The sequence below is a fragment of the Conger conger genome, chromosome 12, assembly GCF_963514075.1.
Source record: "Conger conger chromosome 12, fConCon1.1, whole genome shotgun sequence".
In the NCBI taxonomy this organism is placed as follows: domain Eukaryota; kingdom Metazoa; phylum Chordata; class Actinopteri; order Anguilliformes; family Congridae; genus Conger; species Conger conger.
In genome coordinates, this window is record NC_083771.1 from 6,107,421 (window position 1) to 6,250,053 (window position 142,633).

General features: G+C 46.1%; 6 protein-coding genes and 1 long non-coding RNA gene across 12 annotated transcripts in view; 5 read left to right on the forward strand and 2 right to left on the reverse strand.

Moving 5' to 3' along the window:
• Positions 1-10,406: 10,406 nt before the first annotated feature.
• cercam (cerebral endothelial cell adhesion molecule) lies at positions 10,407-20,594 on the forward strand. The gene is made up of 12 exons (XM_061215581.1): positions 10,407-11,019; positions 11,491-11,601; positions 12,075-12,192; positions 13,088-13,222; positions 14,400-14,604; positions 14,769-14,888; positions 15,134-15,210; positions 15,826-15,932; positions 16,603-16,735; positions 17,058-17,185; positions 17,931-18,134; positions 18,886-20,594. Exons 1-12 carry the CDS (start codon positions 10,820-10,822, stop codon positions 19,115-19,117), a joined length of 1,770 nt encoding a protein of 589 aa, XP_061071565.1. The 5' UTR covers positions 10,407-10,819; the 3' UTR covers positions 19,118-20,594.
• A 3,796-nt stretch (positions 20,595-24,390) lies between these two features.
• Positions 24,391-74,503, forward strand: sardh (sarcosine dehydrogenase). 6 transcript variants are annotated; one of them, XM_061263633.1, is made up of 22 exons: positions 24,391-24,532; positions 25,348-25,449; positions 25,764-26,090; positions 26,486-26,664; positions 27,087-27,266; positions 29,781-29,904; positions 30,775-30,875; positions 32,364-32,468; positions 35,141-35,270; positions 37,950-38,036; positions 41,009-41,099; positions 42,855-42,996; positions 44,451-44,534; positions 44,939-45,052; positions 45,434-45,572; positions 46,009-46,122; positions 55,096-55,243; positions 61,814-61,907; positions 66,440-66,602; positions 68,127-68,295; positions 68,748-68,883; positions 71,937-74,503. In XM_061263633.1, exons 3-22 carry the CDS (start codon positions 25,769-25,771, stop codon positions 72,060-72,062), a joined length of 2,748 nt encoding a protein of 915 aa, XP_061119617.1. In that variant the 5' UTR covers positions 24,391-24,532; positions 25,348-25,449; positions 25,764-25,768; the 3' UTR covers positions 72,063-74,503. The 6 variants fall into 6 exon arrangements, with proteins under 6 accessions (XP_061119617.1, XP_061119620.1, XP_061119615.1 ...); XM_061263632.1 differs by having other exon boundaries at positions 24,417-24,627; XM_061263634.1 differs by lacking the exon at positions 24,391-24,532 and adding an exon at positions 24,828-25,131.
• Positions 74,504-76,145: 1,642 nt separating this feature from the next.
• dbh (dopamine beta-hydroxylase (dopamine beta-monooxygenase)) lies at positions 76,146-93,538 on the reverse strand. The gene is made up of 12 exons (XM_061215620.1): positions 93,148-93,538; positions 88,152-88,298; positions 87,017-87,274; positions 85,587-85,763; positions 82,260-82,362; positions 81,246-81,412; positions 80,373-80,516; positions 78,814-78,852; positions 78,432-78,491; positions 77,219-77,346; positions 76,958-77,117; positions 76,146-76,307 (listed from the first exon to the last, which is right to left on the reverse strand). The coding sequence occupies exons 1-12, from the start codon at positions 93,469-93,471 to the stop codon at positions 76,173-76,175; spliced, it is 1,842 nt and encodes a 613-aa protein (XP_061071604.1). The 5' UTR covers positions 93,472-93,538; the 3' UTR covers positions 76,146-76,172.
• A 5,377-nt stretch (positions 93,539-98,915) lies between these two features.
• On the forward strand, positions 98,916-117,389 carry fam163ba (family with sequence similarity 163 member B, genome duplicate a). The gene is made up of 3 exons (XM_061263534.1): positions 98,916-99,968; positions 110,823-110,938; positions 114,587-117,389. The coding sequence occupies exons 2-3, from the start codon at positions 110,846-110,848 to the stop codon at positions 114,986-114,988; spliced, it is 495 nt and encodes a 164-aa protein (XP_061119518.1). The 5' UTR covers positions 98,916-99,968; positions 110,823-110,845; the 3' UTR covers positions 114,989-117,389.
• A 3,785-nt stretch (positions 117,390-121,174) lies between these two features.
• Positions 121,175-127,316, reverse strand: LOC133142357 (uncharacterized). The gene is made up of 3 exons (XR_009710174.1): positions 127,098-127,316; positions 124,926-125,035; positions 121,175-122,016 (listed from the first exon to the last, which is right to left on the reverse strand). It is a non-coding gene; the product is annotated as an uncharacterized LOC133142357 (long non-coding RNA).
• swi5 (SWI5 homologous recombination repair protein) lies at positions 126,841-132,973 on the forward strand. The gene is made up of 5 exons (XM_061263524.1): positions 126,841-127,116; positions 127,515-127,563; positions 128,184-128,305; positions 130,398-130,492; positions 132,320-132,973. The coding sequence occupies exons 1-5, from the start codon at positions 127,010-127,012 to the stop codon at positions 132,382-132,384; spliced, it is 438 nt and encodes a 145-aa protein (XP_061119508.1). The 5' UTR covers positions 126,841-127,009; the 3' UTR covers positions 132,385-132,973.
• A 2,868-nt stretch (positions 132,974-135,841) lies between these two features.
• Positions 135,842-142,633, forward strand: part of slc27a4 (solute carrier family 27 member 4) — a 13,963-nt gene continuing 7,171 nt past the window's right edge. Inside the window, exons 1-4 of the mRNA XM_061263066.1 lie at positions 135,842-136,466; positions 138,327-138,488; positions 139,256-139,650; positions 142,553-142,633. The exon at positions 142,553-142,633 is cut by the window's right edge and continues 78 nt beyond it. Coding sequence (XP_061119050.1) covers positions 138,328-138,488; positions 139,256-139,650; positions 142,553-142,633 — 637 coding nt within the window. The 5' untranslated portion in view covers positions 135,842-136,466; position 138,327. The remainder of the gene's footprint in view (positions 136,467-138,326; positions 138,489-139,255; positions 139,651-142,552) is intronic.

Genomic DNA, 142,633 nt, shown 5'->3' on the forward strand with positions numbered 1-142,633 from the left:
CGATTTCCCTCACTGACCTATCCCTATCCACATTTGAATGCCACGCTGTCTCAATTACTCACCCTGTTAAACTTTATATTGTTGTCGTCCTCCAGGTGCCCTGGGAAGTTTGCTTGATGAGCTTGACACTCTACTCAGCTCACTCCCTGAGGATGGAACCCCACTTATCCTCCTGGGAGATTTCAACATCCACCTGGAAGCCTCCCAGTCTGCTGCCTTCTTACCACTACTTCACTCCTTTGACCTCTCTCTGCAGCACTCTCCCCCAACTCACAAGGCTGGAAACCTTCTTGACCTGATCTTCCTGAGGAACTGCTCCTCTTCTAACCCCACTGTTACCCCTTTACACAAGTCCGATCACCACTTCATTTCCTTCTCCATCCCCCTAGCTGCTCTGCCTCCCTCCCCTTCTCTCACCCCCACTGTTTCTGTCTGATGTAACCTCCGCTCTCTATCACCCTCCTCCCTTGCCCCCAGAGTCACCGCTTCCCTCCCTCCTCTTGAATCCTTCTCGAAACTACCCACTGATTCCGCATCTTCCATGCTACTTTCCTCTCTCTCCTCAGCCCTTGACTCTCTCTGTCCTCTTGTCTCCCGGCCTGCTCGATCCTCCCCTCCCAGCCCATGGGTTTCTGGCCTTCTACGTTCCTCCAGGCCAAGCCTACGTGCAGCTGAGAGGAAGTGGAGGAAATCAAAAGACCCGTCGGACCTGTCTTCCTACCAGTCTCTCCTCGCGGAATTCTCCTCCGCTATCACCACTGCCAAAAGAAATCCAGAATCCAGAATCCAGAAAAGAATTACTACCAAACAAAAATCCAGAACTCCACTTCTAACCCTCGTCAACTGTTCTCCATTTTCTCCTCTCTCCTCAGCACACCTCCCCCACCATCTCAGTCCTCGCTCAATGCTGATGACTTTGCGGTATTTTTTGACGAGAAGATTGCAGATATCCGCAGCACCTTCACGACCACCACCACTTCTATGCCTGCCTCCATTTCTGTGTCTGCCCCCTGTTTCTCCTCTTTCTGTCCCCTTACAGATGCTGATGTGTCTCACCTCCTGCTCTCCCACCGCCCTACTACTTGTGCCCTGGACCCCATCCCCTCAAACCTCTTTCAGGCAATCACGTCTGACATCCTCCCGTTTGTCACCTCCCTTGTTAACTCCTCTCTGTCCTCTGGCTGCTTTCCCTCATCATTCAAGAGGGCCTACATCACCCCGCTCCTAAAGAAACCCACTCTTGACCCCTCCTGCATTCAAAACTACCGTCTGGTATCTCTCCTTCCTTTTCTATCCAAATCCATTGAACGAGCCGCCTCCAACCAACTCTCTTCCTTCCTCTCTCAGAATAACCTGCTGGACCCCCACCAGTCCGGCTTCAGACCTGGCCACTCGACGGAGACTGCACTCCTCTCTGTCAACGAGTCCCTTCAGGCTGCACGAGCAACCTCTCTCTCCTCTGTCCTGATCCTTCTTGACCTCTCTGCGGCGTTCGACATGGTCAACCACTCCATCCTCTTGGCCTCCCTGGCATCTACAGGGATCTGTGGCACAGCCTTAGAGTGGATCCAATCTTATCTCTCTGGCCAGTCCTCCCAGGTGTCCTGGGCTGGAGGAGTGTCAACCCCTCGCCCCCTTGTTACAGGAGTCCCCCAGGGCTCAGTCCTCAGACCCCTCCTCTTCTCCATCTACACGAGATCCCTTGGCCCCGTTATCTCTGCTCATGGCATCTCCTATCATTGTTATGCCAATGACACCCAACTCTTTCTCTCCTTCCCTCCATCAGACACACAGGTCTCTACCCGTATCTCCGCCTGCCTGAGAGACATCCAGAGCTGGATGGGCAACCACCATCTAAAGCTCAACCCAGATAAGACAGAGGTGATCTTCATCCCTGCTTTAACCTCTCCCTTCTCTGATTTCTCCATCTCACTAGGGGATACCACAGTGACCTCATCCCCTAGTGCAAGAAACCTTGGAGTGGTGATGGACAACAGGCTATCCTTCTCCAAGAACATCGCTACGGTGACCCAGGCGCGCAGGTTCTTCCTGTACAACATCCGGAGAATCCAACCCTTTCTCACCACCTACTCCACTCAGCTCCTTGTTCAAGCAATGGTCCTGTCCCGCCTGGACTATTGCAATTCTCTGCTGGCTGGCCTTCCAGCATCTGCCATCAGACCCCTACAACAGATCCAGAATGCTGCAGCCTGTCTGGTATTCAATGTTCTCAGACATTCACATGTCACCCCCCTGCTCAGCAACCTCCACTGGCTGCCTGTTATGGCTTGCATCAAATTTAAAACTTTAGTGCTCGCATACCAGGCAGTTAAAGGATCAGCCCCTGTGTATATTCAATCCCTTATCAAGACCTATACACCAACAAGACCCCTCCGTTCTGCCACTTCGTGCCGTCTGGCGCCTCCCCCTCGCCACACCTGCACTTCACGCTCACGACTGCTGTCTGTCCTGGTCCCACGGTGGTGGAATGACCTCCTGGTGGATGTCAGAACGGCAGAGTCTCTGACCTCCTTCAAGCGCAGACTGAAGACCCATCTCTTCAGACTACACCTTTCCCTCCCCAACTCACAATCACTGTGATTAGCCTTAGACCGTAATGGCACTTATGTATAGATATCGTTACTTGTATAGGTATTGTTGTTTTTATTGGCTGTTGTTGTATTCTAGCTGCCAACAGTGGTATGCTAGTTTGAATATTGATTGTACTCTTCAAGGGTTCTGAATTTCTGTATGTTTACACTAGGACTCGGAACTGTACTGTCCTCTCAGGTCTACTTTTGCACTTGTTCTTGTGATTGATTTGCACTTTGTTGTACGTCGCTCTGGATAAGAGCGTCTGCTAAATACCACGTAATGTAATAATGTAACATCCAGATTCAGTTCCCCCAGATCTATTAAGATTCAGTTCCAGCATATCTACATCCAGATTCAGTTCCAGCATATCTACATCCAGATTCAGTTCCCCCAGATCTATTCAGATTCAGTTCCAGCATATCTATATCCAGATTCAGTTCCCCCTGATCTATTCAGATTCAGTTCCAGCATATCTACATCCAGATTCAGTTCCAGCATATCTACATTCAGATTCAGTTCCAGCATATCTACATCCAGATTCAGTTCCAGCATATCTACATTCAGATTCATAAATTAATGTTAGTTTTTTCGTTGGTCATTCGATAAATACAAAACACTGATAATTATAGAGATAGAAAAGTGGTCACCTCATGACTCAACGTCGATCAACCACACCGCAGGTCGACAATTGGAAGAAACTAGACCTGGATCAAATGCCTTATATTAACTACTTTAGTTTCTTACACACCAGTAAAATGGTGCAGATTACCAATATTTTTCGTCAGGAAAACAAAAACACAAATTTACACCAATATTTGGGACATTTTTCCTTAATCTATTTCTGCAATTTGTTCTGTCACATTTTTTACTGAAAATTCTCAGGGAACTACAGGAGGGATTTTTTAATTTGACCAGCATTTGGAGTAAAAATGGTTTCAATGTATATTTGACCCAGGTTTACTGACAACACTCATAGTCTAAAACACGTCAAATACATTGGTAAATGTGTTTTTTTCCTAATAGTGTGTAGATGCGCAAAGATAAGTTAGCAGGGCTACATTTGCTGTTGATGTAAAGCACACCAGCTCGGCTCCTGTTTAGGCACACGGAGACGATGAGAGACATTCATGGCAACACTGTGCACTCCCTGTTCAAAGATCAATGTCTGACAGGGAGACAGAGAGAAGCCCCAGGGGGACTGAGTGAAAGCCACAGGATGGTCAATGAGACCGCCCCATTGAATGATGGGTAGGGAGAGGTAACGAAAGGGGCATCCCTAAATAAACACCCCTGTTAAAGGAGTCTCAGCCCCTGCTGCTTTCTGGCCAGGGCTCCTGGTGTGTCTGCCTGGGGGGTGGGGGGGGGGGTGGAACTTATCCCAGCACACTCTGCTCAACTGGGGTGTCACAGAGCTGAGCCCCTGCTTCAGAGCTGCTTGTAGGATTCTGGTGGCCCAAACCGAGAAGTAACCGGGGACAACCGGAGGGGGAGGGTTATCGGTGATTGAGAACCAGGGAACCGCCGCAAGGACAAAAGCATCTTGTTCCGTTTGAGTAAATGTTTTAAAATACACAATTAAAATGCACCCGGGCCCTCTGTCTTGCACATTCCTGGAGCCGGGCGCCTGGTGGCTATGGTTGGTGGTTCAAGCCCAGGTGTAGCCACGATAAGATCCGCACAGCTATTGGGCCCTTAACCCCTCATCATTCCAGGGCCCCTGCTTAATCTAATCAACTGTAAGTCACTTTGGATAAAAGTGTCAGCTAAAATAAAGGCTTGAATGCCAAGCATGGGGTTTTCCTCACACAAATTCCTGGTGCCATAACTGGCCCTAATATAGAATAAGCTGTAAACTTGTGCCTCAAAACTCCCTATGTAAATATATTGAAATCACAGCATTTTGTCAGTTTTTGTGGGGACATTCCAATTCTTTGATATGTATAAACGTAGGTATCCATCCTGGTATTTTTATCTGGTAATAAATATGAATTGTAAACAGTAATACTTAATACAAGTGAGCTAATTAAACTTTCCCTTCCATTATATTAGGTTATATAATATTATGTAATATTATTTCAGATCACCACGATGGTGAGTTGGACTGCAGTTACTTTATGGAAACACACAATATGCACCATGAGAATATTAGGCTTGAAGAGGACTGTGTTTTAGTCCAGATTTAAATATTGAGATGCTCTCTGATTCCAGCACATTCCATGATGTCTGAGCCCTGTGGCTAGAAGCTCCGCCTCCCCTTCCTACTGACGGGCAAGCAGCCAGCTGCCTGAGTCCATAAGCGTCTATAGGATTATGTGAAATAATACGTTTACTCAGGTATGACTGAGCTTGCACACTCAGTGCATTGTGGGTACCGCGAGGAGCGGAACGGTGAAAGCTGCACGGAATTGAGTAAAGAGCAGCAGAAGAAGGGCTAGGACAGATGATATATAATCAAGTTTTTGTTTTTGTCAAAACTCCTCGCAGCAGTATTCTGGATCAATTGGAGAGTGGACAAAATGCAATTTAGACTGCCAGACAGTAAGGCATTGCAATAATTCAGTCTTGAAGGGAGAAAATCACGGATACATTTTTTTCTGCATCTGAAAGATAGGACGTATCCTAGTTTTGCAGTGTCTTCGAAGCTGCACAAAATGGCATTCTGGTCACGGTTTTTACAGAAAGAGCTCAGGGTCCAATAATGCACCAGGTTGTGTAACCTTTGCTTTTTGAGTTAACAAAAACTTATCCACATTCAGGACAAACCTCAGCACTGAGTTTCTGAGTCTAAGGTGCAAAATGTATATTTTGACAGAATTTTTTAACCCAACTTTTCCAGTCACCGGGGTCCTATTGTCATTAAGAGATTATGACTCTTTCTACTTGTTTGCCTTCTGCTACATGCTCTGCCTTGAAATCCAGGATTTCTGAGATCAATGGAAATATACGCACTAGTAAGCACTTTATTAGTTATTTATTAGACTTATTTATTTGGCCTTAATGTTTTCTGCTGCTGTAGCCTATCCATTTAGAGGTTTGACACGTTGTGCGTTCAAAGATGCTCTTCTGCATACCACTGTTGTAATGCATGGTCATTTGTGTTACTGTCACCTTCCTGTCAGCTTTGACCAGTCTGGCACTTCTCCTCTGACCTCTCCCATTAACAAGGTGTCACAGTACTACTGCTCACTGGAAGTTTTTGGTATTTTACACCATTCTCTGGCAACTCTAGAGATCAGGAGATCAGCAGTTTCTGAGATATTCAAACCACCCTGTCTGGCCTCAACAATTACTCAATGGTCAAAATAACTCCAATCACATTTTCCCCCATTGTGATGGTTGATGTGAACATTAACTGAAGCTCCTGACCCGTATCTACATGACTGTATGCATTGCACCACTGCCGCTCAATTGGGTGATTAGATAATCACATTAATATGTAGGTGTACAGGTGTATTTGCCCTGTATAAACTGAAATCTGTCTAAGAGATATGATCTGACCCAAAAGAGTACATCCTCGCTAAGCCAACAAGACTTTATAATTGATTTATATACTATATGATATCCAACAGGACAAGTACAAAGACACAAAATTGGTTTGAGGATATGTTGTCCTGATTCCTGGGATGATAGGGACTAAAATAGGTGAGTAATTACTCTGCCATGATTGTTTCTAAGATTTGCAAGTGAAATGTTTGATTAGAAATGGTTCTGTAATTCAATGGAGTGTTCAGGTCTTGGTTTGCTGTTTTTTTTATTTAGTGAGGGTTCAGTATAGCCATTTAGAAGGAGTCAGGTATGCATCACTTGGAAGCTGAAGTGCTAATTCTAATTTGGGTTGCCAGGGAGCGGAGAGAGCTCTACAGATCTACCCAATGAGACAGTACTGCTCTTCCTCAGGGCTAATTACTATTGTTTTATAACAGCGGGCAGGCCAGGGCATTACTGTCTTTCCAGAACTCACACTGAACTGAAGGAACATAAACTTTCTATGAGAGCATGCAGCTGTGAAGCAGCTTTTTGGTCGCTTTAACTCGAACTTTCTTCGCGGCTCAGGGCCGAAGTGTGTGAAGGATTGGCAGGTGAGCGCGGTCTCTTGGCCCAGCCCATCAGCAGCCAGCAGAGGAGAAACTGAGTTTTTTTAAACGCATTTTGCTGCATTGTGGACAGACGGCCGGCTGGAATGGAAAGCTTTGCGGCAGAGGGTCAGCAGAGGGCCGGAGTTCACATGAAGTCGTGAAAATGAGGCAGCTAGTTGCATGAATGTCGTGTATTGAATGTACAGATTTCATAATGCTGTTTCGTAATTTGTTTCCTGTGTTATATGAAGCTTCTATGTTTTACAGGGCAGATAAGTGACAAAGTGGGACATCATTTTATTCTTTCTTTGAGCAATGAGACGTTCGGGAGACTAAAGATCCCCAACTTCCATCTGTGATAACATACATCTCCCATCATCCAACCACTGTTACCCTCTGCTAATGCTACTCGTAGCCAATGGCTGTCTTCTGTCAGAACTGAGGTATAGATTCTTCTCACATAATTGCAACCTGTAAGTAATTCATGATAACAGCCCTCATACAAGGTGTCATATGAAGACCTGAGAGAAAAAGGCTGTCTATGAAAGCATTCTTTCATTGATTTGCTTCTTAATACAAACGACTGCCTATAAGAGCAATACTGCCACCTCAATGGCTTTGCAATGGGGTCCTCCATCATCACAGTCCATGCTAAATTCACCCATGTGCAGAGAGCAAATACCTTTCGAATGGCTACGATCAATTGGATAATGGGGGAGTTTGCACTGTGTTGCTATTTTTTGCTTTTTCACATCTTCTCGTATGAATGCATTTCCCAGTAACAAAGAAGCATTTTCATAATTTAGAACTCTGACTAGACATTTAGGGCTAGACATGATGTATGACTCATGATTGCAATTTGCCAAACACATTTCAGTGAGGTGTTTTAGTGGAAGCCAACCCTGGCATTGGAAGGACACAAATTGCACTTCTGCTTCAGCTGCCTGGTACATGTTGAGCTGGAGGAAAGCCTAATAATACACAATGTTACACTATAAATCTTTTTTTTAAAACCTGTTAAAAGTGTAATACATTTGATATAATGTGCCTTATTTGGTACAATTCTGATCTAGACTGGCAGACGTGACCATATTGTCTGATTTGGTACCCACGTTCCTGCTGTGGTATCGGCGAGAATCTGGACAGCCTTACTGACATGAACCTGCACCTATTCGAGTCACAGGGACAGGGGGAATCCTCTCACAGGCTACCCAGCCACCCCGATTTGCTTCCCTCCCCCTGGCTTGTAATGAAAACACATTCTTTCACTGTGGCTGGGTGGTTGCCAGGCAACAGGGAGTGAGAATTGCTGGTGGTGGAGGTTAAGATAGTGTGCTGGGAGTCTCAACTGCCTTCCCGCCCAAATCTGTCCATGTCCCCATGTGGAACTTTGCACTCTCCAGTCACCCACCTCACACACACGCACACACATGCACACACATCCAGAAACTCCCCTTTCCAGTTCAGTTGTACAGTGCTGTGGCAGAAACAAACTAGTTAGAAGATCATAAGTTAAAAAAAATCAATGTTGTGATTATTATGTCCAGTGGCATTTCATGTGAAGAAACTATCTGGTTCCCCCGTCAGGTTATTGTGAACACACAGTACAATGATGTTGTGTGTTTTGATGCACTCTTGCTAGTCTTTTTTGAGATAAAGCATAGGGCACTTGGCTACATTATTGGAGGGCTTCTTCTCTGAACACAGACAGCAGACAGGACACAGTGGCATCCATACCTCCACACCCAACTCCCAGAGTCCTCTGCTCCACCTGGTTGAGCTACCTTTTTTCACAGGGTAGCTCAACCAGACACAGCTCCCGTTTCTGGGGTATTCGTCCCCCTAAAACTGATGCTTGTACACACTGCATATGAATTTTGTTTAGGTTTATTTGGGGCATGTCGTGTTCGTGTCCTCTTCAGTTTCACCTTCAGTAACACGTCTCTCTGCTCCAGAGACATCCTGCTCTGCGGAACGGGGCGAGACACACCACTTCAGAACCAAACGGGTAGAGAAACTGCGTATATTTCCAACGGCCGGACCGTTTGAATAATATTTTTTTGGTGGACAATCGGAGGACATTTTGGTGGGCATCTCTGGAGCGGGGGGGGGCGCTGAGTGAGTTGGAATGAATGCGCTTTGGGGCCGTGAGTGACAGTTATTGACTCAATGAGGCGTGAGACGTTTGTGTGGGAATGTGGTTATTGATTATTGCCCGGGCTGCAGGGTCCGAAGAGTTCCCAGTGTCACAGCTGGGCTCCCTGGGTTCACACTTTGTAAAGAAAGGGGAAAGGAGGAGGAGGATTGGTGCTGGGGAAGGGGGGCCATGCCCCCCCCCCCCCCCCCTTGTTCCTTTGTGTCCCTCTCCTCCCGGCACATCTGTAGGCCCCGGCGGACCCCCCACCAGGCCTGAGAGAGGGAAGCTCAATCAGGTTGTCCGGGGGAAATCATTCTTGAATAAATGTTTGGCCTCTCCCGCTCGCCCGCTCCTGCAGCCCCCCCTGCCCCACCCTGCTGCCCCGTGCCCGCGACCTTTGACCCAGCAGTGAAAAGTTATTGGGGCGGCGGGTTAACTCTCTCAGGCGTGCCTGTGCGGCGAGGCTGGGAAAGTGCCCTTCCAGGGCGAGGACTGGGGACCGGGGTCACACTTAAAGGAGCGATGGGGGGGGGGTCTGTCATCTGTGAAGGCCCCGTCAGCAAAGTCCCTTCGCCCCGTTCACACGTGTGCCAGGGGCGCTATTGTCACGCCAAGTATTGCTCGAAACTTGGGGGCCCCCATACTTCTCGTTTTCAGTTGGGACGACCTCACTCTCTTTCTCTCCATTGCTCTCATTATTCCCTTTAAACATCATCCACAATTTTGCTCTGCCTCTTCCCTTTAGAAACTCTTAAATGCTCTTTTCTCAGCTACTCTTAGTTCTGTAGCCGAGTCTGCCCTGCCTTATAATAAAGTAGCCCTACGCCATTTCATGGTGAACGTGTTGATGTAAACTGCATGTAGCCTACATATTTATTAGCGTTTTCATTTTTAAAGACGCAACGCCAGCCATGTTTATTGATTCTCTCTGCATCTAGACTGATCATGTTGTCCCAGGAGCGCTGAGATTTTTCATGCATATTTGGATATTTCTGTTACAATTGGGAGGCCTTGAGCCGAGTTTTTTACATTTATTTGTGATTCAAAAATGTAATGCAAGTGCTAATGTATGTATTTATACGAAAATAAATAAATGTCAACCAACCACCATCGCCTGCCTTTGGGGTCACGGATTACTTGGCTAAAGTATGTGCGGTAGCCTAGTGCCCCAACACAATGAACGGCCCTCTGGTGGACACATGTGGAACCAGGCTGAAACAGGCCCTCCGATAGCCATGTATACTTTTATTTTAAAGGCATTGTGCTGAGTTGTAATTGGAGATTTAAATTCTCCAGACATATTTATCACCTCGTCGCATTAAGGAATTAATTGCACCATATCTGTTTGCGTTTGGATAGGCATACATTCCTGCACTTTGATAATTCAACTAATATGTTGCATTATCATTCAGCTAACAGATAGCTACATAAGGCAGTCTATCTCTACAGAAAGCTCTGATAAATTGTAGGCTGTTGTTTTCTAAGCGGCAAGTGGGCTACACTTTATAGTACACTATGAGTGAAGTTAAGGGTTTGATATGCAGAAAAAATTAAATCTAAACTGCGAGCAGGATGCAGTGTTTTTGGACGAATATTTACATCTTAAATTCTGGCACGTTGATGCAACTACATAGGAATCCGCTACTGATTGCTGTAGCCTAACGCAATATTTATACAATAAAGCTCAGTTGATAACACTTCTGACTTTAGTTCGCTAAACGAACGAAATGGCTACACCAGAAAAATTACAGAACCACCAAACTAATCGAAGGAGAACATCGTTTATCTTCCAGTACCTTCCTGAAATATTGCCTGAAAAAGCTTTATCCGAAAGAGGACGGAGAAAGGAAGTTGAAATTTAAAACCTGCAGCGGTACACGTCCGCTCATGGAAAGGGGAGAGTTTTTAGGAGGGGAAGTTAAGGATAGCCCCTTTTCCTGACTGCTGACGCGGCCAGCGGCTGTAAGCAAAGTAGTGTAGTTCAAGAGTGTGGATGTAGCTGCTTGTAACGATGTTGTTTTGGATTCTCTTTATTGGAGCGATCACCAGGATAGACTGTTACTTTTCTGAAGAGAAAAACCCCGAAGAATCGAAAGTGCAGCCGCCTACAGTCGTGATTGCAATTATCGCAAGAAACGCTGCACATTCGCTTCCATACTATCTTGGAGCTCTGGAGAGGCTTGACTATCCCAAAAATCGAATCTCGATATGGTAGGTGGCCTTCCTACAGCACTGCAAACTATTCAGGGGGTCGCTAATATCCCTTTATGTTATTTGCACGCACACAAAGGTCAATCGTATTTAGATTTAATCTGTCACCCCTCCTCCCCCCCTCCCTTGTCTCCACTCAGAAACGTCCCCATCCCCCAACATGGAAAAAATGTAATGTAGTTATTGCTACAGTCTTAAAAACGGCGAGCTTTTATTTTTTTGCCTCTGAAAAAAGTTTTGATAAGCGATTTAATTAAATAACAGTGACAAATCAGCTCGGAAAATGTGCGTGTTCTCTCTCCCTTATAAGCGTATATTCATTTGTAAACTGGGGAGCACAACTGCACGTAAATTGATTGACTCCCTGGTTGCCGAATGTGCCCGTTAGCGAGGTAACCCAGATCAGGTGATGCTGCGTGTTCTGGGCCAGCTGTTTTAACTGTTTGAACATGTGTGCCCACGGTCCAACAGGGCTGCAACTGATCACAACATCGACAACACCACCGCGGTTCTGCGGGAGTGGCTGACCATCATGCAGAGGTTCTACCACTACGTGGAGTGGAGGCCCATGGACAAACCCACGTGAGCTGGTTTTTGTAGTACTTGGGGTACTCTAGCTAACTGTGGTATGCTAGTTCGTAGTTGATGTACTTTTCAAGGGTTCTTGTACTTGTTCCTGGGTTTGATCTGCACTTCATTGTAAGTTGCTCGAGCGTCTGCTAAATTCCTTTAATGTGATATAATGTAATGTAATGTGAGTGCAGATCCACCGCTTCCACCGCTGCAGTGACCCACAGATATTCACGTGCCTGGGGGCATGTCATTGAACCCCAAACCCAGACTGGCTGGAAGGGTAAAGGGCTTCAGGGAACGCTCCTAATGTAGACGGGAGCCTTTCCTTCTATTGCTTTATGCCTTGTTTCGGTGGAATTATCCAACAGGCCTGTGCTTGCCTTCGCCGTTGCGTGAGGCCTGTGGGGGTTAGTGGATGATGTGGATGTGACGTGGCCCTCCGCAGTAGCCGTGTCTCACCGAACCCTGCCGCTGTTCTGCAGGTCGTACCCCGGGGAACTGGGCCCCAAACACTGGACCAACGGCAGGTACGAGTACGTCATGAAGCTCAAGCAGGCGGCGCTCAACTTCGCCAAGAGACGCTGGGCTGACTACATCTTGGTAAGGGCCACCCCCCATTCTGTTTCTCTCCCCCCCGGGCCACAGCCTTCTCATTCCCCACCCTCTCTCCTGCAAAGGCAGGAAAACTATAAAAGTGAAGGACATGCAAATCCACTGCCTAGATTAACCTTAACTGTAAGCAGCACTTGTTGCGTCTATCATGAAATGTAAAACCTTTAAACATGCATAATCCAGTTCCCACTGTGACCACTAGATGAGTTACGGAATAGTTTCAGGCTTCCCCTGTGTGTCTGTTAGTCTGTCTTTAAACAGAAGAGGGTGAGAGTTGGTGAAATCATTGCCGTTTGTAAAGGTAAAAGGAATAAAATGGTAGAGCTGATACAACAGCTGCTGAAGGTTGTGGAGGAATGCATCCTACGGTGTATTGTAATGGCTGGAGCTTGACGTTATGTGTAAATGATGCCCAGTTGAAATTCTCTGTTGGACCAACCAGTAATTTACACACAAAGTAAATGGCACTTAAGATGGCTCTACAACTGATCCAGAACGCTGCAGCTCGTCTGGTATTCAATGTCCCCAGACACTCTCACATCACCCCCCTGCTCAGCGACCTCCACGCCTGCTATGGCTCGCGTCAAATTTCAAACTTAGGTGTTCACATACCAGGCAGTTAAGGGATGAGCCCCTGCATACAGTAATCACTAATCAGAACCTATACATCAGCCAGACCCCTGGCGCACCTGCATCTCTCGGTCACGACTGCTGTCTGTTCTGCCCCACAGTGGTGGGATGACCTTCCTGTGGATGTCAGAACAGCAGAGCCTTAGACCATTTTCATGCGCAGACTGAGGGATGGGGCATAAGGGAGAAAGGGTGTTCTGGTTGCATGCGTTTTGGGATGAGTGCATGAGGACTCTCACCCCCCTGTCTTCAGTATGCAGACACGGACAACATCCTGACCAACCCAAAAACACTCAGCCTCATGGTGGCAGAAAACAGGTCTGTTATCGCGCCCATGATGGACTCCCAGACGGCATACTCCAACTACTGGTGTGGCATCACCCCTCAGGTAACGCATGCCCACGTACCTCCTGAGTCTGTCCACTGAGCGCAGGTACCACTCTGCTCTCCAGCCCGGGTCTGGTCACTGCCCTCCTGCTGCTCGGGTTCCCTACAGGAAGGGAGCAAATTTCAATTTGTGTCATCTATGTCAGTCATGTTGGGTAGCTGACTATCTGCAATGACAAATACACTCAGTGAGCACTTTATTAGGACTTCTACTGCTCTAGCTATCCACTTAGAGTTATGATGTGTTGCGTGTTCAGAGATGCTCTTCTGCATACCACTGTTGTACTGTGTGGTTATTTGCGTTACTGTCTCCTTCCTGTCAGCTTTGGCCAGTCTGGCCATTCTCCTCTGACCTCTCTCATTAATAAGGCATTTCTGTCTGCAGAACTGCTGCTCTGGATTTCTTTTTCTTTTTTTTTTTTTGCTGCACCATTCTTTTCAAACTAGAGACTAGTGTGTGTGAAAATCCCAGGAGAGCAGCAGTCTGCCACCAACAATCATTCCTCGGTCAAAGTCACTTGGATCACATTTTTTCCCCCATTCTGATGGATGGGGTGAACATTAACTGAAGCTCCTGACCCAGATTTACATGATTGTAAGCATTGCACAGCTGCCACACAATTGGCTGATTAGATAATCCCATGAATAAGTAGGTGTAATAAAGTAAAAATGTTCCTAATAAAGTGCTTGTTGAATGTATGTTTACAGCATGTGATGAATGTAAGACCTACGTCCCCTTCCTGGCCTCGGGCTTCCTTGAAAATAGATGTTCTGTCCACCATGGCTTTTCTCTGGTAAGGTAAAGGTGTTACGTAAAGGTGCAACAGGTAATTTCGGACTGCTAACGGTCAAGAAAGGAATTGCAGCAACAAACCACAGCACTGTTCATCCCACCCCTTCTCTGTCACCACGCTGACGTTGAAATGCAATTGGCATTAGAACCAATTTTAAACCAATGGGCTTGAATTATTGTACAGCTATACAATGCGTGCCGGCCCGTCAACTGCATATTTAAAAACCTGAATTTAAGGACTATAAACACAGGCAGAGGGTGAGTCAACATGTCAGTGAGGCCTTTTCAATGATAGGAACGGATTTATAATGGTCTTGTAACAATGTTTTAACACAAACATCTTACCTCTTGTACCTTCAAAATAAAACCAAACCCGCTTCCACAGGGATACTACCGGCGCACTGCCGAGTACTTCCCCACCAAGCACCGGCATCGCCTCGGCTGCTACCCTGTTCCCATGGTGCACTCCACCATGCTGCTGGACCTGCGCAAGCAGGGCACCAAGAAGCTGGCCTTCCACCCTCCCCACAAAGACTACTCCTGGCCTTTTGACGACATCATCGTCTTTGCCTTCTCCTGCCGCGTCTCAGGTACGGCTCCCCCTGGTGGCCGAATGGTTTCTAGCGCTGCGCGATACCTCACTGCTGTTGCACAATACTGGTGTGAACTGTCCGTGTGTCCGTTCTGCAACTAAACTGCGCTGTGTCTGTTTTACATCTGGGTGATTTTTTTTTGTTGTTTTTTTTGGTGCCAGAGGTGCAGATGTATCTGTGCAACAAAGAGCGCTACGGCTACGCGAATGTTCCTACGAAGCCCCACCAGACCATCGAGGACGACCGGATCAACTTTGTTCATCTGCAGCTGGAGTCCATGAGTGAGTGGGGATTTTTTTAAAGGTGAAAGGCTCTGGGCTGACTGTGAGTATGTCTGCATGTGAATGTGCCTGTGTGTGTTTCTCCGTTTGTTTTTGTGCGCAGGGAAAAGGACAGCCATTGTGGAGTGGAGTCGCGCGTGAGCAGGTGTCACCGGATTTGACCTGTCCTGTGAAAAGACAAAAATGGGGAGAGAAATTGTGACCTTTCAGAAATGCCGAGTGAAAGTTCTTTGTTTGTTTTTCAGTTGATGGGCCACCCATGCACCCCTCACGGTATTCACATTTACTGCCCAAACAAAGAGACCTCATGGGCTTTGATGAGGTGAGAGATTTATCGTTCAAATATTTTAAAAATTAAAGGAAATGTCCAGGGTCTCAAAAAGGCGATAAGACAAAACACAAAATGGAGTACACGTAATTCAAGGGTTTATTTGCTGCCTGCGTTTTAAGCAGTTACATTCACTTGTAAATTCACGGAGAGATTTGCTGTGTTTTAGTATTGGGGTCACCAATGCCCTCTAGTCACGTGACCCCAGACAGTCACAGGGATTTACTTATATATTACATAACTGTTCGTTCAGCATGCTTCAGACTGCACTGACACACTTTTGCAGAGTACTCAAATCAATGAGCTAAAAAGTGGCGAGAGGCGTACCCAAAGTGACACTCAGTAAAATGTTCTCAGTTCTCAGTAAAATGACACATCAATTTTTGCAGGGACCTGGAGACTCATTCCAATCAAATTGCTTTTCTGATTCTTTATCTTTGTCAGAAATCTGTCTGTAGCCCTACCGCTACACACTGTGTTCAGGCGACATCACGGTTCGCCGCTAAAAAGCGGGTAACCAGAAGTTCACGGTTCGTGCTCTCGTTGTGGAGCTATTTTACGAGGTGTGCGAGTCTTGTTTTCTGACCTGTGGCTGTGTCTTTGCCGCAGATATACCTGATCAATCTGCGGCGCCGTCCAGACAGACAGGAGAGGATGCTGCGCTCTCTCAACGAGCTGGAGATCGACGTGAAGGTGGTGGACGCTGTGGACGGAGGGTAAGTCAGTGTCTCTCGCAGTGAGGAAACTGTACGGCATCTAAAAGCAGTGAATCACTGCATATATTGTATACATACGTGATGTATTTAGCAATGTATCAAAGGAGAAGAGGGTAAGCTTTCTAACGATAGCGAAGTTATCTCTCTGCTCCAGATATCAAGGGAGTTGTGTCCTGTTTCGTTTTGAGTGCCACCAAACCATGTTTTTGAGAAAAATGCAAGGCTGGGAGACTACCGACACTGGGCTATAACTCCAGGGCTATACATTTTCATCTTATGTATAAACCCTTTAAAACTACATGTTTACTCTGAGCATTTACTCTTAACATTAAGACATGCAGGCCATGAAAGTAAATGCATTAACATTTAGCCACAAACACAGCTGATGCGGTTGTTTGTGACTGGTGAACAGTGACAAGCTGGCTAGCCTCCAAACAACGCACAACTCCGGTGTTACTTTCACTTTGACATCTTGCGCTGAATTTGGCATTAAGAAATGCAGATTACGAAAGCCAAGATATTTTTCTACAAAATGAAGATGGTCATTCCAAAAACGAAACATTTTACATAAATATTGTGGTATGTGAAATTGGCCATCGCGACGTACGACTGATTATGACAGAACGGGTCACGCGTGTACACACAAATGTTTGTGTGCTCCACCACGCAGAGCTCTTAACAGCAGTGAGATCAAGCTCTTGGGTGTGGACCTCCTGCCCGGATACTTCGACCCTTTCTCCGGCCGCACCCTGACCAAGGGAGAGGTGGGCTGCTTCCTCAGCCACTACTTCATCTGGAAGGAGGTGAGGGGCCAGGGGCCACTCTCTACAGGGGCCACTCTCCGCACCCGCACACATTATCTCAGGAGGACCTGTTTTACGTCTGCAGTGTGGCTGTCTCGCCTCTGCCCATGGTTTTTTATAGTAACTCATTGTGCAGCGAGTTGTATTTGTAAAATGGTTTCCGCATGAGATCACAATATAGCTCCCAGAATTCCCCTTGTGAAATAACATTACAGCTCTTAATATTTCCTTTCTGAGACGACGGCATGGCTCGTAGGACCCCCCTATTAGCGGTAGACCCCGGGTTTCCTGCCGCTGAAACGATCGACCGCTTCACTTGCAGATAGTGGACATGCAGCTGGACACGGCGCTGGTATTCGAGGACGACATACGTTTCCAGGGCAACTTCAAGCGGCGGCTCCTGCGCCTGATGGACGAGGTGGCGAAGGTGGAGCTGGACTGGGACATCATGTGAGTGGGGCGGAGCCAAACCGTGTCAGGCACCTCCCTAGAGCAGGCGGTGTGACAGGCACGTTGCCATGGAGACCATGCCTTCTGGTTGCTCGGCTGCATGTCCTGTTCTTTTTTTTTTTTTTTTTTTTTTTTTTTTTTTGGGTGTGAGGTGAAGGGGACCGTTTGGTGGCAGTTGCGTTTCTTTGTGTTGCAGTGCCCCCTTGTGGCCGACTCCCCCTAATGACTGTCTGATCCAAGCGGCCAAAACCGGCTTCTTTTTTAGAAACTCATTTCCTGGTCACGATGAGAGACCGTGAGAGGGTGCTCACTAGCGCCCACTGCGGTTGGCTCCAGTATAGGTCATTCAGACCTGTAAATCCAATGGTACAGTTGTCAAAATAAGTCAATAATTGTTTCCCACAAGAAAGTGTAGTCCCAATCAGTGTTTTATTTTGTATTTTTTTAATCTAACGCCTCCCCATGTGCCGATTTCCTTTAAGTTATAAGTTAAATTTTCCATTTAGTTATACAAATACAGCAATACTTTGTAGACAAATCAGGAACAGAATACATCTCCCTCTCATGCGCTTAGTGGACAAGTCTCTGGCTCAAAATTGTACAACATATCGACGCTGGTAAACTTTATTTCCCAGGCTTCCAGATTTCACAAGCCCACGGATAATCAGTGGGTGACATTACAGGGACTTGGTCCATGTCTTTCTACAGTCTGTGGTCTGTGCCCCTTCCTCCCGTTCCGCCGTAGATACCTGGGTCGGAAGCAGGTGAAGCCGGGCGACGAGGTGGTGGTGGAGAACGTGCGGAATCTGGTGGTGGCGGACTACTCCTATTGGACGCTTTCCTACATGATCTCTCAGCAAGGGGCGCAGAAACTGCTCAACGCTGAACCTCTCTCCAAGATGCTGCCGGTAGACGAGTTCCTGCCCATCATGTACGACAAACACTCAAAGTGAGTGGGACAGATGCTCTATCTCCAGATCATACACCTCCATAGTTCAGAAACCAGTCCGATAGGTTGGGCTTTATCTACTGTCACCTCCTTAGTACACCATTTTGCCTGACATGTCAGCTTGTGATTGGTTAATCTGGTTGAAAAGTGCTCTGTCGTGGTGCGACCGAGTCGGCCCAGAGGGCCAATGGGAGCTCAGGCCAAAGACAAGTCTGGAAAATGCATCGGAGCAGTGGAGAACAGAGTGTATGGAAAACTGGCCGTCTGCCACACACCCACACAATGCGACCTGCTGCCCTCATCCAGCTACATACCAGAATGCTGGATATTCTGGAAGTTCAGAATTCCATACCTAAATGGTTATTTAATTCTATGATTTTATTTATATGTGCTGACCTTCTGATAACATGCACCCAGAATTTCCAGTTGTTTTTCTTGGAACATGTTTTATCTGTCAAGGGTAACACCCTTCTGAGATAAGATTTGTTAGGTTTGAGTCGCACCCAGGGCCTTGTTATTGGTGCACATTATTGGGGCACATTATTCAGACTGCTCTCATGGTGCTCCTCGTTTATAGTCCTGCGCCTGGATATGAACACAGTGCAGTTCGTAAGTATTTGGACAGTGGCACGATTTCCATGTTTCCATCCATTGATAGACAGCAGCTTCTTAAACTAGGCCCAGATGCTATCCTGATGGCTATCCTGATTTTTGTCGTCCCCCCCCCCCCCCCCCCCCCGCCCTTGCACAGTGAGGAGTATAAGGCCCATTTCCAAAACCGGAATCTGCAGGCGTACTCAACGCACCCTCTGCTGGTGCAGCCGTGCCACTACGCCGGAGACCCGGAGTGGGTGAGCGACACCGAGACCTCCACCATCTGGGACGACGACTCCGTGCGGACGGACTGGCGCGGCTCCTTCAAGACCCTGAAGGGCTCCTCCCCGCCCGCGGGGCTGCATAGCGCCTACCGCGACGAGCTCTAACCCCGCGAGGCGCGGGGAAACGGACAAACGTCTGCATACTTCAGCGTCAGCAGGCACTGCATTCCTTCCACTAACGCCAGTGCTGGGGGGTCTGGAGGGTAGGAGTCCCGCACCTGCTCTCCAGCGCAGCCTAGAAGCTCCTGACCTCCCCCTCTCACTCTCATTGGTGTGAGGTGTGAGCACAGGCCTCAGGTGCTGGAGATCAGTGCACCTGGAATCAAGAGCCCCATCTCCCGGGGGGAAAGCGTGTGTGACGTCTGTGCGTGTCTCTGCGCACAGGGGACTGCTTTTCTGTTGTTTGTGCTGATTGTTTGTGCTGTGTGTGTCTCTCCTGCTTCCTGGCCTCCTTCCCGAGTGTATCGCACACACACTCTCTGTGAGTTTCCTTCTCATGGGTCACCAGCCATCTTTTGTGTCAAACACTTACATTCACACTGGTGAATCCACTCATTTTGCATCGTTAAAGGAAAGGGACTCGCAGTTCAATCGATATTTACAATGATTATAATTGACCGGTGGCATTTGTAAATCTGGCTGAGCAGGGTGAGGTCTGCCTCCAGGACTAGAAAGGCTTACATCTGCTACCTTGAAGGGAAGCCAACTGGTGCCTGCTTTTAAAAGCAATAAAGACTTAATTGTGATCACAATCAAGCTGCATTCTGCATGTTTCTGCACTCTATGGCTTTTTTAATATGAACAGTACCTCTAATCCCCTCTGCTTGCAGTTCAGTTAAAGCATTGTTTGTTTATGCTGTTATGCTTGTTGCTAGGCAGTTGGTATTAGTCGGCTTGGCAGTAGCAGTATCTTTAGTATCTTTATTTATTTCAGTAGCCCTTGCAGCTTAAGTGTCAAATCGTGAGTTTTATTGTACCAAGTGTGACCAGAAATACAATCCCATAAAAATAGGTTCAATGATCATTTTCTTTACTAGCTTTACTAGAACATATCATTTTGTGAATTCATGAAGATTTTATGCATTTTAAAAGCGTTTCCATTTTTGAATGGAAAGAGCAATGGCTATTTTTATTTGCCGGGGTGACTATACACAAATAAACTTGGGCGCAACTTTTCTGCTTGTGTTGGTAACTTGCACAATTACACGGAGTGATTAAAGAGTGGAAAATGTCAAGCTGCCACTGATCCTTAATCATCCGTGCTCTAGACCTGTGGATGATCTCCCTGGACTAGCGTATAGCTATGTAAGCAATCAATTATTATATATTTTCTATAATAATAATGTATTGCATTTTTATAGCTGTATGTAGCCCCTGTAGAATACTGAAATTGTAATATTGTAAAATGTGCATTTCATTATATGATTTTATTGTATACTGTTCATTATGAGCTACATACAAGCTATGAAACATAGTGCTTGCTGTGTGCATCAGTGTTGCATGCTTTGTACTATGTTTGTCATAACTTGCCTCAACATTATTGCAAAACTTGCAAAAGTAAAAGTGCACTAGGTTCAATGTCCACTTTTTCTATCACCTGCCTGGTTCTCTCACCCTTTTCCAATTCACACTGTTTGGTAACCAAGGAATATAGCCATTTAGCATGGCATCTGGGTAATCTTAGTTTACTATAATGCAGAATACATTAGCATTTGTGCTTATTTCTTAGCCATTTATACTGAAAACAACATCATTAATGATGGGTTTTTCTGTTGGGCATTTCAACAGCAACTTTCTCTAGTGACCTAAGTTAAAAACATTTAACCTTCACATCCAGGAATGTTGACTGGTATTGCAAGCTAGATAACTAGATGATATTACTAGCTAGTGAACTAACTAACCTTTACCTTGATATACTTTAGCTTATTTCAATAACTACCTGTGTTCACTGTCCAAAACATTTTCTGTCATATATAAGAAGCAATATACCCTTAGTGCCCACTTTCTTTTTTTAGGTATTTCTATATTCAGAGACGCTCCTCTGCATACTACCATTGTAATGAGTGGTTATTTGAGTTATTGTTGGCTTCCTGTCAACTGGAAACTCAAGAGTTGTGCCTGAAAATACAGTGAGATTCTAAGCAGTTTCTGAGTTGCGCAAACCACCCTATCTGGCAGTAACACTCATTTCCACGCTCGGTCGCTTAAATTACATTTCCTCCCCATTCTGATGTTTGGTCTGAACAACAAATGAACCTCTTGACCATGTCTGCATGCTTTTATGCAGTGAGCTGCTGCCACACGATAGGGTGATTGGCTGCATCAAGGACCTGGTGAACAGGTCTACCTAATAAAGTGCTCACTGAGTGTATGTCAAATTAATCTGTTTTAATGCTTCCTCCAATCCTTTCAGTTGTCAAAATGTAATGATAAATGAATGTATTGTAAAAAAAACCAAAAAAAAAACAACTGCCACCACCTAGTGGTTGCAGGCGTCTGTAAGCAAAAGATAAGAAGAAGAAATAAGGCCACAATAGTATGCCCCAGAACCAAACTGTGTAGAACCAGAAATTGTGAATAGTGTCTTGGGGAAGGAATGTAAAAGGTTTTATCATGGAACATTGAGTTTATTTTCCAATTTGGAGCCGGTCTACCTTTCTCTTACTGGAACTGGCAGATATTTCTGGCATCAGCCAGTTATATCCCGTTTCAGGTTATATTTCACTAGCAGGCTGATAAAAAATTGCTGGCATAAAACTATGAGGCTATGAGACCTGGACTCAACTTTGGACTGGTCATTCCCGGGCGGACAGGGTAGAGTATGTGCTCATCCACCTCATTGACATCAGCACCTCCTGTGTGTTTTATTTACACACTTTCCTTTGTACTCTTCCATCAGCCGTCTTGGGAAACGTGTGAAATAAGCATACAAACCTGGTCATATGAATCCATGTCTTTGGGCCTTTGTCCCTGGTCCTCCCTCTCGTAGTGTTTAGCACTGAAAGTAACAGTGCCTACAGTGTGTGAATGGTATTCACTATCTGCATTTTTCCCGTTCTTATGATACCGTCCCATAGTTATTGGGCAGTTCTTTTCTTTGTTAAATAGCCAATTTCAATAAAGTGTGGATCTTGATCAACATATGTGGCAAATGTGAGTCACAGTTAAAAAGTGAATCTGAAATTAAAGCCTTATTTCAATTCCTTTCTTATTATGATGTAAAAGTACATAAACACCAGCCATTATGTTTTCCCAGCCTTTGTAGTGATATTGAGGAGGAATCCAACTTATAGTTGAGTAGAACGGTGATCACTAGAGGGTGAAATAAACATGAGGGACACGATTGGGACAGGGTGCAAGGATGGACATACTCGGATAAGACCTGGACCTAGAACCCTCAATAGCAGGCAGTGGATCATGTGCTGAGGGTGTTTTGCAGCTAGGGGTCTAGGGGTACTATTTATCAATGACATAATGAATCCAACAAAGTACCAGGACATTTTGGCAGAATATCTGGTTGTCTATGACGAAAGTTGAGACTTGGTTGTTGGTGGATTCTCCAGCAGGACGATGACTCCAAACGTAGGTCAAAATCCACACAGAAATCGTTAAGTGAAAACAACATCCATGTTCTGCAATGGCCATCTCAGTCTCTCGAGTTTAATCCCATCAAAAGCCTCTGCTGAACTGAAGAAGGCACAACCCCACAACCCCAAGGATTTCAATGATCTTGAAAGGTTCTGCATCAGGGAATGGTAAAAAAAAAAAACCCTCCAAATATGTTCTCTATCCTTATCAGAAATGATCACAATGTGTCTTTTACCAGGGGTGCCAGTACTTGTGAAACCTGTTTTTGGGGATTTACATTAAAACATTTTTTTAATCATTAAGCACACCACATTACACATCTTTTTTAGTTTAAAGTATTTATTGTGCATATTTATCAGGGATATATAATAATTCTGGACTATATTACATTACATTACATTATTGGCATTTAGCAGACGCTCTTATCCAGAGCGACATACAATTGATTAGACTAAGCAGGAGACAATCCTCCCCTGGAGCAATGCTGGATTAAGAGCCTTGCTCAAGGGCCCAATGGCTGTGCGGATCTTATTGTGGCTACACCGACCGGGATTAGAACCACCAACCTTGCGTGTCCCAGTCATTTACCTTAACCACTACGCAATAGGCCGCCCGCCACTACGCCACTACGCCACTACGCACGCACGCACGCACGCACGCACGGACGCACGCGATTACATTTCCAATGGCTGAGCTCAACAAAATACAAAACTATGTGCAGCCGAATAATTTTTTTATCTGTTTGTGCTTTTTGAAATCCCAACCGGTACACTGCTGAAGCAGAATGGGTTTCAGGTGTGAAAATGAACCTCACTCAGACTTCCCCATTATGTGCTATGCCTGTTGTTGTGGAACAGTTTTGGCCTGTGTGACATCTGCAGAGCCGGCTTATATTTCACTTGACCTGTCTGGAGCTGTTTGCCATAAAGCAATGTTCATTTAGAAGGGGCAGGCACTCTTATCTCTGCTCTGATTGGATAAAAGGAGTGAATGCACAGAGATGCCACTGTGAACCTGCCATCGGTTAATGATAACCCTAAACCTGTTTTTCATTGTTATTCATAACTGAAAAGTATGTGAATTTAAATAAAAATAATGGCCGGAAATGATACCGAAAGATCACAGGATTACTGTGTAACTGTACAAACTCCATAAAACTGCTGCTGAATTTCCACTTAATTCCTTTTCCCATTTTGTCACAGCGGTGGAGTTATCCCCCGGGGTTCTATCTGTTGTGCTCTGTTTAACTAATGTGGTGTAATTCAAGCATCTCACACAAATGGACACTCTTTTTTTCCCCCCGTTTTTTGTTGTTGTTACTGAACTGTAATTTAATGATTCAATGTGGAAAATATTACATTTTTATAAATATTATCCATTTGAATCACCCAATATAACACTCAAATTAGAAATGTATTTTGAAAACCGGCACCAGCAGGCTATTCATCACACGCTTGTTTTCAGTACTTTGTGGACCCTCCGGCAGTTTAAACTTATCATTGACCTAATAGTAGTTTATTTCGCTTCCAGCATACTACCGTAGATTTATATTTGCTGGATTTATTTGGGGTCGAAACTTGTTAAACAAAACCAATAAAGATAAAGGCTGTATAAAATAAACATCGCCTACACAAGACCAATATTTTGTGGTAGAGCAAGAATGATAAGTATTAGAGAGTGCGTGATATTTGCATGCCTTTGAATACTTATAGACATATGGTTTTTTTTGTTACTTGCCACTGCTCGTTGCAAAAAACTTGATTCGCAGAACAGCTGTTTTCAGAGTGCAATGCAGGTCGAACACGCGACACAGCCATTTTTGAGCGCATGTCTGACTGTGGATTACATTTTCTTCCGCATCTTCAATAGAGTGTTTCCTTTTTGAAACATCGAAGATAACCTGCAACCAGTAAGGATAACTACAGGAAAACGGTAGACTAAGCCTCTTGTAGCCTATTGCAGTGCATGTTTAAAATCCTGCTGACGTTTTACTCTGCAATATTGACGTGTATGGACTGCTTATTTTAGTAAGTTCAGTTTCATCGGCAAAACTTTTGTTACATTTACATGAGGGTAAATAGCGTTGTCAAAAATAAATCTATGTCTTCAGTTTAAATGGCAAAACAATATTCGTGCTGTATTTATGACAAATTCTATTTTCTGTTCAACCCGGACGCGGAACGTTGTGTGGCAAATTTGTTGTCGTAATGATTGGACGAGACTTGCAAGTAGAAGCGTGAGATGGAAATAGAACACTCTTATTTCTCGTTAAGCTATAGTATTTATATTCATTTTACGCAGTGCCGTTTGACGTGTAAGCGTAATAAGTAGTTAGACATTAGACATGGGCACCTCTGCGTGATGTAATACACAGGCAAGATGATGAGGGCTGTGGGAATTCTCTTTAGCTAAATCGTAGCTCTCACCCATTGCATTTTAAAGTTTGCAAGCTGCACGTGCAAAAAATGGCCACGTTGCAACAGCAGCTACCAGCGAAACACTGAATTATTGGCGGTATTCTGGAGCTGCAGGTTTGTGGAATGTGACACGGCGATCAATATGCACTTGCACCTCTGACGTGGTTTCATATTTGAGGCTTTTTTTCCAGTATACACGTAAACGTGTTCTTCATTGTAGCAGTATTGTAGTACTGTGGTCGGTTTTTTTTCTTGGATTAAGAAATAGCAGTTAGGCTCTTCTTGGAAGTGGCTAGCTATAAATTTGCTGTTTGGTTTGTACACATCTAGGCTTGCCGGGGTTTCAGGACTGCTCTGTGTATCTTGATGGTCCAGAGAGACAGCATTTTCCCTGCTCTTAGCTCTGGGTGCTAAAGGACTTCAAAAGCCAAGGTCAGAACAGACCACAGTACTGTAATTATGACATCTTCTTTCAGAGAAAGGCTGACATTGGTGTTGTGTTGAATTCACCTGATGACGTTGATGTTGTGTTGAATTCACCTGATGACGTTGATGTTGTGTTGTGCTGAACTCACCTGATGACATTGATGTTGTGTTGTGCTGAACTCACTCCATGCCGTTGATGTTGTGTTGTGCTGAACTCACCTGATGACATTGATGTTGTGTTGTGCTGAACTCACCCGATGCCGTTGATGTTGTGCTGAACTCACCCGATGCCGTTGATGTTGTGTCTTTTGGGGGGACAGGGGACATGGCCTTCCTGGGGACATTGGTGTGGAAGGTGGGCAGGTGTCGAGTGGCCCTGCCGCCCCTCTGCCGTGCTGCGTCTCGCTGCTACAGCAGCTCCCCGGAGCCCACCGCTGAGAAGAGCGTGCCCTACGAGAAGGTCCTGAAGCAGGAGGGGCCGCTCAGCGGGCCCACCAAGCCCCTGCCCAAGTCCGCCGAGTGCGTGGTGATCGGCGGGGGAAGCCTGGGCTGCCAGACCGTCTACCACCTGGCCAAGATGGGCATGACCAACGTGGTGCTCCTGGAGCGGGACCGGCTGACGGCGGGCACTACCTGGCACACCGCGGGTACTGAGAGCGGCAGGGTGAAGCGACTAAGTCGCAGGGCCTCTCTGTGTGAAATCCTGCCCTGCTTCTGCGCTCGTTTTTCTGTTTTGACTATTACAATGCTGTTAGTACAGTGCTTCTACCAGTTTAACCCAAGGGTATATCATTTTGCTCTATCCTACTGATGGTAAATGTTAAATGGTAAATGGTTAGCATTTATATGGCGCCTTTATTATTATATATTTTTTTTTTTTGAGGTTGGCGCATTATTGGGAAAAAAAGGTCAGTTTTTAATACCACCATTCCGCACTTCCCTGCACTTTGGAGTAGTCAGACGCAGTGTGGGGAAAAAGCCTGAGTGTATGGGTGGTGTCGTCACGTGCGTGTGGGTGAGTTCCTGACCCTTCCTCCACCAGGTCTGCTGTGGCAGCTGCGGCCCAGCGATGTGGAGGTGGAGCTGCTGGCCCACACCCGGCAGGTGGTCAGCACCGACCTGGAGCAGGAAACCGGCCTGCACACGGGCTGGATCCAAAATGGAGGCCTCTTCATCGCCTCCAACAAGCAGAGGCTGGATGAGTACAAACGCCTTATGTCGGTGCGTGATAAATTAACCGGCCTGCTTTGACGTGTGAGTGTGAGTGTGAGTGTGAGAGTGAGTGTGAGTGGATAGTAGCTGGTTGAACCATATGTAATTGTGATGACAGTAGGTCACAGGTGATTCTGAGGCACTGAATCATAGGGCTATATGTATATTGCATTACTCATGCAGGTAGAGAGTAGCTGTAGTGCTCTCAGCGCAAATCAGACAGGTTTTCACTGACTCACTAAAGTCATTCAGTCATTCATATGATTTGCTCTGGATAAGAGCGTCTGCCCAATCATTGTAATGTAATGTTTCTGATGACATTTCCTGCCTGTTTCACATCACAGAAATGGTGATTATGTTATTTACCATTTCCTGGTGTTTTTCCACATCACACAGAACTGGTTATGTCCTTGTTTGCCCTTTTCCTGCAGCTGGGGAAGGTGTATGGCATCGAGTCCCACGTCCTGACACCCGCGGAGACCAAGGACTTGTACCCGCTGATGAACGTGGACGACCTGTACGGCACACTCTACGTCCCCAAAGACGGCACCATGGACCCCGCCGGCACGTGTACCACCCTGGCCAGGGCTGCCACTGCCCGCGGCGCCACGGTAAACGATCCACGTTTCCTTTACCGATTCCGTTTCTGCTTCGCTGCCGATTCTTTCCCCCGAATCTGGCCGGGCCACTTTCGATTCTGACAAAGTGATCTGCAAACGCATTCGCACATTTGATTGGATTCGGTCAGATGATTTGAAAGTCTCAGCATAGCGTAGTCTGCCTGTAGCCAGGCCTTATCGGAGCAATATTTTTGCTGCTGGGCCAGAAGTGCTGTGTCAGCTTCTTTGTGGCAGTACGATAAGTTGAGCCTTCAGTATTAATGGTATTGAGTATTAAATTATTCATTAACTTGGCCAACTTGCACTTGTAATAAGTGAAAGGAGAGCATAAGGAAGTTGGATCACAGGGTTCCGGGGTAAAATGGGGTTAAAGTTCCCAGACACTGTGACCTAAATAGTTTTATGATTTTAAGTTGGGGAGAAAGTCACATGGCTTCAGCGTGTGTGGAGTGTGTACAATAGCATTGTCCAGAATAGAATGCCAGGAAGACATTTAGTTTTGTTTGATGCAATACTATTGATGGAAAAGTCGCCCTCTTGCCTGCACCTCTGTTAATGTTATACATTTTTTTACATTCTGCCATTATGTTTTACTACTGTTATAATTACAAATACTTTATTTGGCATAGTTGAAAGTGACATAGCAAAATTAGATGCCCTCAGCCACATATAAGGGCAAAGGCGTGAAGCGTGTTCTCCTCTGCACACTTTTACAGATGTATGCGATTCATAAATAAAAGGAATTCATTTTCATCCGTACGGTAATTGTATGAATAGTGTATGCACAAGTTAGTAAGTAGTTGTACGGTAAAATGTAGAATGAATTCCGGGCCAATTGTATGCATGAGGTCGCGGGACATTTGCTGGCACTGTGTTTTGCTGTTCATTGTAAAACCAAAATATATTATTTCTATGTCTTCCAGAAACAGAACATGCATTCTGCCTGCAATTTATGAATGAATGGAGTGATTCTTTAACTAAGTGTTTAGACTTACCAACTAAAGTGAACTGACTTGAACTTTTAATTGGCTAAATTTCACATTTGTAAGCAAATGCAGGCCAAAAACCCCTGTAAACTCGGTTAGTTATTGATTAAAAAATCATAAATAGAGGCTTGTGCAGAAATGTATTGCTTAGTTTATTAGGTTACATAATAAACTGCAGAAAATGTGAAAATTGCAAAACACAAGGAACTGTAGGGTTGTAGACAGACCCCCATCTGTACCTGTGTCCCATTGGTCAGCAGGTGTAGTATTTTATCCCAATTGCGCAATGGATGCAGTGGATTAGATTGAAGCCAGCAAATGCTTGGCAGTAAATAACATTTTTATTTATCCTTTATTTCAGCAGGGATAGTCCCACTGAGACCAAGGTCCCTTTCACAGGGGAGCTCTGCTTACAGAGTAAAAACAAACACAGACATTAAACAGAGAAAAAACACCCACACAGTTACCAAATCCAGCTATGACCAGTCTGAAATACCAGCTACCAGCTGTTTCAGAACATAGCTTGATAGAACTAGCTTGAGCTGTTTCAGCAGGGCAGACATCAACCTGTGGATATCACCTGATGAGGACTCTGTTCTCTTCTTGCCGTGATGACCTCGGGAATCAGTGTGGCTGGGAATGCCAGGGACTGCATAGCCATTCCGACCCAGGGGGTGATTAGGTGGCTATATGTGGAGAGTCGGTTTTGTATGAGTGTGCCAAGGATTTAGGTTATGATTGAGTCCCTGGATGAAACGCAGTGTATCAGCAATGCAGAACTTTGGACTTAGCAATAGAGGTAGAGCAGATAAGGCCATATCACTCCAGCATATATCTGATTGGCCAGTGGTAGGCCCAGAAGCCTTTGGAGTTATTCAAGTGTATTTTGATACAATTAGTATGTATATTATTTATTTATTTATTTAAATAGTGTCTGTTTATGTACTGTGGTACAGCCAGGGCTCTGCTGGGAGAACTGCCATTTTTGACCATTCCTTGATGAGTATGGTCTGGATTTCCACGTTGGGCTACAAATACATTGAGTCTGTCAAGAGTAGCCATTGTACAAAGAGCAGGGTAGTTATTCGGATGAAAATCTCAATGGGAAGACTCTCCTGACGATTTTGAGGGAGGTGATCCTCAACCGGCACACATTTTGAATTTGTATTTGCATGAAAACCTAGTTTTGAGCAGCATGGTAGAGCCCATTCATTTTTCCCGGAAAGTTATGAGTATTCCAGTGATTTAGCCAACATAGCAATTTAGCACTGCCTAGACACCTATTGCAAGCCTTTGGCAAGATGAAATTAGTGACTGCAGCGCCGTTATTATAGCACTGTGTATCAATGAGTCTGGAACTACTGATCCATCGCCAGTAACACCAACGCTTCAGTACTTCATGCTAATTTAGTTAATGCGCTTATCTCACGAGGAGGTACTGATCCCGGACCATACTTCTGATGCTACTCCTGCGCTCATTCTTTGTGGTGTAACAGTTCGGTTGTGACCTCCGTTTCAGGTGATTGAGAACTGCTCCGTGACTGGGGTCCAGGTGCACACCGATGACCTGGGAGTGAAGAGAGTGTCGGCGGTGGAGACGGATCACGGGACCGTTCAAACGCCGTGCGTCGTCAATTGCGCAGGTGAGCCTCACGTGTCAGCGAACTGTACCGGCCTCTAAAGTGTTTCAGTAGGACTGTCCGTGAAGAATCTGACCGAAGATGACAGTGCAAATAGAGGATGTAGTAGGGGGTTATTTGTGTTTTTAGTGCCGTTGTTTACTGGTCTGATAAGCATGGCTCCACTAGGGGGCAGTCAATGATGGTGTGATACAAAAATAGGTTAGAAAAAGAAAACCAACAAACAATGGAAATAAAAGGGTGTTTCAGCTGTCTTTTCTGGGCACTTTCAGGAAGTACCAGGGTAAATCTAGAGTCAATTAAACTAGATGCATACACAATCAATATGAGGAACACATCAACCTTCCGAGCAGCTTTTCAATGAGAACCATTTACTGTGACTTATTTTATCCCAAAAAACAAACCAAACTGGCTGTTACATGTACTGTGCACTAAAATAAACATGATAAAGCAGCATTTTAGAGCATTAGAGAATTACATTTGAAAAGTTCCTTTGCTGTGCGCAGCATTGCACAAACACTGCAAAAATACTTAAGGAGGAATATTAGCCTAGCAGTTTGTCCACAAATTACTACAAGACCTGCAAGTGGTTGCGGGTGTACGCAGTGTGTGTGAGCCAGTGTGTGTTAAGGTGCGCATAGTGTGAGAGCCAATGTGTGTTGGGGTATGCACAGTGTGTGTTAGGGTATGTTGGGGTGTGTGTGGGTGTGCGTGGGTGTGCGCAGTGCGTTTTAGGGTGTGTGTTAGTGTTCACAGTGTCTTATAGTGAGCGTTAGGGTGTACATAGCGTGTGTTTGGGTATGTGTTAGGGTGTGCACAGTGCGTGTTGGGGTGTGTGTGAGGCTGTTGACTGTGGTTGCTCTGATTCCTCAGGTGTGTGGGCGGAGAAGCTGGGTAAGATGGCTGGTGTCAACGTACCTCTGATAGCCATGCATCACGCGTATGTGGTGACGGAGAGGATCGAGGGCATTCAGGTAACCAGTTCTGCAGGACACAGTTTGTTATGCAAAGCTGTTCCCCTCACTCATTTGAAGCAAACACTGCAGGTCTCATGTCCTGTATCTAAGTGACACTTCTCCTGTAAAAGGGCTTTTATGGGGTGAGTCCGAGTCTCTCTTCAGAGCTGGGAAGGGCACTGACATTTGACACTGAGTAACACACAGGGTAAATGCGAGGTGAAATTTCACCTCAGTGTGTCTCAACACTGCCCCTTCTCTCCATCCTGCACCGTCTCTGTTTACTGAAGAGAAAAGACTACACCCAGGTGATCAGCCAGCGGAAGCATTTGCCTCAATCTTCCAGTAAAATGGAAGATTGAATCTCAGCTGGATGAATTTGGGTTGACATGTTTAGTTTGGGTGACAGGCACGAGGTGTGTAAGTTAAACCACATTTACTAAAGCACCTGGGCCTCTCACAGTCTGCAGTGGGGTGTCTGATTTCTGCAGCACAATCCCCTGCAAACACTGCTAGCTGAGATCAGAATGCTTCACAAGTAAGAAATGAGAGAAGATCCAACTCATCTCCTGGCTGTCATGAGACTGCAGCAGTGGTGACAGACAGGGGGCACTGTAACATCAGATTCGATCAGGAGCCGGTTTGGAGGGCTACCGGCATGTGTATGTGTGTTGATCTTTGTGCATTGTGAGACTGGGCCAATCACGGCCAATCACAGTAAGGTACTTCACATCCTTATGCAACACGGGGGAGACTATAGCTTTCTGTAAATACATAATAATATTATAATAATCCATAAATGGTATTGGGTTAGTGCAAGCAGGTGAAATGTCTCAAGTGCTTTAGTTACACAACAAGTGTGAAGATTAAGATTAATAGTGAAGATTAAGAGAAGATTTGTCAGAACAGCGTCCATGTGACGGTGTGTGTGAATGAGAGAAAGAGTGTGCGTGTGCGTGTGTGTGCACGTGCGCATGAGGAATAGAGTGGAACAGAGAGGGACAGAGAGGGAGAGGGAGAAAGATAATATGCGTGCATGTGAATACATGTGCATAATTGTGTGTGTGACTATACTGTGTGTGTTATTGTGATATGCTTGTGTCTGTATGCCTCTGGGTAGTACACTGGACTCTCTGGGGTTCGATAGTTGTCTTTCTACTTGTTTCACCTTGGAGGGAAGCAACGTTGAAGTTTTACAGTTTAACTTTGCATCTTAAATGATATATAAGCATACATTTGCTTCACAAAAAGCCCTGAAGGCCTCAGTAATGGAGTTTAACACCACGCTTCAGCACAGACCACCATCCTCTTTAAACCTGCAGCGCTGCCTGGCCCAACCAGGCTGGAGGGTGGTGAGGATGGGAGAATCCTGCGTTGTCATGCTAGTCTAGTCCCTTCCCAATTAGAGCTGTTTTGATGTTATGTTGAGGTGCCGGGGCTGAGAAGCTGTCCGGCGGTAGGCCAGGCAGGCTCTGATGCTGAGCGTGTCTCCTTTTTCCTCACTAGAACATGCCCAATGTCCGGGACCACGATGCATCTGTCTACCTTCGTCTCCAAGGAGACGCCCTGTCTGTGGGTGGTTACGAGGCGAATCCTATTTTTTGGGATGAGGTAAGATTGTGTGAGTGTCTGCGCTCCATGTCTGAGAAGTGTGTTTTTACTTCAGTTTTTACCTTCAGTCTGTGTTTTATCAACTACATTTCTGCTTTTTGTAGATGGATCTCATTGTTTAATATGTGTGTGTCATTGTGGTGCATTTGTGTATGTGTGTATGCATCATGCGTGCGTGTGTGTGTGTGTGAGCGTGCATGTGTGTGTATGTGCATGCATGTATGCATGCATGCGTGTGTGTGTGTGTGTGTGTGTGTGTGTGTGTGTGTGTGAGTACATACGTGTATGTATGTGTGTCTGTGTGTGTATGTGTTTGTTTGTGTGTGTGTGTGTGTGTGTGTGTGTGAGTGCATGCATGCATGTATGTGTGTCTGTGTGTGTGTGTGTGTGTGTGTGTGTGAGTGCATACGTGTATGTATGTGTGTCTGTGTGTGTATGTGTTTGTTTGTGTGTGTGTGTGTGTGTGTGTGTGTGTGTGAGTGCATGCATGCATGTATGTATGTATGTGTGTGTGTGTGTGTGTGTGTGTGTGTGTGTGTGAGTGTGTGTGAGTGCATGCATGCATGTATGTATGTATGTGTGTGTGTGTGTGTGTGCTCATGTTCATAATGTTGATGCTTCAGGACAGTCTTTACTGTGGGCTCAGCTCCATTGCACATGACATGGCAGATAATTGAATATTTATCTGCTGCTCTGGGTCATTGCTACAGCTGCCCTCTAATCATCCTGCATGCCTGTTTCACATCAGCCACCCTCCCAGGCAGATGCTCCAGAGGGTTAACAACAGGACAGGCAGGGCTTTGCAGTGTGTGCGTGCGTGCCTGCCTGCTTGCTTACTTGCTTCTTGCTTGCTTACTTGCTGACTTTCCAACTCTCCCCTCTTGCCAGTGTGTTCCCTATAGCCTCTCTCGTCCTGTTGGAGATTATGCAGGTCTGATGCGGGTCTACAGAGGCTGCCTCTAGCCGTCTGAACGCTCTTTCTGAGCACCGTGCTCTGTAGAATGGATACATGCTCGTGTCTGGATATGAGCTGTAGATAAGTGTTTTTCCTCATTAAGTGCCTTCTCAGTGCTCTCTAATTATTTGATTGGTTTCACTGAAAAGCGGAGGCACATATCCAATCTGGGAGGAGCTGGCTCGCTGAGAGTCCATCAGTGTGGGTGTCTTTAGCCCTTGTGATGTGCTTAATAACCCATCGAAGCGCTGTTCGACGTCCCGGCTCGTCCGAAACCTCTCCGTTAGCAAGAAGGTCACACATACCTGCAGTCCGCACTCTTTTATTTTTAAACCTGACCCGTGCGTCTGCCGCATCCGCACTGACGATTCCAATGTTTTATGCATTCAGCATTTCCCTGAATGAGCTGTCAGCATCCTCGGGGTGTCTCGCTGACTAATGGGGCGAGGGGGCCCCCCCCCGCCCCGGCTCGGGTTTCTCCGGTCGCCCGGGGAGACGGGCCGCGCCCCCGTCACGGTCTCGCGGCGGCTGGGCCCCGTGGAGCCGATTCTGCTTCCTGTTCCCTCAAACTGACCAGAGAGCGCCGGCCCCGCGCGTGTTCCACCCACAGTTAAGAACACTCCTGTGAGCACTGCTGGTGCTAAACGAGCAGGCTGACCAGACGCCCTCTTTCTCCCTGTGACTTATTGTTTTTGAGACGAAAAATATCCATCCAGGCAGGATTTCTAAACTTTTGTTGGTTCTGGAGGTGGTATATAAACAAATAGCCTAGTACTGTTCGTAATGCCCACCTCTACCTGTCCTTTGTTATTAAAATACAATATACTGTATGACCAGTCTATAATGAGGATGTTTAGTGGAGTATACTGTTCCAGATAAAATGTGATTGCCTGGCCCAGGGTTGGCCCTAAGCGTCTGCAGTGTTTATGCTGCCAGTTCTGCTGTAAAGTGCATGCAGCTGCAGTTTGGGTGTTTGTGATTTTGGGGGCTGTGTTGTTGAGACTGTGCTGAGCTGTGTTTTTGTGTTTGTATGCTAACATGTGGTTTGTGTGTTTGTGCTTTGTTTGGGTGTTTGAGTTTTGTATGAAGAATAGTATGTGTTTGTCTATGTAATGTTCATGAGATGTGGAGAAATAATACATGGTGATTTGTGTATGTGTGACAGAACTGGGTCAAATACATATTTGAAATGCCTTGACATTTAAGAGGCTGATAAACACTGTAGTTCCCCGGAAATGTTCAGCAAAACGTATTATTAACGGAAACACTGTACAATGAAATGAAAGAAACAGTGTCTTGAATATTGGTGAAAATGTATATTTGTGTGAAAATTGGCATTATTTTCCAGCCACTGGTGTCTTTAGGGGTATTTCAGATAACTATTGAACCCAGGTCTGATAAGTAATGCTAATGAGACTACTGTTTGTGAGTGAGTGAGTGAGTGAGTGAGTGAGTGAGTGAGTGAGTGAGTGAGTGAGTGAGTGAGTGAGTGAGTGAGTGAGTGAGTGAGTGAGTGAGTGAGTGAGTGAGTGAGTGAGTGAGTGAGTGAGTGAGTGAGTGAGTGAGTGAGTGAGTGAGTGAGTGAGTGAGTGAGTGAGTGAGTGAGTGAGTGAGTGAGTGAGTGAGTGAGTGAGTGAGTGAGTGAGTGAGTGAGTGAGTGAGTGAGCGAGCGAGCTTAGGCGCACTGTGATGACATCATATTTGATCAATTCTCCAGGTGTCTGAAAAGTTTGCCTTCAGTCTGTTCGACCTGGACTGGGACGTGTTCATGCAGCACATCGAGGGGGCCGTCAACCGCGTGCCTGCCCTGGAGCAGACCGGCATCAAGTCCACCGTGTGCGGGCCAGGTACTCGACTGTCTGTTCCTACACTGCATGATCTACTGCTCAATGCAACTCAATGCACTCTCAGAAATAAAGGCACTGTGTCTGTATATTTTTGTGCCTCATGGCACAAATGTCCCAAATGTAACCTGGAAGTACAATCATGTTCTCATTGGGTACTATTGAGTACCTTTTCCAGGCAAAAAAGATACCAAGGAATTGTATTTTGCTGGCTATGGGTACAATATTATGTACCTATATAGGGTACCACCTCAGTGACAATAACTTTCTTTCTGAGAGTGTGGTTAAAATGAGTTCAAAAGAGAGTAAGAAAGTTGAGTTAAAGTAGCTTTGCCCCTCAGTGGATGTGGGTGTTTATTGGGCTTTGCCCCTCATTGGGCCTGATGGTGTTGTGATTCAGCCATGTGATAGTGAGCCCTGCGGTCATCTCCACTGCAGGCTGTGAGGCGGTCTCTTCATGCCTCTATTTGGCCTAGTTTCAGGTCTAGTTGCGCCTCGTGCAGTTGGTATCCGGTTTGTCCCGGTTTGACCCGGTCCATGAAGCAGCTGCATTCCAGATGGCTATTTTGAACCATGCCAGGTGCGCCGTCTCTTTTTGAAGGACAGTAGGTAACAACCTTCCCCTTAGTTGTCATGCATCTGAGAAGCCGAGGCACTTATTGATGACCGTCAGGCCCTTTGATTTAAAGTGAGCCGTCGTTTGAAACTCGGCCTAGCCTGCACATTATGCGAGTCTGGCAGTAGTTTATCCATTTTAATTGACCTGTAGCAACTCGCTGTACTCGTATTTAAATTATGCCTTGGCTAAACACCTTGGAGTTTATTACCTCAAAGTTTATTGTGTTAATTGCTCTGGCGAGAAGTTTATGAGCAGTGTGTGAATATCAATCTGTTTACAAATCCCCCATGAGTCTTTGCAGTCTCACCTTCAGGAGCCAGGGTGGACGAACAATGTCCTTTCTGTAATTCACGCTACTGTACGAACATACACGGCAACGGAAAACGGCTATTCCCTGTGAATTCTAATTCTGTTTTAATCTGTTCCTACTGTCTGTACGCCGGACAGAAGCAAAAGATTAAGAATTTGTTTAGCTGCTCTGGTAAAAATATGAGGCTTAATTTAAAATTGCAAGTGGAACAGCTTAATAAAAACAGCTGGTAGTGTTGTCTTTCATGGTTGTTTGCCATATATAGCTGGTCTTGGCTAGGTTCCAGTCTTTTTTCAGAATTTTTAATTTGATCCTTAAATATGTTTTCTTTTTTATTGCCACATTTATCTACATGTGGTTTGTGCACCCAACCATGTCTATATTTACACACCCTGTGGTCTCAATTCTATAAATAATATTTCTGTACTGTAGGGGGCTTCACCTTTAGCCTCCCACACACATGCACAGAGTGGAAAGCCTTGAGAGACCTCTAGCTCCTCCAGCTCAGAGTCACTTTACTTACCTGAACTTGTCTGGTGTATTGGAAGCTATGAAATAATGAAGTACAAATCCCATGTTCTGGTCCTCTTGGTTGGCTCAATTGCACCAGGCAAGATTAATCGAGCACAGAAAAGTTTGAATCCAAATCGATTAGGTATTTGACGCAGGTCTGGTATGCCCTGATGAGTTTCAGAGCCTGACTAGGGAGCCTCCATTGCTCCATAAATACATTGGTGTGGACCTCTCACCCCCATTCTAGTGGATGTGGGTGTTTATTGGGCTTTGCCCCTCAGGGGATATGGGTGTTTATTTGGCTTTGCCCCTCAGGAGATGTGGGCGGCCTGTAGCGTAATGGTTAAGGTACAAGACTGGGAGTTCGATCCCCGGTGTAGCCACAATAAGATCCGCACAGCCGTTGGGCCCTTGAGCAAGGCCCTTAACCCTGCATTGCTCCAGAGGAGGATTGTCTCCTGCTTAGTCTAATCAACTGTACGTCGCTCTGGATAAGGGCATCTGCCGGATGCCATTAAATGTAAAAATGTAAATGTTTATTGGGCCCTGCTCCTCGATAGTCGAGTAAATGGCAGCTGGCTCTCAGTGCTGCCAGTAAGAGGGGGTTTAGAGGTGACCTGGACGCAAGCAGTAGAGGGCAGTCAGGCAGGCAGAGATGTCCCAGCCTGCACTGCACTTAAGGACAGATGAATAAAAGATGGCCCCTGCACTGTGCCATTCCTTTCTTATCTGGGTGGAGATGCTCCAGTAATTTTCTCTCATGTGGAATAATGGCAAAGGTGTGTTCAGTATCCATCTGCCTGCTCTTTCCTCATCGTTTGCGTCAAAGCCTTCTGCTTTCAGCGTCATGTTCTCACCTGCATCCAGCAAGACTGCCTGCTAAGTGGAAATAAAATAAATATACTTAAATCTGTGTGTGTGGGGAAAGGTTGACTTTATCAACACTTTGGTTAATGCTATTGGTTTTATTTTAATCTTACTGGAATATGACTTACTGCAGTGGTCTCCAACCCTGGTCTTGGAGAACTACAGGGTCTGCTGGTTTTTGTTGTCACTCTGCACTTAATTAATCAATTAGAGCAGTGGATTACACAGTTAACTCACCTCACCTGGTTACCTGGTTCTCAACGGGGTGCTAATTTTAAGGTGAAAACCAGTAGACCCAGTAGCTGCCCAGAACCAGGCTCAGAGACCACTGACTCGCTGGTTGCGACTGTTTCTGTTTTTTTGTTTCTCCCAGAATCCTTCACAGCCGACCATAAGCCCTTAATGGGCGAAGCTCCCGAGGTCAGGGGCTACTTCCTGGGCTGCGGCTTCAACAGTGCAGGTAAGCGCGTGGGCGTCTAGCGGACGGGGGGTGGGGGGGAAGCAGCGCCGTTGGGGGCGCAGGGTGTCCGTAGCAGGGGAGAGGTCAAAGACGAACGCAGGACGGCGGTGAGAACCGTGGGTATGAGCGAGGCGGAGAGCAGGTGCCGGGGCGTGAGGTAATGGCTCTCGCAGTCTGTCCGGCCACTTCTCCAGCACCAGGCCCGGCACAGACATGGGTACTAAGAGGCAGCTCATCCATAATTGAGGTCTCTGTTCCCCTCCGAGTGCGCTACTCGCCCGGGGAGACCAGCGTGCATGGCCTGGTCTCGGTCTCGCCGCTGGACCGCCCTGCGCAATACGTACGCTTAAACCCTGTCTACATTTATTAAATATCATCGCGCTGCACCATTACTCCCTTGAGTGCCACTGTGCGGTAATGTAATGTGTGACGGTATATATACGCCGTTGCTTGAATAATTTATTAGTCTAAGAGACGTAATTATATAGGGAGCCTTGGGTAGTTTGCACTTTACTAGGTGTCCATTTATACCCCCGGATATTTACTAAAACGATTGACTAAAGCGTCATCCCTGTACTCAACGGTACTCCGGCGATATCGCACGTGCCATGTCCTCTCTGCTAACCTCCGCTCAGCACCCTGGTGGTGTCACGCTGTTCCCTCAGCTGTTCTCAGCGTGAGTTTGAGTTTTCATTGAGGGGAAAAAAAGCGAGAAAGCTGTCAGTAAAAACACAGCGCTGTCTCAGCTTGGGTATCAAAGCTCTCTATTCTCCTCTCCCGCAGTGCTACTCTGTGGTGGGGGAGCGATTCTGTTTGATACCCGGAAAACCGAGAGCGTTCTCAAGGGCAGAGCTAGCCGCGGAACACTCTTCTAGGGTTCCGCTGACGTGGCCTTGCCCTCGCTGTCCCTAAGGCAGAGGTCACATGACCTCACCTCACTGTCACCTTCAGGCCCAAACCTGCTGATAGCTGTTCTGGGTCACATGACCCGGGCAGGCTGCAGCTACTGAACACCGCTCTGTTTGCATTCATATCACCCAGGATGGTAATGTTGCCTATGTATCTGTATTAAAGATGCAGACAAAATTATACTCAGCTTATTTTTATTATTTATCATTTAGCCATATTTTATCCCTTTGTTCTAATCTCAGTAGAAAATAAACAGGCAGTGTGTTCTATGGTAAAATAATAGGCTGTATGATATGCCGCCCAAATCACATGTGTAAATGGTAACCTCGTATACAGTAAATATACAGCCTTCCGTTATGGATAATTATGAATATTTATAAAGAAAAGGATGTCCATATTCCATGACCGCCTGAGGCATGTTAGTCCTGCCTGCCCCCTTCTGTAGCTTTTTGACTTTTATCAGCGTTCTGGAGGTTCTAATGGGAGATGAAGTGCCAAGCTCCTTCAGAGTGCACTTCATAACCTGTCGGCCTGGACTACAGCTCCCAGCAGCCCTCCTGCGCTGACGCGTGGGCCTCCCCCTGGACGTGAGTCCCTGGTGCCGCTCGGCGTGAGGGGAGCATCAGTATGCAGCGGCACGCTCGACACGTCCTCTCCTCCCGGCGCCGCCGTCCGTCGCCCCGTCCCCCCTCAGCCCCTCGCCCTCAGAGGGGCTCGTTTCGGAGCGCGCCCGTTTCCACGGGGACCGATTGAGTGGTCGGCACCGTGCCACACCGGCTAATGTAGCCAAGCGGCGCAGATGAGACCAACATGTCAAATTATTGGAAGTGTTCGATTGCGGTTATTGCTGCTAATGGTAGTGCAACCAGTTATTTAGATTAAGGGGGCAATTAGTGTTTTTTACATGGGTTTGATAACTTAATAAATTACATTAAAATGTGTGTTGTGTTTACTCTCAGAAATAAAGGTACAAATGCTTATAGCTGGGGCTGTATGTTATAGGTACATAAAATTGTACCCCTAGGCAGCAATATATAATTTATTTGTAAATTTTTGCTTTGTACCCATCCTTGAACAACAAAACTGTACCCTCGCTGTCACTTTATTTCTGAGAGCATAATCTCTGGGGCAGCTCAGTTTGCAGTGCTGGAGAAAATGTGTGAGATAACTGTTAATCCCCAGTCCAAACTGAGGGGAGGTTTTGCTTATAATAAATAAATATGTAAATGATGATATGAGAAGACCTGTAACATTGCCCTACAAACAATGCTGTTCTGAAAGACCCACCACTTTACTCACGTCGTATAGGAGATGCTGGCTCACTTGATCTGAGAGAGTCCCAGATATTTCAGCTCCAGAAAAGCGGTGTGATAGGGGCACTTCAGCAGTAATTAGTCCACTGAACTTGTATGACTGTGGCTTTTTAACGAGTCTCTCACAGTGGCTGAGGTCAGATCTGTAATTAGGAGAGAGGGCCCTTAAAGGCGCCCATCGCTCATGGCAACCTCACACAGGCCTCACGAGGCTGCACTTCAACTTCACTTCTCTTCTGCCTCTCTTTTCTCTTCATCGCTCATTTCATCTCTGGTCTCTGTGCTCTCCCTCCCCCGCTGTGTGTGTGTGTGTGTGTGTGTCTGTGTGTCTGTGTGTCTGTGTGTGTGTGTGTCTGTGTGTGTCTGTGTGTGTCTGTGTGTGTCTGTGTGTGTCTGTGTGTGTCTGTGTGTGTCTGTGTGTCTGTGTGTCTGTGTGTGTCTGTCTGTGTGTCTGTGTGTCTGTGTGTGTCTGTGTGTGTATGTGTGTATGTGTGTGTGTCTGTCTGTGTGTGTGTGTCTGTGTGTGTCTGTGTGTGTGTGTGTGTGTGTGTCTGTGTCTGTCTCTGTCTCTGTCTCTGTCTCTGTGTCTGTCTGTCTGTCTGTCTGTCTGTCTGTCTGTGTCTGTCTGTGTCTGTCTGTGTCTGTCTGTGTGTGTCTGTGTGTGTCTGTGTGTCTGTGTGTCTGTGTGTCTGTGTGTGTCTGTGTGTGTGTGTGTGTGTGTCTGTGTGTGTCTGTGTCTGTGTCCTGCAGGCATGATGCTGGGAGGTGGTTGTGGGAAGGAGCTGGCTCACTGGATTATTCACGGCCGGCCGGAGAAGGACATGTATGGCTATGACATCAGGTACAGTCCTGCATAATGCACACACTCACTATCTGATCTGCTGTAGGAGGGATCTGAATGTATGTGAGTGTGTGATCGTGTGTGTGTGTGTGCGCGCGTGTGTTTGTGTGTGTACGTGCGTGTGTATACCCACAATCGTTCCTCCACTCATTTACCCAGCAACGGCGCTGCTGCTGAGCTGCTGCTGTGTCCACACATCTCTGTACCTGTGAGTTTAGAGAAGGCAGAGACAGGCCGTCAGCACCTCTACGGCACCCTACGCCTCAGCGCGGTCACATGACCCTGCTCTATCACCGCGGGGTTCCGCTGCAGCGCCCCCCCCCCCCCCCCCCCAGGCCCGGTCACTCGAGCGGGGTGTGATGGCGATGGACAGCAGGTGACAGGGCACACTGTGAGCAGAAGGACATCGGTGTGTGTGTCCGGGGACGCTCTGACCTTGTCTGCCTTTACACGCAGCATCGTAATCAGGCGGTGTGAGCATGCCGTTTGTGTTTGCTGCTCAAAGGCACAATGTGGCGATGCCTGGTGCACTCTCAGTCTCCCGTCCTGAGGCTGCCAGTGTCACAGGACTGAGGACGCAGTCTCCTCTCCAAGGCTGGAGTGACGAGACCCGGGGCCGGCAACCCCTGGTCCTGGAGAGCCGCAGGGCGAGCTGGTTTGCTTTTATTAAGTGATAGATGTCAGTGAAAGAAGTTCGTTACACAGTTAACTCACCTCATCATCGGTTGCTGATTTTATCGTGGCTACACCGGGACTTGATCCACAAGCCTTCCGGGTCCCAGTCACGTACAGGCTACCCCGGCGGTTGCTGACTACAGGCTGATTCATTGCTCAATCAATTATTTGATTGAGTAATGAAGTGTTGAGCGGAATGAAGGCTTTCCGACAGAGGAATTGTATTCCCTCTCTCCTTCTCTCTGCTCAGATCTCTTGTCCAGGTGTCAGCTTTGATGGACCTTTGGTTCAGTTGCCGAGGTGAGCAGCTGTGTCGCTATAGATCTGGCAGGGCCGATACACCTACACGCCAAAAATCCAGACCAAAAACCACCCTGACTAAACAGAGCGGTTGCGTGACTCCTGACTGAGGATACGTCGGCGGCGGTTCTGCTGACAGCCCTCGGTCCACGCGACCGGCCAGGGCCACAGCACAACATCTGGTGGCGGGCCTCTTCTGGGACAGCGATGTGTCACCTGCCAGGGGAAGCTGCTCTTCGTCATGAAAAATTCATCATCGGCTCATTTGACTGCATTCGTATTCCGAGATGTCGTGGCACCTGGCTGCCCGTTTTTGAAGCACTCTCACGGTAATCCGACTTGTTGTGGGAACGCTGGTACGCGAAGATTTCGAGGTCACCAGATGCACATGTTTTTATTCAGAGGCACCCAGGCACGCACACACATACACACACGTGCACACACACACACACCTTTTCCTGAAGTATAGCAAACATTACTCAGTACAGAATACAGACTCCTTTCATTATGGTGTCATTAGACCAATGACACCATATGTGTGTGTGTGTGTAAGAGTGACTGTGTGTGATTCTGTGTGTATGCGTCTGTATGCATGTTTGCTTGTTTGTGTGTGTATATATACGTGTTTGCATTTTTGTTTGTGTATGCATGTTTGTATGCATGCATGTGTGTGTGTATGAGCGTATGTGTGTGCAAGATTTACGTTTACGTGTGCGTGTGTGTGTGTGTGTGTGTGTGCGTGTGTGTGTGTTGATGTGATGTGTCATGGCTGTCCTGCAGGAGGTTCCATCACTCTCTCACCAACAACAACCGCTGGATCCGCGAGCGCAGCCATGAGTCCTACGCCAAGAACTACTCTGTGGTGTTCCCCTTCGACGAGCCGCTGGCCAGCCGCAACATGAGGACCGACCCCATCCACAAGGTGCAGTCTGCCCCCTACCCGGAAACCCTGTGCCCCTACCCACGACCACCTACCCCGACCCCATCCACAAGGTGCAGTCTGCCCCCTACCCGCAACCCCTGACCCCATCCACAAGGTGCAGTCTGCCCCCTACCCGGAACCCCTGTCCCCCTACCCACGACCGCCTACCCCGACCCCATCCACAAGGTGCAGTCTGCCCCCTACCCGGAACCCCTGTCCCCCTACCCAAGACCGCCTACCCCTGACCCCATCCACAAGGTCTGCCCCCTTCCTCCGACCCTCGATCCCCTACCCCCGACCGCGGCCCTCTCTGTAGGTGCAGCTCGAGAGCCATGACCAGTGACAGAGTTATGGTGCTTCCAGACCTCTTCTGTTAGTCCTCGTGGCCTGAGCGTATCATCGTCCAGTTCAGAGAAAGATGGAGCTGCAGAACAAACGGGAGGTTAAATGAGCAAACATTAGCCTTATTACACTTATAGTCTCTTGAGTTTGTGTGTGTGTGTATAGTAAGTGCATGCATGTGTGTGTGTGTGTGTGTGTGTGTGTGTGTGTGTGTGTGTGTGTGTGTGTGTGTGTGTGTGTGTGCGCCTTTTGTGCTTGGGTGGGAGATTATGGGTGTTATATTTAAATGAAAGTTGTGTAATTGACCCTGAGAAGCTGGCCCGTGTCCTACTGTTTTTCTGCACCTTGGACTCTGAGCCGTTTTTCCGTGTGCATGTGACCATAAAGGACCTGTTGCTAAGCTACAGAGAATGCTAATGTGTTACCAGAAATATCCAGAGCTGGGTTTTCCACTCTCCCCCTGACTCGCACTCAAAAAACACCAATCTGGCAAGATTATCCTTGTGAATAATGGAGTCCTGAATTAAAGATACTCCGCAATAAGACCGTTAGATCCTCATTTATCACTGCAATTCCTGCTAAGATGTCTGTAAATGCGACACTTAGCCTGAATATTTCATTCCAGTCTTGAGAAGAAAAAGGCCTGGAATGCAGCAGTGGGCTCCACGGGGGAGGTCTGTGTAACGCTCCTCATTACTATCTGCCTCCCGCGGGGCTGATTAATACCGCTTCTGCCTCCTGTGGTACTGCTGCAGACAACTTTCTACCTACCCGAGCAGTGCTCTGAACAACGTTTTACCCCTAAAACCCTGTTCTGCACCCTGTTCTGCACTCGTACATGTCCCCCATAGCCCACCCAATACTGTAGTTAGACATCAAATCTTAATTCTGTTGCTTTTTTTTTTTTTTTTTTGCTAAATAAGACAAAAAATATTGCCAGTGAAGCAAAACCGTTTGACCCATTTCAAGATTCGCCCATGGTGTTAGAAACTTTTATTGTCGAGCAAAAAAAAAGGTTGAATCAAGCTAATATTTTCTAGTTGAGAGACAGAGAGACAGATTTGTAAATCTTTAAGTGACTGTGTGTGTGTGTGTGTGTGTGTGTGTGTCAGCTGCTGCAGGACCAGGGCTGTGTGTTCCAGGAACGACACGGCTGGGAGAGACCAGGCTGGTTCCACCCAGAAGGCCCCGCTCCAGTAAGCACGATATCCCGCATCAGTAGAACGGTCCACAGCAGAGGGCTCAAAGGCCGCTTCATGGGCGCCTCACTGGATGTGTTCTTACAAAGACTGCTGGATTTTTGTGTGGCGTGATGTCACCCACCCTACCTATCACAGTACCTACATTTGCCTGGAAGGGTTTATTATTCTTTTTTAAAAGTGGACTGTGCTCCATCAAAAATCCCAATATTGAATTTTGCTACATCTCCTGGCTTATCTTGAAAAACTGCTACATTTTTCATTTGTTGCTTCCTTGTTAGTTGCTACCTGGAACAGGAAGTTGCCTGTATAGCCTGAAGTTGAGTTAGCAGCACCGTGCAGTGCAGGACCAGGAGAGAACAGAGTACAGTGCAGCTGACTGAGTTGTTTTTGTCTCACAGGTCCTGGACTATGATTACTATGGCGCATATGGACTCTCAAAAAATGCAGACTACAAATACAACGATCTGCTGGGCAAGGAGTACACCTTTTCATTTCCTCCACATCACCATGTGGTGAGTCTGTCCCCTGACCCCTCCACCCCCACCTCCCACCTGTCTCTGCTCTCAACCTCAACTGGGCTGCTTCTCCCCAACAGCCTGCTAGAGACCTGAGGAGGGCCTTCCTGCTGGAAATAAATGAGACCCAAAGGACACTGAGACCGTGTGCCCATGTGTGGTGTGTGCCCGCGTGCGTGAGTGCGTGCGTGCGTGCGTGCGTGCGTGCGTGCGTGCGTGCGTGCGTGCGTGCGTGAGTGTACGTTCTGAATTGGAGGCACAGTGAGTACTGCATGCTGATTTTCTCTCTCGCTCTCTCTCTCTCTCTTCTCTCTCTTTTCTCTCTCTCTCTCTCTCTCTCTCTCTCTCTCTCTCTCTCTCTCTCTCTCTCTCTCTCAGATTAAGCAGGAGTGTCTGACCTGCAGGAATGCAGTGGCTGTATTTGACATGTCCTACTTTGGCAAGTTCTACTTGGTTGGGCCGGATTCCAAGAAGGCAGCAGACTGGCTTTTCTCTGCAGATGTCAACAAAACTTTGGGTGAGTTCAGATGCAGCATTCACACACTTTCTCAAACTTAAACACACACACACACACACACACACGCACCCATACACACACACACACACACACACACACGCACACACACACACACACACACTCGCATACACATACACAGATAAAGCTGATGCTGCTACTAATAGAGATAATGGCAATGTTCCCCAACCCGTAAATAACACTGCTCCTTGTATTCTGTATAAGTTCTGAGGTAAGACCAGGTTGTTTATATCCAGACCTGTGAGGTACCCATTGCCAAGGCTGTTAAGAAATACGTGCTGTTGTAAGACAACGGTTCAACTGTGTTTGTCTTGGAGATGATTTTAACTAAACAAACACCTTCCTGATTCCTGATACCTTTCCCGAGATGGACTGATGGGTGAGGCTGATGTATCACCATGGTAACACTGTGTTCCAGGCTCTACCGTCTACACCTGCATGCTGAACAAGAGGGGCGGAGCCGAAAGTGACCTCACAGTCAGCCGCATCGAGCCTGGCTCCTCCCACTCACCTCTGGCTCCTGAATTTGAAGGTGAGTTTCTCAGAGAGCAACGGTCGAGAGAGGTCCAACCTAGAGCCTTTTGCAGACCTCAGTGCTGTTTTTACAATGGGTCCCAATGGCGAAGTTTGTTGGGTACGTAATTGAAGGCTTATTTGTGTGAAATACACCGTTAATGCAGGGAAAAAATCTATTTATCTCACAGTTGTTCAGCATTGCACATGTGCAGTGTTTTGAAATTAAATGAAATTAAATTAAATGAAATTCTCAGAGAAGAGCAGTAAACTTGCGTAACTATGCCTGCATATAGCACTTCCTGGGCAGGCCAGGGAACGGAGGGTCATGTCCCAGAGTCCCGGATACATGCAGGGTACAGGACGGTGATTAATGTCCCATCCTGCTCTCCATAAGACTGCAACATCCTGTTTACAACAGAGCCAGACTGATAAATCAGCGCTGTGTGCATTTCAGATTTTTGCACAGTATACCGAGTCCTGATTGGACACTTGCTCCTATTAAATGTCTCTTAAGACCAGTATTACATTTCAGCGAGTTTCAGAAATATGCTGCTTTGGGTGATTGTATGCCAAATGCTTCCTCCAAATTAAAATCCATCTGTCCGCACTGGCCCTGAATAATTACACTCTTGGGTCGCTAATGGTGGCGAAAAGTGAATCTGATTATCTTCCTTAAATTTGTCTTAGACCTTATTTTTTTTAAATGTAATGACAATTTCATGAAACTTAAAAAAAAAAGTTTTTTATCCTATACTGGGCTTGGGCCCGACACACGCATTTCCATTTTAGCCGGTTGTCGTAGTTTGTCGACATGGCATTTACTTTAAACCATTCCATTTGAAATCCTGGATCGGAGTAGGACATTTACAGAAGTGTGCCTGGATTACTTTCACCGGACGTGGTTTCACAGTGCTGACTGTGGCCTGTAGCCCCCGAATCGATAGTGAAGTTTGTGGCAATGAGCGCAAATACTGTATGGAAATGAAAGTTTACATACTATTGATAGATCATTCAATTTCTATAGCGCTTTTCTAGACACTCAAAGTGCTTAGAGTAATGAGGGGGAAACTCACCTCAACCACCAACAATGTGTAGCACCCACCTGGGTGATGCACGGCTGCCATTTTGCGCCCGAATGCTCACCACACACCAAATTATTGAGAATTCCAAATTGTGGGGAGGTGGTGAAAACTGCATTTTCTCCAATTTAAGACAAAATCAGGTCAACAGTAAAGGGCCCATCCCCTCATTTCTCAGTGAGGCACAGCTAGCCCTGGCCAGCCTTACTGTGGGCCTCTCTTAGACTAAGATCTCAGTGGATAACAAAACCAAACTGAGTCAGGCCTACCAATGAAAGACATGTCTTGTGTGAAATTAATTGAATTTGGGCATTATCACCAAAAAGAAACCAGGCCCCAGACATGCTGTGACACACCCACACACTAATACAGCGCCTCTCAGTGCATCATCAAATTTCCCTGGTGTGTTTAGTGATTTGGACCTGCTTGTTCTTCCACAGTTCTCCTGCCCAAGGTTTTTCTTGGAGATAATTTCATGTTATTTTCCTCCTCTCCTGGGTAATGGTGTTGATAATTATCTCTGATGTTAAAAGGAGATCTGCGGTGTGGAGGTCTTCTGTTCTTGTTGCTATCATAGCTCATTCATTCATACTGTGGTGCCTCGGGGTGGATCCTGAGGTGCAGTGGATGGGCCCAGCTTTTTTTTTTTATTGGTGATAGCGCCCCCCCCTCAGGGCAAGGGTAGGAAAAATGTGCGCTGTCCGGGGTCCTGGACTGCAGGTAGAGGGATCTCTCTCCAAGGTGCTGATCTCCCCATCACCTCTCTAGGAAGATACACTCCTTCGCATACCTCTCCCAATGCGTGATGTTTGTGTGGTTGCGTTGTGCGGGTCCTTCCGGGGTTCTCCCACGTGGCGCAACATGCAGGCGCAGGGGCGCCACATACTCTCCCCCCCTCAGCTCCAAGCCCCGGGCGGGAGCGTCTGCCCCTAGGCCATCCTCTCTCCTGGATAGCGCATCAGCATTCTGGTGCAGCTTCCCAGCGCGATGCTCCACCTTGAACCGGTAGGGTTGCAACTTGCTCGACTGGGGCTTCACCCGCCCCCTCCCGCTTCCTCTAATCCGAGCCGGCACTTCGCAGGGTTAGCCGTCAGCCCAGCCTCCCTCAGGGACATCAGCACAGCTTCGACTTTGTCGACATGACTGTCCCAGTCGGTGCTGTGGATGACGATGTCATCCAGGTAGGCTGCCGCATACATCTGGTGGGACCGCAACACCTGGTCCATCAACCTCTGGAACGTGGCCGGGGCTCCATGCACGCCAAAGGGGAGCACTGTGTACTGGTAGAGGCCCGTGGGAGTCGCAAAGGCCATCTTCTCCCTGGCACGGGGTGTTAGGGGAACTTGCCAATATCCCCGCGTCAGGTCCAGGGTGCTGATGAATCGGGCAGGTTCCAGCCAGCTCGTCCACTCTCGGCATGGGGTACGTGTCACATAGGGAGATATCGTTCAGCCAGTGGAAGTCATTACAGAACCACCAGCTCCCTCTGGCTTGGGGACCAGCACCACAGGACTGGACCAGGCACTGCGGCTTTCCTCAATGACCCTGAGGTCGAGCATTTTCTTCACCTCCTCCTGTATGGCATGTCTGCAAGCTTCTGGGATTCGGTAGGGTCGTAACTTCACCGTCTTCCCGGGTTCAGTGCTGATGTCGTGGGCGATTAGGTGGGTGCGGCCGGGCATAGTCGAGAAGATGTCCCGGTTCCGGTCCACCAGCTCACGTAGTGCTTGCTTCTGTCGGGAGCTCAGCTGCTCTCCAATACTCACGTCAGGGGTTGTTGGGGCCCCACACTGGGCGGAGAGGACTTGGGTCGGAGCCGGGGGTGGCTCATGCCACCTCTTCATCAGGTTGACATGGTAGATCTGGAGGCGGTGTCGTCGTCCCGGCTGTCTCACCCGGTAGTTCACGGGTCCCGTGCGCTCCATGACCTCATACGCTCCATGCCATCGGGCCAGAAATTTACATTCGCTGATGGGGACTAGTATCATCACCTTGTCTCCTGGGGTGAATTCTCTCACCTGTGCTCCTTGGTTATACAGCCTGGCTTGCTCCCGTTGTACCCATTCCATGTGGGCCCTCATCATGGGCCAGATCTGGGCCATCCGCCGGTCCATTTGCTCCACGTGCTCGATCAGGCTGCGGGTTTGGGACGGTTGCTGTTCCCAGGCCTCCTTCGCCAGGTCTAGTAATCCCCGGGGTCGTCTGCCATATAGCAGTTCAAAAGGGGCGAAGCCGGTCGTGCTTTGGGGCACCTCTCGGACTGAAAAGAGGAGATGGTAAGAGCTGGTCCCAGTCCTTACCGTCTTCCTCAGCATAGATTTGAGGGTTTGGTTGAATCTCTGGGGGTGGTAGACGGAGGTCCGCAGCTGGGTCACCTGTAGCAGCTGGCGCATCTCTTTTAAGACCCCTGACATGAAGCACGTTCCTTGGTCTGTCAGGAGTTCCTCCGCTATCCCGACCCTGCTAAAAAGCAGGAACAACTCCCTGGCGACCGCCTTCCCTGTCGCGGTCCTGAGCGGGACAGCTTCTGGGTAGCAGGTTGCGTAATCCAGGATCACGAGGATGTACCGATGTCCCTGGCTGGACTTCGGCAAGGGCCCCAGGATGTCCATCTCAATCCTCCTAAAGGGTACATCAATGACCGGCAGGGGGATGAGGGGGTTTCGAAGGGTTACCTTAGGGCTGTGGAGTTGGCACACAGCGCAGTGTCGGCAGTAGTCCTCCACAGCCTTTTTCACCCCGGGCCAATAGAACCTCGCCAGGATCTTCTCGTAGGTCTTCATTCCCAGATGGGCTCCCAGCAGGTGAGTATGGCCTAAGTGGAGGACTTGGGGCACAAACGGTTGTGGGAGGGTTTGACTCCCTCCCCCTGTGGATTACAGACTCGATAGAGCAGGTCATGTTTTACCCTGAAGAAGGGATAAGCTGGTGTACTCACCGCCCCTTGTGGTACCTCGTTAATGTCTCGGGCGTCTCTCCAGGGTTGAACTTTGGCTCGTTTAGTTGGGCATTGCCAAAGCGGGTGGGTGCTTCGGCCTCCTCGCTCATCTCTCGGGGGCCATCTGAGAAGGCCAGACTTCTCTCTGGGGTGATTCCCCCATGGGGTGATTAGGTCCACCCACACCGTGGGGTATTTCCTGGTGTCCCCATGGATACACGCCACCGCCACCTCTTCACCCCTCTTTTTCCCCGCAAAATCTGGTCGCAGCAGGGTTCTGGTGCGCCCAGCAGGTGGTCAGGTACAGGCAGGGGTGCACTGGGCTGCTCGAACCACTGGCGGTAGGCATGGACACCTCCTTCCCGGGGCAGTTTCTGGCTAGATGCCCCTCCTCTCCGCAGTTGTAGCATCTCCACTCAGGCCGTGGTCTCCCTGCCTCAGGTCTGCCCCGGCGATTTGGGTCAGGGTGGGCCGGTGGGTGCTTCACAGGTTGTGGGCCCCTGGTTGGGCGGCTCTGGGTTTTGGTGCGTTCTGGTTGGCGCATCTTCTGGGTTACCTGATGGTTTTCGAGCATGGCCACTAGGAGTTCTACAGAGGTGGGTCCCGCCTGGGCTACGTACCGTTTGGCTCCCGTCGGAAGGGCACGGGTACATCGGTCCAACACCACCCGGTCAAACAGGGGTGGCCCCTCTCCCTCAGCTAGCCAGCTCTTGGTCAGGCGGGTCAGGACGGCGATTTGGGACCGGGCAGGCTGGGAGGCGTCATATGACCATTCATGGTATCGCTCGGCTCGTGCGGTTAGGCTGAACCTATATCGGGCCAGGATGGCTTTCCTCAACTTGAGGTAGTCGGTGGCATCACCATATCCAAGTAGGCCTGTTGGGCCTCCCCCGTCAGGAAGGGGGCTAGTATGGCCGCCCAGTCTGCCGGCGGCCATTCTTCACGTTAAGCTGTGCGCTCAAACACAAGGAGGTACGCTTCAACATCATCGTCGCCTGTCATCTTCGTCAACACATCTCGGGGGGTTTGTCTCGATCCGTCGCGGGGAGATAGGCGTCAGAGTTCGCCCACCGCTTCCTGCAGGGCCCGCTGGGACCTTGCCAGCTTGGTGATGACCGCTTCCATCATCATCCCTCGGGACCCCTCCTCTGCTTCTGCGCCTTGCATCTCGGCTAGTGTAGGTGCAGTCAGTCGCCTCCTTCTTCTCTCTTCCCCAGGGGGTGTGGCTTCCATTCACTCTCAGCACTCACCCGTGTCGGTTCTTCTGCCCAGACCAATTTCCACAGCGTGGCATCAGATTGCCCGCATTCTCCACCATATGTGGTGCCTCGGGGTGGATCCTGAGGTGCAGTGGGTGGGCCCAGCTGGAAACCAGACACAGGAGTCAGCAGATATCAGAAAAAATTACTCTTTTTATTTTTTCTGTGTTTTTTTGTTTTTTTCTGGGGTATTGGTGATAGCGCCCCCCCTTCAGGGCAAGGGTAGGAAAAACGGGAGAAATAAAAGGGGCCGTTCAGGCAAAAATAAACTAAGGTTCTTCCCAGACTGGGGTATGCTCCAGGGCCTCCTCTCTCCTTCCCTCTTCGGCCGCGTCAGGGCTGGGGGGAAACACAAAGATATGGGGTAAGTAGGACGGGACTTTGTTGGCTCACGTGTCTGGTGTCCGTTTCCGGGTCGTTGGGGTTGCCGTTGGTAACGGTGGGGTCTCCTTCAGAGTCAGTACTTTTCCACCATGCTCACTCGCGTGCGCTGTCCGGGGTCCTGGACTGCAGGTAGAGGGATCTCTCTCCAAGGTGCTGATCTCCCTATCACCTCTCTAGGAAGATACACTCCTTCACATACCTCTCCCAATGCGTGATGTTTCCGTGGTTGTGTTGTGCGGGTCCTTCCGGGGTTCTCCACCCACGTGGCGCAACATGCAGGAGCAGGGGCAACACAATACGTACACACTGCTGCCCCCTTTCATTTACATGTGCTATTGAGCCTGGTACAGGTCCACTTACCTAACAGATAACTGTAAGTATGTGGGATACTCTCTTATAGACTCTTCATCCAAAATATTTTTTTCTGTCCAATAGCTAGCTGAATTTACTTTCTACTTTGAAGTTCTACTTTCAACTTGGTCTTGTTCTTAGTGCACAAAACCTGCCCAGTTTAATCATACTTATCTGGACTTATCTGGAGCTGCACAATGTGTGGCAGATTATAAATGATTTTCCTATTCAATTAAATTCCATTTTATTTTTTATAGTGCTTTTTGCAGAGACACTGACAGAGATAGAGAGACTTTACAGAAACAGGAAATTAGCGAGTGTATCTAACCACACTGATCAACTCTATCATCATCGTTAGAAAGCAGTTGCACTGTGCTGGTGATAAATACATTTTTATTCGGGCAGCTTTGGGTCCAATATAATATAATTTAATGTTTTCAACTCTGCATTCCCAAATGTGTAACATTTCTTAACTTACCTCATGATTAGATTTGCGTATTAGATAGCTGTAAGTGTGGCAATGTTTTTTTGGTGGTTTGCCATGACTTTGTGAAATACTATTGGTTGTTATGGTAATGGTTGTGACAGTACCAGGCAATTCTGCTCATTGACTGAACCCTATACGTGCACTTTTTCAGGACCACAACCAAGATCAGCTTGAGTTGCTAATTGTGACGTGTAGATGTTTACATTACATCTTGTGAATATATTTACAAATTCCTATGTGTAGATTCTGCGTACAGAATAAACATAAAGCATATTATCTTATCTTTATTTCAGTATTGTATTTTAACACGCCCTCCCCAGGAACTTTTTACAATTGTTATTTTCATTTTGATATTCTCTTACTATGAATAATGTAGAATGAAGCCACTGTGTGTCACCACCACAGGGAATGGGCAGAGTCATCTTTTTAAATTAACATAACTAGCCAAGAGTGCGGCTCATATTCACACTAATATTAAACGACATGGGAAATGATGTGACGTGGATCGCCGGCAGAAAAGCTGGCAGGTGAAATCCTTTTTTCTAATTCTGTTCCCTCAGATTCTTCTGCCTCACTTTCATATTTCATCGCTTTTACAGAAAAAAACCTTGAGTTATCTGGCTGCTGGAGCAGAAACGCCGGGCTCTTTCAGGACTCTGAAATATTTAAGGTTGTTATGGTAACTGAGTGGCGATAAGGCGTTAGAGTGTGTGGACTTCAGCAGTTGGAGTAGGAAGATGTGTGGGGTGTGTGTTTTTTTTTTTTTACTGTCTGAGGCTTCTGCGTTCGCCCGTTGGTCTTGCGATGGAGGCCGTGTGCACACGCCTGTGCCCCGTTATGGGACTGACCGTAGGGCTGTTTTTATCCTGTACACACGCTGATCCATCGGTCTGAGTGGGGCAGGGATGGGGGAATGAGTGATGGTTGCTTTTGAGCAGGATGGCTGGATGAGTTCACCGTGTTAGCAGAGCATACTTAGAGGCAGTGTCCGTGTGAGAGGGCTGTTTTTATCCTTTACACACACTGATCCATAGGCCTGAGTGGGGCAGTGATGGTGGGATTGGGGAATGAGTGATGGTGGGATGGGGGATGGGGGATGGGGGATGAGTGATGGTGGGATGGGGGATGAGTGATGGTGGGATGGGGGATGAGTGATGGTGGGATTGGGGATGAGTGATGGTGGGATGAGTGATCGTGGGATGGGGAAGGGGGATGAGTGATGGTGGGATGAGTGATGGTGGGATGGGGGATGGGGGGATGAGTGATGGGGGATGAGTGATGGTGGGATGGGGGGATGAGTGATGGTGGGATGGGGGATGGGGGGTGGGGGGATGAGTGATGGGGTTGGGGGATGAGTGATGGTGGGATGGGGGATGAGTGATGGTGGGATGAGTGATGGGGTGGGGGGATGAGTGATGGGGATGGGGGATGAGTGATGGTGGGATGGGGGATGAGTGATGGTGGGATGGGGGATGAGTGATGGGGGGTGGGGGGATGAGTGATGGGGATGGGGGATGAGTGATGGTGGGATGGGGGATGAGTGATGGTGGGATGGGGGGATGAGTGATGGTGGGATGGGGGATGAGTGATGGTGGGATGAGTGATGGTGGGATGGGGGATGAGTGATGGTGGGATGGGGGATGAGTGATGGTTGCTTCTGAGCAGGGTGGTTGGATGAGTTCACCGTGTTAGTGTCCTTAGATGTCGCGGTTGCTGTGCATTTGCATCTATGTGAGAGGGCTGGCTGCTGGAAGTGCTTCGGGTGAAGCTTGTGGAAAGAGGTGGAAGTACAGAGTGAGAAAGAGGAGGAAAGTACAGAGAGAGAAAGAGGGGGAAAGTAAAGAGAGAAAGAGGTGAAAGTACAGGAGGACCGTCTGCCTCTCTGAGCCCTCAGGAATATCCACGCTGTCTCCTCCTTCCTGTAGCTCCAGCTGTGTGGCTGAGTGCCTTTCATGTGAACACAAACTCAATAATTCATTGGCCGCGTTAGTGTAAATGTACTGATTGTTCTTATATCCGGGGGCCTGGGGCCCTGAAGGGCCCAGGGAGGGGGGGGAGCAGACCGCCAGAGCCTGGCTTACTGTGGGGCCCTTACCATCTGAGAGCCAGCCTGGGGTGGACCAGGCTGCAGTCCTGGGCTGCTCCAGCTGATACTCATCTCTCACACAGCAGTAATGTTTTTCAGAAGATGTGATTTGTAGACGAAGCTATTTCTATGGTGGAAAATTTGAGTTAACACATTCTTGCCTTAATATGGACAGTGTTAGACATGTCAAATAATGAATGAAAACCTTTTTTTTTTTTGGCTTGTGCCTTGTTTTTAGTCTTTAAACATTTTGTTAAGTAATGTGGGTCACTCTGTCTCCCTATCTTTCCTTCTCTCCCTCTCTCCCTCTCTCTCCCCCCTCCCTCCCTCCCTCTCTCACTCTCTCTCCCCCCTCCCACCCTCCCTCTCTCTCTCTCTCTCTCTCTCTCTCTCTCTCTCTCTCAGGTGATGGGTATTACCTGGCGATAGGCGGAGGTGTGGCACAGCAGAACTGGTGCCACATCCAGACTGTTCTCCAGAACGAGGGCCTCCGCTGCCAGCTGCTGGACCACTCCGATGACATGGGCATGATCAGCATCCAGGGGCCCAAGAGGTGAGCCGTGGGGCACGCCTTTCAGCTGGCTGTGCGGACTCTGCTTCCTCCGCCAGCCCTACTGCTGCTGGGCTGGGTCTCAGTTTTCTTTGGATTGCCCTGGAGGACACTTGAGTGTGCCATTGTTCAGCTGGTGACAGGGACTGTAGCACATGGCCAGGGTTTGGGCCCCAAGTCCCCAGGGCCACTGCCACTTGGGGATTTATGACACAGGACTATGGGCCTGGAACAATGGCCACAGGCTTCAGTTCCCTACTTCCCTTGAGTCGCTTTCCAACTCTAACTTGCTTGCTTTTTTTCTGGAAAGTTAGCAAATGTGTTTTAGGATTCGGTGCCTGTCCTCAGTCTGGCTGCCTCTTCAGGGGTGTGAGTGAGGCACTCGTTACATCACTGCGGGGTCTCACTGACCCTTGAAAGAGGTGATGTACAAAGAGTTCTGGCAGTGCCTCAAATGGGCAGCCAGGCTCAGTGTAACCCTGCATCTGAAGGATGTACAGAGTACACTGGCCTGTACTCTGAAACATTGTTGGGAATTTACCATTTATTTGGTGCTTGTTATAAGTGGAATAAGTCAATATTTAAGCTCATATTTGAATATGAGAATTTGTATAGTCAGATCACCCACTTGACTGTGAAGTGATTATGTATGACTAAATGCTCAGAGCCGCTGATTTGTTTTGTATTTTTATTTATTTTTCACAAGTGATGCAGTTTGTGTTAGCAGTGTGATATCACCACGTCAGCTGTAATTTATGCAGAATCAGTCTTTCCCCCTTCCCTGCTATCTCCTTTCTTTGCTCTCTCTGTGGATGCTCCTCTGTCCTCCTCACAACACCTCATGCTTCCTCACCTCTGCAGCCCTGTTCACTGGGCTCTTCTGCTGCCCTGTTCACTGGGCTCTTCTGCAGCCCTGTTCACTGGGCTCTTCTGCTGCCCTGTTCACTGGGCTCTTCTGCTGCCCTGTTCACTGGGCTCTTCTGCTGCCCTGTTCACTGGGCTCTTCTGCAGCCCTGTTCACTGGGCTCTTCTGCTGCCCTGTTCACTGGGCTCTTCTGCTGCCCTGTTCACTGGGCTCTTCTGCTGCCCTGTTCACTGGGCTCTTCTGCTGCCCTGTTCACTGGGCTCTTCTGCTGCCCTGTTCACTGGGCTCTTCTGCTGCCCTGTTCACTGGGCTCTTCTGCAGCCCTGTTCACTGGGCTCTTCTGCTGCCCTGTTCACTGGGCTCTTCTGCAGCCCTGTTCACTGGGCTCTTCTGCAGCCCTGTTCACTGGGCTCTTCTGCTGCCCTGTTCACTGGGCTCTTCTGCAGCCCTGTTCACTGGGCTCTTCTGCTGCCTCTGCTGCCCTGTTCACTGGGCTCTTCTGCTGCCCTGTTCACTGGGCTCTTCTGCAGCCCTGTTCACTGGGCTCTTCTGCTGCCCTGTTCACTGGGCTCTTCTGCTGCCTCTGCTGCCCTGTTCACTGGGCTCTTCTGCAGCCCTGTTCACTGGGCTCTTCTGCTGCCCTGTTCACTGGGCTCTTCTGCTGCCTCTGCTGCCCTGTTCACTGGGCTCTTCTGCTGCCCTGTTCACTGGGCTCTTCTGCTGCCCTGTTCACTGGGCTCTTCTGCTGCCCTGTTCACTGGGCTCTTCTGCTGCCCTGTTCACTGGGCTCTTCTGCTGCCCTGTTCACTGGGCTCTTCTGCTGCCCTGTTCACTGGGCACTTCTGCTGCCCTGTTCACTGGGCTCTTCTGCTGCCCTGTTCACTGGGCTCTTCTGCTGCCCTGTTCACTGGGCTCTTCTGCTGCCCTGTTCACTGGGCTCTGTAATGCATATTAATGAGGTGAAAGGTTGCGGAAGATTCTATATGGGACTTCCATGTCTGCGAGTTTATTGGAGGAATGTAAAAGATGCAGGAAAGTGAAAGATCGGCGGATATTGGGGATATTTACATCTTGCAAACATGTCTGGTGACATCCATCATAAAAGGACATATTAATGGTCATGATATTGGCAATGGACAGTAGTCATTAAAGACAGAGTTGGATTGAGTCAGAGTTTGACTCTGAATACATTACTTAAAGATGAGAGTAGCACATTGGTATTGAGAAAGTGTGTGAACACGTTTGCCTCAAGCTGCTTTTTTATTTGTAGTGGATTTATCGTTGGCTCTTCAGAAGTTTACATGTGCTGAAATATACGTATTGAAAGGTTTCACTTCTCTGCCAAGGAGTAACATTAAAATGTCTGATTTGCTCAGATCTAAGTTTTGCCCTTGTATGTGAAATTCACAGCTTCACGCACTGGGCTTTGAGATTTATCACTGTAGAAGGGCTCTTGTATTCTGTTCTCCTGGTTCTTCCTGGAGGGAAAGACCTTCTGTTATACATCGGCAGTGCGTATTTCCATAGTAATTCGATAAGGAGTGATTTCTGCATCTCTTTTATCTTGCGTGCAGAGCATGTTGCTCTTAATGCATAATATACTACAGTTTCCTCCATGGGGTGGGAACAGTTTTCCCTGTGGTGTGGGAACAGTTTCATGCTCAATCTGTGTGAGCGAAACCTGGACGGATCGTTCCGGAAGGGCTCTACGACAGCTCCCAGGCTTTTTCTTCTCCTCCAAGCCCCCTGTCGCAGTGGCAGATGAGCAGGAATCATGGCGAAAACTATAGTGATGGCATCTGACAGGCAAGCCCCAGTGTAGCCACCAGATGTGGCTGCAGTAAGATCAGTGCAGCTGTTGGGCCCTTGAACAAGGCCCTTATCCCCACATTGCTCCAGGGGGATTGTCCCCTGCTTAATCTAATCAACTGTAAGTCGCTTTGGTTAAAATCTTGAGCTAAATAACAAATTATAATTATTATAGAAGGGATAATGGTGCAGGAGAGCTTGCTCCTATACCATACATGAACATACAGTTTGTGTGAAATGTTGTCACAGGGTGTTTGCGGTCAGTGTTGGTGCGTTAGGCACATTATTCATGCCGGTACTGCACGAGGAGTTATTCATGCCGGTATTGTCCCTGGAGAGAGGTCTGTGGTCCTGCTGCTGATTCTGACTGTAAAGCGCATCATTAATCACTGCAAGCTTCTGGCCCTGTCCTTCTCCCTGCAGGGCATATGGCAGCTGGCCCTACCTGTCTTTACAGCCATTAACATGGCCACTCTGTGTAATCTCCCCTTAACACGCTGAGGATGGAAGGCTCAGCTTCTCATATAGTTATTTTCTGTGACTGTGAGTCTTGGGTACAAGAGAGTCCATTATGAGCTGCTCTCTGTACCTGTGTAAGCAGACTGGAAACATAGGTAAGCTGAGCTACTTGTCACTTGTCACTTGTCACACACGAACACACACACACATACATACTTATATCCATATACTCTCACGCACACATACACCTGCATACACACAAATACACATACAGTACTGTACAGAAGTCTTCGGCATCCTAGACTTCATTATATATATGTTTATTTTTTTGTGTGTGTTAGTATAAAAGAGATTTCCAAATATTCATTTTCCAAAAGATTAAATTTTTCTGAGACATTTTTGTATTTAATTTAAAAAAGTAACATAGTACTGTAAGCAATTGACTACTTTTTGCATAGAAACTTAATCAAGGCTTTCTGGGATCAGAAGCAAGGAGCCAACCAAAGTCTGCAAAAGAACTGTGGCAAGTTCAACATGCTTGGAACAACCTCCCTGCTGATTGTCTTAGCCAATGCTGTCCTGCAGTTCTATATCTCAGAGAAGTGATGCAGTTTTAATGCCGAAGGGTGGTCACAAAAAATACTGATTTGATTTAGTTTTGAACTATTCTGCCAAATTACTCAAATGTAATGTAAAATGTATAGTACGTTTATTTAGGACCTTTCATTGAATTATTTTTGAAAGAATCTCATCTGTTCAGAATGTTATACTGGTGCCTTTTGCACAGTACTGTACATGCACCTACAGACACACACACAGAATTTACAGTTTGTTAACCTCTTGAGTCTAGTGAGTTAAGTGGTGTATTTGTTGCATTGAATGGGTTCACTCTTAGTCACGCCAGAGAGAGTTTGGCCCTCCTTCCACACCTGTACCCTAGACCACACACTCCTATCCATCCAACATTTCTTTTTACATCCCATCTGTAATTTTATATCGTATTAACATAAGCACACCCCTCTGACATCTGTCAAAGTGCTGAGTCATTTTAAAGTACCCATCTCCCCAGTCAGAATGGTACTTTAAAATGGTGGCTCGATATTCAGAGGATCACTTTAACCAGGTCATGGGAATGAGATAAAGCCAGTCCTTATGAATACCACACCCAAAGCTCCCTCTACTTTTTTCTGGATGCCAGCTTGGGATGGATGCAGATTTTTTTCCGACGGTGGTTCTTGTATGATTTATGTCTGCATGAATTATGTGCTTCCACCATCACCCTAGCAACCTTAGCAATTATGATTAAAAAGGTAAAGGGTCTAAATGGACTGCTGCTGTTTTTGTGTCCTGTTTATTAATGTATCGCGGCATTTACAGGACAAACGTTGTTCTGGGAGTGTTCATCACTTAGAGGCTGCTTCTGCTGGGACAGCCCAGCCCAGAGCAGAGTGCGCAAGGGCTGTCAGATCCGGCCTGTGTGGGCTGTCTGTCAGGCCCCATGAAGGCCTGGGACGTCCTGGAGCAGCGCTGCTTCTGCCTGCGGAGGTGCCTGTACCCCATCAGGAGCGGAGGGAGGGGCCTGTACCCCATCAGGAGTGGAGGGAGGGGCCTGTACCCCATCAGGAGTGGAGGGAGGGGCCTGTACCCCATCAGGAGTGGAGGGAGGGGCCTGTACCCCATCAGGAGTGGAGGGAGGGGCCTGTACCCCATCAGGGGTGGAGGGAGGGGCCTGTACCACATCAGGAGTGGAGGGAGGGGCCTGTACCCCATCAGGAGTGGAGGGAGGGGCCTGTACCCCATCAGGAGTGGAGGGAGGGGCCTGTACCCCATCAGGAGTGGAGGGAGGGGCCTGTACCCCATCAGGAGTGGAGGGAGGGGCCTGTACCCCATCAGGAGTGGAGGGAGGGGCCTGTACCCCATCAGGGGTGGAGGGAGGGGCCTGTACCCCATCAGGAGTGGAGGGAGGGGCCTGTACCCCATCAGGGGTGGAGGGAGGGGCCTGTACCCCATCAGGAGTGGAGGGAGGGTTCTCCTACCCCCGTCAGGAGTGGAGGGAGGGTTCTCCTACCCCCGTCAGGAGTGGAGGGAGGGTTCTCCTACCCCCGTCAGGAGTGGAGGGAGGGTGCTCCTACCCCCGTCAGGAGTGGAGAGAGGGTGCTCCTACCCCCGTCAGGAGTGGAGGGAGGGTGCTCCTACCCCTGTCAGGAGTGGAGGGAGGGTTCTCCTACCCCCGTCAGGAGTGGAGGGAGGGAGGCAAGCGAGCAGCTGAAACGGGGGAGAGCGTTATTTCAGTGATGGATGAATGCCCATCTGTGCCAGCCGATGGTTTTAGGGAACAGCTGTCTCCGTTGACTGCAGGCGTGCCCTTAATGATGTCACACGTCCTGTAACGGCAGACGAGGAGAGGAACCGCTTCCAGGCCCCCCTTCCAAAACTAATAATTTAGTTTGTGTTTTCTTGCGAGGGTGTAGGTCTGATTTTAACATCGGCACCATAACCTCCCCGCCCCCACCGCTGCCCTACTTTCTGGATGCCATGTTAATTTTGTTGCCTGCAAACCCAAAATGAAATCATATCTTGGCTGACAAGAATGATTAAACATGGAATAATTACTGCGTTTCTGTGTGCACGGCAAGCTAGCTACAGCTTTTTTTTTTGTAGATGCAGTCTACCCTTTTCTGTAGCTTTTCTTCTTTTTCCTTTTTGAAGTGCTCACAGCTGTAAAATTACTAGTGTGTGTGTGTGTGTGTGTGTTTATATAGAAACACACGCATAGCCCTGCTCAGCAGCGAAACAAACCCATCTATTTAATGGGATTTGAAGGATTATTGACGGAAACTGTTGTTGCGGACAGTAAATACCTTCTCTCCTGGCTTCATCAGTGAGAGATGCAGGTGGAACTGCTGCAACATTTGTTCCTTTCCTGGGTGAATACATTTTCGGCAGGTCGATTCTGTGCTAAGGCCAGGTGGGGTGGGCAACAAGGCGATAATGAGGGATAATGACTGGACAAACTATTGATGGGGACAGTTTAATATCCCTACGCATTTGGTAGGGATGTGCACCCCTGTTTCCTCCCTTGAGTCCGGTGTTTGCTCGCAGATATATACCGAATTACATTATGATGTTTTTCCCCAATCTGTATACACATTTAATCTGATGCATGTTTCATGTTTAATATTGTTGACTTCTAAATGTTATGGATTACCCTCGTGTGCCTTTAAAGTCCAGTTTCTTGTGTGCGTGAAGTGTAACTGGAAGTAAATTTGTACTGTCCCCTAAAGTTATTATTTGATTTGTCAACATTCATCATGTTGTATTTGTGACTGTAATGGATGGCTGCTGCGTCCTTCAGAGTGCATTACTGGAGAGCACACACGAGCAGAGCAGAGCTGCCGGCTGATTGTAATTATGGCTGATTGATGTGTCTTCGTCTGCAGCCGTGACCTGCTGAAGGAGGTGCTGGACACAGACCTGAGTAATGAGTCTTTCCCTTTCTCCACACACAAGCTGGTGAAGGCTGCAGGACACCAGGTGAGCCTCTTTCTGACGTACACGCACACACACACACGCACACACACACACACCTGCATGTACAAACACGCACACATACACACACACGCGTGCACACACACATACACATACACATACACACGCTCATACATGCACATGTCTGTTCACGCACACACACACACCGCACACACGCGCGTATACGCACACACAAGCATGATCTCGCACACGTCCGCACACACATGCGCGCACACACATACACGCGTATGCACACACACACACACACCCGTCTGCACACACATACGCACTGCACACACATGCGCGCGCACACATACACGCGTACGCACACACACACACACACCCGTCTGCACACACATACGCACTGCACACACATGTACACACGTACGCACGCACAGGAACACATTTGCACATTAACTCCTCAGATCTGCTCGGCTAATTGGATGTATGTAGTGGGAAGGCCAGCGGCGCCCATTAATTCTCCCTGATCTCGCTCCCTGAAGGTATTTACATTTTTGTTTCAAAAAGGTTCGGTACAGGAACTATTGATCTCTCAACCTCGAAAAGCCAGTTCATTACAGCAGCCTCCAGTGATGCTAATTAAAAGTCACGGAGGACATTGTTGTGAGCGGGTTTGGTTTATGCAATGTTTGATCTGCTGTGTAGAAGCCTGTATTCACAATTGATGGGCTCATAAACTGATTAAGAGAGGTCTGATGGAAGCACGCTTGTGTAGCTGTGGGCAGTTGTGCGGATTTGTGATTACTGCAATGAAACCGAGATTAAATGACTGAAGCCACAGACCTTCTGATCAGAAGCTCTTGCGATGAATGCATTGTCGCCTCTGTCTGTTTAAATTGGTTTGCCGAATGTAGCAGATGTAGTCTTATAAGGATTTGAAGGTTTTGTCAAATAAATACTGCAACACAGTGAAGTTATCTGCTGAGATGCCAAATGACCGAGTAAAGGTAGTTGATGAACCTGTGATACCCTGTGCTGCAGCTTATCCTCATGTACAAGTCGGCACTATGCCTTTAGTGCTCCTCACAGTAAGGTCCAGTCATCATACTTTGTTTTTTTAAATTATTTTTATCTGATTTTTTCCCTTTTTTCTCCCAATTTGGTAGCCAATTGGACCCCGTGAGAGCTAGTATTAGATACACCGCCCACACCCCGTCCCTCGGCGGCCAACGGGAGAGCGACACGCCTTCTTCAAGCCGTCTCGCCTCCCTAGCTGTAACTGTGATTCCGAGGCGCCCGATGTGCTTGTTTTGTGCGGCTATCTACTAACCCTGCCAAGTCCCTCCCTCTGGAGCAGCGAGCCAATTATTGCTGCTCCACGTGAGCCGGCCCCAGTCATCATCTTTGAGAGAGGCACCGCTCATTGTGAATGGTGCTAGCTCTCCTGTAGTATTGTGTTACTAGCAGTGTATAATATGTCACTGTGGCACATTTTTTGTGGGCTCTTCAGAGGCATTGCTGGTCTACATACCTACCAGGGAAGACTGAACGAGGGACGCATTTTAAACGAACCGTACTGTGGTGAGCTAAGATGTGCTTTTGAGACACTGGAGGTGCAGTTTCAGATGCGGGTGGTTCTGGAGCATCTCATAAAAAGTGTATGCTGCGGAGAGTGCATTTGAGCACGGTGAAGCTCGGAGCCCTCCGGGCTGAAACCGCTGTGCTTGTACACGCCTCGGCCTACATCTGAGCCCCCCGCCGTGGGCTCAGAGACCTGTGGGTGTCTGCGGCGGACAGATGGGCTGCCTGGCTGGGCTTCCTCTGTGGCTTACAGCTTTCTCAATCATCGCTCCTTCTGCCTCTCCCTCCAACTCTGGAAATATCTGTTCGCTGTACTCCGTTCTTAACATCCTCACATCTCTTTGTCTCTCCCTCATAATGTTCCGCTGCTTCCAAATCTTTGTTACGGTCCAGAATAAGGCCAAACAACTTCAGATCCTTGGATGTAGAAGGAAGCATTCCTCATTTTATAGTGCTGCGCATCATTGCAAGCTCAGCAGATTCTGAAATGTACCAAATGCTTTCAATAAGTAAACTCAACCCTACTCTGTTGTGGAAAGCCTCCCTGGATTGTACAGTTTAATGCTGGCACACTGTTGATAAGACCCTGATAATGCTTACCCAGTCCAGCCTCCTGCTTCTGGGGATAAGGGGGGTTAGGACGGTGTGTGTCTCTGTCACGACTGCTGTCTGTTCTGGCCCCACGGTGGTGGAATGACCTTCCTGTGGAGGTCAGAGTCTTTGACCACTTTCAAGCTGAAACTGTAAACTCACCTCTTCAGGCTGCCTCCCTGCCTCCCTGCTGTAACTAGCCATTAAACTATGTGTATGCTATAGGTTATAATTGCACTTATGTATAATTATTTTAGTATTCGGGGTGTTCTAGCTGCCAACCATGGTATGCTAATCAGAAAGTTGATGTACTCTTCAAGGGTTCAAGTTCTATCCATGCGATCACTCTAGGACTTAGAACTGTACTTTCCTCTAGGGTCTTCAGCGCACTTGTCCCTGGTTCTGATTTGCCCTTTATCGTGCGTCGCTCTGGATAAGAGCGTCTGTTAAATGACTGTAATGCAATATCTGTGGGAGGTGCAGTGGAGGTCCAGGAGCGGGGGCTGGGAGGAGCAGAGGAGGGATGTGAAATCGATAGAGCCAGGATTTACAGCATACAGCTCCTGGTGCTGAGGTATAAAACACTGGAGCAGCCCTCTCCTTAATACGGTCTGAGATATGCCCCTCACCGCGTACGGTCAGGCTCGTGCTGGGGGAACAAAGCCCCGGTCACACCCTACTGGCCCTGGACTCCCCTGTGAATTCCATGGCAGGGTCAGGGTGTCCTTGGCTGGGGAACTGGGGTTGGGGCGGATATTTTGGAGTTTGATGCCACTGCATAAGCCCCCCGTGCCCTCAGGGAGGTCGCCCTATATCGACCAGTGAAAAAGGCTAATCTGGTGCTTCTCAGTGTAGGTTCCGAAGGGTAATATCGTATTTAGTAATCAGTCTCATTTAATTATTTTAATTTAGCTACGTTATTAATAACTAACTCAGTGGTAATGATTTAATAAACCATTCAACAGTCATACCGTTGAATTAATACTATGAATTCAACAACCACTTATATGAGTTCGAATTTTATAAGTAGCCTTATAAGTAGTTCTTAAATAGCTAGTTGGCTTGATTTAGTGTTGGAAAAACATTGACGGACAACCGGTTACAATAAAGGGTATTTATTGAAAACAAGAAACATATAAACACAGCAAAATAAGAAGGGCGTGACGGAAAAGTAACGCATTGAAGTGGGCAGAAAGACGGAGGACAAAGGAATGCGCGTACACGTATGCCCGCGTCGAGAAAGCGAGGGAAGGAGACAAAGGAAGAGGGAAAGAGCGCGTGCACGTGAGTACACGTAGCGGGCGAAGAGGATGGGGGAAGGAATTGGTGGAGAATGTAGGTAGGGCCTTATAATGGTGGACCTATGGTTCTAGCGCGTAATGGCGCGTACACCTAGCTAAAATTTGGGTGGTCAGGAGACAAATTAATGAAATCACCGCAACAAGAGTACTTGCGCTTTGGGAAGCGTTTCCACGAGTTTGCGGTGCTTGATTAAATTAATTTGTAAACTTACAATCCACTGACTATAAGCCCGGAGGGTTATTTGTACGGAGGAGAGAGAGAGAGAGAGAACAATGTAATTGGATGATCATGTGGAAGTTGTAAAAGAGAAAAACAATTTAACAAAGTTACATAAAGTTAATCTAACGATACAATGTATATAACATTAACAAAACTAATGCCCAGATGCGCAGCCTTACTTGGGGGCGAATATCTGATGATATTCGACCAGTCTCAAACAGCTGACCATCGTCAGCAGGCAAAGTTTCTTGCTTGGAGAATCTGTGATGCTCCAGGGAATGAACGCTGCCCAGGTACCGTTGTCCCGGGGGAAGGGCGTCTCTGGCGGGACCAGGGAAATCCGTCTCGGGCCTGACCAGGGGAAGGCGTCGTCGTCTCACGCGTGGGTGGAGGAGGAAGAGAAGCCTGTCGTCTTCTAGCTCCAAAGTTGATTAAAACCGCACAATGTATGTGCGATCTCCGATAAAATATCGGGTCCTTGCAAGTATTCGGATGTGTATAATTTCAGAACTAGCAGGCCCAATGAATAGAACCGTGATCAAGGGTTCAGACACAAAGGGAGTGTTCTTAAAATTAATTAGATGGGAGTCTCTTTTGGAACGAACAGCATGGGATAGCCGTAGGTTAGAAAGAGGCCGTGAAATTCGCGCCTGAGGCTTTTGTGAGGTCCAGCAGTTGCGTATTTCCGGCTGTTACTGTATTGGCTAAATTTCCATTAAATTACAGTGGGAGGCGGCGTTGATTGTGTCATCAATGGCGTGGACAAAGGCGTTTCCCTGTTTCAAAAAGTTATTACGTTGGCCCCAACATCAGATACAGGACAATGTGTTGTTCACAATCAGACCTCGTCCTCTCTGTGCGTTTGCGTGTCCTTCCCGCTCCAGGTGCGGGCGATGCGTCTGTCCTTCGTGGGGGAGTTGGGCTGGGAGCTGCACGTCCCCCGGGACTCCTGCGTGCCGGTGTACCAGGCCGTCATGGCCGCCGGCGCCAAGTACGGCGTCTGCAACGCCGGCTACCGCGCCATCGACTCCCTCAGCATCGAGAAAGGTGAGCGGCGTCCACACCCGACCTCCACATAAAGGACTGGGTCTCAGGCCGTCACTGCTCCCAGACTGCGTTGTGCTCGTGCTGGGGGGGGAGGGGGGTGGGGTAATGATGATGTTGAGGAGTTTCACAGTTGAGGTCTTTTAGGGGGGGCAGGGGGGGGGGTTCACGGTAGAGGTCTTTTAGGGGGTGAGGAGTTTCACGGTAGAGGTCTTTTAGGGGGTGAGGAGTTTCACGGTAGAGGTCTTTTAGGGGGTGAGGAGTTTCACAGTTGAGGTCTTTTAGGGGGGGCAGGGGGGGGGTTCACGGTAGAGGTCTTTTAGGGGGTGAGGAGTTTCACGGTAGAGGTCTTTTTTCAGCGGTGTTTACCCCACAGCTTGGCCAGCTCAGCCTCCACTGCAGGAAAGGGAAAGGCCTCTCGTGAAACACAAATAACGCAGACGGGAGCGAAGATGCAGGGTCTGCTTTCCACCTGTCAGAGCAAATGTGATTTGGGTGACCGAGGGGGTCAATCATTTTTGCGCGGAGGTGGGCCACGCCTTAAATGTCATGAGAATTTATGTATTCAGTTCCCTTTTTCCTAAGGCAAGTGTATACTTTTTGGATTCAAATCTTTTTTTATATTTTGTTTTGTCTCTTGGGGTTTCTCTTATTAGGTTGTTATATTGAAAATATTGTGAAGTTATAGCTTGTGCAGCTACCTTTATAAAATGAAAAAATTGTTTTACACATTAAACTGTTTTAGTTGTAATCATAAGCAACCCAAAACACACACAGTCTCGTTGCGTATTTTATCTTCAGCTAGACATTGTCTCAAAGTGAGGTCTTCCAAGCTTTTTTAAGTGCCCCTATTTTCATACATTTGTGACAGCACTCCAGTTCAATGCCTTCAGTTCAACTGGTTCATGCTCTTGAAAGGCAGGTGTTGCTTGCTAAACATATTTAGTCAGAATCTGGGAGGGTTTTGCCTGCCAGTGCAGATTGGTTGCGTTGACAGCAGCCAATACTGTTTCCAAACTGACGCTTCAGCTGCTGATGGCTTTGTGATTTTTCACAACTTTTTAAATTTCCTGGCATTGAAAGATGGAGTGATAAGCCCACAATGAGCTTAATGATTGGCTGTTTCATACACTCGCCCTGCCCAGCGAGAGCTTGATTCTCCACCGTCTTTGGAACACAAATTGTGTACCGAGTATAAGTGTCTTAACAGCTAGCACAGGGCTGTGAGTAACATGGAGACCAGTGTGTTTGATGCAGTCATTCAACGCTGCAAAGCAAAGCAAAGTAACATTATGACAGAATAATGCAAGGTTCAGACATAGCTCAAGGGAGTGTAGACACTCTTAACTGTGTGTACAGGAAGATCAATTTCCACCCTCTCTTTTCCTGGGAGTCAGGTGTGAGGACAGTCTGGCCAATCAGTAGTGCTAATTGTTCAGCTAATTACAGTACCTGGGAGAAGAGAGACCCAGGGCTGCGTTGCGATGACGGCTGGAGTGGGAGCTGACCGTGTCCCTCCGTCCCCAGGGTACAGGCACTGGCACGCGGACCTGCGGCCTGACGACACTCCCCTGGAGGCCGGCCTGGCCTTCACCTGCAAGCTGAAGAGCTCCATCCCGTTTCTGGGGCGGGAGGCGCTGGAGGCCCAGCGCAAACAGGGGCTGCGTCGACGCCTGGTCTGCTTCACCGTCGCTGAGTGAGTGCTGCCGCGTTCGCGCACAGCCCGGAGCCGCGACTGTGCGTGAAATGGGCAAATTATCCTGTCACTTAAAGGATCGCATACTATTATCCTAAGACAGTTGGGTCCACCTTTTTTTCTTTTTTTTCCCCATTGATGAACTCACTGGGAGTTTACATATATTTGCATTTATTTTTACCCTGCTTTTTCTTTTACTCCGTATATGTATGCTTCTGTATACTGTAGGTGTGTGTGCGTGTTTGTATGTGGGTGTTTATATATGTTTGTATGTATGCTACAGTATGTATGTGTATATATGTATTGATTTGTTCTCCTTGCGGTTATACTGTGCTCTTCTATGCAATTGTAAGAGATATTGAGTTAATTATAACAAGCAAGACTATAAAGTATTGATAGGGTGATGGGTGTTGTAGTCTAACGGAGCTGACACGATGTGCTCTCCACTCCAGGAAGGTGCCGATGTTCGGCCTGGAGGCAGTGTTCAGGAACGGCGAGCCCGTGGGTCATGTGCGCCGGTCAGACTTCGGCTTCGCCATCGACAAGACCATCGCCTACGGCTACATACGAAACCCCGACGGGGGAGTGGTGAGTACAGGCAACCCGTGCACTTACCGTCTTACAAACTTACCTTGTCACAGTCCTACAGTGTTAGAAACTTACCTTATTACAGATATACCATGTCACAAACTTACCTTGTTGCAGAATCACCGCGTCACAGAATCACCGCGTCACAGAATCACCGTGTCACAGAATCACCGTGTTACAGATTTACCATGTTACAGATTTACCATGTTACAGAATCACTGCGTCACAGAATCACCGCGTTACAGAATCACCCTGTTACAGATTTACCATGTTACAGAATCACTGCGTCACAGAATCACCGCGTTACAGAATCACCGTGTTACAGTTGGAGGACAGCTCAGCTGTGTTGGGCCTGGCTTTCAGTTTCATGCTCTGAGGCCTGGTTTGGCTGCTGTGCCTGTGCTGTATGTGTAAGCACCGGGCAGCAGATGTAAATATTGCAGGACAGGGAGAAGCACGCATGGTCCTCTCCTGTCCCGTTAGCTCAGATGTTAAATAATGCAGCGTGACTTCAGGCAAGGAAGACACGGGCTGCTCCTGCTGATCTCGCAGCTCTGCCAGGTAGAGAAACACATCGTGGTGGCAGGTATCCGCAGGGGGTGAAATATCTCTTTCATCTCCCCGTGATTTATAGCGCTCCGCTCTCCTCGTCTCCGTTCTGACCCCGGGCAAGGCGCCGCGTGTCACAGCCGATGAGACCGCGCGCGCGTCTCCACGGCGACGGGGTGACGCGATGGGAAGGGATAGGGCTTGATGAGAAGTGGCGGGGGAGCAGATAGGCTGTGACAGGGAGGGACCCGGAGATGTAACGTCTTACTCCACTCCGCCGTCGGTGAAGTGAGCCGATGTGATCGCGGAGCGCTGGGTATTCCCTCTCTCTCTCTCTCTCCCTCTCTCTCTCTCTGCCTCTCTCTCTCTTTCTTTCTCTCTCTCTCTCTCTCCCTCTCTCTCTCTCTGCCTCTCTCTCTCTTTCTTTCTCTCTCTCTCTTTCTCTTTCTTTCTCTCTTTCTCTTTCTCTCAAAACAAAACCTGAAAAAACGAAACGCGGGCAGCCTGACATCCCGATGCGTTCTCTCCTCGGCGTGCCACCAATTGAGAGTGAAACGTGGGTCTAGTCTTTTCAGATTGCACACCTACCTGTACTTCCACATGAAGGTTTTTTATTACCGGCTGACCTACTTTGCCTGAGCTTTGGCCAGCTCCAGCCCCGGTCCTGTAGAGGGCTCATGTAGCTGTATGTGAAGCCTGGGCTCCATACGCAGTGAAGCACACGCACGCAGTGCAGGATCAGTGAGCAGCCCAGCAGTGATAAAAGAACACATTAGACCTGGTGACCCCTGGCCTCCAGAATGAAGGTGTGGGAATGGACATCGGGGGGTGAGAAGGAGGCTTTGCGGAAGGTTGAAGCGGGGCTGCTCTGCATAATTAGTGTGTTCAGCACCAGCGGGAGGGTTTAGCGCCCCCTGGGGGTTAATGACCGGTGGACAGCCGGCTGTCGGGTACAGAGTGCATCAGTGGTTATATAAGACCAAAATGAGAGCCAATTCAGTTCTGTTCCTTCGCCTTAGCTCATTCTGACTGTATTGTTAACCTTTTTACACAGACCCATTAAAGCCACGCTCAGTCCTGGCCTTATTTGGATCATTCGAATTTTTCTGAGCGATTGGGTCTGACCCTTTGGCCTGACCTCATTAGACAGACGGGGAACGGGGAGCTACAAGCGGGGCGACTCATTTGCCTTCATTCTTTTGACATTTAGACCTCAGCTGGTTTCAAATGTTTCGTAACAGTGTGAAGGGCTTCTCAGCGCTGTAGCCTGAGGCCCACTGCCTCACAGAGCTCAGCCGCTACCAAAGTGGGACTTCAGAGGGAACAGTCTGACACAATGTGGTAAATGGTTGGCATTTATATAGCACCTTTATCTGAAGCGCTGTACCATTCATACACGCACTCACACACACCAATGGCAATTGGCTGCCATGCTAGGCTCCAACCAGCTCGTCAGGAGCAATTGCGGGGGTTGGGTGTCTTACTCAGGGACACTTGAGCCGGGATCGAACCGGCAACTCTCAGACTGCAAGACGACGGCTCTTATCACCTGAGCCAATGTGGCAAGAACCAGAGATAATCTCCCCCCAAAACAGATCCGTCGCATCATACAGTACACGTAGCATGAGGCAGGAATGCATATGGAACATTCTAGCATGGGGAACGCAGGCGTTTGCGCTTAGCGCTTGTTTTAGGGGGAAGCACGGTGGTTTGGTTTGATTTGATTTATCCCCATTAACTGATGCAAAACATCAGCTACTCTTCCTGGGGTCCACATAATAACATGACAAGAGCTGAGGCACTTACAGACAAAATAACCACATAAAATACATAAACTCACCATATTCTAACTTGCAAACATATTACTATATATGTTCCTTTTCATATACACTTATATATATATTAATTTACCCTACATTCATAAACAGCCAGTATACAAAATTACATTACAACATATTCCATCCATCCATTATCTTTAACCCGCTTATCCTGAACAGGGTCGCAGGGGGCTGGAGCCTATCCCAGCATACATTGGGCGAAAGGCAGGAATACACCCTGGACAGGTCGCCAGTCCATCGCAGGGCACACACACACACCATTCATTCACACACTCATACCTACGGGCAATTTAGACTCTCCAATCAGCCTAACCTGCATGTCTTTGGACTGTGGGAGGAAACCGGAGTACCCGGAGGAAACCCACGCAGACACGGGGAGAACATGCAAACTCCGCACAGAGAGGCCCCGGCCGACGGGGATTCGAACCCAGGACCTCCTTGCTGTGAGGCAGCAGTGCTAACCACTGCACCATCCGTGCCGCCTCATTACAACATATTAATATACATATTAGTATTCCTATACATAAAAATATCCCAAATGTAATCACAGGCATAAAGCCATTAGGTGTTGCTTCACTTGTTTCTTAAAGCTTGCTTTATTGTGCGCTACGTGGAGCTACGCTGCCGTCACGCGTCTCTGAGGGCCGCTTGTCTGCTCTCTCGCAGGTGAGCCCGGACTTTGTGAGGAGCGGGGAGTTCACTCTGGAGCGCATGGGTGTGGTCTACGAGGCCACGGCCCACCTGAAGTCCCCCTTCGACCCAGAAAACAAGCGAGTGAGGGGCATCTACTGAGCACCGAAACGGAGGAGCCAACATCAAGCCCACGTCATACTTTGCCAATTCAGGGAGGCTCCAGCAGAACTGTTGTGTGAGACCTGGTTTTAAGTGGACATCATTGAGGTCTGGGCATTGGGTGTGACAAGGTGGGCCATTTCCCTTTTTTTTTCAATAGCCATAGATCCAGACGACCAACTTGCAAGCTTTGGATGGTGCAAATCATTTCTTCATTCACAGTACGGCATAGTCCCATGGCTATGCATCACACATGCTTTACCAAGGTCCAAAAGTACAGAGAAAAACAAATGCATTAACCCAACAAGTTTTTAGATACTTCCTTTCTTTTTTTTTTTTTTCATCGTATCACATAGTTGTGTATAAATACCAAGTGTCTATGAGAAGCAACATCGTACTAACACACTGACATGGCGGCCATGTTTTATTTACAGCGGTGAACGTTCTCAGTGGGGAAATGGTAGGAGATATGCACTACAAAGCTTACAAAGGGGATCATTTAAAATGTGCCTTAGATGGTATGTGCTGTGTGTATACAGTATGTTCTGTCCGTTGCATCTTTCCTTGGTTTGGGTGCATTGATGTGAAATTACATGGCTTCCGATATGCAATAATGCTTATAATATGCAATGATGCTTATCATGCTGCTTGGTCATTATCCAAAAATGGAAAACAGTGATGGATATTGACCTTTGAACACAAGCTTGTGTTTACCACCTCGAGATGCAAAATCAGAAAATGTCATTGATTTTTAGACATTGTAAATCAGTGTGTGGAAATTGATGTGTGATAGCTGTCCACTTCTGAGTTGATTTTGTTGAATAAGCAGGTGGAGGTGATGTTGGGTACATCTCTTTACCTTTTGCCATGTATTTTATAGATGACATAAGTTTGGAGACTGCTAGAATTATAATCGTAATAATTTACTGATAATTATGTAGCAATGTCTTTATCAGTCTAAAACTAATTTAAGTCTCAAATTCAATTTCACATACTATTACAAACCTTACTCTTAAGGGATGTTATAAGACCTAAAGCTATTCTCATTTTTGTGTTTGTTCTGTGATGTGTCTGTATCAGGATTGGTTAAAATCGCAGCAGTGTTGATATGAACCTGTTTGTGTGGTGCATCTGAGCCAGTAGGCAGAGTTCAGCACTGATTACTGCAGAAGTGTGCGTTAGTGGTGGAGGGCAGCCACTCTAAAGCTGATATGCCACTGTGAGTGTTTTATCAAAGAGGAAGATGCACAAAGAATCACAATTTCACAGAGGAATTGCTAATATATAATTTATCTGAAGAGTTTCAGCTTGTAGTTCAGACACCTTTATCCTTTTATTGTTAAAATATTATCTAAGGCTAGGTGCAAACTTATGATGGATGTTTGTGAATTATTTTTGCTAAATCCGGAAATATGTGCAAATGTCAATGGGTCACTGGTGCTATACATATGTATTACATATATATTACATATATAAGTATTACATACTGTAGGTATTAAATACAAATGTACCTTTTGTTTTTGTCATATTAGATCGTACAAACAGTAATGTGTAAAAGTCTGAGGCAAATGTAAAATAACATTTTAATAATTAAATTAAAAGTGTGTAAATACAGAAATATTTTCTGTAGAGCAGTCAGTTTAAAACTAAATCAAATCAACCACCGTTTGCCTTTAAAACTGCATCAATTCTCAAATCGGCAGGTAGGTTGTTCCAAGCACATTGTTTAGCACTGTTCTTCTGCTCTTGCTTGCTTCTGGATCTCCAGCTGATCTCAGATGGCCTCCATCAAGTTTTTATCTGAAAAGTGGTCTGATATTTAATTTATAAAAACCTCTAGGGTGCCTCAGACTTTTACACAGTACTGTAGATCACTGAAAATTTGGAATGGGGTGATTGTGTTTAAAATTATATATTTATATGTAGGCATGTATGTGTATGTTAGGCATATTTCTTCCACCAATTATTCCACCGATTCCATGAGCTGTTGCTTTCTTGTGTCCATTGAAGAAGAAGATCGAAGTTGAACCTGTGTACTTCACATGGCAGTGCCAGTCCTTCTGAGTTTGTTGTATTTGAGTGTTTTAATAAATAGCTAGAAACCATAATTTACAACATATTTTGGAAGCCAGTCAGTTAAAATTGTTCTTAAAACTACATTTGGTATTATCAAAACCCAAGCAGCTGACTTTAGTGTAAATCATTGTTGTAAAGCTTCAAGAATCTAATGTGAATAAATTAAACTGAAACTGATTTGCTTCGTAGAATATGATGAGCATTCAATACATGACAATGCACGCTTACAGTAATGTGCTTTTCAGTTGCAAAGACACTTTATAAACATTGTCCCACTTAATGTCTTAACTGTTAATTGTCAGATGTCAATTGTCATGTTACAGCTTGTGGGGAATATAAGGAAATAAAAGATTGGATATCTTTCATTGTTACTTATGGTTTCTGAAAATGTGTGTTGCGTGAGTGAGGCAGTGACCCTCCCAGCTGGGACCGTAATCTGCGGAGATGGGAACCCAGACGAAGCTATGGGTTCACTACTGGAGGCTGTGTGGGCAGGGACTCGGACCATGTGAGCGGGGACTCATGTCATGTGGGTGGGACTCTGGTACTGTGGGTGGGGACTCTGGTACAGTGGGTGGGGCTCTGGTACTGTGGGTGGGGACTCTGGTACAGTGGGTGGGACTCTGGTACTGTGGGTGGGACTCTGGTACTGTGGGTGGGACTCTGGTACAGTGGGTGGGACTCTGGTACAGTGGGTGGGACTCTGGTACAGTGGGTGGGGCCTCTGGTACTGTGGGTGGGGACTCTGGTACTGTGGGTGGGGACTCTGGTACTGTGGGTGGGACTCTGGTACAGTGGGTGGGGACTCTGGTACTGTGGGTGGGGACTCTGGTACTGTGGGTGGGACTCTGGTACAGTGGGTGGGGCTCTGGTACTGTGGGTGGGGACTCTGGTACTGTGGGTGGGACTCTGGTACAGTGGGTGGGACTCTGGTACTGTGGGTGGGGACTCTGGTACTGTGGGTGGGACTCTGGTACTGTGGGTGGGACTCTGGTACTGTGGGTGGGACTCTGGTACTGTGGGTGGGGACTCTGGTACTGTGGGTGGGGACTCTGGTACTGTGGGTGGGGACTCTGGTACTGTGGGTGGGACTCTGGTACTGTGGGTGGGGACTCTGGTACTGTGGGTGGGACTCATGTACTGTGGGTGGGACTCTGGTACTGTGGGTGGGGACTCATGTCATGTGGGTGGGACTCTGGTACTGTGGGTGGGGACTCTGGTACTGTGGGTGGGACTCTGGTACTGTGGGTGGGACTCTGGTACTGTGGGTGGGGACTCTGGTACTGTGGGTGGGGACTCTGGTACTGTGGGTGGGACTCTGGTACTGTGGGTGGGACTCTGGTACTGTGGGTGGGACTCTGGTACTGTGGGTGGGACTCTGGTACTGTGGGTGGGGACTCTGGTACTGTGGGTGGGACTCTGGTACTGTGGGTGGGGACTCTGGTACTGTGGGTGGGGACTCATGTCATGTGGGTGGGACTCTGGTACTGTGGGTGGGGACTCTGGTACTGTGGGTGGGACTCTGGTACTGTGGGTGGGGACTCTGGTACTGTGGGTGGGGACTCTGGTACTGTGGGTGGGGACTCTGGTACTGTGGGTGGGACTCTGGTACTGTGGGTGGGACTCTGGTACTGTGGGTGGGGACTCTGGTACTGTGGGTGGGGACTCTGGTACTGTGGGTGGGACTCTGGTACTGTGGGTGGGACTCTGGTCCTGTGGGTGGGGACTCTGGTACTGTGGGTGGGACTCTGGTACTGTGGGTGGGACTCTGGTACTGTGGGTGGGGACTCTGGTACTGTGGGTGGGACTCTGGTACTGTGGGTGGGACTCTGGTACTGTGGGTGGGGACTCTGGTACTGTGGGTGGGACTCTGGTACTGTGGGTGGGACTCTGGTACTGTGGGTGGGACTCTGGTACTGTGGGTGGGGACTCTGGTACTGTGGGTGGGGACTCTGGTACTGTGGGTGGGGACTCTGGTACTGTGGGTGGGACTCTGGTACTGTGGGTGGGGACTCTGGTACTGTGGGTGGGGCCTCAGGCCCTGCTGTCAGGCCACACCTCGGTGGGCGAATCGGACCGGGCCGCAGGACCCCTGCCGCTCTCACAGGGGTACGGAGGCCTCTGGAGCTGAGACGTGACCTGGGGAAGCTCCTGCCTCTGCCAGTCCCCCTGCAGGAGACAGTGAAACACAGCCAGTGTTCAGACGCAGGCCAGAGCTACTGCTGGGTGCAGGTGCTGAGATCTCAAATCTCTCTTCCCCCCGGAGGTTAGAGCTGCACTAGCTTCCGCGATATAATGGGGAACAGAAAATTGACATATTTGATTGACATACATGCCCGCTGGTACACAAATTTAGCAAAGTCTTGTTTTCCGGGAAAGTTATGGAAAAACTTTGAAGTGAAAATACACAAGTGTTACAATTTGATAACCTTATTTTGAATATATACGTGTTCGTATGGAATCCCAGTCGGCCAGGGCCTCTGTGTGGAGTTTGCATGTTCTCCCCGTGTTTGTGTGGGTTTCCTCCAGGTATTCCAGTTTCGTCCCACAGTCCAAAGACATGCAGGTTAGGCTGATTGGAGAGTCTAAATTGCCCGTAGGTATGAATGTGTGAGTGAATGGTGTGTGTGCCCTGCGATGGACTGGTGACCTGTCCAGGGTGTATTCCTGCCTTTCGCCCAATGTATGCTGGGATAGGCTCCAGCCCCCCTGTTACCCTGTTCAGGATAAACGGGTTAAAATATGGATGGATGGATGGACGTGTTCGTATGGTTAAGAAGAATTGACCAGGGTCTGGGGCCAATGGCGAGGGAACTCACGGGAAACTGCATGGCTGTGGACTGGTTGCAGTGCATGGAGATGGGGGCGGTGTTGTACAGGGAGTTCAGCACCTCTGCGCTGAAGGTGTCCCAGGTCAGGGAGTAAAACCGCTCGGTCACGCTGGTCTGCCCACAGTCGCAGGGGTCCCGTCCCTGGAACCTGGCAGAGGGACGGACGGACGGATGGTTTTCACGGACGGTTTTCACCCCAAATAACGGGATATTCGCAGCGCGTGGGGCGCAGGCGGCGGGGCGGTTTACCGGTTGATGAAGCTGAAGTACTTCTGCAGGTACTCTGGGTCCACGTGGCTCTTGCACAGCTCCAGCTGAGTGCGGGGGTAGTAGTGCACATAGTTTACGCACATTTCCTCCTCGATGCCAAACCCCCCCTGTGGACAGATACGCCAGCGGCAGTGCCTGAGTTTCCTTGCGTTAGAATTGCTAGCGAATTAGCATTGTGTTGACAAAACACGGCACCGTCGGCAGTTCGCAACTCTCAGCTCAACTTAACACACAGTTAACTTCTCTAATGTGTTAGCCTTTTCTGAGCTGGGTGAACATGTTTCCCCCCGTGAATAAACCCAGCCTACATGTCGTCTGTAAACACGCCTGTATGCCTGTATGCTAAGCGCTTGCACCAGGCTAGCGTTAGCCTGTCCCCCGCCAGTGTCGGGAGGTTCACCAGCGGCCGCTCTCGTTTCTTTGTGACCTTTACATCTGCTTATTGGATTAAAGAGATTGCAGAGCGTCTGCATGATGTGTTTATTGGATTAAAAAGATTACAGAGCGTCTGCACGACTTCCTTACTTCGGGGAAAAACGGGAGTAGTGACTAATAAAACATAATTCAGTTTCTTTTTTAAACTGTTATTTAACAGAAAGCAGTTATTTTAGTTGACCATTGCTGATAATGTCAATGTGGATGCGTACTGGCATTGTCTGTCAGCTTTGCTGGAGCTGTGTGTCTGTGTGCGTGTGAGTGTGCACGCGCCCGTGTGTGTGTTGTGCACAGAAGCTTAGCTGGAGCTGTATGTCTGAGGGTCTCAGCTGGTATGTGCTCTGTCTCCATGGTCTGTAATCTCTGCACTCCAAGGATGTGTACTGGCATTGTTTGTCGTGTGAGTGTTTGTCAGTGTGCCTCTGCATGTATGTGCGTGTCTGCATATGTGTATGTATGTGTGTCTCTGCGTGCACTTGTGTGTGCATGAGTGCATCCGTGTATGAGCATGGGTCTGTGTGTGTGTGTGTGTGTGTGAGTGAGTGAGTGAGTGTGTGTGTGTCTCCATGGTCTGTAATCTCTGCACTCTCATGGATGTGCTTTCACTCAACACAGCTGTCAGCCTCCTCTCTCTAATGCTCCTTTCAGAGTGTTGGGAGTGGGGAACATGTGCAGTCATTAAACATGGGGGATAAACAGAAACGTGTGTGCGTGTGCGAGGGGTGTGTGCATGTATGTGTACGCTCAGGGGACTCACCACAGTGGCTGTTTTCCTGTCCTCAGTGTTGTACACACATCTGGTCAGAAGGACATCACCCTGTGCCATGAACAGTTATCAGTGAATATGGCATACAATTAGGACGGCCTATAGGCCAATGCCTCACCACTGCAGTGTTGTATTTATTTTTACTTTGGATGGTAGAGCTTTTTCTCAAAGGTCAGTCACTGTCGTCAACATTACAATCAGTGTATTGCACTGGTGCGCTGAAAGGCATACTGACACTAAAAAGGACAGTGGTAACGGCTTGTTTGCTTGTTTACCATTGTTTACCATTGCTGCAGTGACTGCAGTTTCTAATTGGGTCAGTGCTTCTATGTCTCCTCCTGCTACCACAGGTCATTGGAAAGTGGCTACTTACAGGTAACACGTTCACCATCTTCTTTAGTGTCCGGATTATCTGAGGACGAAAGCAAAGGCATGTTTTCCACCGTTGTAGGAGCCTGTGGCAGCCCACACGAAGGACTGTCTCCTGGTGAATCAGTCAAGCTTATGGAGGTAGATGAGTGTGTGTGGAGCTCTGTTTGCAGGGCCGGTCTGAGTTATTTACAGGCTCTGTGATGCAGGCGAGCCAGGTTTATACCCAGCAGGACTCCTGGTGTTTGTGTCTCATTTACTTTGAGTCATTTATAATCAGACTGCAATCATTTGCAATCACACTGCAACAAATTGCACCAGCACTCAATTTGAGAAAAAATAGAAAAATTATAGCCTGAGCACTTCATATTTGCTAATGAGTATGTGAGCAGGTGCACATGAGACACGTTGCTTGTGGCATACTGCATACTGCCTTAACAGGGCTTTTGTCTCATAATACGTTTTTATTTTTTTGTTTTTTTTAAGTCGAAAATATTAGCTTGTTACTAAGTTACTGTTTGCAGGAAAAGTCACATTTTCTTACGCCATTGGCACATCTTGAAATGACAAACCTCATTAGCAACATTAAATTTTTTTATTAAGAAACAATTTTCTAATTTAGCGAATTTTGTCGTACATGTTGTCAGACCAAGGCAGGAGGTGTGTGTTACGTGACAGGTGTATGTGTTCCTGGGTAGAGGCAGGGGCTGTGTGTTACCTGTGAGAGGTGTGTGGTACCTGGTAGTGGGTGCTGAAGTGTTACCTGTGAGAGGTGTGTGTGTTACCTGTGAGAGGCAGGAGGTGTGTGTGGTACCTGAGAGGTGTGTGTGGTACCTGTGAGAGGTGTGTGTGGTACCTGAGAGGTGTGTGGTACCTGGTAGTGGGTGCTGAAGTGGTACCTGTGAGAGGTGTATGTGTATCTGTGAGAGGTGTGTGTGGTACCTGTGAGAGGTGTGTGGTACCTGTGAGAGGTGTGTGGTACCTGTGAGAGGTGTGTGGTACCTGGTAGTGGGTGCTGATGTGGTACCTGTGAGAGGTGTGTGTGGTACCTGAGAGGTGTGTGGTACCTGGTAGTGGGTGCTGAAGTGGTACCTGTGAGAGGTGTATGTGGTACTTGAGAGGTGTGTGTGGTACCTGAGAGGTGTGTGGTACCTGAGAGGTGTGTGGTACCTGGTAGTGGGTGTGGTACCTGAGAGGTGTGTGGTACCTGGTAGTGTGTGTGGTACCTGAGAGGTGTGTGGTACCTGAGAGGTGTGTGGTACCTGGTAGTGGGTGTGGTACCTGAGAGGTGTGTGGTACCTGGTAGTGGGTGTGGTACCTGAGAGGTGTGTGGTACCTGAGAGGTGTGTGGTACCTGGTAGTGGGTGTGGTACCTGAGAGGTGTGTGGTACCTGGTAGTGGGTGTGGTACCTGAGAGGTGTGTGGTACCTGAGAGGTGTGTGGTACCTGGTAGTGGGTGTGGTACCTGAGAGGTGTGTGGTACCTGGTAGTGGGTGTGGTACCTGAGAGGTGTGTGGTACCTGAGAGGTGTGTGGTACCTGGTAGTGGGTGTTGAAGTGGTACCTGGTAGTGGGTGCTGAAGTGTTTGTCCTCCTGCACGACCTCCACCTCCCGACCCCCTCTCAGCAGCACGGTCCGCACGCCACGCCCTGCCAGGTGTGTGTGCAGCTGGGACGCGAAGATGAAGATCCCCCCGCGAGGCAGGGCCTGGGGCAGGGGCAGGGGCAGAGGGTTGGGCACATCATTCCTGTACTGTATGTAACAGGCAGCTCTTCCGGCCTACTGTAATAGCACTGAAGAGAGCGTTTTTACTCGTCCTGTACGAGCATTACTGCTGTTAACCTCGGCCTACAGTGTTATGCAGTGTTCACATGGATCACGGTAGGCCCTAGACAGCAGAACCACGCTTTTGGGATGGTATGGGGAAAACGGGCAGGACGCCATGACAACAAATAAAAGATATGTTTCTCTGGTGATGTTACTCATTAATTACCCTACACTATAATACAGACAGTTACCAACATAGATTGGAAAACGAGCATTGCGTTTGTATAGCTCTTTATGCTATAATATTTTTTGTGTTCCATTTCATTTGTTGTGTTGTGTTTTGTCACATCCTGTTTGATATTTTGTTGACTGTAACAGTAAAAATTAAATGATTTTAAACTTAGGCGGTAGTGCTGTCTGCCGGAGCCATGGGTAATGTTCTTTGTCGTCCTAATCACATTTTACCCTTGTGCTCTTGTCCAGTATTATCCGGTTTGTCGTCTTCCGTCTACCGTGAAGAACATGAACGCAGCATGAGTGCCACTCGTGCGTCTGATCTCTGAATGGATGTTGCTGATTTTCAGTTCTTAACTCGATGCCTCTCGAGCAGTTTGGAGGAGTGAGGAGTGCTCCTGCTCCAGGGTTGGGAATGGTAGCAGGGGTACTCACAGTCTGGGTACACTTGGCAGTGCAGTATCCTGTCAGCTCAAAGTGTGCTTCCCTGGGTGGGATGGCCATGATGGGGGTGTAGACCAGGCCCAGCTCCATGATCCCTGCGTCGTACTTCCTCAGAGTGGGCGTGTAGTACAGACGGATCCCGGACGTGTCCCGGCGACCTGGAGGATATCCGCAGAGTTGCGTGGAGGAGGTGTAGGTTATAGAGGGGGAAACATATACGTGAAGACTGTGACCTGTAGGATTCATGTTCAACACATGTGCAATGTGGTACCCCAGATAAGTGTAATTGGCTTTGTGATCAGCGGGCACTTTATTAGGTAGACCTGTACACCAGCTTGCAAATATTTATTCAACAAAATGCATAAAAGCTTGCAGGCATGGTCTAGAGCAGAGGTGCCCAATCTTATCCGAAAAGGGCCGGCGTGGGTGCAGGTTTTTGTTTTAACCCAGCAGTAACACACCTGATTATACTAATGAACTAATCGTGGTCTTTAATCAAGACCTTGATGAGTAGAATCAGCTGTCTTAGTACTGTGCTAAAACAACAACCTGCACACACACCGGCCCTTTCTGGATAAGATTGGATACCCCTGGTCTAGAGGTTCAGCTGTTTTTCAGACCAGAGTGACTTTGACCATGGAATGGTGCCAGACAGGGTGGTTTGTGTATCTCAGAAACTGCTGTCCCCTGGGATTCCGAGTTTGCAGGGATTTGTGCAAAAAACAAGTAGCAGTTCTGCGGGCAAAAATGCCTTGTTAATGGGAGAGGAAAGTGGAGAATGGCCAGACTGGTCAAAGCTGACCAGAACATGACAGTAACATAAATAACCATGCATTACAACAGTGGTATGCAGTAGAGCATCTCTGAACACACAATGTATCATAACTCTTAAGTGGATAGGCTACAGCAGTGGAAGTCTAACAAATAAGTCCTAATACCTAATAAAGTGCTCAGTGACTGTATTTGTACGCACTTCATGGAAAGCGTTTGCATTCGCCACAGTACCTGCGATGAGCAGTGGGTTGTGATAGTGCACCTCAAGGCGAAGGAATCTGGAGGACCCTGGACCCCCGAAAGGCAGTCCGGCGTCAGGAGGGTAGTAGAAAGCCTGCCAACACAGACCCACACTTAAACTGTGCGACTGCCATGATTGGTCATGGGACCACACCGAGTGAGTCATCGTCACTGAAGGGAGAGACATCACAGAAGAGACGCTTCGGGCGAAAACGGGTGGCAGTCAGCCAGTCTGCCTATGGAGTGTACGTAATGTGTGCATGGATATGAGTGTGGGTGTGTGTGTGTGTGTGCGTGTGTGTGTGTCCGGCTATCCACTGAGCTATGAAAATGTTGATGCTTATACATTAAGAGCAGTTGAGTTAAAACAGTGGATGAGAGTCGCTGTAAACATTACGATCTCCGTTTACTGGCTCTGCCCTGAACATTTAAATGACTCTGCCCATGGCAGGAGGGGGATACGCTCTATAATTCCCTTCCAGTCCATAAATTACTGTACTGGAGGTTCCTTTCTGAGGCAAGGCGCAGTGGCTATTTCTGCTCCAGCACCTTTAGAATGTCTTTCATGGAGATGAAACGGTGCGTGTTGTTAGTGGATAGGTCCCAGTCAACGCTGCTCACCCACCTAGCGTTCTCCTGACAGCTGGCGCTGTGGCAGAAATCAGGAGAGGGGTTACATAACTGTTCCCCTCCGAGCTCCATACTCATGGCTTAATCATCCCCACATTCCTCTTCAAATTTAAGAACAATAAAACATGAAAAATGCATTAAGATTTCCCACCTAATCTTGTCTCTTCAGTTATGTTTGCCACCCAGCTCAACACATGATTTAATTTGCTCTGCTGTTTTGCTAATCCAATTGGTGTCCCCCCCTGTTTAGCACAAGTTCTTGGCTGTGATCCTCATCCATCAAGACGCCTCTGCTGCGCACAGCCTGTTCGCATCTATACTAAGGCTGGCAGGCGTCGTGTGAAAAATAGACTGCCTCTGAGAACAGGACTCTGCTCCTGATTGGATTCGTCATCATCGTTTTTTTTGTTTTTCCAGTGTGTTTGTTGTCTCATTGCTCTTGAGGATTGATGTATTTATTTAGTCTGGTGGTGGGAACTAGAAAAAGTATTTTGCGGTAAAAGATGGAACCCAAGGCCTGAGGAAACTTATAAACACAGAAGGCTATCTCGTCTGCAGACGATGGTTCTTCCTGAACCCTGCGTTGATTCCATGTTAATGTGAATATAATTGGCAGTAAGTGGGGAACAGTCGTAATTGTTTTGGATTCATATACTTTTATAGGCTTCACTGTTATATTGAACCTATGAAATACTCTCAAAAAGTTAAAACCCTGAAAAAAACAAAAAACAGCTCAAGCTAGGTTTTGAAACAGCTGGTAGCTGGGTGACCAGTTTGACCAGCTCCACACTGAACATGGTTTGATCAGCTGAAGCGTTGTATTTCAAGCTGGCCATAGCTGGATTTTGCATCACAAAACCCCTCCTTCTGGTCTTCTTGGTTGGCTCAATTGCACCAGGCGAGATCAATTGAGCACAGAAAAGTATTTGAATGCAGAATACATGTCATGTCATTTGGCTGACGCTTTTATCCAAAGCGACTTAGAGTTGATTAGACTAAGCAGGAGACAATCCTCTTAGTCTAATCCGCTGTGCGTAGCTTATTGTGGGTATACCGGGGATTGAACAACCAACCTTGCGGGTCCCAGTCATGTACCTTTAACCACTACACTACAGGCCGTCCTTTTCGGCCCAGGTCTGGTGGGGAAGTGTATTGTATATACTCGTGAGGAGCTCTGTGAGTGTGGGTATGTGTGTGAGGAGCTCCATCAGCAGTGCGAGTGTGGGTATGTGTGTGAGGAGCTCTGTGAGTGTGGGTATGTGTGTGAGGAGCTCCATCAGCAGTGTGAGTGTGGGTATGTGTGTGAGGAGCTCCATCAGCAGTGTGAGTGTGGGTATGTGTGTGAGGAGCTCTGTGAGTGTGGGTATGTGTGTGAGGAGCTCTGAGGAGCTCTGTGAGTGTGGGTATGTGTGTGAGGAGCTCTGAGGAGCTCTATGAGTGTGGATATGTGTGTGAGGAGCTCTGAGGAGCTCTGTGAGTGTGGGTATGTGTGTGAGGAGCTCTGAGGAGCTCTGTGAGTGTGGGTATGTGTGTGAAGAGCTCCATCAGCAGTGTGAGTGTGGGTATGTGTGTGAGGAGCTCTGAGTGTGGGTATGTGTGTGAGGAGCTCTGTGAGTGTGGGTATGTGTGTGAGGAGCTCCATCAGCAGTGTGAGTGTGGGTATGTGTGTGAGGAGCTCTGTGAGTGTGGGTATGTGTGTGAGGAGCTCTGTGAGTGTGGGTATGTGTGTGAGGAGCTCTGAGGAGCTCTGTGAGTGTGGGTATGTGTGTGAGGAGCTCTGTGAGTGTGGGTATGTGTGTGAGGAGCTCTGAGAGTGTGGGTATGTGTGTGAGGAGCTCCATCAGCAGTGTGAGAGTGGGTATGTGTGTGAGGAGCTTTGTGAGTGTGGGTATGTGTGTGAGGAGCTTTGTGAGTGTGGGTATGTGTGTGAGGAGCTTTGTGAGAGTGGGTATGTGTGTGAGGAGCTTTGTGAGAGTGGGTATGTGTGTGAGGAGCTTTGTGAGAGTGGGTATGTGTGTGAGGAGCTCTGTGAGTGTGGGTATGTGTGTGAGGAGCTCTGTGAGGAGCTCTGTGAGTGTGGGTATGTGTGTGAGGAGCTCTGTGAGGAGCTCTGTGAGTAGCTTTGTGAGTGTGGGTATGTGTGTGAGGAGCTCTGTGAGTGTGGGTATGTGTGTGAGGAGCTTTGTGAGTGTGGGTATGTGTGTGAGGAGCTCTGTGAGTGTGGGTATGTGTGTGAGGAGCTCTGTGAGTGTGGGTATGTGTGTGAGGAGCTCCATCAGCAGTGTGAGAGTGGGTATGTGTGTGAGGAGCTTTGTGAGAGTGGGTATGTGTGTGAGGAGCTTTGTGAGTGTGGGTATGTGTGTGAGGAGCTCCATCAGCAGTGTGAGTGTGGGTATATGTGTGAGGAGCTCTGTGAGTGTGGGTATGTGTGTGAGGAGCTCTGTGAGTGTGGGTATGTGTGTGAGGAACTCTGTGAGGAGCTCTGTGAGTGTGGGTATGTGTGTGAGGAGCTCTGTGAGTGTGGGTATGTGTGTGAGGAGCTCTGTGAGAGTGGGTATGTGTGTGAGGAGCTCTGTGAGAGTGGGTATGTGTGTGAGGAGCTCTGTGAGAGTGGGTATGTGTGTGAGGAGCTCTGTGAGTGTGGGTATGTGTGTGAGGAGCTCTGTGAGAGTGGGTATGTGTGTTTACCTCTGCCCCCATGGCCCAGGCAGCCAGCACATGGCGGCAGTAGTTGAGGTTCCTGGGCTTCATTTTGGAGTCGCAGGCACCGCTGTACTGGGGCACCGTCTCCAGCTGAGGGGCGCACTCAAACACCTCCATGTGGTGGACAATCGCCTCATTGCCTGGGGTGATTACAGCCTCGTACTGAGGAGACACAGTTCAGCTTTTACTCTCAATGAGGAAGTCACCATGGTCACCAACATGGTCTCCACACTTTCAATCAGGGTGCTAGTTTTACATTACATTACATTATTGGCATTTGGCAGACGCTCTTATCCAGAGCGACATACAGTTGATTAGACTAAGCAGGAGACAATCCTCCCCTGGATCAATGCAGGGTTAAGGGCCTTGTTCAAGGGCCCAACGGCTGGGCGGATTTTATTGTGGCTACACCGGGATTAGAACCACCGACCTTGCGTGTCCCAGTCAATTACCTTAACCACTACGCTACAGGCCGCCCTAGTTTGTGTATTGATATAATTTATTAAAAAGCACTTTGTGCAGAAAAGAAACGTTGCCATTGTTTTTCTTATGTCATTTCATTTGACATAAATGTACACGTTTTCTTCACTCGGTGTATGCAAATTCTCCACTGTAGCATGTCTGTTTTCTGCATTTTAATGGCCTTTGTGACAGCCCTGTGGGCCGCCCCCCACTCTGTATTTTCCCAGATTCTCCACCATATGTCCCGACGCAGGCTGTCACTGGATGGAGGGGGAGGCGAGGCGTTACCGAATGGCTCAGCTTGCCTCACATATCCAACATATTTTTCACATATTTCTTTTTCAGTTCTCAAAACATTCCCGGATAATCCTTTCCAAATTTGACAGTTTGAGTTTTCTGGATGCCCTTTGAGCATTATTCTTGAGTCTCCTCAAAAGAGACTTTGCAGGAATGGTCTGAGAACGGTTGTCTCCTTGCAGAGCTACTGGGTCTGATGGTTTTTGTTTTAACCTTAAAATCAGCACCCTGTTGAGATCCAGATAACCAGGTGAGGTGAGTTACCTGTGTAATCAACTGCTCTCATGTAATAATTAAGTGCAGAGTAACAACAAAAGAGTAAAAAACTGTAAGAACATTAGGTTATTGACATGTATCCTATGTGTTTGTCATGACTAAATGCTAACCATCCTGGAATGTTCCCAGTATGTTTGCATGTACAGTAACATTTGGTAAAAACCTGGAACAATAAATACATTCTCATACTAGAAAGTATGCTCATAAGATTATCCCACAACATTATTTCACAGTCTAATGGGATTCTAACTGGAATTTTCTTGAAAGGGTTTCTGAGAAATGAAAGAAATGTGGTCCAGATTTTTGATGCTTTGTTATTTCTGAATGTATGAGTCAAAAGACAACCAGAATTCATCCTGAAATGTAAACGGGGGGGCTACCATGACGATGTGGTTCTTGGGCAGGTCCCGAGGCAGCTGGTAAACATGACACCAGTAAGTGGTCTCCTGTTCGGGGATGGTGACCGACGGGGCCAGGACTTCCAGGGTCCGCACGTCCTTGGGCAGCGAGACGGAGGGGACCGCCGGCCGGAGGAGAAGGACTCGCTGCACTCCAGAGCGCACCAGGGAACGGTTCAGTTGCTGGAGTGAGGTCAGTGGCTTGTCCAGTATCCCGTAAATCAGATGAACTGTGCCCTCCTGCACAACACACAACGTTAGAGACACCCTCCTACACAACACACAACGTTAGAGACACCCTCCTACACAACACACAACGTTAGAGACGCCCTCCTACACTACACGCAACGTTAGAGACGCCCTCCTACACAACACGCAACGTTAGAGACACCCTCCTACACAACACGCAACGTTAGAGACACCCTCCTACACAACACGCAACGTTAGAGACGCCCTCCTACACTACATGCAACGTTAGAGACGCCCTCCTACACAACACGCAACGTTGGAGACGCCCTCCTACACAACACGCAACGTTAGAGACGCCCTCCTACACAATACGCAACGTTAGAGACACCCTCCTACACAACACGCAACGTTAGAGACGCCCTCCTACACTACACGCAACGTTAGAGACGCCCTCCTACACAACACGCAACGTTGGAGACGCCCTCCTACACAACACGCAACGTTAGAGACGCCCTCCTACACAACACGCAACGTTAGAGACGCCCTCCTACACAACACGCAACGTTGGAGACACGGTGACACAACGTGCAGTGTGGTGACACAACTTGCAGTGGTAACACAACGTGCAGTGTGGTAACACAACGTGCAGTGTGGTAACACAACGTGCAGTGTGGTAACACAGCGTGCAGTGTGGTAACACAGCGTGCAGTGTGGTAACACAACGTGCAGTGGTAACACAACGTGCAGTGTGGTAACACAACGTGCAGTGTGGTGACACAACGTGCAGTGTGGTGACACAACGTGCAGTGTGGTAACACAACGTGCAGTGTGGTAACACAACGTGCAGTGGTAACACAATGTGCAGAGTGGTAACACAACGGGTTGAGCAGGCGAGTGAGACTGTAAGTTGTTTGTGTTGATAGTGTACCTCGATGACGTAGTCTCTGGGGTCGCAGGTGCTGAAGGGCCTCTTGAAGAGGAGGAAGAATCCGTCCGGCGTGTGTCGGGCCTCGATCAGCTGGTAGTCCTGCTGGCTGTCCAGGGTCACATGACCAGTGCTGTCAATCCAGGCGTCCTGAACACAAATGCACATTCCGCATCAGACTCTTGAAACACTATAATCTACAATACTGGCCTATAATATGCTTCAGTCTGCAACTTTACAAGTGAGAGGTTAAGGGACCAATTAATATGAACATTAGTAAAGTGAATTTATTTTCTCTTAAATTCACTAACTAATGTAGAAAGGGTGAGGTGTTTTTATTAATTTAATTTAATTGGAAGACACATTTACCCATGGTAACATTAAGTAGAATAATATTACCATGACAACTTGCATTCAAATTTATATCACAGGAATACGAACACAGTTTCTGAAATTCCAGTGCAGTAGAGTCTGCACCCTACCTGGCAAACATCCCAAATATGAGCCTTCTTTAGCTATACTCAGCTGTATACTGTATAATGTCTACATGACCGTTATATCATAATTACATGAATTCACCTTGCAAACACTCTTGTTCAGATTGACTTACAAAGCTATTATAAACATATTTTTAAAATATTAGTGTGTATTAGTGTAAAAAATTGTGCACCAAGAATATCATATTTTATCATCATATGTGAAGTTAATGGAACTAACTAACAATAATTATTGCAAACAACAGTAAATGCCAGCTAACCTATCTTTGCGCATCTGTACCTCCACATTGCTCTCAGAGAAGGAAATGAGAATAGCTAAAGGGGCTCAGTGGTGCGGCAGGTCCTCAGTCTGCTTCAGGATACGGACAGGGTCTCTGTTGCCCTGGCGACTGTGGGAACATCACTCCACCACCAGGGGGCGTGGGAAGGGCAGGCATCCAGGAGGGGAGGGGGCAGTGTTAGGCTAATGGCGATCCTTAGGAGCAACGGTCCCTTGCCAAGCGGTACTATGGTCCATTATGGTCATTTATAAGATGCATTAGGCTTTTTTGGTAGGAGCTGCTGTGGTCAGACACAGGGTGCTAAGCATAGGACATGTCCAGGTTGTATAATCAGTGAAATCCAATAATGAAATGGTATAATCTAAGGTGAAACTCAAACGGGCTAGCTTTTAGTGTTGGGAGCAGGTAGGTCACTCCAGCACTGGGGGGGTAGTGGGGGTGGAAGAGAGGCATGCTCAGGTGCTTCCACAGTGGAAAAGTGTATTAGTTAGAAAAGGGGGAAAGGGGAGGCAAGGGGTAGGTGAAGCAGTTTGTGGCAGCAGATGGCAGATCTAATCTCAACGCTCACGGTCCGGGAAAGTTGCCCTTTCAGCTGTAACCCTCCCTCCCTGGGGAATCTTAGGACATTCTATGTGTCTATGCTGTCCTATACATATATTTAATTTACAAGTATAAGCCTGGCTGTTAACAAGCAGTTAAGAATTAAACAAAGTTGAATATAGTTGAATTAATGGAATAGCTTATGGCACTTAATTCTCGACATGTGTAGTTTCCTTATCGCCATAGCTGCTTGCAAAGACAATAATGTCAGTGTTCTATATAGGTATGAAGCAATATCTATGTGCTTCCCCGTATGCCAATGCATATTTGAGTGACATTATAAATAGTTCATCCGGTTTTTGGTGGTCAAAATGAAGGTCATGGCTCAGGCAGTAAGAGCAGTCCTCTGGCAGTCGGAGGGTTGCCGGTTCGATCCCCCGCCCGGGCTGTGTCGAAGTGTCCCTGAGCAAGACACCTAACCCCTAAATGCTCCTGATGAGCTGGTCGGTGCCTTGCATGACAGGCAATCGCCGTTGGTGTGTGAGTGTGTGTGTGAATGGGTGAATGAGAAGCATCAATTGTACAGCGCTTTGGATAAAGGCGCTATATAAATGCCAACCATTTTTATATGGAAAGCTTTATTAACGCACTACTAGAGAGCATTAGAGAGAGCACGTGAAACCATTCTGTATTAAGGTTTACAGTGGGGAGGATAATCCTCGGATTACCAGCGCCCTGGCTGCGAGAACAGCCTTCACAAATCATTATTTTAATAGCTTTTATTTGTGGTTAATTTGGGAAATTGATTGCATTGACCTCAGTGTTTTGTGTAGGAATGATTGGCAGTGATGTAGCTGCCCGTATGTCCCAGGTGGATAGTCCCTTGGGCCAGTTCAGTAGTTCAGCCCGGCTGTTGGGATCAGTATGCTGCTGTGTAAATGCTGATGGATAGTATTACTGAACACTGTCAGGACTGCTGTAACAGCCCAGGACTAAGTGTATGGGTCCATGGCACGCAGCTGTAAACTCTCCGGAGAGCCGCTTTGTCTGGATGAATCAGGTTCTGTTGGAGCCTTCAGACTAGGGCACAGGGGCACAAGGACACATACAGTGCTGTTGCTCTGACAGGGGAACTCCCTGGCTTTTAGGGGACTTAGTTTGTTCCCTCGCAGATTTTCTCCTGGGTGCACGAGAGCCCAAAGCCATTCAAGATTCATTTCAAGTGAGGAGTAGCAAATGGTCAGGAGTAAAAACAGATGCATAATGCATGTTTGAACACCCTGGGGCAAGTCGTGAAATATTCAGCAGGAAAAAAAAAAAACTTTGGGGGAGCTGCCTTCGGTTTTGGCTCGGGACGTTTGTTTCTCTTCTCAGACTTGGGCAGGAGGCCCGTGATTTTGAGGGGAATCAGGATGAACACTGTGTGTGTGTGTGTGTGTGTGTGTGTGTGTATATGTGTGTGTATATGTGTGTGTATATGTGTGTGTGTGTGTGTGTGTGTGTGTGTGTGTGTGTATGTGTGTGTATATGTGTGTGTGTGTGTGTGTGTGTGTGTGTGTGTGTGTGTGTGTGTGTGTGTTTTTTTTTAAATTTGCCAATGCTGGTATAACCACAATATTATATTATCCCCCTCAAAATGAATGGCTTGGATGTTCAAGCCATTGATGGTATATTTCTGGAAAAATCATTCAATAGCAAAAGTCTGGCAGCAGTGTTACCAGTTAAAAATCTATTTAATTAAAGGGGAAGACCGCTTAAATCCTGTTGGCATGGCATGGCCATTAGATAATGTGTTATTGCTATTATTCTGCTATTATTCTGCTATTATTCTGCATGACAGTGGTTTGAAAGAAGAAAAAAAAAAACAGTGAAATCTTGTGAATTTTTAAAGGCAAATCCTTGAAACAGATACCTTAATTGCATTTTTGTGTTTGTTGATCATTGATTTTTGTTTGTGGCATTTGAATGTCACCGTCTCTGCACTTATTATGCTTTCCCCAACTGTCGCCCATAACCTTCATCTCCCCTTGTGCCACAGAAACAGGGCTTTCTATTTAAAAGTGCTCCTTCAGATTAAAACGTGATTAATTGATGTTGCAAACGTGGTCCGTGGTTCTTCTTCTTTATGTTCACAGTGCTTGTACATTCACCGTGCTCATATTTCATAATGTGCCATGTCATAATATGTCCGATATATTCATTTATTTACTTAAGGCAACCAAATCCCTGTTTTATCAATATTATATTAATGTTACATTTATATGATGTGTAAATCTCATTTTAAATGGGTTTTAAAAGGGTATGAAAGCCATTTGTCAATGTAGAATTTATTCAGCATTTATGAAACGACTCATTCTAACTGCTGCATATTCTCTCAAAAACCTTGGAAGCTGGATTTTTCTTTGGAAAATACATGTAGAGGCTTGGCGTGTTTTCTTTGTGCCTGGGCAGCTGCAGAGAGGCAGTATCCTCCAGTGAGGCTCTCTGACTGACAGTCCTGATGGGGCTAGCCACAACAGACGCATGTAGCACCCTATATAAATGCCTATCAGATTTTTGGTCCAGCTGTGTATGGGGAACATTATACAAGCTTTGTGTGTAGGGCTTCAGTATATAATATAAAAAATCTAACATTGCAACCATTGGTAATTCTTATAATATATACTAAATTTAGAGTATCCTTGGCTGGTAATTATGTATATTATGTCCATTTTCAGTTGGTATGCCTTAGAAATTACAATGTGGTTCCGAAATAGATCCTTCAGTGTCTTGTAAGCTAAATTAGTTCCTAAATAAGGGGACCAAAAGAGTCCAATTTCAAGCCCAGTTGAACAGTACAGTACTTATCCGATGACTTCTGGAGTCTCATTAATGTTTTTCATGCAATACTGGGCAAGGAAGTGATGATTACAATCACTTAAATATTGTGTATAAGTATAAAGGATATGATGAAATATCATATTCTTGCGCTGTGTCGAACATCAAGAATGCTAAGAAACACAAAAGTTCCAGTTAGTCGTCATGTCTAACAGTCTCGTGATCATCCATTGCTCAGCCATCAATCGACAGCAATAAAATGGCATTTAACAAAAACTCAGCAGTTACTCAAAATCGGAACCACATTTTTAATGGTCTCAAAATATCATAACATGACATAACATAATGATGAGAACAAGCCAGCAATACTCGCCTTTTCCTCCCACTAAAGTGTACCTACTACTTAGTGTGCCTAAAGCTAGAAGGTATCTACCACCGTATCAAGCCTGGTCTTAAAAAACCCCAGTGTGTTTGCCTCCACCGAATGTCCTGGCAAGCTATTCCACACACAGTACTTCCTAATGTCTGTGCTGAATTGATTTGCCAATTTTTATTTATATCAATGGTCGGTATATTATCAGTGGCTGAAAATGTCATATCCCCTTTACCAGGCTATTCAGGCTATTGCTGCCACCCTGTCATGAGGTCTAGGTTTTCTAGCTTTCGCTGGACAGCTTTGTGCATATGAAATGGAGCTCATCTGGGTGTGAGACATGGAGAATGACGTGATACGACATGGCTGCCTATCTAAAACATTGCGACGTGGGTATAGTGTGAACTTCCCACCAGTAAAGTGTTCCCTTGGGGAATGGTTTCAGCAGCACAAGTCATATGCAAGCAAACAGAGGTGAAGTCGGCACTCACCCCAAAGTAGGACTTGTGTCCATCGTTCCAAAGGACGAGCAGGTCGGCATTGAGGAGCTCCCCGCGGTCAGACATGCCGAAAACGAGCCCCTCTTGCAGGTCCCTCACCTGCAGCTCCAGGTAGATCTCCTGCCGGGCGTAGCTGATGTTCCAGGACAGCTGCAGGTCCCCTTTAGGGTCCAGGGGGATGTGGTAGGGTAGGTGCGCCCCGTGGGAGCTGCCCGCTTGATAGGAAGCCACGAGGATCACCACCAGAGTGGCCAGCGTGGTCAGATACATCAGCGTCATGTCCTGCAGACTGAGGCTTCTGTTGAGTACCCTCATGTCCTCGGCCTTCCCCCTTTAAGCGTTATCGGCCTTGCTAATCTCCTCCCTCCTTATCTTTACTTATTCTTCTGGGGTTTCTTCCTCCTATGACTCTTTGTCTGGATATGGTCATCCCATCCTCTCTGCTTTTAAAAGCACTGGCACATGACCACTCATGCTCGGTCTAGCCTAACTGGATTACCTTTGTTGATGAAATTCGATTGTTTCTTTAGCCCTCTGGTCAGGTACTTTTTCGACATCTGCCAGTCTCTAATTGATCCAAATTGACCATGGACATTATCAATGGCAATTCAGACAGACTAAGTGAGTTTTATTGCCTATTTAATCTCTGCTAGATTTGGGGGCATAGACCAGAAGGGCACTTTGACTCCGTTAGAGGTAATGTTGTGAGGTACAAGTTTCTGTTAAACTGTGACTTGGCCACAAGAGGCATGTTTATACCACATCAATTTCCGTTTGCGATTTAGGCAGTGAAAATGATGGGGTTTTTTTTATTATTCTAACTAGAACATAAGCCATCCTACAGCACATGCAGAAAGAGAACAATATAACTGTGAAGGAACCATTTTGCAACTGTCCTTTGTGAGTGATTGTACACGAGTGCACACATTCAGAATGGTGTATGAATGAGGGAGAGGGACGGTTGTATCATAGTCACAATGGGCACCTGTGGTTTATACCCTTCAACCACAGAACCATATTACAATCAGCACAGATAATCCTTCAGAAAGCTGTTCCAGTTGTAATGTAGTTCTATGGTCTAGGAGTTAAAAGCTGAGGTGTAAACTCCCAGCTAAACACCCTGCAATGGACCCATTGAGACCTTTGAAATGAATAGCTATCCAACCTCGCAGTATCAGGAAAGTAGCTGCTTGGGAGAACTGTTGCAAGGTATAACTTTACCCTTCCCATAAGGATGGACATCCAGACTGATTAGTCAACAACATCTGATATTGTATAATGGTATATGTATTAAGTGTATTCTGAAAACATGAATTTCCCAAATGCAGGGGTGGGGATGATGTGCCATTTGACAGGTACAGTGTGTTGTATTTCACAGCTATCTGGGGAAGGTCCGTAGGATGACACCTTCAAGAAATGGTGAGAAAAGTGAGCAGTGATGATTTATGATATGAATTGAAAGCTTTCTCTCGGGGTAGGCTGTGCAGGCTTTCCAGTTGCTGATGCCTGTATTTTATGATACTCAAAATAAGAAAATCATGAGCCGCTTGTGTGTATCAATGTCCAATCAAAAGCAACAAATTGGTTTTCAATGACACTTATTTTCTTTTCCGTGATTGACAAGAGGGGCATTAATGAGATTATTAGAATTAATATGTCATCTCCTTATCTTGTGGGACTGACACGGCTGCGATATTCTTTAAATTAAATAAAAAGATTACATCCCAACATGTGACAAAGGAGACAAAAATATGCATTATACATGAGTGCTGATCAACTCCAAACTCTGAAAACCCATAATTTGTGTAAAGTGCTTTTTAGACCATAGCAGGATGAAACAGCTGCTTCCACAATATTATTTCTATGGGTCATAGGCATATGAACACACGCCTGCTCATACACATTCCAACTGGTTCGATTGTTACCAGGTCTACGAGAGGTTGAGGTTGGGCACGTTCCTTTAAAGGAGAAGTATAATAATAATAATAAATAATAATCACTACATATGGATTTATATAGATATTTGAAGAAGGTAAGTGAAATACAGAGCTTATATTCTGCAGAAAACTCTTGTTAAGAGATAAACCAGCCGTTCTGCCCTTTGTTTACTTCTGTTTTTATTTTTCAGTTTGCGAATAACCTTAAGTGGTTGTCTTGCGTTGTCTCAAATGACAAGCATTGATGCCGTCGTGTTTGTGGGAAAGGTTAGCTGCCTGTGGCCATGAGGGTGGGGGTTTTGGACAGTGAGGGATCTGTGGAGGGGGAGGGAGAGGAAGGTGGAGACGGTTGGGGTTACGGCGGGAGCAGCTGCTGGTTTGGGCAGGAGGCAGCCCAGCTAATGAAATGACGGCAGTCGCTGGAGGCGGCCGACAGGATTTATACCTTTTCCAAAGTGACAATGTGCCGGGTTTTACTGCCAGCCCCTGGGTCTGACACACTGCACCCTGATGGCGGCTCCGCTAATGCGCCAGGGACACAAAGAGCCCGGAATAAAAGAGGCAGGAAGAGAGGGGGAGAGAGAGAGAGAGGGAGAGGGAGAGGGAGAGGGAGAGAGAGAGGGAGAGGGAGAGGGAGAGAGAGAGGGAGAGAGAGAGGGAGAGAGAGATGGAGAGATAGAAAATTAGAAAGGAAGAGGAAGGCAGATAGTATTTTAAGAAGTGCTGTGTGTGTGTGTGTGTGTGTCTGTGTGTGTCTGTGTGTCTGTGTGTCTGTGCGTCTGTGCGCCTGCATGCATATGTGTGTGTTTGTGTGCCTGCCTGTGTGCGTGACTGTGTTTCTGTTTGTGTGTGTGTCAAGTAGGGTGGCAGCATACAGAGAAAGCAACACACACACACACACACACACACACACACAGACGGGCTGACAGACACACACACACGCACACAAAGTGCCTGAGGCTTACACTGACATTCTCCAGCCCAGAACATTAAGTCATTGTGCTAAATGCCTTCCCATCATCCCCAGCTCTGGCAAGCCAGGGTGGGGCTGGATCTGACGCTCTGAGGAACAGACCCTCCCCCCATGACACCCACCCCCCGCCCCCCACTCCTATTTCCATCCCTCTGTCAACTCCATCTCTGCACAGACTCCACAGGAAGTCACCGCAACAAAAAATGACAAACTCAACACCACCGGAGCGATGGGATAACGTTTTGTCGTTTCATTCTCATTGATTTGTCAGCATTGTGTAGACCTTGTCGGTTCTGATGCTGACTGTGGACTGTCTTTGTTTGAGTGCTGTCAGATGGTTTTGTGCGCTCTTTCATTAAGGTGAAAGGCTCAGGTCAGAGTGTCCATTTTAGTTGACAGTTTTTAGTGTGTTTCCAATGTTTTTTTCTTTCATAAGATGTGATCTGGGGCTTTTTCAAATTTTATCCACCACCCTACAATGCACCTGTACGCATTAATTAATATGCACAGCATAGAAAGCCTCTCTTAATCGGTGCTAAGAGAGCAAAATGACTGCAATTATGTGTGGGGGTTTCAGCAAAATTGACGGAAGATGACAAAAATAATTAGTTCAACAGAATAATAATAGAATGCTGTCACTTTCTCAGCTTGCAGTTTATTTTCTCTTAACAAACAGAGGTACAACCATGGTGCCGGTTGCTGCAGGTACATCATTGTAGAGTGGAAGGAAATCAAGATGCTCATCTTAACCCTCTTGTTGCCACTCTCACGTGGCCAAGACTGGTGGTAATGTACTAAAGAGACAGAAGAAGAAGAAGAAATAAAAAAATGTCTGTGTGCCTCTCGGTGCTCATGCATATTTCAAGGCCTTGTTGCTACAATACAGCGAAATCTCAGCCTCCTTTAATATTTGGACGTTTTAATAATTGATGCTATAAAAATCCAGTTTTCACTTTGCTCAGACTCTTTTCTTAGCTGCGCTTTGAGCGTGGGGGTAGAGCGAGGAGTGCGCGAGGGGAAATATACCGGGGACAGCTCAGGGTGAGGGTTTTTCAGGCACAAGAGCGGAAGAACAACTGTTCTGAAACGACACAAAGTGTGGGAAGCGAGTCATACCACAGGACAGACTCCTGCAATAAGACAGCAGTAAAGGTCACTGTTAAACCCTTAATCACGATTGACAATAACTGGAATTAGTGTCCTTATGCATCGACAGATTATTTTAGCATTAGAAAAATGTATGGCTTTGCAGAGAAAACTATCTATGTTGTCGTCTGCATGATGTCTTCAATGTTCAGACAATTCCTGAGATAAAGTGTAAGCGAATTCAGACAGTCTGCTTGGGTTCTTTTGGTTCAGGGCCCTGTTTCACAAAGCAGGATTGCTGAATTACCTGGATAACTGCACCAAGTCAAACCTGGAACCCTCATAAAACTGAAACATGAAGTAAAAAGAGCTGTGCAGTTATCCAGCTATCTTTATAATCCTGCTTTGTGAAATGCCTCCCGAGGTTAATCCCATTCCAATGGGTTTGCTGCCATGGTAAATATACCATCTGCAGTGGCTGGCTTTCTCCTCATCAGTCAATGTTAACTGCTTTTTTGAGTGTTCTTTCTACTCCTAAATATTGCTTCTTCAAATTACCACTGATACAGCCTATTCTTTTAAGAAGGACCATTCCCATTATTTATTAATTTACACATTCATGCATTCACTCATTCGTTCATTGCTTTAGACTTCTGATCAGACTTTGGTCATCTGCTTCATCTTCAATGCTGCCTGCCTCTCCCATCCTATACCTCCCTAGAGACCTCTTCATCTTCCCAACACAGTCCCCACCCTCTTCCTCCTACATCCACCATTTGTGTCCTTGCCCCTAAGATGGCCTTTTGAAAAATCACCTCTCCAGAACACAAATAACAAGTACGAGTGATAAGAGCTAAGAGAACAAATGGAGAAAATGAATAGCAATATTAAACGCCTTTGAAAATATTATCGTTAATATTCACAATTGGTGTACCCTCGGTATTCCTATTAGCCGCATCTCTGTAACGTGCAGAGACGTTACAGACTGTATATTGTAGGTAAACTGTGACCACCCGCTCGCGCATGGAAGTAATTCATCACTGCCTGGTTCTGACCATGAGTTCAGTGGTTCTGACACAGGCTAGTGCTGATTTTACCTGACGGTCGTTATAGAGTCAGGTACGGGCGAAAAACGGAATGTCTTACCCCCACAGCTATTCGAGCAGATGGTTTTTATAGTGTTTTATTATTTAAGCCATTGGGGGTTGAGGCTCGAAATACTCAGAGAAGGCAAAAACAAAACGTAGTTAAGGTACATATAGCTACTAGACAATGTTCCTGAATAAGCGTGGGGGAAATAAATGGTCCATTTGAATGCAACTGACGGGATACTTAAACGCAATAAATATACACCCCTGAGGCTACGTGTCTCTTACGTGGGTTAAACTTATGCCTTTTAATACCATGACAAAATAACAATGAAACCCAGTCTCTGGACAAACAGCCTCTTCAATGGAAGGTCGATTTCGTTTGTGACACAATTACAAACTCGGTTGCTCGGTAATTGCATATGTAAAATGAAATATTTAAAATTCATTTGGCTAATGTTCTCACAAAATTATAATAATTTTCGCTGTCAGTAATATCAAACCGGAGCGTCGGCTCAATGATTCAGCGACGCTGAAAATGACTGGGACTGTCAAATGATCTCCTTTCCGCGAGGAAATAAAGCGCTGACACGGTCTCCTATCGTGGGGGGGAGGGGGGGCTTCATTGCGTGTGATCAGCAGCACCAATTTCTGTGCATGGGGATCCGGGGCATCTACTAGAACAGGGCACACGGACATCGTTTGGGTCGGCCAGTGAATCGCTCTGCTCGTTTTCCAAGGATCCTTGAGGTGGGGGAATTCGGACACCCAGACAATGGTGACGGGTCTCTTTGTGATATGAATCTGCCGTGATTTTTTTTTTTTTTTTTTCACTGTTGTGGGGAGAAAGGGCTGCACGGGAGAAAGTGCACTTCGTTTCGATATGTGTGTTCATGCATGGGGACAGGTTGTTTTTCGGTCGAAAACAGTTGAGGCAATTCCTGATCATTTTTGAAAGCACTCAAAAGATGACCGCGTTGTTTTAAAAAAAAAAAATCAATAGATGACACAACACCGGAGGGGGTTTGGCACATTCTTTTGGATTTATTTGAAGCCACACTTCACCTGTTAATGATTCTAATTTTACATTAACTCGGAAGAGAATTGGTCACCTACACGTATAGAGTGGAATAGAATTGCAAGTTTCAAACCTTTGGTTTTGCAGCACCTGGCACCCCAGGAAAACATGTGAGGAAGATGTTCCTTTTTTAAACTCTCGGGCGAAGATATACCATGGAAAGGGACGCCAGAAAGCGGGGGATTGTTATATAATTTTAGTCTGGTGGGAGTTTTTTTTTTTTAAAGTTACATCCAAAACGGCATTCTCTTTCGCAAGTGTCTAGCAACGGAGGCAAATTACTGAGACAATTAAGGCGTTCCTACGTTTTTGTAAATAATAATAATAATAATAATAAATATATTAATAATAGCCTAATAATAAAAATACTTTTTGCAGTTCTAATAAACTACCGGTTGTTTTTGGAGTATTGCAAATTGATGACTTCCAAATGTCATTCAACTGAAGTTTTTGGTGAGACGGAGTAAGAAGGAACTACATCGGAGAACATCTGCTCCACGTTACTTCTCACTCGGCTGAAACTGTATCAATCACTACTGGAGGCTGCCGTTTCTGGATCACGTGCCACCTCCACATATGCCTCAGAGCTGGGCTACTACACGACAACACCACCGCAGATGCGATCTGGTACCATTCTAATATTTATAACGGTAAGACCGTTGTTTTTATTCTTTCGACGGCTGTTGTATCATTTTGACTATCGGTGACTGAAGTAGGCTACAGTCTTGAGATCAGTAGGGAAAGCTTGTGTCCCTCTTTCTTCGTTGTACTTTGATAATGAACAAGAAGAAGGGTCGCTTAAGTCCCGTCCTCCGTGGCTAATTCACCCCGTGAGTTAACCTGAAGATTTCGATCTGAATCAAGCACGTTAGAGTGGATTAATTGCATCGATTGATTCGTGCTGGAGCTTGTGTCGAGGGCCGTGTGATTGGGTCATAATTGATTACCGAAACCGTGTGTTTTAGCCCCAAAACCATGCCAAGAAGATATAAAATGTCTGTGACCTTTAATTTCTCAAATTAATGTTGTCTTCTATGTGCGTTCGAGATGTTGCTATTGTTCAGACCAGTCGTTATATGTGGGTGCTTCAGCCTCCTTCCCGGATAGGTCGGCTATCCATGGTGCTGATGGAAAGCAGTCCCGTTATCGGGCCCTTGCTACTAATTGCTTGGTGTGTGAGAGTCAGTGAACGGCTTTTCCGAAACGACGAAGCAGCAGGTTGGTCCTGCAAGCTGCGTGCTTTCCACGGAGCGTATGTGGTTGACATAGTGTGGAAGTTTCAGGGCGAACGCTCAAAAATACTTTGATGGTAGCCTAAATACTAAATACTTTGAAGTTCCTAAACCACCATGCATGTAGGCTACTACTGTAGTCCTAGGGGAAGAAAGGGTTGGACATTACAGTGTGAATTCAGTCTGAAGATAAGACAGTGTCGCCATGTCATCATGCAGATGGGACACGGTCAGGGGAGCGCGTTGTGATGTCACAGTGGAGATAGAATGTGTAGATACCTCAAACGCTTGGGGCTGTGAAGGGGCGGAGCCTGTTTTTCACGTAACTCCCGCTGACCCTCGACATTAACAATGCGTCTTCGGTGGGAGGAGGGGGTGGCGCTGTCCCTGCTGGCCGGTAATGATCGTAAAGGAGGGGGGAAGGGCACACTCTCAATATTGTTATTTCATCATTCTTTTCCTCCCCTGCTGTCCTCACGATGTATCTTCTTCGTGTCTCCCTTTGCAAGAGCTCCATCCCCGCTCTCCTCCACGCACTTCCTTGCTCCTTCTTGCTTTCTCTAAAGCTCCATTCTTGTTATTCCAACGTGCACCCTCCCCCTCATTACCGGTGTCCAGTGGATTTTATCTTTAAATAAAGCAGCCAGGGAGAACACTGTGACAAGCCCCTGTAATACAGGGAAATGGCCCATCTGTCGGGATGGGTCAAAACGTGGAATAGAGGAGGGGGAAAAATCATTCAGAATGGCTTTAAACCAACAACGGTGTTGAGTCATGCTGAACAATCGGAGCCACTGAACCAGTTCAGAGTGGTGAAAATAGCATGGACCGTTGCCTGGAAACACAGTTGCGCCTCCTTGCAGTTGAAGCACATTCCTGATACATATTGCCTGTTGACTTTTCTGGTCCTGTTATTTTTGCTGGCGTTTGACCCAGTGGTCTGTGCCTTGCCCTTTGTCCATTGCACTGTTGCCTTCCCTTCACTTCTGACCTCTCCTTCCCCGACTCACCTTACTCTCTTCTTCTCTTCTCAGTGTGATGTTTCGATTTCCTCATCCCGCTAAGAGCCCTGTCACTCACCCTGTAGACACAGTCCGAGCCCACTGCACTCTCAGAAATAAAGGCACAAAAAGTGCCTAAAATGCTTGTTGCAGGGGCATTACCCTACATATGCATAAAAATGCACCCCTAGCCAGCAATATTTAATTCATTTGTACCTTTTTCGCTTTGGAAGAAACGCTCATGTGTACCCAAAGAGAACATCACTGTACTTTCAGGGTACATTTGGGAAATTTTAGTCGAGAAGAACAAAAATATAGCTCCACTGTGACTTTGTTTTCTACAAGTGTAGACAACATCCTGCCATTTTACTCCTCTGACCACTCCCCCTGCTCTGCACCTGGTCACGTGACCCTGGGTCCGATGATTTGCAGGGACGTGGTTGCCGTGCGTCTATACCAGAGCTGCTTAGTTACCATCAAATCTTCCTGGCATGTTTCCCCATTAGAATAACCTCCAACGACAGTGGTGGCAGTCATTACTGAAATTAATACTGGGGGGCTTCAGAAATTGACATCAGTGTGTAGAAGCATGTGCCATATTATCGAGAGGTTGATTTGTTATGCACTTCAAAGAGTATTCGCACACAGACAGTGTGAAATAATTTATCTTTATCGATATCATATGTTTTATTGATGAGCTTGGATGTTGTATCGTGTATGGCCAGAGGAATATACAGCAGGAAGCTATTTTTTGTCCTGGGTGGTTTAAGTGCTGAAAAACTGCATCACTCAAAACAGCGTTGAACTAAACGCCAAATTTCATCTACAGCTGGAATGCACTTCTGATTTTGCTTTGTGGGCTAAGTAAAAAAAAAAAAAAATAATTGAAATAGCTTAGCATCAGCTGTATTAAGCTGCCCTACAGGAAGCTTTCTGTGGGGGAAATATGAGGAAGTGCCCTACAAAGAGCTTTTTATGTAACTCTTCTTGTACATATCAGTTACAGAGCCATCTGGTCCAGATACAGTGAAAGGACAAGGGGTTGTGTGGTGTGCACTCCCAGACAAAAGGTATGAAAAATGCCTATAATGGTACAAATTCTTGTCACAGGGATGGTACCTTACATAAAATTGTACCCCTTGCCAGCAATACATAATTAATTGGATACTTATTGTTACATAAAATATACTTATTTCTACCCAAATGGAACATTACTTTACTTTTAGGGTGTATGTTTGTTCCATAAAGAACAAAAATGTGTCCCCACTGTTCCTTTATTTCTCAGAGTGAAAATACTGAACTAATTGTTTGTTACAAATTGCTCAAAGACACTATGCTGTATTTCCAAAAGGAAACACAATAATAATCTAATCTATCTATTTCCTTGAATAAATAGAAAAAACAGAAACAAAATAGAGAAAATGTCAAAGATTAAATTGGGTAATAAGTCTTCTTTTTTTGTACTGCAAACTCTGCTTCGGGCAGACATCCAGTGACAGATTCAAAACAATGTTCAGCTGTAGTTACAGTCCTCATTGATCCTCTAACAGCCCTCTACACTCTTTATTAGGCATTTATTAGACTTATTTTTCAGACTTCTCCTCTGATCTCTGTCACTGACAAGGTGTTTTTGTCCAGAGAACTGCTGCTCACTGGATGGTTTTCTCTGAGAGACTGTTGTGCGTGAAAATCACAGGAGATCAGCAGTTTCTAAGATACTCAAAGCACCCTGTCTGGCACCAACAATCTTTCCACGGTCAAAGTCACTTTGAGTTCCGAACCTAATTTTGAACCAGCTGCTGTGTTCAGACCAAGAATAAATTGGTTCGGAACCTGAAAAGTTGGTTCTCAGCTGGAACCCAAAAAATAGTTGTTTTTTCCTTGCGAACCGTGATGTCATCAGTGGGCGTGTCATATTCCGCCTGCCTTGTGCATTGAGCAATGCCCTCCATTGATGATGGAGGGCGGTGGAACTTTGGTTCTGCTTAAACTGGTATGGACACGGGCTGGTTCAGCAGAAAGCACCAAGGTTCTGAGACTCCAGAACCGAACTAGAGCCAGAACCAGAACCGTGTCTGTCTGGAAGCGGTATGAGTGTATATGCAAGCTTTTAGAGTTCATACAGCTGTCCTTACACACTGTGAATCTCATAGGCTGTACAAGCTTCTCGCTTCTCCAAGCAATCTATGTGAACCCTTTGAGCTGGATAGCAGTTTGTACAAGATCTTTTAATCCTATTGTCCACAGACAGAGTATGTAAGCTTTGAATCCTAGATTGGTGGGGGGGGGGGGGGCCGACACTGGTGCCACAGTCAGCTGGTTCCCCGAGAATACCATTGTGTCTCGTGTGGCAAGAAGAGCACCTCTGCCCAGACCCAGACCCGGCGCTGGTTCTGGCTCACGGCTCTGAGCGGGGCTTTGTGCTGTTTGTAGCACGGCCGCTTTCCACTCGCACGAAAAAGCTTTGGAAATTGGCGGCCAAGAAAATCTGACGGCTCTCGCGCATAACTGTCGGTTTCGTAGAGCGGCAAGCTTTTCCATTCCTCGCCGAGTGCGCCATACCCTCTTGGGGTGGTTTTGAAATGAAGACAAGGTAAACACTTCAAAGAATCGCGCAAGAATTGGATTCCGCCTTTGTTTCGCGTCAAGTGTTCTTTGCAGAAACTAATAATAATAATTTCCTCACCCGGGGGTGTGTACATGATACCTGCCACCGGAGCTGCTGGACAGATTCATTCTCTCCAGTCCACATCCCGCACCCCAGTCTCCCCCCCTTCCCCGTTCCTCTGTCCCTGCAGTCCAGGGTGACGACCTGCCTCTATAATCAGCCAAACTGCTCCGCCACTGCTCTCCACTGTCAGATTGACGGCCCTGCATCTGAAGGCAAACCAGCGTATGCAATTATTTTTGGCATCAAGGAGCGCATTTAATTTATTCCTATTCCCTAACTATTTGCTCTTGTTCTGCAGATTCAATTTGTGCCGGCCAATGAATTAGACTGCTTTAAGTGTTGCTCTGCCAGACTTGTTGAAATGTTTTTAAACAGCAGCCATTGTTGTTGATGGGATGATAACTACTGGCTGTTCACAGGCCTGCGCCTCTGGGACCTGTGGAAAGCCCTCTGTAGAATTAAACATGACTCACTGTTGATTAAATTTTGTTCTAAGTCTCTGTTTACAACAACAAAGGTACATCTGCCGTACTGTATGTGGATAGCTGGTGACAGAAAAACTTCTTCAATGTGGCTGCATTGAGTGAAAGTTTTCTTTGGCATCTGACGCTCTGTGTTTTGCAGTGCGAAGCGTGTGGAGTGATGACGGGTTTGGGATAAAGACTATGCTCCACAGGCTGTTGTTAGCTCTGTTGTTGATGATTACCTCTGTGTTTCGCAGTGTGTGATTTGCCAGGGATTTGAGCCTGGTGGTGACTCAACCATACTGAGCTGTGTGGGTGTAATTGACCCGTTCTCAGTTGCCGTAGGAACAGTGTCGTTTTTGCCGGGGGGGTGGATTCTATCTGACCTTGTATGGAAGATGCTGGAACCTGCTGGACAATGTGTGTTCGTCACCGTCAACATTTCCCATAGAGATACCCTGCTGTGTTTGCAGGAGTCAGACTTTTGAGCTGCTTGCTTTCAGACAGGTCTGTGCGTCCTTCAGTCGCCCATTGCTCCACCTCATGGAGTGTTGCCTGACCTGGGCCTATCTCCATCACGTCCACTCCGTAATGCCGGAGATCAGCGGCTCTGATGCAGGTCTGATGGAAACTGTGGACCGGAGTGCATCGCTCACTCGGGCATCAATCCATCAGGCCTGGCTCAACGTGCATCGCTCACTCAGGCATCAATCCATCAGGCCTGGCTCAAAGTGCATCGCTCACTCAGGCATCAATCCATCAGGCCTGGCTCAACGTGCATTGCTCACTCAGGCATCAATCCATCAGGCCTGGCTCAAAGTGCATCGCTCACTCAGGCATCAATCCATCAGGCCTGGCTCAAAGTGCATCGCTCACTCAGGCATCAATCCATCAGGTCTGGCTCAATGTGCATCGCTCACTCAGGCATCAATCCATCAGGCCTGGCTCAATGTGCATCGCTCACTCAGGCATCAATCCATCAGGCCTGGCTCAATGTGCATCGCTCACTCAGGCATCAATCCATCAGGCCTGGCTCAATGTGCATCGCTCACTCAGGCATCAATCCATCAGGCCTGGCTCAAAGTGCATCGCTCACTAGGGCCTGTGTCACTCACAGACATCAGCCCGAGGTCAGAGGTCATCATTCAGCAGCCTACACTCACCGATCTGTCCTACCCATGGATCCATTTTATTAACGAGATGAAGAAAATGCCAGTCAACATGACACAGCCTTTCTGTCAGTATAGCATACATCCAGAAAAGAGCACAGGCTATATTCAGTCAGTCTGGGAGCCACTGGTAATATCACTTTACCAGTGGCTCCCAGATTTTAAAAAAGCCTGCCCCCAGAGCTCAATCCCCCCTCCCCTTCTGCCTCCTGTGGTCAGCTCTCTGTGTTAAGCAATGTAATCTGACAATTATGCAAGACTTACCTCACGTCACGTGGGAAATCGTTTTACAAACCGCTCGGAAAAATAACAGTTCGACTTTCTACCAAAATTGCACTTGTTTTTTTGAATCAGTATGGAACACAAATAGAAAGCTCCAGGATGATATGACGCTGAAAAATATGCATGGGGGCATATCTATTTCCTGGAATGGTATTATGTTAATATAACATGACATGTTGGAACCAGAGGAAAACCTGATGAGACATGACAATGACAACCTGTTATCCACTAAAACCACTGACCAATTCAATTTACTAATGAAGTGCTACTGAGACGTAGTGACAGCAACATGGCTGCCCTCCAGCTGAGGTGTCAGTGGGGGCCATTTTGTGCAGTTTTCATTCAGTTCAGTGATTCATCACCCTGTCATATCTCACCGGTCTTTGTGGTCGTCAAGGTGACATATCCCTTCTGGAAGGGGTCAGCTCCAGTAACTGACTTAGTGAAGTCTCCCCTCAGTGCCTGATAAACAGTGTCTGCTGTGGCATCAGAACCCAGGTTAGAGCTGTACTGCTCACTGCTTTAGAGGGATTCCTACCTCTACCTCTGCTGCAACAAGTAGGTTCCTGTGCCCTGTTTGACCTGGCGTTTGAGTTCTGCAAGTTTTGTGTCAGTAACAAGCACCGAATTTTAACGCAATATGCTGTAGAAAAACAGACTAAAATAAAAAAAACACAAACACACTCAAGCACACACATACACACTCGCATGCACACACACACACACACACACACACACACACACACACACACACTGGCACGCACACACATGTCCACTATATGCATTTTACTGCACACCTTTACATAAAGCACAAATTAATGGCATCAGTTGCTGCTCTTTAAATAGCCATTCTTCTGAAATGACGTGTGTTGAGATAATGGCTCGACTGTGACAGCATTATTGTTGCCTGGTGGTAAGCGTTGTAAGACTGCCACGGATGACATTTCTCCAACTAATAATAACATTGCTGCTGAGAATTATAGCATCTTCATGGTAACAACAGACGGCTAGGTCTGTCAGTAAAACACACACACACACACACACACACTCACGCGCACCTAACACTATTAGGATAGTCTGTGTGTGGGTGCATTTTTTCATTTTGCTTTGTGTAGGCATTTACAGCACATTTACTTGATCCTGTAATAATAATAAATAATATAATAATATCATAGGAATTGAATATGTTTCATTAGGTAAACATAAATGAAGAACCAAACTGAAATATACGCATACAGAAATGGATCATGTCCCATTGTGTGTGTGTGTGTGTGTGTTTATGCGTATGTGCTTGCTTGTGCTGAATGTGCATATGTGTGTCTGCATGTGTGTGAGTGTGAGTATGTGTGTGCTTGTGTGGGTACATGTGTGTGTGCGTATGCCTGTTTGTGTGTGTATGGGTGAGTGTGTGTGTGTGTATGTGTGTGTGTGTCAGGACTAAGCATGGACTCTTTTCAATGCTTAGCTGGACATCTGCTTCCTGTCACATGATCGTATCTTTGCTGGGCTGTGGGTTTATAGGAAGTGTGAGACCATTTTCCAATGGTATTGCTCAGCATGTTGAATTACCTCATTGAGATTTGTGGGGAGTCTCTTCTTCCTGCCATAGAGTAGGTGCTGTTCTGGGCGTTATTCAATTCCTGCCATGAACACACGGCCAGTATTGTCCTGTGATGCACCTGCTGAGAGACACTTCCCATGGTGCTTTGCAGCAGTCCCACAATTGCTTGACAGTATAGCAGCCAAGACCCAATAGGCTGGGATGTAGTCTCTGACCTCTATGGAAGTTTGGTTTAGGGTGCTTGTGAAGTCTTCTGCTGGCATGGTGTCAAGGAGCAAGAGCAATTCATCTGTAATCTGGAGATGTTCAAGATTGTAAAGATAGCAGTCTATGGACATGGTACTGGGGGCAAATCGTTTGATGCGTCCTTAAGATTTTGGCTATACGTTTGATGAAGGGTTCACATTTTACTGCTGTAAATATTTCACCACTGATTATTCATGTTGAGGAAAATGCAAGTCTGTATGCTTGCCTCAGGTCTGATTTTAACTGTTCTGGGCTTGAATCTAATAAAATTCTCAGTGAAAAAAGGGATGCTTGTGTCTGGAGGGGAGCTGTGAGGAAGAAGAATCAGAGATGAATCGCGCACAGATAGTGCAGACTGACATCCTGTGTCACAACTGAAAATCACTGAGAAATGCAGTCCCAGCCTCCCTCTCAGGCCCGTGGACAGTAAAGGGGTTTTGTTAGTTCCAGGCTGCTGGGAAATGCAGTGTTTTAGGCCTTTGCTTGTGGGCTTTACAGCGGACCTGCCATCCCACAACACAGGTCACAATAAACTGACCTTCTCCATTAACTTCCAGGTCAGAGGTCAACGCTTCTGTGGCTGTTCATTAGCTGGGCTGACTAATGGCCAGCTCGTTAGAGGGAGCGGTGGAGGTCACCATCAGTGCTGTGGGCTCGTATGTTGTGTGTATACAGAGCTGTTTCATGTATGCTGTGTGTATTGACAGTAGTGTACACGGATTTCAAGAAAACGGTGTGAAAGAAATGAGGGACAGGCAATTTTCTTCTGACACGTGTTTGCTCAGCCGTTGAGACTTTAGTTGATGCAGATAATTTAGAATTTTGATTTTTTAATGCAATTAATTGAGCAACACTCAAGCTCTGTTCAAATTGACAGGAAATGTGTACAGGATACCTTCTTCCTACTGGCTCAGAGAGCTTTGTAACAATAGCTGGCAGTTAGGATTTTGATCTTAAGATGGTTTTTCCTACAGCCCAGTGTCCACATCAATCCTCGGGGGCAAATGTTTTTCATTTGAAAGGAAAAAAGCAAAAGAGGGAAAAACATTTTCTATGGGTCATCCTCAAAATAAACAACAACATTCTGGCTTTTCTTGTAGAATGCTCTATGTGATATAATGCTGTGTTCCTACTGGAGAGAAGATTGTTTATTGTGCCTTTTGGTCTTCGTAAGAGTCATGTTAATGCAGTAGTACGGGTTGCAAGTTCTTATCATAAACAGAGTGATACAATTGTATCTGTAGTGATGTGTATTATTTCATATCGTGGTCCCATGGGTACTCCTATTCAGATGATAATGCGGGCCTCGGGTGGAATCCTTACTATGATTGGGTTTCTCAAACTGAAACATTTCTCAGCTGTTATGTCAGTTATCTTCTGAAGCCTATCTAGAAGATAACTGTCACATTAGAAGCCCTGTTCTCATTCCTTTTCTTTGCTCAAAGGAATCATCCCCCCTAAAAGTACAATCAATATTGTAGAGATAGAGCTCATTTAGAGACACGTTGGACAGTCATACCATTTTCCTCCTTTTAATATTTCCCGAGAGGAATGAATAATGTAATATTATATTACAACTCATTGTGTAGTGGCCTATTCATGGATTCATTTTATTGGAATGCCCTTGCTTGATCTAGGCTGCATGAGGCATACATTTATGTGTAAGATTTTGCCTATTGAATTGTCAAAGGTGGGACGGAAGTAAAGTTTTGAGGATACGTGCTTGCGTTTCATAAAGTCCACTCGTGCGTACAGGCAAAGCCGACCGGCAGGACTCCTTCGTGTTGTGATGGTGCTGTTTCTCCACGTTTTTGTCTGAGTCACTTTAATCTGCTCATGAATATTCCAGCCTTTGTGTCTGCAGTAAATAATTAACGCAACATGGATCGTTACAGCGCCATGTTTCCCAGAGAATGATCTAATTAAGTAATACCCAGGGGACGTGTGTATGGCTGTCTCTCACAGCCCTGACGGACAGGGGTTTGTGCACTGAGCTGGTGTGTGAGGGGCTACACACACACGCGTGTTTGTGTCGGAGAGAGGGAGATGGGGACGAAGAGACTGCATGTCATAGTGTGTGAGACATGGCATGTTTATGTTTGTTTGAGAAGGGAAAGTTCAAATGCATGTGTACAAATATATAATTGGTATAAGTGTCCAATAAATCTTACCCTATAGTAGAGTAGTTCTCTCCTCTGGCCAAAATAAATCCTGAATATATACTGCATAAAATGAGTCAAGTGATATACATATACTATGGTTGTCTCCTGGTTGTTTAGTTAGTGCTTCCTCTAGAGGCAAACACATGTTTCTCTGCAACAACCGTCTTGAAACTTGACATTAATAACTTACACCAATCCTTTACCACCTTTTATTTGATAGTGCTGGAATATGTTGTGCTGGATCAATCTTGTGTGGAATAACAAAAGCACAGTGCAGGTATAATAATTGCTTGCGGTAATTAGATGAGCTAATTAATGTAGCGTAAGTGTGTTCAGTCTGGCAGATATATGCCATGTCAGGGGATTTGTGTCATTGGAGAACGAGACCCCTGGGGTGCAGTGTTTTCTGTTCTTCCACAACGATCATGGTCCACTGCCTATTGTACACCCGAGCACCATAACCTGTAAGGCACAGTGGATAGCCCTGTCGCCTCGCGGCAAGAAGGTTCTGGGTTTGAATCCCGGCCTGGGCCCTATTCCTGGAGTTTGCATGTTCTCCCTGTGTCTGTGTGGGTTTCCTCCCTCAGTAGGAAGACATGCAGGTTAGGCTGCTTGGGGGGCCATTAACAGGGCGTTGCTGCAAAAGGGCACTCAGTCAACTTACCCTGTATAAATAAAGGTTAATAAAATAACTTTTTTCTTTCTTTGATCTGCAGGGTGTTGATGGAGAGGATTTCGAATGACAGCCGGTACAGTGGTCATCACAGGAGGAATTTTGGCTACAGTCATCCTACTGTGCATCATCGCAGTGCTGTGTTACTGTAGGCTGCAGGTCAGTGTCTGTCTCACTGTAGCTATCACAGCAAGTTCTACAATTAGCACATTTTTATTATATGTTTTAAGTCTATGGTCTAAGAGTGTTTGATTAAAAAAAAAAACCAGAAAATACCCCAGGGAGTTTGATGAAAGCTGACATTTACCCAACCAAACATCCGTTTCATTTTATGGAATGGTTCCAAGCAGGCAGAGAGGGTCAGCGCTTCTGTTAAATGTCAACTAGTCGTATAGATAGCGCTTTTATGCTGTCTTTCACCCTCATAACTCAGTTTGCTCTATTACCCGAGACAAATAAATACATATTGCAGAAGCACTTACAAGCAGAGAAAGAACGGCTATGTGAATCCCTCGGTGGTGTGAGTGAGGTGCTGTCCGTTGGTTCTGATTCTGCTGGGTCCGGTCAGCGTGTGTTAGCGTGTTAGCGTGTGCTTCATTTCTCACACTCATTACTCTGGATCAGATGAGTTACTAGACAGGTCACTGTCAAACCAGCGGGAAACACACACTGACTGAGCTCCCTGCCACATATTTCTCCTCTGTTTAAGCAGAGGTTATTTGTGAACATCTGCTTAATTTAGCCCTGCCTTTTTTTTATTTTTATTTAGCACCCTGACTCATACTCAAGACATGGCGCTCATTAACAAGATCAAGCCATGAATTTCTTAGTTTAATTATAACAAAACAGAATTACATTCCTCGGATGTGCCTCTGACTGTGAAGTCTTGGGATTATTGCATATTGAACAGCTGGCTGATGCCCACTACAACAAAGGTTCAGCGATACTGAGAAGAGTAAGCAATGAATACAATGAATGTTTATTCTTAGAATAATCACATTACTACTCATTATGTATGCCAACACATGATACAGACTATTTTAGTTTTTACATGCCTTTAAAAAAGGCCTATGCTTACAAACACAGCAGACAAATGCACTCTGGGATTGCTTTCTGCCTGTTATTGCTATCCAGGATTCATCACCATTTAAACCACACTTCCCCACACCAGGAACGATCAGCGCCCGTTCAGAACAATGTTCAGAGCAAGAGCCAGAAATCCCATATTGCAGTGTGCCTTTGTGTCTGTGAACAAAGCCCCCCAGCCTTCTAAAATGCAAATTACAAAAACATTAAGAAAAGCAGACAATTTTATGCAATATGGCATACAGATTTTCGGTCATTGAATCATTGAAATAAAATCTCTGTGAAGAAATCGGCCTTGAACTTACTTCAGCTGGTAGCCAGTGACGCGTATTATACCTGCACTCGTACAAAACAAGGCCAGCTGTTTGGGTAACTCAGTTCTGAAGCCAATGAGCAAACCCAGTTAGAAACTATGCCGACCGTCTCTGTAATTTAATGTACCGGCACAAAATATCATTTCCAGCCCAAATAGTTTCTATTTCTTACAGCTATGAATAAAATTCCCTGTATATACATTTCCATGTGTTGACTTGCTAAGCCAAACAATCTTGCTGTTAAATTAGAAAGAAATACATTGCCTTCTAAATTCAGTTTGTGTGTATATTTTTACCACAGGAACGATTAGCCATTATTAATTCCTCAAATATTGTAATAACATATTGAGCTCACATCTTTTACTTCATATAAATATCTTCAGACACACCCACAATATTTTGTACAAATGGTAATCCATTTCCACTTCAGAATTGAAAATTGATTGCAATGTTATTTTTTCTTTGTTTTTTATTATTTAATGAAGCTGATGCTTCTAAAACAACATCTTATCCAAATAAAGCAGTAAATACTAAAGCCTAGTTTGTGGAGGTGACAAACGGGGTCTATGGCGGTCCTTGGCAATACAATGCTACAAAGCGGGAGGGAAATGCTCTAGGTTTCATTTGAACTGCATGGATGCCTTTTTATGATGCGGCTAAATATAGTTTAAGTATCCAACTGAGTGTAACACTCATTATCCACAATCTGAGTGTTTTTTTGCACACATAACTACATGGCTGAATACAGACCATACTCTTAATTATAAGCATGCAAAGCTGCACTCTTTCATAACTCCATAGTCAAAACACTATTTGTCTGAACTTCTCTCACAAACAAGTACAATAAGAGGCATTTGCATGATTAACCACGGTAGGATTACACAGATCAACTGCCTTTGCTTCTGGGTTGCCACTGTATACAGATTGATGTGATCTGGGTCCAAAGGCAACATTCTCATCTTTGTGGTTTGTTTACTTGGCTGTGGTTATGGAGTCCATATTAGAAACGATATGGCAATCATCTGCTCAATGAGCAATGAACACATATGCGAGGCATGTCAGACCCTGGGCTCATTCCAAAGGCATATTTTTTTTTACTCCTAGCTCCACACATAGGGAGAGGCTAGAAAAAGAGCCTAGAAAAAGACAAGAAGATGGGGAACTCGAGTAAAGATGTATTAGGCAAATGGAATGTCCTCGCTCCTTCAAATGTCACACAAAATTCACATCAGTCACAGACAGGTCGATCATTTATCCGTCAGGCTTTCTGAAAAAATACTTGTGCTGTTGTTTCCTTGTGTATAAGGAAAGATTGGGAGTTCCTAACTTCTACTTCTAACTCCTAGAAGGATAATTTAACGGGTTGGAATATCCTTAAATATGGCGGACCTCAACCGATTTTTTGGACAGGAGCAAGGAAACGAAAAAAGAAAAAGCGATTGGAATGATATTTGGCTCTCTCCCTCTGTGGTTTACACTCTCTCTCTCTCCCTCTGTGGTTCACACACGCTCTCCCTCTGTGGTTCACACACTCTCTCTCTCCCTCTGTGGTTCACACTCTCTCTCTCTCCCTCTGTGGTTCACACTCTCTCTCTCTCCCTCTGTGGTTCACACACTCTCTCCCTCTGTGGTTCACACACTCTCTCCCTCTGTGGTTCACACACTCTCTCTCTCCCTCTGTGGTTCACACACTCTCTCTCTCCCTCTGTGGTTTACACTCTCTCTCTCTCCCTCTGTGGTTCACACACGCTCTCCCTCTGTGGTTCACACACTCTCTCTCTCCCTCTGTGGTTCACACTCTCTCTCTCTCCCTCTGTGGTTCACACTCTCTCTCTCTCCCTCTGTGGTTCACACACTCTCTCCCTCTGTGGTTCACACACTCTCTCCCTCTGTGGTTCACACACTCTCTCTCTCCCTCTGTGGTTCACACACTCTCTCTCTCCCTCTGTGGTTCACACACTCTCTCTCTCTCCCTCTGTGGTTCACACACACTCTCTCTCTCCCTCTGTGGTTCACACTCTCTCCCTCTGTGGTTCACACACTCTCTCTCCCTCTGTGGTTCACACACTCTCTCTCTCTCCCTCTGTGGTTCACACACTCTCTCTCTCCCTCTGTGGTTCACACACTCTCTCCCTCTGTGGTTCACACACTCTCTCTCTCCCTCTGTGGTTCACACACTCTCTCTCTCCCTCTGTGGTTCACACACTCTCTCTCTCCCTCTGTGGTTTACGCTCTCTCTCATCCCTCTGTGGTTCACACACTCTCTCTCTCCCTCTGTGGTTCACACACTCTCTCTCTCCCTCTGTGGTTCACACACACTCTCTCGCTCCCTCTGTGGTTCACACACACTCTCTCTCTCCCTCTGTGGTTCACACACTCTCTCTCTCCCCGCCCCTGTGCTGTTCAGTATTATTGCTGTAAGAAGGAGGAGTCAGAGTCGGAGGAGGAGGAGCCTGACTTCGCGGTGACGTCGCCCCTGCCGCCCGTGCACTCCAACCACAACATCGTCGCCGCGGCAGCCGGAGCCTCCGCCCCCAACGGGCCCAACCTCTTCACCCCGCCGCTGTCGCGGAAGCTGACGCGCTCGCACACCTTCTGCCCGTCCTGCACGCACTACGAGCTGCCCTTCTACCTGCAGCACCCCGAGGGCCAGCGCAACGGCGGGGACCGCGTCAGCTACCGCACCGTGCAGCAGCAGGACCTGGACCTGCCCATGGACCTGCCCAGCTTCCACAAGCTCAACCTCACCCGCTCCGCCACCATGAAGGAGATGTTCACGCGCAGCTGCAGCATCAGCACCGATGTGTAGCGCCCCCCGGGGGCATGGAGGCCCGCGCCGCTCTGGACGCGCACGGTATCGGGGGGCCCCGTGCCCGCGCTGACGCACACGCGTGTGCGCCTGCCGCCCGTGGGAGGATTTGTACAGTCATGGTTTCCCTGGTGAGTACGGAGATGCCCGGTGACAGCTGCCCTTGAGGGCGTGGCCTCAACACCCCCGACACCCCTCCCGAGGAAGAGGGAGGGGAGAGCAGGGGCAGAGTGAACAGCCATGTCACATCCGGGGATTTCGGTGTGTTTTTTACAGGAGAACGGGTCAGCCTCGGGCCTATTTAGTGGCAGCTGTTCGGTCTCCGGGTGTTTGTCTTTGCTGCTGAAAGGGTCCCGGGGGAAACGGAGAACACAGGGAGGGCGTAGGAGTCCCTTCAGCACACTCCGGCCCTTTACCTGCATCCAGGACACCGAGCCCCTCCCAGGACACGCCCTGCCAAACATTTAGGATATTCCAGTATCACGTTTATTTGTTTGTTTGTGGGAGTTGCACAAACCACAGACAGAAGTTCCTGTGTCAGAGCCAAAGCGTGTTGTGATTCTGTTGATATGTATGTTAAGGGCTTTATAGCAGTCATCAGAAAGCTCATGGGACTGTGAGATAATTATAGGGATGCCCTTTGCTTTGAGAAACTGATCAACAACAAACAACCCTCCTGTGTTTTTGACTCTTGTACATAAAGTACTAACTCTTCTGGATTGTATATTTTTTGGGATGAAGAGTGGAAATGGAGCATTGAAATATGATGTGTAGAGAGGGGAGGGGTGTGGATGATTGACACATTAGGATTATGGGCCTGACATGGTCCTCCCAAGCCAGGTACTCTTCTTTTACCCGATGATGTCATTGTCCTGCCGAGGTACAGTATTATGGACCGAGCAGGTGTCACAATTCAAGCAAGATTTGAGGTTTTATTGTTTAATAGAAATGCGTCAATTAGCCAAATACAACATCTGCAAGACTTTGTTGGCCAGGCAGGTACAAGATGCTGATGCTGATGCATCATAAGTCTTATTTTGGGTATGCTGATGGCTATTGTGAAAGAAGTCTTTTGAGAGCTTCTGTAGATACAGAGCAGTCTTATTACACTTGTTTATGTTTTTCTTTCACTGGACTTAAATGTTTGAACTTGTGTCCTCAGCACCACTTGAGTCCAGTGTTGTGTGAGTGTGCTGGGCTCTGATCTCGTACCTCAGTGTGTCCGTTTCACCTGGCAGGACTGGGAGCATTTTCCCCATACTCCAAACTCCAATCCCGACACTGGGATTATTTATTCTGAACTCAGACTACTCATTCTGCGTCAGATTGCAGTGGCTGGTCTTCAATGAGAGCCTTTGTTTATTTTCTGCAGTTCACTCAGTAAGGGACTCGCACCTGATTGGTTCACTGGTGTGAATTTCTGGAAAGTTCTGATTCGCTTCCCCTTGCTCATGGTGTCTCAGCAGTATTGTCTGTTAGTTTAAAAGCTTTTCTGAAATGTCATATTTCAATATCATTATAAAGTGCTTTCAATTTAAAAACAATATTTCCCACTATCAGATGAAAGTCATAGATCCCCTGATTGACTGATTAACTTTTTTCCTGCTGCACAATGTTGCCTAACAGTCTTCATGTGAAGTTTTTCAGAGGATATTTCTGAGGGAGTGTAGAAAGGTAAGAGTTCTGGTCCATTCCTCTCTCAACCCGTCTCCCTCTCTCCTGCCTTCATGCACTCCCTGCTTAATAATAATAATAATGTGTGAAACCGGCAAATAATCTGGATCCACAATGGCTGCAGGGCCTCTGGGAATCTGGGTGAAAATCTACTGAAACTGTCTGAGAGATGCCCTAACTGACCACACACATGCGAACACACACACACACATGCACACACACACACACACACACACACACACACACAAGCACACATACATGCACACACACACACACACACACACACACACACACACACACACACAAGCACACACCTATTCTTGGGCACACAGTGCTGTTGCTTAGGAGAGCACTGGACTTTTTTTATGCGTCTACCCAGACCAGAAGATTATTGCAGATGCATTTCCATGCCAGCAAAGAAAGCATACGAGAGACATTAACATTGTTCATATCCTTGTTATTATTAAAGAAAAGAGGTATTACCATCATTATTATTATGATTATCATTATGAAGACAGTTAATATATTGTTTGAGGTTCTCTGACGTTCTTCTTGCTGGATGTTGCTTTATTGCAGTATTTGTGTTTTCAGAACATTTGTGCTCAGATTTGAAAAGCTTTCTGTTTTCTGGTTTCCATGATATCAAATAATGCAGACATGTTACTGACGTGGTTTAAAATGTAAGATTAATTAACACAATATTGGTAATAAAATAGTGAAAATCTTTCGTGAATGTGCTCTTATACTCAGGTCAGCTCAAGTCACATTTTTTTGGATGAAAGTGATACCCTTAATTAACAATGAAATATTTGTTAATTAAGCCATGACAAATTTTATGTGTTCAAACACTACATGTGCCACGTTTTGTTTTCACAAAATTATAGTTCATATTTTAAAAGGTCTGTGATGTGAAAATGTGAAGATCAAAATTCATGAATGTGACCCGTTTTCTTTTCACATGTGAAAAAGGCTAATCTGATGTGAAGATTAATTAAAGTTAATATTTTAAATCACATGTGAAAATGCTGAATTCACATGTGAAATTGTGATTTTCCCATGTGAATAGGTACATTTAAAAAATGCTTATGCAGTTTGGCTTATACACAAACAGCAGTTCAAGTAATAATCAAGTAGTAATGAAATTATATTCTGTGCAGCAGTAGTGTGTAAAGCACATTAATATACACAACGGTTGCAAGGACGAACATTAGAAAACACCACATGAAGGTCTGCAAATGGCAACTTCTTTAAGCAACCTACTCAAGAAGAAAATATTTTTCCTCTTAAAAAAAGATCCACATCCTAGCTTAGAGCTGTCCCAGTTCTGTTCGCTTCATGAGCTGAGTTCGGGTTTGGCTCTGGGCTCAGCGCGCTGTCAGTTATCAAGGCCATGTGTCATACACAGTTCTACAGCAAATGAAGTGATGTTGAGCGGAAAGCCCCGTGAAACGAAGGATTCCTCACAGACCAAACGCAGACGTAGAGTCTGAGCAGCAGGCTGGGATGGCTGCTTGTGGCACAAGCTCCAGGTAAGAGATATTATTCACAGTCGAGATGTCTGCCTTTTTTCCGTCTCCTGTCTGCCACTGCACCGCACACCAGAGAGTACTTTCACCCGACGGCCTTACTGACGTTCCAGCCAATGGCAATGGAAACATTGTTTTTGATTTATTTGCAAACTCTTTTTATCCAGAACTTACGAGGCTAATATGGTGTGATGTGCACATATGCTACAGTTAAATGAAAAGGTGTGGATTGGCCAGGGTTACAGCAGGCATTAAGAAACTTCAACAATAAAACATTTACAAGCACTAGTCAACATGCCTTCTAACATACCTTAATTAATAACATAAATCCTAACAATGATCTTAATTGTATTCATATGATGCCAAACAATGATTCATAAGAGAGATATTAAGTCTAATCAAGGTAAGTAAGCAACTCTCAAGATTTGTCCGTGTGATTTTTTGATAACATGCCTAAATTATTATGTTATCCCATCATTTGGAAAAGAGCAGCAGTGGAAAGGAGTAGTGGTGAAAAGAGCAGCATTCAAAAGTGTTTTTAAAAAGAGGCTTTCATCGAATGTTAATGTGTAGTGAACATGAACAATTACACTCCCAGAAATATTCTGAAAGGTCTGAAAAGCGCTTAAAAAGGTATGAATGCTTTTTCACTGGGGGCAGTACCCTATAAGTCCATAGAATTGTAGCCAGCAATACCTATATAATTCATTTGTACCTTTTTTGTTTGGAGAACATACTCATTTGTACCCAAAGAGAACATTACTGTACTTTCAGGGTACATTTGGAAAATTTGATTCTTGAAGAACAATATAAACACTCAGTGAGCACTTTATTAGGCATTTATTAGACTTATTTTTTATACGTATTAAGTCTTCTGCTGCTGTAACCTATCCACTTAGATGTTTGACTTGTGTGTTCAGAGATGCTCTTCTGCGTACCACTTTTGTAATGCGTGGTTATTTGCATTAGTGTCACCTTCCTGTCAGCTTTGACCAGTCTGGCCCTTTTCCTCTGACCTTTTTCATTAACAATGCGTTTCTGCCCGCAGAACTGCTGCTCACTGGATGTTTCTAAACTATAGAGATTGTTGTTTGTGAAAAACATCTGAAGCTCTAGACCACGTCTGAACACTTTTATACATTTAGCTGCTGCCACATGATTGGCTGATTAAATATTTGTATTAACAAGCTGGTGTACATGTCTACCTAATAAAGTGCTCACTGAGTGTTAATATATATATATATATATATATATATATTCCTGCGAGTGTAGAATAAGAGTGAATTATTAATATTTCTTTGCTCTGAGTCAATGTTGTCTGATGATGTGAAATATGAGGTCTGGTTACGTCATCCTGCTGAATTGTCCATGGTCAGCTCTGTTGTTTAAGCTGAATCTTTTTTAATGCTGAAATGACATTGCCACTAAAATTATACCCAGGCTCCCTCTCTGCTCTTTCAGAAAGATAGTCCGTCCTGATTCTGCAACAGAAGGACAAGAAATCTGCTTGGCTTGAATTATTTAGACCAAAACCAGTAGAAATGCATAGGCGTTTTAGCACATACCTTAAGTTACTCCGTTTCAAAGAAGCTACACAATCTATCTACAGTATCACTCTCTCTCTCTTTCTCTCTTTCACTCTCTCTCTTGCTCTCTCTCCCCCCCCTCTCTCTGATTCGCACTTTCTCTGAGTCGCACGCCCACTGGAGATCAGAGGTTGTGAAGTGTCTTTTGGTCTTTGGCAGTGGTAACAGTGAAGTGGTGTGTTGACGTAACTCAGGAAAGCCGTTGTGAATTATACATGAACGCCTGGCTTCTTCCCTCTACATGTTCCCAGTGTCTCGGAGAGTTCACCGTTTCTGCGCTGGAGGTACACCCCGTTCTCAGAGCAGAGGAAGAAACATCTGAGACAATCTGAGGCAATCTACTCAAAACCGCCCCCTCTCATCCAGTCCGCCGGAAGCATTCTGACCAGGCTGTGTCCCCAGTGCTTGAACCGTCACACAGTCCAAGCACTTCTTCATTTTGGTCTTTGGAGGTTGAGCTGCTTGAACTCTTTTCTGTTCCCATCCCACCATATTCTCGCTTCACTAAAAGACTCTTGCGATTGCCGTGGTATTACCAGTGCTTGAAGTCAGCCGGTATGCTGAAGCCTACTGGGGTTTCTATGTTTTTGCTCTGAGTACTGGCACTTAATGAATTCTCCTTCCTGACATGAAATGTAATGTTTATTAAACAGAAACTAAGTGTAGAAGGTTTCACATGTGTAACCACACTGGTTTGTTATGTTGACTTTAGACTGAAAGTGGCGTCCTGTTTTTGGGTAGGGGGGAGGGAGACTTCCAGACACGCGCTGAGGTTCTGCCGTCATTTCAGCTGTGTTCATAACTGACATCATACGGCCCCAATACCCCTGCCTCCATCCGGTACAGCTTCTGTTCTTGTGTTAACACCAGCCCGGGCCCCCCGTGGAACACTCCGATTAAAGCTCTCTGAGTGTCACCAGTGGTCACCAACCACAGTGGACACATCAACACCAATATCATTCCCCTAGTTACTGTTGATCTCTATACTGTTGCCAGGGAAACTGACGGAGGAAATAGGCAAGAGAGAGGACTTCCTTTTATGTAATTTGGACAAATATACATTTATATCAATAATCTACTGTAGGAAAATGCTTTTAGCATTTATGACAGTTGGCATTTATACATGGGGCTTTTTACTGGAGCTAATTCAGTTTAAAAAAAGCATTGTTCAAGGTTACAGCAACTGATGTCTCATCACTCCACACAGCAGTGGCCACATTTTGTAAAAGTCACTTTCAAAAACTCATTTAAAGTGAATCAAGTGAAATGCCCTCTGGAAAAATAATTGGTTTCCTTCCTCCTGAAACGGCGTTTGTGACGTTCGTGCCCTGGCACAGGGTGGTCGGAGTCTGTCCTTTATGAAGAGGCAGTTTGGAGGGCAGAGTGAGGCGTAGAGAGGAAGCCAGCAGGAGTAATGGAGAAACAGGACAGTGAGGCTCACAGAACAAGCACCTCTGAATAATTATCACAGGATCAGAGCTCAGTTTCACCATTACTGCATGTGTTTGTGATGGTCCGGTCCAGAGAAAGGGAAAAGGCAATGCCTGTGAATCTCCCATCCCCCCTCCACACACTTATCTATGTGTAGCTGCTGATAAATAAAGCATGCTTCCACAGGGCCAGGAGAATGGATTGCCTTTTAAAAAGGAGAGGCCCTGCTTCACTCTTTCCTCAGATATTGGTTTGTTAAACTGTGGCAGCCATCTTCTCTTAAAATGCTGGGAACACAGGGGAGTAGAGGCTCCCTGCCATGGCACCACAGCAGAACACGCACACATAAACACTAATGCCTGCAAATAAAATGCAAACAGGAAATGCTCTGCTATTTTTATTCATGGAATGAAAACAAAGCAAATTTCAGTGGGGCATAGGACAGTTACTGCCAGGAGGAAGTGACTGGTGAGTGATTATGGACAGATAAAGGTCAGAGATGTATTTACACCTCTGCATTTGATTCACACAACCTCTAGACTAGATAGTGGCCCCTCTGCCCACATTGAGAGAGAGAGAGAGCGAGAGACAGGTGGTGGGTCATTGCTCTGAGGAGTTGTGTGCTCTGATTCTGCCATTGCTCTGCCTTAGTGCTCTCCTGCCCACTGGTGCGTGACCTGAGATCAGCTGAGGGTCACATGCTGTGACACTGTTAATTCATCACACATTGTGTGGTCAGCTGGACTTAATTTATCTTCTGTTGAGTCAGGGTCACATACAGGTCTCTTGCCTGGCTGTCCTCCCTCTTGTCCTGTTGACAATATATACCATTCCTTGTACAAGGCTAAGAAAATCCAGATAATAATCTACAAAATCTAATCAAACACACAGAAAATGTTATCCTTAATTTCATACCTTCCATTGTCATTTGTTTACCTGGACTATCAATATTTGATTTATAACTGCAGACAAATCATTTCTAATCAGTTGATAATATAATAATGACTTTACTTGTATAGCACTTTGAGCATTCAGCACAAAAACAGCAGTCCATCCATCCATTATCTTAACCCGCTTATCCCGAATAGGGTCGCAGGGGGGCTGGAGCCTATCCCAGCATACATTGGGCGAAAGGCAGGAATACACCCTGGACAGGTCGCCAGTCCATCGCAGGGCACACACACCATTCACTCACACACTCATACCTATGGGCAATTTAGACTCTCCAATCAGCCTAACGTGCATGTCTTTGGACTCCCACAAAAACAGCAGTGAAAAACAAAATACCATAAAATAGACACAAAGCCTTAAGAAACAACACATTACTAATTTCTAAAGTTGGATTAATAACCCCAGATTTTCAGAGGAATTATAGTTACTAAAGCCACTGTGGTGAAAATATAGGAAAATTCTGACTTCTAGAACTAGTCTGGTGTGTGTGTGTGTGTGTGTGTGTGTGTGTGTGTGTGTGTGTGTGTGTATGTGTGCATGTGTGTGAGTGAGTGAAAGAAGCCCTTGAACAGTCCTTTTTTCGATATCTCTAGCCACTAATTCCACTTAGGGCTACAGAACCAGGAACAGAACCCAGGAATAATGGAATCCCCAGAGTCCGCATGTCAAATTACATCCTGTCAAAATATAAAATTCCCGCCCAAGGACACACATAATACAGAAGCACGTTATTATGCCAACAATGCTGAACTGGAGTAGCAGCGTGTCCATGGGGAAGCAGAAAAAAGGGGGGCATTAGGGTGCCTCTTTGCTTCAACTTTTTTCCATTCATTTTCTCCAACAGAAATTTTACAAACAAGAGATTGAACAGAGATTGTATTATTTTATGCATTTTCTATACATTTTCCTTTTTATACTTACACACGTATAAGATGTGGGTGAGGCCGCGTCCCTCCGTTCCCACTCAGCCTTATCCTCCTTGCACACGCGGCTTTAACACAACGCCGGTGACAGGACAGGCAACAGCCAAGAAAGCAGCTCCCCAGCAACACAGTGCCAGACACAGGGCCTCTGCAGTTGGTCCTGCTGGAACACAGCCAGCGGCTCTGCCAGCCCAGCTGCTGGCTCGCAGATAGCCAGGCAGCAAAGTGCCGATTCCCACCGAGAACACACTATTCTCTGCAGCTCCGCACTTAGCCTATAAGTGCTCTCATTTCTATCAGATAATGTTCCCCTTCCCCCTGTCCCACAGGTAGCAATATACAGTAGAGTCCCAAAACGTACTAACATTGGGTATGTAAACTAGGGGCACCACCCTATATAACAGTATCTCATGGTATAATACTGAATAAAAATAGCCCAGACCCCTTGAAGCAGGTTCACACTGATTGTACTGGAATTCAGCAAATAGTTTATACATAAAAACGGTATGTGTTCAAGTGCTAGTTAGTCATTGAACCCAAAATGTAAACATAGCGTAGAACATATCAATGGTTGTTCAAGTTACATAGTATATATAAAGTAAGAATTAATTTTAAGAACAATGAACAAAAACATGATTACAATTAAGAACAAACTAAATAAAATAAAATATTGTTGGGTAGGAGTTTTAACCATTTGATCATTTTGATGATAACAATCATAACACAGATTTAGCTGAATATGCAGAAGCATTCTTAGATAGCCATCGTATCAGTGAACAGTGAAGAACAATAACGAAAAAGCTAAGAGAGAAATCTGCAAGGCAATTTGTTGTTATTCTCCAAGTTGAAAGGAAAAATCTTCTGTTAGATGTTTGTTATCAAAACCCCTCTGTGAAGTTTCATATTATTAAATAATTTGACTATAGTAAGTCTTGTATCTGATATACGTTGGCTATATTCTATGCTCATTGAAGCACGCTTTTCAGTTAAGGAATTCTGAACAGAACACCATTACATACCACCATTACACATATTACAAATCTGATGCAGGGGCAACAGGTGCTATTTTTAGTATTATTGATATTACTGAACTCCCAGTATCAGGATGGAAACTGTAAAAATAAGGCCACTAAATATAGAGTTAATCAATGTTAAACTATTCAGGTCTCGCTCACTCACCCACATACATGTCCGCAGGACATCTACATGTGAATCTGTTTCTAATGCTAAATCAGTTGTGGTGTAACACTAGTGTAAGAAACCAAACTCTTCCCTGACAGTGATCAACAGAACTGTTATAGAGTGCTAACAGGACTAAAATACATGTTTCTTTATGAGGATTTCCAAGACTCTCCATGCATCCAGATTGGGAATCTGACTGAGGCCACACATCACAGCTCTGTCTAGTTCAAGTTATTACGTTAGTGTCAGTAGTGCTTGTTTTAGACTGTGGTGATTGTACCATTTGGGAATTAACATAGAGTTCATAGATGCAATTCCACTTCTTTCAGCATAACTAAGCACAAGGCCATTTTCTGTTATGACTGCTAAAATACCTGATTTTTTTAAAAATATATTTCTCACATTATTTTCCTACTGATTGGACCTAGCCAAGCTGCAGTTCTATTGTTGCCACACCATTGAAACTCCTCCTATATTCCCGTGTTCAAAATAGTTACAGGCATTACAGTCATGCTGAGTTACTTAACATCTGCTCCGTGCTTCACACACTAACACATTGTCCTGTAATAGGCTGTGAGCTGCAGGGAGCTGTGACCGCATTATATCACTGTCATTGTGTCTGTCCCTGTTACATGACGTCGCCCACATATCTCAGAATTAGCACCTGTTGATCCTGGGACCTCAAGGCCAACACATTTCAGACTGAAGCTCCTGCAGTCCTGCTCGTGGCCTGGGGGGGGGGGCGCTGTTACGTCCGTGTATTACACTGCAGGGCTGACACACAGACACGCCGCCAGTAAACAGATTTGTTAACATTAAATAGAAATGGCCATTTTAGGACCTTATTTAAAACTTTTTGATTGATCAACACACCAGTTTTTAATTAAATTATTTTTTGCAACTAGTAACATAAAGGTATCATCATACAAGCTTGCATACTTCAATGAGGTGTTAATGTATGCTGATGCCAATCCATTATACTAAAACATCACCATAGATATACAGAATAATCAGATTTATTAAAGGTATTAATGATAATACTTGTAGCATTAAATCCAACATGCAATACATTTAATACGGATATGGATTGTGCTTTTACATTCGCCCTTTAGGTTACAAACAGGTGCATACATAAAATCATCAGCATTCTCCTGGTCTAGACTCAAATCCTGGCTGTGCCAGTGCTAATTGCAGCTTGCTCGGAGAGTAATCACAGTGTGCTGCAGTTTGCGCGACAATAAAAAAAGATGATAAAATACTTTTTTATATTCTTTTCAAAGAGCGTGATGTGCCAAACACATTTTGGCGGTGGATCAAAACGAGTCCAGACGCCGAGACCCAAACAGAGATTCCAAAAATGTTGAAGCGGCAGTTAGCCATCAATGTGCTTTGTTTCCGTGTGGGAGTCTCATTGTTCTTCTGGGCTCTCTTTCCTTGGCATCCAGTCCCCTTGTTCATGACTAATCCTCATGTAATATTTTTCACCAAATAGCTCTATATAGCTATGGAGGTACAGGGTTATATTTCATCAAACTAGTTCTGAACAGTTTATAAATGTCCCAGTAAAGCAGTTACCCCATAGAACCCCATCTGAGATACCGAAGAAGCAGATTATGTAATTGAAAGAACATATTTTAAGAAACGTATTTTATTTATGAATTAACATATTATATTCCCCCATATGGCCAATTATCCATATGACTTATGGGCAGGTCACTCCTACAAAACACCACCTCTCTTTGGGACAGTGGTGCACAACGAGGGCCAATCTGTTCAGGACTATGTGCCAATTCTGCTCTTAATTATTTTTTGAATCTCAGCTCAATAAAAGGTTGAGCTACAGCTGTCCGGATATGAACCAGTAATGGCATATACAGCTACTTCCACACTTTTCAGGGGCTTAAACAGTGATTAGAAAACAAATATCATAAGGCAACTTTGTCTGGCTAAAAATAAACATCGAATTCCGCCATCCCTAATGAATGAGGGTATATAGGATGTAGACTATTCTTGGCATTCTTGACATGTGGCACAGTAGGCCTACTTTTAACGGAACATTTACACTGGTCACTGAAGACGTTAGAGGCCACATACCGTTTTTTGTTTACACTTTTTTTCAAGGTGTCAGTGTCGGTAAAGAAATTATGAATAACAGCGTGCGCCGTAGTTTAGCACCGTTCTTGTAGGTGTATGGTGCCGCCTACTGGATATGTGAATGAACTTCAATTTGTTATTTGTTCATGTCCAAATGTGCTGTTTGATTCAGACATATTAACAATATTAATGACATGATAATTCATGCTAAATACAGATCACCAGTACAATAGTAACAACCGCAAATATTCGGTAGAACAGTCATAATTACAGTGAGAGAAGCAGAACCATTTTCAGTATCCTAAAGATCTCAACTGTGACCTTTAAAGGTGACTTTACCATGATTATTATTGGTAAAACTGGTCAAAATGCTTCCAAATCTGTACTTTCTTTTCTAATTTAAAAGACTAGCTTACACTTTCAGCCTGCATTAAAGTGCGTTTGCCTTAATGGAGAAACGCCATACCATTTTTGCTCCTGGTGACTTTCCGTCTAGTGTACAGGATGCGACATTGCGCCAAATTTGTTTTCATGGTTAGAACAAGCTGTAGCTAGCTAGCTAATAGTTAACTTGATACATATAAAAGGGGTCCATTATTTTATATTTCCTTAAGAGAGAGAAAAACATATATTAGTCTAGCATGCGCGTGTGCAATGGATTCAGAAGACAGACAGGGATTTGACAGTAATAACGTTACAAACGCAAAGTCAACCCCGAACAAAAGAGGAGGCAATACATTACCTGTTAGGGGGGCACTAAGGTGACTGGCTATTAACTTAAGCTGCATCTCTTAAGGTCGTTGTCCTAGTATCTGGGGCTTTAAATGGGATAACTAGCAAGCTACCCAGCCAACGTATTTAGTAAAACGTTAATTGACGTTACGTCCAGCCAGACAAAGTTATAACTAGATTAAGTTAGCTACCAAGCAACATTTTGATGTGAAAGCATTTGCATATGACTTTGTACCTGACAGGTAATCTTAGCTAAATTCCAGATACAGAATGCCTACATAAACAAGCAGACCTAGCTGCCATTGGTAGCTAACGTTAGCTAACCTAAACTAGCTATGCCCGTATCTTCATTCATGAACTGAATTTCGTTTGCCCGACCCATCGAAAATGTCAGCATCGTTTTAAGACATTTATTTTTTCCTGTCAGGACGCCATACTCGGGATCTAAAAGGGTCTACTCCCGTTTTAAATCTCCGGTAAGTAACGTTAGTAAGTAGCTAAGTTTATTAAATCAGTAAATTAGCCAGCCATACGTTTAGCTACGGATGGGCAACGAGGGCTGTATCTGTTTCTGGATTAAGAGCAGAATTTATGCTATTAATTATTTAATTAGCCCAATCATTTCCATGATCTATCGTAATCTCTTCATAAATTGTTCAGTCTAATTTGAATCGGACATGGTGCACATGGCTAATTAGCTGATTGAGGCTAACTGGTGGCAGCAAAATCCTGCATACACACCGGCCCTCCAGGACTGGAGTTGTCCATCCCTGCGTTTATCTTATATTTGTCACTTGAGCAGAAAGTTTAGAGTGGCAATCATCTAATCTGGACCTTGAATCCAAACCAGGCCCAGGTTTTCTTTTCTCTACTGATTGGCCAGACTGTCCTCACACCTGACTCCCAGGTAAAGGGAGGATGGAAAACCAGCAGTTCTCGAGGACTGTGCTTTTATGCTTATTGTACATCAGCACCTTAGTAACATTCTATTTAATAAAAAAATATCTATTATTACACTGTGGCGATCCAAAAACTGACATGACTGACTTGGCCTCTGTATCATTATGTTTTTTCTGGTTACCTGTGCTGATCTAAGTTACAGTCGCGAAGTACATCATGTTGCCCTCGAGCAGTTCAGCCTAGCCTTGAGCAAGAGATCGAGGAACTGAAGAGGAAACAGCTTGAACTCGACAATGAGATCAGTCACCTGGAGACCAAGTATGTGGATTGGTGGTTTTCTGAGCAGATATACTGTCCAATGAGCACCATAATTAATTGGACAGCGGCACATTTTTTGGTATTTTGGTTCTGTACTCTGGCACTTTTGAGTTTGAAAGGATATAATCACAATGAAGCGCAAACTGTCAGCTCTAATTTGACGGTATTTTCATCCATTTTGGATGGACTGTTTAGAAATGACAGCAACTTTTGTACATGTTCTCCCCATTTTAAGGTACTGCAGGTATTTGTTAAATTGGCTTCACAGATGTGTTTCATTAGGCAGGTGCATTCGTTTGTTTCTTTAGTGAATGCAGAATAGAGCTGTTGTTGTCTAGTCTTGATTCTAGACTTTTAAATTTGTTGTTCGGTTGTGACAACATGAGGAAGACCACAGTGTCGATGCAAATTAAGTTGGCCGTCATAAGGCTCAGAAATGAAAATGAATCAATCAGGAACATTGAAGTCAACAGTTTGGTTATGTCAAAAGACCCGGAAGACCAAGGTAGACCACTGTAGTTGTTGACTGGAGAATACTCTATGGTGAAGACAACCCCCCTGACAACAGCCCAACATAAACACTCTGGGTGTAGATGTAGATCTAGCCAAAGTCTATTCTTCTGATCCAGAATGCCGCAGCCCGTCTGGTACTCAATGTTCCCAGACATTCAAATGTCACCCCCCCTGCTCAGCAACCTCCACTGGCTGCTTGTTATTGCTTGCTTCAAATTTAAAACTCTGGTGCCCGCATACCTGGCAGCTAAGGGATCAGCCCCTGTATATATTCAATCGCTTATCAAGACCTATACACCAGCAAGACCCCTCCGTTCTGCCACTTTGTGCCCTCTGGTGCCTCCCCCTCGCCACACCTGCACTTCTCACTCACGACTGCTGTGTGTTCTGGCCCCACGGTGGTGGAATGACCTCCCTATGGATGTCAGAACGGCAGAGTCTCTGACCTCTTTCAAACGCAGACTTGTATATGCCATAGACTATAATAGCACTTATATAGTTATATATAGATATTGTTGTGTTTTGTATTAGCTAATGTATTGTTGTACTCGGGGTATTCTAGCTGCCAACCGTGGTATGCTAGTTTGTAAGTTGATGTATTCTTCTGATTATATCTGTATGGTCACGCTAGGACTCGGAACCTTACTGTCCTCTCGGGTCCTCTTCACACTTGTTCCTGTGTTCGATCTGCACTTCATTGTACATCGCTCTGCTAAATGCCTTGTAATGTATTGTAATATTGTAGATATAATATGTAGAAGACTACAACAGCAGGTCTAGAGAGGGTACACCACAAGATGTAAACCACTGATGAGCCTGAAGATCAGAAAGGCGAGATTACAGTTTGCTAAAAAAAGCACATAAGAGCCCCAAGAGTTCTGGAACAAAGTCTTGTGGACAGATGAGACAAAGATTATGTACTAGATTGATGGAAAGTGAAAGTGCCCATGAGCCAATGCTTACTACCAGTAGAACAATTAATTCTGAGGTCTACAGAAATATTTTATCTGCTCAGATAAAACCAAATGCCTCCACACTTATTGGACGGCATGCAACAAGACAATGACCCGAAACATAACTTAGCTACTACTAGAGCAACAAAGGGGTTTTTGACAGCTATAAAGTGGAAAATCCTTGACTGAGTATATCACCGGATCTGAATCCAATTGAACATGCATTTTAGATGCTGAAGAGGAGACTGAAGGAAATAAGGCCCCATAACAAGCAGAAACTGAAGATGGTGCCCACTTCAAGCAGTCATTGCGTGCAAAGGATATGGGACCAAGTATTAAAAATGATTACTTTATTCTACATTATTAAACTGTCCAATATTTGTTTTATGCCCGTGAATGGGGGGGACTGTACAAAAGGTTCGATAATTTCTAAATGGTTCATCGGATATGGGTGAAAATATCCTCAAATTAAAGTTGACTGTGTACTTCAACCAACCAATCAATCATTGTCATTGTATCCTTTCAAACCCAATGTACTAGAGTACAAAACCAAAATAATGAAAAGTGTGTCACTGTCCTATGAATTATGGTGCTCTCTGTATTACATGATGTACCTCTCTCTGTAGTGGTGTGGGAACTCAAGAGCTGGAGCAACACATTGACCTCCTACACGAGTACAATGACATCAAAGACATCGGACAGACCCTGCTAGGCAGGCTGGGTAAGACCCCCCCCTCTTCCAAACACACACACACAGCTACGCACATTCTCTTTAATGTGTACGTATTCATATCCAAGCTATTTCTCACGCACCCACCCCTATGTGTCCTTACAGAAGTGCTGTTGTAGAAAATATAGGACCGTGTTCATTGCTAAATGGGAACTGTGAGGCATAAAAAACAGCAGACACTCAGGACAGGTAAATAATGTAGCTTTCCTGTGAGTAATGTTGGGGAGAGTAACAAGGCCTTAGTGGTAGGGGAAAGGAAGAAACTCCCTGTGTTAACTAGAGAATGTTCTCTTCAAAATGTGTGACATGAAGTCTTGCCGACTGCACGGTCCTTTTCGCCCAGAAGACATATCTTAATCTATGATAAGGAATTGTTTATCTGACGAGGAGTAGCTACCTTTGTTCGACAGCTGTGGACTAAGCCAAAAAGGTAGTTATTATCTTAGAGTTGCATCGACATGAGCAACAAAAATATATTTTTAAAAATGGTACTGGCTCTGAGCGTATATTGATGCCTTTCCTGTAGTAAAGCATACAGTGAACATAGAAAAGAGCCATCTGCAGCCACTTTGATCTTGTAGGGGTTATCTACAACAGTGATAGAAGGTGCCAATATGTGAATCATCCTTTGGCGAATTGAACATTTGACTGCAATGTTGCCACAGCCTCGTTCTGGTTTTGTCCGCAATTTAGCACTTGAGGCAGGAGCATAATATTTCTTAAATGGGGCCATCTGTCAGTGCAAATGAGCAGTGAGCGTAGTCATAACGACCTCTCTCAGGTGACTTTACGTTGGAGACGGTTAAGTACCATTAGATACTGAGTCGCATTTAATGTAATGTGGCTTTTATAGATCATTGTTAGGTTCTACATTTACTCGGAGTAATAAAGTATGTTGCTTTTAAAGGGAAATGTTAGGCACTGTTTTATAGTTATATGTGTTTATTTTAGTGTCTTTTTTTGCAGTTTGATGCCTGCTTACCGTTATTGTGATACATATTTAATGTGCCATGCCAGATTAGCCTTGTTAGTAGCTCTGTATAAGAGCATCTGTAAAATAAATAGACGTATGAATAAATAATGAAGTTCCTCACGGGTCGCTGGCTGGACAGCATGCACATAATCGTGTAGTTTTACTTGGAGAGACATTCTCCTCCTTTGTATTTTGCCTTCATAATTCTATAGGCATATAGTATGGATAAACAAAAGCTCTTAGTAACAGTGTGTACCTTTTAACTCCAACTGCCTCTGCTTTTTTAGTGGCACTTGATACGTCACCTAATACAACTCCCCAAAATAACATGAACAGTGAACAGTGAGTGTAAGCACATGACATTTTTTGACGTATTGACACTCATTTTGGAGATTAGGCCAGCTCAGCATAAAGCCGAGATCAGGATGGTACCATTGACCTTGTAACGTGGTAGTGCCTGACCTTGGCTCTCTCTGCTTAGGTCAGTCATTTCATTAATAATCAAATCGGTCTCTCCCAAACCCCAACATTACATTACATTACATTACATTATTGGCATTTGGCAGACGCTCTTATCCAGAGCGACGTACAACAAAGTGCATACCCATAACCAGGGATAAGTTCGCTGAAAGACCCTAGAGGTAAGTACAATTTCAACTGCAGTCAATTGCAGCCACATTACCTTCCTTTCAACATGGCAATGTATGTTGCCTCAGTTGTTCTTACCAGTTTGGCGAGGTCAGCAATCTGCAAAAACTGACTTGCCAAACTTGCATTTACTTGTAGGCCAAAGTTAAGAACAAATGTGGATTAGAAACAGCCCTGAGTTTCTGTCTCTCTTTCAGCTACTGTACGAGGTGTGACCACGCGGGACTTGTACGCCCGTTTTGGCCTTGAGCTGGATGACTGAGTATTGAAGAGAATAAGGAAGAAACGGGGGCCTTGCAACCCCTCCATGAGAAAGTCGAAGAAAAAGACCTTTCATGTCACCTCTTTATTTTGGTTACATACAATGAAAATATGTGTCCACACATACTACAGTTCTATGCAGTGATGTTTAGGACTACAGAGAGGACAAAGGAGGAGTATCTGTGGCATAGTGACAGATAACATGAGGATATGGCTTATCATGATGCCATTGCCTAAGACTGATTGCACTGTTTGTGGTAAGGGTTGTCTGCGTGCACTTACTGCATTTTGGTGATCGGTCAGCAATCTCTTGTTGTTTTTGGAGCAAAGAGCATAGTCCTTGTGTAATATCTCTTCAAAGGTCAGAGAACTATCTTGAATACAGTGATAGTTCTCTGAATAAAAAAGGCTGTATTTAGTAAGCAACACAGATAATAATCTATATGTTTTCAAATGAATATACTATATACTTTTATATACTGATGTTTCAAGGTTTGTTTTTCTCTGAAAACCATGGGTAGAACAAATGCTCTAACAATTATTGTAAATAAAGTGAAATTGCCAATAAAAATTATCTTCATTTGGTTAAAGTTAAGTCTAAAGGAACAATGTCATTCCATCACTTGCTGTTTCACTGGAGTATACAAATGAGGTAACATGCATGCAAAATCCCTTTGGCATCCATCAGCATGGGACACTTGTATGTATTGTATGTTTCCACATCTGGAGATGCGGTTGCCCACCGAGGTTCGCACGACGGTCCTGCCAGTTCCGAGTATGGCCAGGGCATGAGGGAGCGGCATAATTTGGCGGAGGCTCTGAGGGAAACGATAAACAAAAATCCCTCCAAATATGTTCTCTAACCTTATCACAAATTAGAGGGAATGAATCATTTACAAAGACTCATTTTCCAGGGGTGTTTGCGCAAAGTATTAAGTACTAGGGGTGCCAATAATTGTGAAACTTGTTTTTGGGTGAATATATTTATCATTTGAAAACTGTTAAGACTGAATTGTTAATAAAGAACACTACTTTATACATGTTGGAGAATATGGCTAATGTCAATAACTATTAATTTTTTGGCATATTTATCAAGGGTGCCAGTAATTCTGGAGTGCACTGTACATGACCATGGGAAGGGTGGTACTGTTTAAGAAGCCTTTATTATGACACCACTGTGATGCAGTCTGCATTAGAACGTATTCTCGCCTTACCAGTGCCCTCATCACCTGACCTCAACCTTTTGTGTCAGTTAAAGCTGATCTGTGATTCTAGTGCCCTCGCTTGTAAATGAAAGATATGATTTTATTTTATTAGTCCTTGGATATGTAGCCAGTCTACCATGGCATATATGCTTTCAAAAAAATTTCAAGTTTGCTATGTGATGACTGGAATTAATCATATGTCCAAAATATGGAGTATCAGAACCCAAGAAAGGCGAGGAAAAGTTCTCTGAAAAATTACTTTTAATAAACCAGTATTTTTCTGTGTGAAGGTGCAGGGCATTCTGGGGTTCATAGTCTTAAGCAATAATGTACACAAAATAGATAATACTGTGACTGTAATCGTATGATTTCCAAAGCTGCAGACATTTTATGACTATTATTCATAATTATAAACATAGATATCAGTCATATCTTGCTGGCACGTCTTCCCTTGAGTGCAGCCGTCTCAGATTGCATGTCCATCCATCCATCCATTTTCACCCGCTTATCCGGAGTCGCGGTGGCAATAGGCTAGGCTGGGTATTCCAGCTCCTCCTGGGGGATCCTGAGGTGTTCCGAGGCCAGGAGAGATATATAATCTCTCCAGCGGGTTCTGGGTCTACCTCGGGGTCTCCGCCCAGTTGGACGAATTTGTCCAGCCTCAGGTGAAATGCTTTCCTGAGCGTGGACCACGTGTTGAATTTTTTGGGAACACTTGCAGATTTCCATTTGTAGATTCAACACCATTAAAGTAGTCATGCAAGTGGGCTGTGCTAACCATGAACCAAAATACAAATTCTGAATATACATACAGATTACACTCATTAAAGTGCTAAAAGGAAAAACTAAGCATAATAATCAAACCAATGGAATTGCTGACAGCAAAAAGATGCAAAAGGCATTTTTTAATATGACTTGGGCCTCCTTTTAGGCAGCGGGAGGGTCCCTTTTTGATAAAGCTAGAGTTTTATGTCAGAGGGACATGAAAGGTGAAATGTCTTCAAACAAACAAAAAATAATCAGATTTGGGTTATTGTAGTGGGGATGGCCTCAGCCTGTCAGAGTGCCAGGTTTTCAACTCCAAAAATACCACTGATGAGCATATTTTTAAATATCAATTTTCTTCTGACCGCATTCCTAATGTCATTAAGAAAAATGTGATACTTTTAAATGTGTTATGTGTTGTCGATTCAGTATCCTTGAATGCTTTTATTAAGACGCTACCATGGACAACGGGAGGTTTAATTTATTGCTCATATTATTTTCACGTCACTTGTGAGCATCATTGACCTTTACCCTGAATTGTACAAATAGCTGTTGACTGTCTCCAAGAAGACTACTGCTGTTAGTGCAGTGTCTACTTCTGTCTGTGTGTAAATGTACCTGTCTGTGCTTAAATGTACCTGTGTGCGTGTGTAAATGTACCTGTCTGTAAGCTGGGGTTTTTTTCTTCAGTTTCTTTGTCATCTAGAAATTCATTGTACAGTTCTATATGGGTTATTTCCAAATCAAACGATTTGGAAACGATTTACATTTTCCCAGGGATTAAATGCACAGTGTTTTATTTCCAGTTTCAATATAGTAACTGAACAGGAAAGGTGTTGTTATTTGTAGCGTTATGTGCATTATTGGTATTAAGGATAGAAAAGCTACTTGTACTGCACTTACAATCAAATACAATGTGTTCAAAGCACTCCCAAAAACTAAAGGGAAATGCTAGAAATTAAGGTAAAACACTAGAAATAGATTATGGGCCAGTTTCAGAGACACAAGTTGGAGTCTGAATGGAGATTCTCCATTAAAAAAACTTTCCTGTATGAAAGAGAATTAAAAATAAATTAATTGAAAGTCTTTAAGAGATTTAAAAGCTGCCATTCATTAATTAATTCATTAAATGTTGCATGCAGTTCCCCATCAGATCACCTTTGCAGGAGAAATAGTAGACTATTGTATGTGTATAATCTTAGAAAATCTAGCCGTGGCAAATATTGAGCTATATAAATGCCTAATAGATGCAGCCACACAAACTTGCTCGCTCGTCATTGTCTTGTGTTTTCCCAATATTTGATTGGCTCGAAAATGGTGTGAGTTGAAATGTCATTCACAATGACGTGTCTAGCTGAGGGCTGCACAGCTGGCGCGGGAAATGAATAAAGGTTTTCATTCTAACCCCCGCAAGCCTGGTGCTGGTGGCATGACTGGAAGCAGATCCCCGCCCTTCAGTTATCCCAGTCCCGTAGGGTCACATCCCGCACCGCAGCTGCAATCCAGACAGAAGCACACTGATGCCCACACAGCGTTTGTCTTTGCGCGCCGTACTGTACGTTACAGCAAAGAAGCAGTGTAGAGTGGAAAATGCTGTACTGTATTGAATTGAAAGGCACCGTTTGTAGCCCGGGCCGCATTTCCTTGACAGCACAATTTCTCAACCCCAAGCCCCACCTCTATCGGATGAAATGAGAAGCTACGGGTAATTTGATTGGTAGAGTATGTGCTTGTCATTGCTCGCACTGTACACCGGTGAATGTAGAGGGGGCGGGTGAGAAAGACTAAGAAAATTATAAGGTCATTTGAATTACTGTACTTTGCTAGCTGCCTGTAGATACGAAGTAAAATGAATACAGAGATAAGAACAAGCAGATGAATTGAATGGGAGTAAAGTACAGGCAGGCGCCGTACGAGTGTCATAGTAGAGGAAGAGCGGCACATCGCTTGCTAGCTCGCTATTAGTGAGGACCGGGTGACAAACGCATGAAGTGGCTAACGTTAGCTGAGAACCACAGCACAGGAAGGTTTTGCTAAGCCGATCAAGGTGGAATTGAAGAACGGGTTGTTGGTTCATTACATCAAATTCACGGATCTCTCTTGGGACCTTGAGGTAAGTACCCGGGTGTCAGGAAAATGCTCACATTTTATTGTATCTCACTATCTTGAAGTGGTCCGTTTCCGGCTCCTCCATTATGCTGTCGTTATGTTACAGTGAGCTTTACAAGCTCAGGCTTCCCTGACCGTCCTTTAACAACCTTGCCAATTTCTGATGCGCTTGGACCAGGAACACGCGTTTGGTTTTTTTTGTGTTCCATGTGTGTCTCTGCTATTTGTTCACACTGGCAGGCACGCCAGCTATTAGCAACCAGAATCGTGGAACAGGACCGAGATTTACGAGACAGACCACTGTCCTCAAAATGAATTGGACGTTAACGTTACGCCTGTGAATACAACAGCAGATTGTCATGCTGGTGGCCAGATTGCGTACTGTTGCGCGCAAGTAGCTAGCAATAGCGTACGGATATAAACCTAGCTAGCTTCCCGTTGCTTTGGCGTAGCATTTTCAAAACCGTTAACCGTTAAATTATTTTGTGGAAACATTCGAGAGCCTAGAGTTAAGCTAACTACCCGGCTACCAGTAGCGACGGAAACTGTTCAGGTTACAAAAATGCAAACACGTGCATGCGATTGAGTCTGAATGGCTAAGGCCATCCAGGGTCTTTCATCCAGCCATGTACACACATACATTACATAGCTACACCTGCGCGCATTTATATGTATATGTGTATATACGGATACGTTAAGAAACGGGAGTCCGTTTCTCTCAGCCAGCACTATTGTACATTGCAGTACGTGCTCTGTTATCGGGCTGACGTTAGCTAAGACGCATTAACGGCAGTGTTATCCACTGCCGTATGAGATGGCTAGCTAGCTTTCGGCTAGTAATTGTACGTAGCCAGCACGACCAATACTTAATACTCATGGGTTTTCAGGCGTTGCGGGATTCCTCACTGCAGCAGTGGATTTAAGACGACGTGCACCTGACGCGTGCTTATAATATCGTTTATAACGGAGACTATCCGTATCAGTTTGTGTTTTATTGTATGTACAACGGCAGCATATAGTATGTCATAATGTCTTCCACAATGGCACGAACAGAAATGGTGTTGTGGATAATTCTTCACTTTAACCGGCCTGCTAGTAAATGGCGTTAGTCAACAGTATTATATAGCATACATTTATAATATTTTATATATATTAGTATGTATTATATTTATAGTACATTTAACTACCACACACTACATGCTAGTTAAAACCCTCTGGCTAACGTTAAATAGCAGCTGTATCTGGCTGCCGTACATAACAAGACAAGATAATTGCCTGTGCGGCTACGGCCGTCTACTTGTTTGTTTATTTGGTTGTCCGTTTATATGTAAATTATGTATGTATGTGACGTTATGTTTAGAATTTGGGGTGGGCTAATGCACCTACGATACGCCCAGTCCTGTTTATAGACTATAAAGTTTATCTAGCTATTTAATGATACATTACAGTCCAAAGGGCAAGGTTTGTGTGTTCCTCTTCGCACAGCTGCCTCCCTCAGTTGAATTGTTTCTGATCAAATTGGCCCTGTGCTAAGGGGCTGAGGCCTGTTTGTTTAAATTGTCCCCTGTTAATGAAACGCGTTTTGATTGAGCCGTTTTCATAAAACGTTCTAGTATGTCTCTTATTAACAGGCACGGTCATCCCTCTGTTAGATTATGTCTGAACCACATATTAATTAACTCAGCATAATGTTACTGTACTGTACAAAACGGCTACCTTGCTTGACCTCGCTGTACTATAGGCAACATCCTTGAACATAATGTATTTAACTCGGAGTTGGAACATATTCAAGAAAAACCTTAATAAAAATGCACTGTAAACTGAAGCTAAAAGTGTTTTATTTATTAATTCTCTCCTCCATCAGGATGTTGCGCCTGGCCTGTTGCACTGCCCTTCTATTCCTGTTTCGGCTGATCTTAGGGCTGCCCTGGCTGCAGGTTGTCCCTAGTCTCCTAATTTTCTACCTGGGTTCCGGTGGCTGGAAGTTTGCACACATCTTCTTGAAGACTGTGGGAAGAGATGTGCAGTGAGTACTTTGCACGGCGAGTAAATTTGCCACGGGCGGTAAGACGAGGGCAGGGGTGGCAGTTCCTCAGAATCCCCAAGCAAGTTTCTTTCAGAAGTCTTCTGTGGTTAGGAGACTCTTTAAAAAAAAAAAAAAAAAAAAAAAAATTTTTTTTGTCAAACAAGAATGTCTACTAACTCCAGCAATACTGGCTTGAGGCTTACCAATAAGGGAGTGGTGGAGGAATGTTTCAGTTGACAGTAGTTACAGGATGAAGCTGTTTAGAATGTGCTACACATTCAGTATTGGTGGTGTTTCTTGAGAATCGAACAAGCAGGCTTTGTGTCAAATGGGACCTTTGCTCCACATATGACCACAAGCCTGTTTAAGCAGCCAGATTTAGTAAGTTTGTGGTGAAAGAGGTGGGCGTGTGTAGTGTACCTAATGAGTCATTGTGGCCTTTTTATGGCCTTCCCTTTGTCATAGTAGACACCAAAAAGCTCACCTACTTCAGTTTATTAAACCATATTATTGACTGATTATTTTAGCTGATGCATTTATCCATATGCTTTCAAGGTGATATCTCAGACGTGTACAAAACCTCTTTATACTGTTGTATTTTCCTGTTATAGATAGATTACTACCTCACTGAAGGGCATAATCATAGTGCTTCTACTCTTTGAAAGCATGACCCTCAGGTTTAAATCTTACTCTTACTTACTTACTTTATGTAGCCTAGCCTAGCCTAGTGTGACCGCAGGTTTGTTCTCACCTCTCCGTCTCCGCAGTGCGGCGGGCGTGCTGCTCAAGGTGAAGCTGAACGTGAAGAAGCACCTGCGGGAACGCAACACCATCCCCAAGATCTTCGCCGAGACGGTGCAGCGCTTCGGGGACAAGACCGCCCTGATCTTCGAGGGCACGGGCGAGTCCTGGAGCTTCAGGGAGCTGGACGCGTACTCGAACCGCGTGGCCAACGTCCTGCTGCAGCGGGGCTTCCAGGAGGGCGACGTGGTGGCCCTCTTCATGGAGAACCGCTCCCAGTACGTGGGGCTCTGGCTGGGCATGGCCAAGATCGGCGTGGAGGCCGCACTCATCAACTTCAACCTGCGGCTGGAGGCCCTGGTGCACTGCGTCACCATTTCCAACGCCAAGGCCGTGGTGTTCGGCACGGAGCTGTCTGACGGTGAGCGTTATTATGTTAGAGATGGGGCAGTGTTCGGCACGGAGCTGTCTGACGGTGAGCGTTATTATGTTAGAGATGGGGCAGTGTTCGGCACGGAGCTGTCTGACGGTGAGCGTTATTATGTTAGAGATGGGGCAGTGTTCGGCACGGAGCTGTCTGACGGTGAGCGTTATTATGTTAGAGACGGGGCAGTGTTCAGCACGGAGCTGTCTGACGGTGAGCGTTATTATGTTAGAGATGGGGCAGTGTTCAGCACGGAGCTATCTGACGGTGAGCGTTATTATGTTAGAGATGGGGCAGTGTTCGGCACGGAGCTGTCTGACGCTGAGCGTTATTATGTTAGAGATGGGGCAGTGTTCGGCACGGAGCTGTCTGACGCTCAGCGTTATTATGTTAGAGATGGGGCAGTGTTCGGCACGGAGCTGTCTGACGGTGAGCGTTATTATGTTAGAGATGGGGCAGTGTTCAGCACGGAGCTGTCTGACGGTGAGCGTTATTATGTTAGAGATGGGGCAGTGTTCGGCACGGAGCTGTCTGACGGTGAGCGTTATTATGTTAGAGATGGGGCAGTGTTCGGCACGGAGCTGTCTGACGCTCAGCGTTATTATGTTAGAGATGGGGCAGTGTTCAGCACGGAGCTGTCTGACGCTGAGCGTTATTATGTTAGAGATGGGGCAGTGTTCAGCACGGAGCTGTCTGACGCTGAGCGTTATTATGTTAGAGATGGGGCAGTGTTCGGCACGGAGCTGTCTGACGGTGAGCATTATTATGTTAGAGATGGGACAGTGTTCAGCACGGAGCTGTCTGACGGTGAGCGTTATTATGTTAGAGATGGGGCAGTGTTCAGCACGGAGCTGTCCGACGCTCAGCGTTATTATGTTAGAGATGGGGCAGTGTTCAGCACGGAGCTGTCTGACGGTGAGCGTTATTATGTTAGAGATGGGGCAGTGTTCGGCACGGAGCTGTCTGACGCTGAGCGTTATTATGTTAGAGATGGGGCAGTGTTCAGCACGGAGCTGTCTGACGGTGAGCGTTATTATGTTAGAGATGGGGCAGTGTTCAGCACGGAGCTGTCTGACGGTCAGCGTTATTATGTTAGAGATGGGGCAGTGTTCAGCACGGAGCTGTCTGACGGTGAGCGTTATTATGTTAGAGATGGGGCAGTGTTCGGCACGGAGCTGTCTGACGCTCAGCGTTATTATGTTAGAGATGGGGCAGTGTTCGGCATGGAGCTGTCTGACGCTGAGCGTTATTATGTTAGAGATGGGGCAGTGTAGGTAGAACACCTGGCGCACAGGTGGAACACCTGAGACCATAACAGGGAAGTGCAATTAGGCGGTAACGGAGATGGGATAGGAGCTGAAAAGTTGAAGGAAAAAGAAACGTAGTAGTATTGTAATGGGCTGTCTGGCGCACGCACTGAGGGTAGCAGCTTAAGCTGGGGCAGGTACTAACCATTTTAGACAATGGATACTCCAATGTGACTCCATACCTAATTTGAGTAAGTGCAGGTGAGAGTGATGTGCACCTCTACAATGCATGTCTTTGTCCTTGCCTTTGTCAACGTGCCCTTTCCATTAATAATGATAATAATAATACTAATAATAATATAAAACTTTATTACATGTTTTCCAACACAGCAACAATAAGACCTAACAGGAAATTAATCATAAAACTAATAATAGGCACGTACAAATTTATCTGGCAGAATTACCCTACAGTGCGTGTCGATAGAAATGAAACTCACGTCTTTTAATGAATATGAGAGAGTGGCTCCCTCATGCAACGCAGTGCATTGAAGAGTCCTCCCCGGGTCTTCCAGTGCGCGGTAGGGTGATGTCAGTAGGGGAAGAGTGCCTCATTTCCTGTCTCATGGGTCACAGAGTGTTCACACTGTGGTGACAAAGCCTGTGGTTTCTTGTCCGTGTTATGTGCACCATTGTATCCTGTGCTGTCGGGAGTAGGGTGTTTATGAGCATACCACCACATCCTTTAAACAGACATTACCATTACGCTTAGTGTGCTGCGGGTCTTAAACGTTAGGAGTTACAGATTACATACAAGACCCGGAGAATCGGGGTAATATTAAAAGCTGTGAAAGATCAAGTTTATTGTTGTACTAAGACGCACGTCCCTCAACCGTTTTTGAATCATTCCCACGTCTTCCAACTTGAATCGTGTTATCCACACATTAGTGTAGGTGACAGACAGAAGGCCTTCTGCTTTATCTCGATTTGATTCTTTGATTTAAAAGTAAATTAAATCTTAGCGAACTATATGGTCTCTGAAAGACCTTGCTGGGTTTCTGTATTCTTGGCTCACCAGTGTGTCCGGTAGACCTTTTGTTGTTTTAAGAAATGTGTTTAATAAAATGATAATAGTCGGGTAGGTAATACTGTAAAATTCAGATGGTATTATTTTTGAATACCATCTGTTGCTGCCTCTGTGCATAACCGTCACTTTGTTCTGTGATATTATCACCTCCCTTTTTGCATCTGTAAATGCTGCGGTGGTACTGTGCTTCTCGTTAGAGTAAAAATAATTAACTTTTATTCCTCCGTACGTTTGTATGGAGAAAAATAAAAACCAGGAATGTCCGAATAATCATGAATGAAAACATATCACAGGTGGTGGGTAGGGCGGGCGATTAGACCTGGTGGGGCGCAAAACAAGTTTTGGGAGAATTAGACTGAGATAGGCGGTGAAGGATATAACCCAGTTAATGATTAAAGAAGTACATTTGAGTAGATTAGGGAGCGGATGAGGTCCCATGACCGATGAAGTGAATTTGACTGGATTATGGGGCAGGCGAGGTTGTAGACGGGCCCACTACGAGCTGAGACTTTAAGGGGATAACTGCACCGCGCCAGGCAGGGTGAGTCACGGCCTCTCTCTCCTCCAGCGCTGTGCGAAGTTCACAGCTCCATGGGGCGGTCGGTGAAGTTGCTCTGCTGCGGGGACCTCGACCCCAAGCGGGTCCCGG

Excerpts from the sequence above, each read along its gene's own strand:
- cercam (XM_061215581.1), top strand. The coding sequence starts at position 10,820 with ATGTTGTTTTGGATTCTCTTTATTGGAGCGATCACCAGGATAGACTGT. Across the intron at positions 14,889-15,133 it reads TCTGCAGCTGGAGTCCATGA|TTGATGGGCCACCCATGCAC; the intron begins GTGAGTGGGGAT and ends TTTGTTTTTCAG. Across the intron at positions 15,933-16,602 it reads GTGGACGCTGTGGACGGAGG|AGCTCTTAACAGCAGTGAGA; the intron begins GTAAGTCAGTGT and ends TCCACCACGCAG.
- sardh (XM_061263633.1), top strand. The coding sequence starts at position 25,769 with ATGGCCTTCCTGGGGACATTGGTGTGGAAGGTGGGCAGGTGTCGAGTG. Across the intron at positions 45,573-46,008 it reads AGATGTCAACAAAACTTTGG|GCTCTACCGTCTACACCTGC; the intron begins GTGAGTTCAGAT and ends ACTGTGTTCCAG. Across the intron at positions 55,244-61,813 it reads AGCATCCAGGGGCCCAAGAG|CCGTGACCTGCTGAAGGAGG; the intron begins GTGAGCCGTGGG and ends CTTCGTCTGCAG.
- dbh (XM_061215620.1), bottom strand. The coding sequence starts at position 93,471 with ATGAGGGTACTCAACAGAAGCCTCAGTCTGCAGGACATGACGCTGATG. Across the intron at positions 77,118-77,218 it reads TACTTCAGCTTCATCAACCG|GTTCCAGGGACGGGACCCCT; the intron begins GTAAACCGCCCC and ends TCCCTCTGCCAG. Across the intron at positions 76,308-76,957 it reads CCACAGCCATGCAGTTTCCC|GGGGACTGGCAGAGGCAGGA; the intron begins GTGAGTTCCCTC and ends TGTCTCCTGCAG.
- fam163ba (XM_061263534.1), top strand. The coding sequence starts at position 110,846 with ATGACAGCCGGTACAGTGGTCATCACAGGAGGAATTTTGGCTACAGTC. Across the intron at positions 110,939-114,586 it reads TGTGTTACTGTAGGCTGCAG|TATTATTGCTGTAAGAAGGA; the intron begins GTCAGTGTCTGT and ends TGTGCTGTTCAG.
- swi5 (XM_061263524.1), top strand. The coding sequence starts at position 127,010 with ATGGATTCAGAAGACAGACAGGGATTTGACAGTAATAACGTTACAAAC. Across the intron at positions 127,117-127,514 it reads CCTGTTAGGGGGGCACTAAG|GACGCCATACTCGGGATCTA; the intron begins GTGACTGGCTAT and ends TTTTCCTGTCAG. Across the intron at positions 127,564-128,183 it reads ACTCCCGTTTTAAATCTCCG|TTACAGTCGCGAAGTACATC; the intron begins GTAAGTAACGTT and ends TGCTGATCTAAG.